The following is a 121,896-nucleotide window of genomic DNA, read 5'->3' as shown; positions in this document are numbered from 1 at the left end:
AATGATATGTTGGCTTGTTATCATATTTACAAGCTTGACTATACCAAAGGACAAGCTCAATCTTCATAAGTTCGATCTTCAGCAAAGGTTAGAATCTATTTTCGAAACAATATTCATTTAAACTTATATTTGTGAGATAAGAGAGAGTATAAAGTAAATAATAGTTCATATTATTATTACATGCATATTAAAAAATATCACTTCTTCTATAATTATAAAACAACGAAGAAATTTGTGCAAGCTCTTTGATATGCTATGCTGTTTAAGTGACATGTTCGTGTGTTGATATTTACTAGTACTATTGATTATTGGTTTCGTGGTCATGTGAATAGCTCCAGTGGGAGGCTGAAGCCACCCCAGATTGAATCCTCGTCATGTGTTGACAAGAAAGAATCCAGGATCTGACTTGGCGCCTTACTTTGAATGGAAAGGTTGTCAGCACTGACGTTTATTTCATTTTTCGTGACTCTTGATTTTGGAATCCCGCATTTGGTTTCCAAAGAAGAAGAAATCTGCTTCCCTCGAGTAGGCTTCGGTCCTTCCTTGAAGAAGAAGAAGAAGAAGAAGAGCTGGCCGCCTGAGTAGGTGCTTCTTATTGCTTCCTCTCGTCCTTTATTGTAATGTCTGCTTGAATCCTTCGTTTTCTGTTGCCTAGATCATAGTCTGCATGGCCGATCCTGTGAAGGACACGGATGGAAGAAACAGCTTGATCAAAGTGGACAAGAGGCCTCACGGAATCGCGGTCATTATCCTCAATAGGCCTCAAGCTCTAAATGCCCTGACAAAGAGTATGCTTACAGACTTGGCAAGGGCCTTCAAGGATTTAGACCAGGCTGAAGATGTGAAAGTCATCATTCTTACTGGAGCGGGCCGTGCCTTCTGCTCCGGAGTGGTATTTCTCCATCTGTCTATGTTTCATGAGGCGTGTGTGTCCAGTTATCGTAAAATGTTGTTGCATTGTTCCCTCTGCAAAAAGCAAGCAGCGTTCCATTTACCTTTGCAAGGAATATTGTCAGGCATTTTCTCAACAGCCGTTTTGCTGGGATAATTTCACTTGGAGCTGAAGGCGATAAGCAGGACTTTAGCACCGTTCGGTTGGGTGTAGCAAAAGACAATATATTCAAGCATACGCACTAGTAAGAGAGGATATGTGCACTGATGTGGTAAGGTTAGATATACGACATGACACTTCAAGTCATTTTGACCCGTTATCATTAGGGACATACACACAGATGACTGGCCACGAGACCACATTTTAACACATCCTTACTAGTATAAGTTCACCTGTCACCACGTCTAAAATGTTTCAAAATTTCAAAGTTCAAGGAGGGAGAACCTGCTATCAGAAATAAAAAGTGTAAGTAGAAAGCATTGGCCAAGGGCTGAAGCCCCACCTCTTGCAAGCTGCTGTCACCACTACCTCGGTCACGCCTTCTGCATCTCACCTTCCTGCCACCTTTTCCCTTGCTCGCCTTTTGCTCCCTTGCCTGGCTTCCTGCCTGGCTCACACTGCCTACTGTTACCACTCCTGCTGCACACCAGCCTGCAAGTGTCACTCTCACCACCCCCCTTTCAGTCATCACTGCTGCTCCTCTTCCTCTCACCTGATGTCCCCTCCCAATTTTTTTCTTCCCAGCTCTTCCATTCCTCTGCAGCAGCATTCCCACTAGATTTCGTCAGCCAACGGCTTGTGCGGTGGTCGACACTACTCATATCCTTGTGTGTGGTCTTATCTGAGGAACAACTTCAAACAGTTCATGCCACTTGAGGAGGAGTTGGAGGAACAATCACACCCAGTCGCATTCCAACTGCTTGGTGAAGCACTTTGACACCCTCTGGTTCTGCTACTGTGATTTTCGGATCCCCTCTCATGTGCTTCCAGTCTTCAATAGGCTTTCTATGTTCATAATCTAGCCATATAGTGGCCAAAACGGTGGTTGCCAGAATGAACTATAAGACCTGAAATTGACTGCAGTACATCCATGGGATCTTTGATAATGGCAAACTTATACAGAGGAACTGTCATGGAATCACGGAAGTAGTCTCTTGTGCAAGCAAACAACTCAAACGCTTGGTTTGAGTGCAGAGAGTGCTAAACACCTAATTGGACTGTGCTGGTGTGATGACAATCAGAGAGAAAGTAAATAAGGCTGGAAGTTTGTTTCTTCCTGCAATCATGGAAAGATATCGGATATAATTTGGGGTTTGCTTTTGTCTTGATGCCTAGGTGTCCGAGTCAGCTCTGCTGTCGTCATAGATCAATAGAGGTGGTGTCACAGGCAAACAGGTGGTGTCTGAGTCAGCTCTGTTGTTGTCATAGGTCAACAGAGGCCCTGCAGGGCGGCAACAACACGACTTCACAGGTGGCAGATGATTGATGCTGTGCAGGTCAGGGCCAGAGTTGTCAGGGCTGTAAGGTCAGGCGGAACCAATTGCATCAGCAATCAATTGTTTTACTCGGGCCTTGTCAGGCTTGACGTTGACTTGAAAGGTGCTCTCCAAGGTCAGCACAAAATTGTCATGTTTGCATAGAAGCAGAGGGGCTGCTTGTTAGAAGCAGGGGTTTGCTCAAGCTGAGGGTCTACTTCCTTGCAGAGAGAAGAGGGTAGACATAAATTACCATTCGCTGAACCCATGGCCTCTACCCTTCCTCCCCACCCGCCCTTTCCCCCCAGCTGCACTGTTCCAAGCAATGGCTGCCCTCTCCTCGTCACTCATTCCCTCCTCACAAGAGTTACCATAGGATCAGCAGAGTGTTGAAAATTCAGCATGACAAGATCATACACAGCGGCCAAGAGAATACTTGATCCATGAGACAATAGCGGGTCCATCCTCCACCTTTGGGGATCCTAGTGCAGCCCCCATAGCTCCCAAGGCGGATACTGAAAATTCAGCATGAGAAGATCCCACACAGCAGCCAAGAGAAAACTTGATCCATGAGACAATAGCGGGTCCATCCTCCACCTTTGGGGACCCTAGTGCAGCCCCCATAGCTTCTACGGCCGATACTATCCCATAGATTAGGTTCAATCCTGTCGTAGAGCTCGACATTAGAGGTAGAGTGGTAGCCTTGGAGGTGTTAATCTCTAGTGTGCTGATTGGTAGGTGACCGACCACCAATGCATGCATTGAAAGACATGATATAGGCAGCTCTCATAGGCACTCCAACGAGAGTTACAAAGGTAACCCCATTGGGGAAAGGGTGCTTCAAGGTCAGCTTTAGCACCTTAGAGTTGAGAGCAATCTATAGCAGCGCTTGCCACTAACCCGTTAGATGTTCAAATTGCAGTTGCCTTCTTTGATAGATGGATTGAGGGCAAGGATTATGCTATCATGGTACACCTCTTTGGCCTCAACGAGTAAGTTTTGCCTCATATAGCCCAAATTGGGAGAGCTTTTGGGTGTCATTCGACGAGACAGGACCTTCACAAATGCGGTGGTGGAGGGACGATCTCAGAACCCATTAGTTAAAGTTATGGTCCCTATTTCAGCATTGGGATCCCTTCCTTGAGCCATCAAGATTCCATCGGTGCATCGGAGGTTGTATGATTCAAATGATATATTACATTGCTCTCCCAAGATAGTGCTTCGCTTGCAGGATGGTAGGCCACCTTGCAACAGATTGCCCTAGGATAGAGCAAAGCAAATAGAATACTAGGCCTTGCCCAAATCCCTTTCAGGATGAAGGGGGAGGGTCCTTGCCTCATAGGAGAAGTGAGAGGGAGCGGCAGAGGGGACGGGCTGCTAGAAAAAGGAGAAGGTAGAGATAGAGAAAGGTGCGAGAGTAGTAGGCAGAGAGACGATGGATAGTTGTTAGGGATCATAGGCCTGTTGCACACAGGAATTCGATCGCGCCACTTGAGACAGCAAAGATGAGCAATGAGGTTTCCTGTCCGAGGCCATAGGTGATAGAGGTTCAGCCACCTACAGTAGTACCAATAGCTAGAGAGATAGTGACTTACCCATGTGGGATGTGTTGAGAAATCACTTATTTAGTTCACACACTTCATTTTAGGGTTTCGCACAGACAACCCCAAAAAGGGGTGGTGTCCACATTTTGGCCACTTTTTCAGTGGGTGCCCACATAGTGGTGCGCCACCCTAGATAGCTTATGTCTACAAATAGGCAGTCACTTCATTCATTCTTCACTGACCACTCTCTTTAGTCATTCTTCACCACCTTCTTCGGTCACCGCCACCACTTAGCTTCTCTCACCAACCCCTTCCACTCCCCTCAAACCCCTTCAGGAGGACATTGCGGTTTGTGGCTTGTGGCTACCTTCACCATTCCTCTTTTAATTTAGGCGCCCTGTGTTAGTAGATTAGTTAGCTCAGGGTGAGTTTGTGCTGTAGAGGCTGTGGCCTTTTTATAGTATTTTTTTCCGGCATTTTCTGGTGCCCTTTTTAGGGCTAGGGAGCATTTAATGCTGGCCGACTGCATTTATTGCTCCCCCATTTTATGCCTATATATTGTTGGGCTCCTCCTCCTTTTCTGTACTTCAGCCATCATTTGTGGATTCTTCTGAGAGGAGAGGAGTTGGTGCCGGGGTGCCCACACAGCCAGTGATTCACTGTTGTATGTTGATGTCTCGTGTTCGATATGGATCCCGTTTCTCGGGCATACATCTGAGTTCTCATCTGTATTTGTGTTTATTTATTTTTCTTGTCTTGTGTTTCAGCAGTTTATTTCAGCATGTTGCTTATGCTTCCATTGCTGTACCACTTCTGACATGGTATCAGTTTTTTAGGATTTGTGTTTTTGCTGTGTTTTATTACTGTTTTCAGGACTGATTTACCCCTCTGCTGCCCTGGCGACTGCTGTCAACTTGATTGCGACTAGATTTTGGCTTTCATACTCTGCATTTTGATCAGCATATGCATTGCCTGCCTGTCCAACAGCTCCTGCTGCCTATGTTTTCCTCATCAGGCTGCTAGTGACAATTCCCTACACTTGTTTAGGCAGTGTGCAACGTGTTTACAGCACTATTTTGGGCTGGGCGACTGGCCGGCGACTGGCCGAACAGGCCGTTTTTGCTGTCTCCACTAGATTTCCACTGATTTTTTGACTTGTGCAGCAGATTTTGGCTTCTTTTGATCAGTTTTTGGGTTATCTTGCATGTGAACTTTTGTTTTTTGCAGTTTGTGCTCGTGGTTTGGCTGTGTTCCCTCTCCCAATCCCTTCTTTTCTCTAGTTTTTTTTCAATTTTGTCGAGATGGCTCCTCCATGCGCATCCATTGATGACAAGCTCCATGGACCTGATTATTTCACGTGGAGTGCGGTGATGAAGGCTTGGTTTATTCAGAAGCGGTTATGGTACGTGGTTAACGGAGCTGTGGTACGTTCTCAACAACCTTCTCTTGTTCCATCTGATTTTGATGAAGACAACCATGAGGAGGCTGTGCTTGCCTGGGATTCGGATGATGCCCGTTATTCGGCCTTACTTCGGTGTATTTTCAAAGAAGTCCTACCTGCGGTCACCTCTTATATGACAGCTGTAGATGTATGGTTGAAGTTACAATCGATGTACGAGGCTTCTTCCACCATGAGGGCCGTTACTCTCTATGGCCGGCTCCAGCACTTGAAGTTTGAATCCAAAGATGCGATTCAATCCTTCCTACTTCGTGTTACTCAACTCCAGGATCAGCTTCGTACTATGCAGTCTGTCCTATCAAAGGCACATCTTGTTGGTACGGTACTCTACAAGCTTCCTCGGGAATTTGATGGAGTGGCGAATGCTTTACGGGTGCAGACATCTACGACTCCTGTCAGTTTTCTTCACATGTTCTCCATGCTACTTGAGCATGAGGCTACTTTGCGACTACAGGGGAGGCTTTTGTCACATTATGGAGGTTCAGGTGAGGCTCTTGCAGCTTCAGAGAGGGGTTCAAAGATAAAGAAGTCAAAGGCCCAGACTCCAGTGTTATCACTGTGGCAAGAAAGGTCATTTAAGGAAGGAGTGCAAAGAGTTAGCGGATTCTCGAAAGAAAAAGGAGTAGAAGACGAAGCGGGATGCGGACTCCTCCGACAAGTCATTCTCTGCCTCGGATTTAGATTCCGATCCTCCAACCAAGGCGAAGTCCAAGGTGCGGAAGGGATCCTCTTCTTCAGATCGTGGAAAGGGCTTAGTGGCCCCTTCCTCAACTCCTTTCTAGTGGTGGTGATGCGGATATCCCTCACGACTCTCCAATGCTAGAGAGGGAGTGTGAGAGGGTGGTGAGATGGAGCAACCGTGCTACAACTATATGTCTATATAGATACAGAGGATCCAGAGAGGGACATCCCTGACACATCGACCGAAGTTTGGCAGGTACAAACCCTGGAGCTAAGATTTGTTGTGCTAAGAAATGCACGTAGCCACTTAAACAACCCCAAAACATGCTTATTTTAGGCTTATTTTAGCTAAAACCCTAAAATGGAAAGCGTATCAAGAAAGTTAAGTGGGAGAGGATCTAGAACCTTGATTTTCTATAAATTGGCATCTAGTCCTTCACTCTTTTACAATCTGGTTTTTGCAGGTTTCAGGTGCTATCAGCTTGCTGTCCACACCCTGGTCATGAAGGACATCTCAGCCCTTGCTGTCCATCACTGTTCCCTACAATCTGGCGCCTGTTTCCAGCCCTCCACACGTTGATTGCTTCTGTTTCTACCTAGCGACTGACTGTTGTTCATATGCACTGTTGTCGTACAGGTTGCCACGCCAGCAAACTGCTGTGTTTGTAGGCTCCAGCTGTCACGTTGACAGTTTTCTCTCTCCTATTCGCAGTCGTTGCAGTTTTTCTCTGTCTTGTAGGTTGTCTTGCCTGCGTTTTTAGTCTTTTTCTCTCCTGCATGCTCCATTTTTAGTCTTTCTCTCTCCTCACTGTTGTCTGCATTAGATCCAGCTTCTCATTGCTGCGTTTGCTGGTGTTCGACATTCAGAGGCTTCCTTGCTGCGTTTCGGGATCTGTTTGGAGTACGACCTCTCCAGCTCATTACCCTTGCCCTAATCCTAGAGATATAGGAGTTCGAGGTTCAATATTCATTTACTGTATAGTGTGTTTGCTGCATGAGCATCGTATTATTAGTAGTCATATCATTTCATTTATTCACTGTGTTCATTGTCTCTGAGTTACTCTAACCCTAACCCTTAGTGTGTATCCAGGTTCATGATGGGCTGATTACTTGACAGAGAGTGAGAGGCTTTCGTCTAGAGCCCACATGAGGGGACACTTTGGTGGTTTTGGTTGAAGGCGGGGATTCCATGGTCACATGTTCAGAGACATGTTTGGTAGATTGGTCTTGTATGTCCCGAGTGACATAACATAGAGAGCTGCTATGATTTTTCTCTATTTTTAGGTGGTGGTGTTATGCTCGACATTGACGTCAGATACTCTCTGAGGCATCTTGGTGGTGGGATGTCCACTCACTGCTTGGATATCCATGGTTCTTCTGGTGGTTCTATGTTGTATAGTTTATGATACTCCATCATTGTACTATTGTATTGTATCAGATCACCCTTGATCTGAGAGAGGGTGTTAGCAGATTAGTTAGCTCAGGGTGAGTTTGTGCTGGCAGAGGCTGCGGCCTTTTTATAGTATTTTTTTCTGGCATTTTCTTGTGCCCTTTTTAGGGCTAAGGAGCATTTAGTGCTGGCCGACCAACATTTAATGGTGGCCTACTGCATTTATTGCTCCCTCCATTTTATGTCTATATATTGTTGGGGCTCCTCCTCCTCTTCTGTACTTCAGCCATCATTTGTGGATTCTTTTGAGGAGAGAGCAGCCGGTGCCAGGGTGCCCACATAGCCAGTGATTCACTGTTGTATGCTGCTGTCTCGTGTTCGATATGGATTCCATTTCCCAGGCATACATCTAAGTTCTCATCTGTATTTGTGTTTATTTTTTTTTCTTGTCTTGTGTTTCAGCAATTTATTTCAGCATGTTGTTTATGCTTCCATTGCTGCACCACTTCTGACACCCTGTTCCATCATCAGGCTTGACGTTTGGAGCATCTTCCACCTGGTCTCACCGTCATTTGCTTGGCATCAGCACCCTTCTTCTTCAAGCTCCACCTTCACTCGTGTTTTTTAGTTTGGAGGTCTTCTCCTTGCTTGGTGTCATCATCTGCAGCTTGGTGTCAACATCCTAGCCTCTGGCGATAGTCTACATCACTGAGCGTTAGTGATTTCATCATCATCTAACACAGGGGCTAGTGGGATCTACGTTTTTGCAGCTTGGCTCCTCCATCACTTGGCATTACTCATTTGTCACAGAGACTGTTGGGACTTGCATTTTTGCAACTAGCTTCTTCTCCATCACTTAGCATCACTCGTCTATTACAAAGGCTATTGGGACTTGCGTTTTTGCAGCCTGGCTCATCCTCCATCATCTAGTATCATCATTATCCATTTGGCATTAGCATTTGGGCTGCTCTCCTTGCGTTTGATAGCTTCAACACTCTCGGATTTGCATTTTGCTACCTAGGTCACTTCTCAGAATCAGAGGAATGTGGTTTGCTCCCTTGATAGCTAGTGGTCATCTTTCACATCTTGGACGGCATCAGAGGATTGTAGTTTACTCACTCAACAGTTGTTCTTCACCTTCTAGTGATTACTTCGATAGCCCATTGCCCGGAGGACTGTGTTTCGCTCCCTTCACTGTGGAGATCCCCCACAGGTGCTACCGCCTAATTCAAATAGGATAGTGTAATTATCTTTTGAGCTTCGACTTCGTTGTATTAGCTTTTCTTCTTATAGCATGATTTAGTGCATCATCATCGTGTTCTTCTTGTGTTTTTGAGTTTCTCTTCTCTCTCAATGTTTGCTGTACACACACTATGTTATTCCCCATAAACCCTATCGTCTCTTTGCATTGTTGGAGAAGCTAGCTCACACCTCCTAGCCTTGTGAGGCAGTGCTAGATGCACTTGGAACACTTGAGATGGATCTCATAGTTGAGGCCTCCACCGAGTAGTTTGTTTCTTAGGTCCTTGATACTTAGTAGGAGGGAGGGATTTCCATGGAGAGAGGTGGATCTAGTTACTCATCAGAGGGAGCGAGGGAGCGAGGAGTTTGGTACAGGTTCAGATGATTCTTTAAACTCCATTGAGTTCCCATCTCTTTAGGAGGTTGTAGAAATTGTAGCGATGAGACATGACAAAGTATACACTAGGTTGCAGAAGAGATAGGCATGGTCCATGGAGCCACACTTGTCTCTGAGAGACTTAGATGATCTCCATGAGGATCCTCTCATGGAACATTTGAGGATTTGGTGGAAGACTTTTCTGCCAAGGACAGAGCCTCATGAGACATGAACTCCATAGAGCACTAGTTGGAGGATCAATGGATTTTCTTATGCTATAAGAGCATCACCTCTCGGAAGAGAGGATTTCCTAGTGTAGTGGGAAGCTGTTGCTTGGATGAAGTTTCACGTATTGGGCGCTCGTTGTAGGAGCGTCAGAGATACAAGCAAGAGTATGTCTTTTTGTTGGTGAGCATTGGCTTCATGTAGTACAGGATTGTGTGAAGGAAATTGCTAGGGTTTGCACTGAGGACACACAGAGTGTACGACCACGACAAAAACACAAAGAGACAGACAGACACAGAGGGCAAAACTCAAACCCTAAACGCAAAACTCAAAACTCAAAGACAAACAGAAGAAGGGAGAGAGAGAACACAACTCTGAAGTGAATGAATGCTGTAAATGAATGTAAAAGTGTACAGTGTGCTCAAGGGCAGAGCAATGTCGGAGTGTGACGTCCACCGAAGACGGATCCCAAGTTTGTGACTACCAGTCGGAGTGTTGGAGTGCTGAATAGTGAATGGTAGCAGGATGGTCACCAAAACGCAGCAGTCTGGAGGCTGGAAATTGGTAAATGCAGCAGTGTACCACCGATCAGAGGCTAGAAAGTGTGCACAGTCTGCTGTAAACAGTAGGCTGAAACACTGTTAGAGAGTGTCAGGGTTTGCAATGCTGAAAATGCAAGCTGGTTGACCCTGGAGATGATGGATAGCAAGCTGAACAGCAGTTTGGGACAGTCTGGAGCAGTCTCCAGCAGCTGAGAGCTGTCGCCTACAGCAATGGACAGGCTGAAGATGATGTGGTTGCAGTCGATGATGGCTGGACAACAGATGGAGGCAAGTTGGAGGCTGGAAACTGGGCTCCAATAGCAACACATGGTGGGTGGGCTAGTGTAACTTGCAAACAAGGATGATGGCTGAATGGGGGTAACCTGTCTATTTATAGATGTGAAAGGTCGCCCCAAAAATTAGGGTTTCCACTAAACTCTCTTGAACCGCTCCCCGTTTTAGGGTTTCCACTGAACTCTCTTGAATTGCTTCCCATTTTAGGGTTTTACTCTAAAAGAGCATTTTTATTGTGTTTTGGGGCTGTTTAAGAGGCTAATCAACAAGTAATGCATATTTTAGCTCAACAGATTGGGGCATCCCTATAGGAGGGAGAGCACTCTGGGTATCTGTGGGAGTGGAGGAGGTGTTAATAGGCTTGCTGGTTCTTCATGGTAGAGTTTGGCAGATCTCCTTGCAGTTCTCCAGAAGAGATAGGACAATTGGTGGTAGGATCTTCTCTTGATTGGATAGATTTTGTGTAGATGATTGGGCTTGTGACAAGGGGGTGTAGTTGGTATTATTTGCAGCAACCACTTAATTAGATCACGCAATAGTATAGTTGGCTCTTATAGAGGGAGTCATATGAATAGTTATCAAAATCAGAATTCCTTTACACTTGTATTATGACTAGGAATTGAGGGAGGATATTACAAGGTTTTGGAGGGCCAAGTCATTTTTAGTGGACAAGGTGGCTAGGGACTTGGATGAGAGTTTGTAGGAGTTGAGCTCTTTCTTAAAGAGAAGGTTAGGAGAGCAAGAGGGAAGGTCTCTTAGAGAAAGAGAGGGCTAGTAGAACCTCATTGGCAGCACTTCAAAGGGAGGTGGAAAGACAACTAGGATGTAGGTGGGTGGATAAACCTCATTCCAAAGGGCAGTGGAGACAAACTAGAGATCACCTAGTGGAGACCAATCACTTTGCTTGGAACAACGTATAAAATCCTAGCCAAAATGATCAGCCTTAGACTCTCTCTCTTAATGCTAAACCTCATTCACCCTACCTAGATTGGTTTTGTGTGGAAGCACAACATGCTTGACAATATTCTCACCTTCTGGGAATCCATAGCTCTTGCATGATCTAGGGGACAAAGTCTCATTGTTTTGTTTCTCATTTTGAGAAGGCCTATGATAGAGTTGATTGGAAGTTTCTAGATGGCACCATGTTGAGGATGGGTTTCCTAGAGCAGTGGATGCGAGGTGTATTGGCTCTATATTCATCATATCACATCTAGGTCCTTATTGGTGGGACTACAGGTGCCATATTTAGTATTCAAAGGTCAATTAGACAGGGATGCCCCCTTGCACCTCTCCTTTTCTTTTCTTATTTGTTGCAGAGGCTATGAGCTTCTTCTCGAGGAGGAATAAAAGTATTTGAGGCATTAGACTTCCCATTCCGGAGTTTGAGGAGTTGTCGGATGTAGAGTTTGCCGATGACACATCTGTTTACCTGGGTGGGGATGAGGAGAATTTTAGGGCCTTTGTAGCTGCGATGGAGGTCTTTTGCAGAGCCTCAAGAGCTCTTATGAAGTGGCACAAATCCTACTGATTTTTGGGTTTGCAATACTCGATAGATAGGTTGGAAAACACATGAGAGTTTCACTTTGGTCTCGTATGGCATTTCTATGAAATCCATGGGCTGCCATGCAGGCATTGATATTGCTTCAGAGCAAACAATTGACACCGTTATTACTTAGCATTAGACGAAAGCTACTACGTTGGAGCACATCAAGACTATCACTAGTAGGCAGGGTGGTAGTTGCAAATTTGGTTTTGTTAGCCACCATGTGGTACATAACTTCTTGTTGGGCCTTCACTAGTTCATGCATTCGCCAAGTGAAGTGATTCTTCAAGAATTTTATTTGGTTAGGTGGAGATGGTAGTCTTGTGAGGGCTAAGGTAGCCTGGGATGTTATCATCCAGCCTAGATACAGGGGTGGTTTGGGGATTATTGACCTAGATAGTCAGAGTAGAGATTGCTAGGTACATATGGACAGCTAGATGTAGCTAAGCTATAGAGTTTTTGGACATATCTATTGTAGAGACTCTCTCCAAGATTTGGATAGAGATTGTGCATGCTCTTCATGGGAGATGGGAGAAAATATAGGCAGCTCAAAGACTTTGGGGAAGAGGAGAGGTGCTTTTCTTATTAGGACTCGGGATTTTGGCATCTTTTTTCTCTTTTAGACCCACATGGTTTGGCATTATAGATCTCTTGATTGGCTATTCACTTAAGCTTTGTAATAGACCTCCCCTTGTTATATAATTCTTGATATAGAAGTCCCTTAAAAGGTTGCTTTGTACCTTGCCTTGGGACACTTTGTTTTGAGGTGTGTTAATAGAAATTTTACTTTTCTCTGAAAAATAGAGGAGTTGGAGGAGACCGTGGTCTTTGAATAGGTTTGGGGTACGGCTGCAATATTGACTTTATTCTACCTTGCACATAGAGGAGGTAGTGCTGAGTGACAGGGCAAGGCATTTTCATGATTTGCCTCATGTCCATGGATGCGGCACATAGAAGCTCATATGCAACTCCCTTGTAGTAGTGTCTGCAATGGAACCTTGCCACTCTCTTTTTTCTAGGCTTCTCGGTTGAGTATTGCTTGCTGGTGGTGAAACCAACTGTCCTTTTGTGGATGGGTGGTAATTCCTTGATTACAACTTAGTTACAACAGCAACATTTATTACAAACTTAAGAAATGCAAATTAACTAATCTTGGAAAACGGACTCCATGTTGGCCCCAAAACTGGTGCCCCTTTTGGTATTTCTTTAACTTAATTGAAGAAGAAGTTGATGTACAATGGGATTTTCCCAATTCCTTTCGATATTTCAACTCCCCTTGCTGTCCAAAATGACCAGCAAGTTTTTAATTTGATTTGCCCTTTGATTCGGGTAGTCAATTGGCCTTCACTTGCTTTTATGGAGATGGAAAATGCCCCTAATTCATTGATTTGCTGGTCCCTTCACTTGAATTTGACTGAAAATAGCTTCAATCCAGTTGAATCCAAGTCTTGGAGTGCTCAATTTTTGGCATGCTTCTTGAGGTTGTTGTTGAGGAAAGAAAATTTAGAATTTCTTCACGAATAATTGAAGAAAATCAATATTTTACTACTGTTGCCTTGTCTCAACAGCTTGTAGATCTTGTTGCTTGCCTGCAGATTGGTCTTCTCCTTCCCTTGGCTGCCTCAGAAGGTTCTCCAATTGTTGAGCTAAAATATGCATTACTTGCTGATTAGCCTCTTAAACAGCCCCAAAACATACTAAAAATTCTCTTTTAGAGTAAAACCCTAAAACGGGGAGTGGTTCGAGAGAGTTCAGTGGAAACCCTAAAATGGGGAGCGGTTTGAGAAAGTTTAGTGGAAACCCTAATTTTTGGGGCGCCCTTCCACATCTATAAATAGACAGGCTACCCCCATTCAGCAATCATTCTTGTTTTGCAGGTTACACCAGCCCACACACCCTCTGTTGTTGTTGGTGCCTAGTTTCCAGCCTGCAGCCCGCCTCCATCTGCTTTCCAGCCATCATCAATTGCAACCACATCATCTTCAGCCTGTCCATTGTTGTAGCGACAGCTCTCAGCTGCTGGCGACTGCTCCAAACTGTCCTAGACTACTGTTCAGCCTGCTGTCCATCATCTCCAGGGTTAGCTTGCCTGCGTTTTCAGCATTGCAGGCCTTGATACTCTCAGACACTGTTTCAGCCTGCTGTTTACAGCAGATTGTGCACAGTTTCCAGCCCCCGATCGGTGGTCCACTGCTGCGTTTTCCAGTTTCCAGCCTCTAGACTGTTGTGTTTTGGTGACCATCCTGCTGCCATTCACTATAGCACTCCTACACTCCGACTGGTGGTCACAGACTTGGGATCCGTCTTTGGTGGACGTCACACTTTGACATTGCTCTGCCCTTGAGCACACTGTACACTCTTACATTCATTTACATCATTCATTCACTTTAGAGTTGTGTTCTCTCTCTCCCTTCTTCTGTTTGTGTTTGAGTTTTTGTGTTTGAGTTTTGAGTTTTGCGTTTAGGGTTTGAGTTTTGCACTCTGTGTCTATGTGTTTCTGTCGTGGTTGTATACTCTGTGTGTCCTCAGTGCAAACCTTAGCAATCTTCTTAACACCAATGGCTGTAAATCAGACTACCAGCATCTCCCCTCTCTCTCTTGTAGGCTAAATGCACTAAAATGCCTCTTTCTAGTTGCTAAAGACGTTTTTCAGTCTTCCCTAGGTATTTTTGACAAGTGCCAGCCTTCCCAAATGGTTTTCTTAGTATTATTCATAATTAAATATTAATTTTCAGTCTTTAAATGTTGAACATTAATCTTATAATTTTTTCATTGCCTAGAAAAATAATATGACTGGCCAATAATTAAATTGGCTAGGCAACTTTCATTCTCGAGTGTCTATATCATCTTTGACCATCGGAAAGGTGTTAGGTTCATTAAACACCACTTCTCTAGTGTCACCAATTGACACTTATGGCCAAATGAATGACTTAGGTCAACAATTGACACTAGATACCAATGAGTACTCGTGCAACATAACTTATAGCAACTTTTGCCTTTGACATCCCATGATTTAATTGGGTCCCGGGCTTGTAAATTTACTCTAACCACAGTTACAGCTCACATGTGTAACATTTCCTTAATCATGTGATTAAAAATTAAGCCTCATATTAAGTGAGGTTTCAAAAATACATGTCCTCATGACAACCCTCTCTCTTAAAAATTCTTGCAATCGTCCTCGATTGCATTGCTAGATGCATCAAAAACAAAATAGTGGACTGGAATTTCCACAAGGCATCATAGTTAACACAACATTGCGCATTGCTGCTCAACCATTCCATATGCCCAACACATGCTGAAAATTACCAGCCAATATAACATAACATAAGACTCACAAAGAATCTCAAAAACATTGCCAGATTATCATGTGACATGTCTATTTTTCATGAGCTCAACTCATTTGGCAAAACCAAACCATAGCATAGCATAAACCAAGCATAAACCATGGTTAAAACATCAATGACATCATAACATATGCTGCTGTCCAGAAAACCAGCTGAATATCACCGAATATTAATGATCATACACTGAAAACTAGCATTCGTTAATCAGTCCCCGATGATCATTAATCAATGCAAATGTTTAGTTTCAGAGTAGTTGTGAAAACCATACCCATGTGTATACCAAACATAGTGACTAGTACACTGAATAGATGTGGCAAAATTTGCCATGATTTTCAACTTTATTTTCAAATTTATCATTTTTCTTAGCCTTGGCCTCAGTGACATGTGGCTTGGCATCACTATCTTGGAATCCTACATCCTTTCCATGCAACAATGTGTCAGATGTAGTAGCAATTTCTATTAGCTAAGACATGCTGAAAATAGTGGACTTAATGCGAAAATCCCGAATACCCTTTGGCAAACCACAAATGGACTTCTCCACCTGCTCATGGAGGGGTACTATGCGATAAGAAGTAATTGGCAGCGGTGCATCCCATAACTTCTTATTATACTGATCCAAGTTCTTGCAATCTTTGGAATTCAACTGATTCCAAGCTATCATAATGTCTAGTTCAAAGGTACTTGTTAACCAATTTGAAGCAAACATTTTCTTGAACTAGACCCAAGTGGTAGGTGACTTTCCTTGAATAAGAAGTGTAGACCACCATTGCAATGCATTTCCCTTAAAAAATGTGGCTATCTTTCGTATCCTAGATGCCTCTGTGAAGTTGCCTCTAGAGTAGGCTGCATCAAATTGCTAAATTAAAACAAGTGCTTTCAGTCTATCTTGTGCACCATTGAAAGGCTTAAACTTCACACTTTTGCCACCTTCATCATAGTCCTTTGGCAAGAGCTATGGGAGTCAAGTTATCATAAATAGGTTGCTGCAAAAAGGGTGCATTTGCTGTATTTACATAATAGCCAGCACTATCAGATGTTCCTACATAACCAATAGCAAATCCTTGTGCTCTATAACAGTCCTTGGGGGTGCAGATACATATCCATATGGTTTGCATTGTGCCTAGGTATCATGCCTATGTTGCCATACATGGGATTAGGTATTCCACTTGTATTACCCGGATACATTGGGTGTTTTGAACCATGCATTGGTTGCTGCATACCATAGGGATTTGAGCTATACATTCCCGTTTGCGGTGCCTATCCAACCATAGCATAAAAAGTAGTACCACCACCAAAGTATCCTTGCTATCCCATGGTTGCATGTGCATAATTACCTTACTGCCCATGTTCCCATGGATTGGCACTACCAAGTTGACCATGCATTTGCACTTGCTGCCCCACAGGTGCCAACTGTTTGTGCTCATCAGGGCATCCTGGCAATGGAACCATGAAACCGGCCTTCCTTCCATGCATGGGTGGTAATTCCTTGATTACAACTTAGTTACAGCAACAAAATTTATTACAAAATTGAGAAATGCGAATCTACTCACAATCTTGGACAATGGACATTCCATTGGTCCCAATACTGGCGCCCCTTTCTGCATTTCTTTAACTTAATTGAAGAATAAGTTCATGTATGATGGGATTTTTCCAATCCCTTTTGGTAGTCCGACTCCCCTTGCTGTCCAAAATGACCAGTAAGTCTTCAATCTGATTTGTTCCTTGATTCGAGCAATCAATTGGCCTTCACTCGCTTTGATGGAGATGGAGAATGCTCCAAATTCATTGATTTGTTGGTCCCTCCACTTGAATTTGACTGAAAATAGCTTTAGTCCTGTTGAATCCAAGTCTTGGAGCTTTTAATTTTTGGCACGCTTCTCAAGGTTGCTATTGAGGAGAGAGAAAATTCAAACTTTCTTCATGAAGAATTGAAGAAAATTAGTCATTTATTGTTGCTGCCTTGTCTCATCAGCTTGTAGATGTTGTTGCCGATTGCAGATTGGTGTTCTCTTGCCCTTGGCTGTCTCAGAAGATCCTTCAATGGCTGCAGATTAGATCAACAACATCTTCCCTCTTTCTCTTGTAGACTGAATGCACTAAAGTGCCTCTCTCCAGTCTCTAAAGACGTTTTTCAGTCTTGTATATGCATTTTTGACAAGTGCCAGCCTTTCCAAATGGTTTTTCAATTATTATTCATAATTAAATATTAATTTTTAGTGTTTAAATGTTGAAAATTAATCTTATAATTATTTCATTGCCTAGAAAAATAATCTGACTGGCCAATAATTAAATTGGCTAAGTAACTTCCATTCCCGAGTGTCTGTGCGTCATCTTTGACCATCAAATTGGTGTTAGGTTTATTAAACACCACTTTTCTAGTGTCACCAATTGACACTTATGGCCAAATGAATGACCTAGGCTAACAATTGGCACTAGATACCACCAAGTACCTATGCAGCATAACTTATAGCAACTTTTGCCTTTGACATCCCGTGATTTCATCAGGTCTCAGGCTTGTAAATTTACTCTAATCCCAGTTACATATCACATGTACAATATTTACTTAACCATATGATTAAAAATTAATCCACATATTAAGTGAGGTTTCAAAAATACATGTCCTCATGATAGGTGGAAAACTTTGGTTGCCTCTTTGGTGCAATTTTTCTAGCATTTTTCAGAGATGTAGTTATACGAGTAGGGATGCTAAAGGGCTCCTCAATCAACACCTTCATGACACCTGAAGGCATGGTTGATTGTTTTGCTAAACCTCATATAGACTTAGGTCCCCAACCGATCTATTCTCCCTTATGGGACTCATGATGGGTCCACAATTTATGTATTTTCTCTTGCTGGACAAGGCTTCCCTTAGTGGAGATGGCTTGATTTATGCTTTTACGTAAGTTGGCTCTGTGTACCTAGTATATATTCTTAGTCATTGCCCTACAAAAGCATTGGATGCATGTATACTTTACAAGGCTTGGAGATGCTGTATGTGAGTGGTGTCACGTATACATGTGTTTGGATGCTTGGTATGCTTTACTGCAAGAGCCATGTAGACACAAGCTTCAAGACAAAGCCGTTAAGTGCATTTTCATTGGATTTAGCATTGAAAGTAAAGGGTACTTGAAACTAGCCTTCTTTCTTGGATAGGGTGGTAGATGACCCGATCTAACATGGCCCTTGTGGTATGTCCTAAACTTGTGCTGCTTGAATTTGTGGTACACAGAGATATAAAGTGCTCTCTACAAATTCCAATATATTTGGCCTTCACCAGCTATATCCAGATCCAATTTGCACCTTTGATTATGACACAATTTGGAAACAAATTGAATCTAGTAAACTTGCATGTGGGTCAACTTCAATGCCGATGTCCAATATTCATTAGATCTGTTGTAAATGCTTCATTTCCAACAAGTACTTTGATCTTTGGACTTCTGTTTGATGGGCATGCAGTTTGAGATTGCTGAGAAACCCCAATTTAAATTAGGGTTTCAACAGCTTAAACAATGCTGTCCACCTTCAAGCAACTAAGCAAACATGAGAATGACTGAGATTCAATGGCACACTTCTTAAAGGATAGTAAAGGAGAGAGAGACCTTTAATTTGATGCCAAGAAAGGGCTGTAACAACAATCCCTTGCTATTTTGGGGGGGAGAAAATCAGGTCACCTGCTGGTTTTTAGGGTTGTGCTGCTGTCTGAAACCCGAATTTCTAAACCAGCAACATGCTTGACTTCGTTTTTAGGGTTTTTAGCTGCTTGCAGCTCCAGGATCTGCTCTAGATCCGGTCGCCTTGTTGTCCTAGAACTTCAACAGCCATCTCCCACTCACAATTGAGTTCTCTACCCTCAGATCTGCCCCCAACAGCCTAGAATGGAAGAAAAACAGCCCAACATGGAAGATACACTTGCATGCAGCCCAAAATTGATCCAAACTTGATATTTGGTAAATTCCCATTTTCATTGCATGCTAAAATGAGGTGCCTAGGGCCCTTTGGTGCTGTCCTCATTAAAATAACATTGAAGGTTGCCAAACCTCAATTTTAAATTCCTAAGCTCTTTGAACTGAAAGTGTTGAGACTTTCCACAAACCTTAGTCTAGGGCATAAAATCATTTAAATATCTAACCCTGAAACCATTCTTTCGTCTTGGAAAGGACAGTCATAACCCGATTCGACCCAATTTACAACAAGCATTAAATACACACCTTTGGAAATAAACACGTTACCACTAAATCTTGGACAATCGACACCATTGTTTTTTCATACGTTTTTCATATGCATACACATATGGGTATAAAAGTATGAAAAAGTTACGTTTCACCGGTATTGTTTGAACCATATATGACCTAAAAATTTAACATACTTTTCTACTAGTATACATTTAATTAATCAAAATTTCCCATGACACAGACACATTTTAAAACATACATTATAATGTGAAAACTTGTCAAAATTTGAACTATATGCGATCTGAAAATTTAACATACTTTTCTACTAGTATACTCTGTGTAAGCTTGTAGGCCCAACGTAGACATCAGATCCAAAGAACAAAGAAAAAATTAGCCTAAGACAATCTAAAACAGTATGTTGATCTAGAGAAGTGGACTGAATGTTGAGATATCGAGCTCCACTCGTGATATGCCAGGGTGACCGTTGTGCATTTATGTCACCGACTTGTCAGTTGCAGATGCGGTTGGTACACCGCCCATGAATAATAGCTAGATGACAGCTATCCTTATCTACTCTAGTTCGTGGCTTAGTTAGTATGCCACCTTAGTTAGTTGAGTTTGGTTTGAGACCCATATATAGGGTTCTTCTATTTCTATGTATTTGACTTCCTTTTGGCTTACACAACTAAGAAGAGGAAAACTGTTTTCAGCCTCCATCTTTGTGTGTATTCTCCCATTGTGCAAGCAAGAAAGCTACAAGTGAGACTCCTTGCTTCTCTCCCACAATCTTGACATGGTATCAGAGCCTTGTTCGTAGTAAGGAGCTCAAGAAAGCAAGCCAAGTTCGCAGTGTTCTGGTAAGAGGACCAGTGTTGCTTTCATTCTTCTGTTTTGGCAGGAAGTCTCTGCAGGTAGCATAGCGAGAAAGTGCAAGAGTGCATTGTCTCAGATTGAGACGCCCTTCGCGGTGTAGCAAGAGGGCAGTATATGCTGCGGGTGAGGGCTTTAGCCCTCAGTTGCTCTGTTTTTTTGATTTGAGGCCATTTCGGGATCTGTTTTGGAGGCGGAAGTTTTCTGCACGCACTCAGGAAAAGGTCCTGTTTTATGTTGTGCGACCACTGTTCTACAGGTCAGTGAAAAGTTACTGTAGAAATTGCATCGTATGCCTGTGCGCAGAGATATTGGGAGTTACAGAATCATTCTTGTTGCCTCTTGATACAAAATTATCATTAGGAAGTGACTGTGTGGTCAAATACCACTTTCGTCAGTTTTGCAGATTTGCCCTTGTGAGACTGAAGCTGTGTTCTTTGCAGTGACAGAATTTTTTGCAGTGTTCTGTAATGGCGTCTGATTCTCTTTCACAGATTGTCACTGAAAAGCTTGACAAGAACAACTTCCAAGCATGGAAGTTCAGAATGACGAATTTCCTTATGGGAAAAGGATATTGGGAATTCGTTGCAGGAAATGAAGAAGAACCACTTCTTCCTGATGTTCCCAATCAACAGCAAATGCAGGCATTTAAAGCATGGCATGAGAGAGCCAGGAAAGTTATATACTGGCTGTCTATCAGCATTTCAGACTCTATGATTGTGCATATTCAAGATGCAAGTACGCCAAAGGAGGCATGGGATACTTTGTCAAAAATGTACAGCACAAATACGCAAGCCAGGAAAATGCAGCTCAAGCAAGAGTTGCACAATGTGCAAAGAGAGAGCATGAGCATCAATGACTACCACATGAAGGTGAAGAAGATTGCAGATGCACTTGCTTCCATTGGGTTGTCAGTCGAAGATGGTGATTTAGTTTCTGTGACCTTGAATGGTCTAGGAAAGGATTATGCACAGTTCCGAACATCCATTTCCGTCCGTGAAAGATTTCTTGATTTTGAGGAGCTGATTGCTCTTTTAATTTCTGAGGAGTAGAGAAATGGTGCTGCATCTTCTTCAGGAGGAATTTCAAAAGAAGCTGTCTTCTACTCAAATGCTGGAAGAGGTAGAGGCAGAGGTAGAGGAGGCCGATCTGGAGGCCGTGGTAGAAATCAGAATATGCAGCAAACTCAAGAAAACCAGTCCTATGGAGGAGGACGTGGTAACTCTAGAGGCAGGGGGAGCCAAAGAGGTTGTGGTGGATGGCAAAGAGGCCAAAATGCAAACAACAATGTTGAATGCTACTACTGTGGTAAAATGGGTCATATGGCTAAAGACTGCTATAAAAAGCAGAATGACATCATGAATGAAAAATTGCAACAAGGAAATTATGCATCTTCTAGTAGACAGGGTGATGACAGAAATGAGCATTTGTTTATGGTGCAGCACACGATCAATTCTGTGACAAGTGCAGAAGAAAGCAACGATGTGTGGTATGTTGACTCAGGTGCATCAAACCACATGACAGGTCATGCAGAATGGATGCAGGATGCAAGGAAAATGAAAAAACCAGGATTTGTGGAGACTGGTGATGATATTGCACATCCTATTGTGCAGATTGGAAAAATTCCTTTATCTATGCAGGATGGGAAAAAGAAATACCTGTCGGATGTATTTCATGTCCCGAATATCACCAAGAACCTAATTTCTGTTGGTCAAATGGTTGAGCAGGGCTTGCAGGTCAGATTTAATTCTCATGGATGCTTTGTTGAGGATATGAAAAATAAAGGTCGCTTGATAGCAAAGGGAAAGAAGAAGGGCAGAATGTTTACGTTGGATGCAGACATGTCTGAATTGAGTGCAACAATGGTTGCAAATGGGACCGGTGTAGTTGCAGATATTGATATCTGGCATAAAAGCATTGGTCATGTTAATGTACAGCGACTTAAATCAATGCAAGCCCAAAATATTGTTGTAGGATTGTCTAAATTCAAGGTTGCAGAAATGCATAAGGTATGTGAAGTCTGCCAGTTTGGAAAACAGGCAAGGAAACCATTTCCTAGACATGTTCAAGAGAGTAAGAAGCCATTGAAATTAATCCACTCTGATGTGTGGACTACTAAAGTTGCATCTCTTGGAGGCTGTCATTATTTTGTTACTTTTATTGATGACTATAGCAGGAAAGTTTGGGTGTATTTTATGAAAAAGAAAAGTGAAGTTTTTTGTGTATCGATGTGCAGCGTAGAGTGAAGCCAATCCCAAAGCTGGGCCCTAGATGGGGAGTGACCTACTACCTAACCAAAGATTGGTGTTTCTTTAAGCTCCAGCTTTGCAGCATGGATGGCTAAGAGCTGTTCCTTAGAGAGGACGATGCGCAAGGTGTTTGACTGGGAGGCACTCGTAGAATGCACCGGCGTTTGACTAGAGGTTTCCATTGCGCATCCTTGTTGAGAACCTACCAAACATGTTGCTAGAGCAGCAGGTGGAAGGAGGCGGGGTCAGCGTTGGGGGGGGGGGAGTCGTGCTAGGTACAAGACGGGAGGGAGGTGGAACAGAAGGCGGGGGGAGTAGGTGCAGCAGAAGGTTGGAGAAGACAGGTGCGATGGGGGGGTAGAGCAGGAGCGTGTGCATCAGCAGGAGCTTTTCACTCAAATCTCGAGATTCCCAAACAACTTTGTTTATCCAAGCTTGTATTCGACTAGGGTTCATTGGAGCCCCAAAGGATGAGCATTGTGTCAAATGTATCATGCAAGTCTTGGATAGCCCCAAAAGTGGTGAAGGTGGTTCTTGTTTCTCATGTTCTAAAGGCTGAGCATCGGGTCTAATGCAAGGCTTGGATAGTCCCAGCAATGGTGAAGCTGGTTCTTGTTTCTTGTGTTTTCTTCCTTTTTGGACATTATGCTAGTATAGTTATGCAACACCAATAGTTCCAAATGTTTTGCTGATCTTTTTCTCACACATAGGCTGTTTTTTTGCACTTACGGTTATTTAGAAGCCTTGATTTCATTAACAATGTTATTTGCCTGTGTTTTTAAAAAGCACACAAGTTTTTAAAATGTGTTCAACACTTATACACAAGTGTTCTTTACTTTTGTTTTTCATTGTAATGGGTCTTCAGGATTTAACTGCTGCTCAAGCTGTCTTCAAAGGAGACGTGAAGAACAAGGAAACAGATCCCGTTATACAAATGGAAGCTTGTGGCAAGCCAATAATTGGTGCAATAAATGGATTTGCTGTTACGGCTGGGTTTGAGATTGCCCTAGCATGTGATATTCTCATTGCAAGCATCGATGCAAAATTTGTTGACACACATTGCAAGTAAGTCTTATTTTTGCCACAACCCTTCCAAGCATGTTTGTATGCAATCATTATGGCCACAACTCAAGGTTGCAAAGACATGAAATCCTAGCTGTTATTTCAATTTATGGTTGCTTATGGTCCTTTAACACCTTAGCAGAACAGCTGCATGCCTTTCTCAAATCTGCAATAAACGTATTGTTTGATTAGAAGCATTGGCTGGTTTATTCCAGAAATAATCATTTCGAAAGTGTCAAAACTCTTATGGTGAAGAATGCACAACCAACGCGTAAAGTTGCTTTTATTTCCACATGAAGCTGGCTGTATCCTACACAAAATGATGTGATTGTGGAGTCTTAATAACCAACATTGCATCAACTCAAGCCTTGTTATATTTATAGGAGACACAGGTGACACGGTAGAAGCAATATTGACAAGAAGAGAATGTCGAGGTAGAAAAGCAAATGGAAGTCTTTAACATATTTTCTCAACAAGCATGAAACTTTGATACACAGCAGTGGTAGCAATATTGACAATAAGAGAATGTTAAGGTGGAAAAGAAAACGGAAGTCCTAACATATTTTCTTGATAAGCATGAAGCTTTGATACACATTGAGCCGATAGACTGAAAGTAAATGTTTGAACTGATGTCACATGCGGAATCCTTGACTAAGGATTCAAGTCCCATAATAAATCTTCTTTGACCTTTCAGTTCTTATTAGGATCAAAGTTTAAGTTAACTTTGTAGAGTTAGATAGGTGGAATGTGTTGAAAGATATGTTTATAAACTACTGAGAGATAACAGTATAAATGAAGTGCTGCCAATGTTTGAATTATGGATGTAGGAAGAGTCTGGAAGATTGATGGTAATGACAATGAAATTTAATGAGGGAAGGCAAGTAGTAATAGTGCATCTTGTCTTCGTTTCATAATCCACTTCCTGGCTATCATATCCTTTGCAGTGTTGTTGCAATTGGTCCTCCATACCATTCCCTTTCTACTGACATTTCTCTCCATGTTTGGTAAAATGACATTTATCTTGCCAAGAAAAGAGGAGCTAAGTATAGACAATATGACAGGGATCTATAACATAAAAGGGGGTGTCACCTTGAGCTTGTACAAGTGCCATTTAAGGTGATCTTTGAGTAATGAGTAAGAAGCAAAGAAGGATAAATATATTCCAGTCGGATTGGGTTTGCCATCCAACAGTCTGCTAGCCACAAAGGAAAAATTGCTGGAGGTGCTATGTGGTGAGAATTTATTGAATCTGATGCTAAGAGCATTGTTGAGAGAGCTGCAAAGCTCTGCCAAAATGCTATCCTTCTGATGCCTGGCGTCTGCTGAAGACAAACCAGGCTCCAGCACCCCTTCCATATGCACAACTTTGTAAGGTTGCTTAGCATTGCATGCATCTTAGAATGATGAGTCTAATACTCCAATATTCGCATGTTGGGGAGAGCCTTAACACCAACCATTGCTGAGAAACCTCCTCCACAAAGAAGACAAATCTCTTCTAGGTCAGCCTCAAAGGAGATGTCAAGCAATGTTGGCAGAGAGTGAACAAAAGTCCATCAAGTGATGCAGCTTTTGCCATGCATTGCCCCCGAACGATTCTAGAGTCCTATACATACCATTTGTGTTTATGGTTCTCAAACATGGTCTAAAACTTTGCCTCTTATATTTGTCATGGCCATTTTTCGCTAGCAAGGAATTACTATTTGTATATACATTTAAAGTTTACATTGTTAGCAAATGTTAATACGTGGAGCAAGTGTAGGATGCACATGAGTGACAGTGTAGGTGAGTGTGGAGTTATAGACCCACCATGTGGTGTTTGGGCCAAAAGGTAAGAAAGGGAGTAGCAGTAGGGACTATATATAGAAAAGCGAAGGACTAGAATGTTTGGGTGGATTGAGAGTGTCGGGTCACAATAAAACTGACCATGATGGACTAAAATGACTAAACCATTTGTCTTACAATGGCACACGAGATTTCCAAGAGGGGACTACCACACATAGCATGGTCCCAATGGAGTTAGCATTCAGAGGAACAGGTGGCTGTTTGATTCAGTAAAGCTCCAGCTGAGGATCAATATCATCAGGAGAGACCTAGAGGCGCACTTTAACCGAGTTAGATTCTAGATGATAGAGACCAGGGTCATATATTGCTTATTGTATGCTACTCCCAATTGATGCATCCAGATATGGCATGGACACAAATGATGGAGAGATACCTTGTGTAGATGGGGGGGGGGGGGGGGCAGAGGAGGGACCACACCTCCATGTAGTATTCTCTCTGACAATATCACATGGTATCTGAGACTTGGAGAAGTTCTTTTGGTGGGAGACTTCAATTTCAGGACGATAAGCAGACAATGTACTACCTTTGATTTCAAGTGGGAACCCTATGCATTTACCTAGGATAGAAGAGGACTATTGATCACAAACAGTGTGTTTGGACACTAGGGCAGTTACACACCATGCTCACGAGATACTAGAGCTAGGATTGCAGCACAATTTCCTCATCTATAATGGAATGAGCAACTGGCCACAATCAGGCCAACACATGTGTCTCACATGGAGGAGGGAGCAGCATAGTATGCCACATATTAGGATCATTGGAGACAGCCCAATTCATACATCACCAGTCCATAAAGCTATATCCACCCACCATATCACTGTTCACTTCTTCCAGGAGTGCAGCGTTGTATGTAAGGATGCCATCTATCACAAGCTTTATGATACGGGTTCAAAAGGTACCACATAGTGCTTACATCACAACTTACTGATCTCTTACACTCTTTTGCCATAGCTAAGGTTCCCATATTACCCACTCAGAATAGAGCGTATGATGATGAGTGTCATGAGACTCAGCCACATCCCAAACAACAAAAGCAACGAGAGGAGATCTTTGAGTGTGAAGCTGGATGATTGAACCAAGCTGTAACTTGTTGCAAGAGACATCAATATATAATAGAGCAATACCAGACTTGTGCCAACTATTCTTGAGGTTCAACTTGATGGACGCTGAAACCGACCTTTGGAAGTCCGAAGGGCAGTAAACCACATCTTTGCACACACTTAACTTCAGCTTAATAGTAAATTCAGCAAGAAAATTCCACATACAACTAGAGCTAGAGTGCTCCTGCACCATGGATGATACTTATTGGCCCCAAATCTTGGTGCCTCTTTCGGTATTTGTTTAGATTATTGATGTATTTCTTAAAATTGATTATAGATGGTTGTATTTCAGCAATTCCTTGTGGCACAATTTGCCATTACAAAAATGGTAACGACTGGTTACATATAAATCCTTTTTGGGGCTGTAAATGGAAAGCAAAACAGTTATTAATGGAATACAATGAACTTAATGACTTTGGTATCTCAACATTGTGTGTTTTGAGTTACTCAAACCATGTAGTCAAATGCATCGAATGTTTTGCTTCATTATTTGTTTAGACTATGATGTCATCAAAGTATGTGCCAATGAAAGGCTTGTAGGGTTGAAAAATTTGATTCATCGTGCGATTACATATCACAAGTGCATTTGTAAGGTCAAATGACACGACCAAGAGCTCATATAATCCAAAAATGATTCTAAAAGTTGCCTTGTGCATATCTTCTAGTCTTATAGGTATCTGATGATATTTCTATTGAAGATCTATCCTCAATAGAGGGGACTATTTTGATGGTGTTCTAGTTCAAGGCATGGTAATCAATACATATTTGCAATAAGCCATTGTTTTTCTACACGAGGAGTATAGGTGAGCAAAAGGGTGATGAATTGGGCTGAATTAGTCCTCATTAATTTGACTTATTATTTCTTGTTGTTGGGCAACATTCACTTTATAGGGTGGTGAGTTCAAAGGTGTACTACTAGGCACTGTGAGAGTGCGCAATGGAAGAGAAACACAAACATAGAGAGAAGCAGAGAGAGAGAGAGAGAAAGAGGAAGCACAAGATGAAGGAAGAATACTGCACTTACTAAAGAAGAATACTAATATAATGATGATGGACTGATCAGTCCCTGCACGTAGCCCAACAGCTCTTAGCTGGAGATAGAGTAGGTTGTTAAGGTGCATTCATACGCGAAAGGTGTAAAGTACAGTAAGTGACCGAACTATGTAACATAAACACACAGAATAGAAAATAATGTGACTGGGGGAAAAGACCTCTCATACGGAGAGTAAAAAATACATTGGTATCCTACAGTGGATCATTGATACTCCTTTGTGAGCGTAGGCATATGTGAAACCCAACACCCCCTAGAGGAAAAAGTGATATGCATACAAGGATCATCCACCAAAGGAGATCAAATTTAAAGCATTGTGAAATGCTTCAAACTTGTCACCAGGAAGAGCTTTAGTGAAGATGTTTGGCACATTGTTATTGGTAGAACAATAGACAAGGCTGATATCTCTTGAATGTAGTCACTCTCTGACAAAGTGATAGTGGATCTCTATGCGTTTCGTGTGCACATGAAACATTGGGCTCAGTGCCACTGCAATGGCACTCTAATTGTCAGTAAACAAAGGAGTAGGCTCCGTAACAAATACATCAATATCAGCCAACAAACGTCTTAGCCGTATACATTCAACTGTAGTAGTGAAAGTTGCCATGCATTCAGCTTCAGAAGATGATGTGGCAACAACGGATTGTTTCTTGCTAAGCCAGGAAATGCAAGATCAGCTAAGAAAGAAACAATTTCCACCTGCAGAGTGACGTAAATTAAAATCAATAGCCGAATTTGAATCACTCTAGCCATGTAATTACAACAGTCCCCCCTTGGCACATAAAACAATCCAAGAGTCCTAGTATCTTGCAAGGAATGAAAAACACACTTCACAACTTGCCAATGTGACACGCGTGTGTTGTGCATATATCTGCTCAGGGCTGAAACTGCAAACTAAATATGTGGCTATAGTGACGGGTTAGACACGGAGATCGAGACAGACAATCTTTCTCAGGCGCGAAGAGATAGAGAGAGTGTGAGCTAGAGTAGAGTGGAGATTGACCACGTTTTTTAGGTACAATGACGAGAGAGTACATTTAGGTTTTTAGATAGATATATATGTGTAAGTACAAGTGCTAAGGGTGTGTTCACACCCGGGCACATTTAAAAGGCACGAGGCCTTTATTCCCAACAACCTCCCTCCTAAAGGCAATGTGCCTTAAGAGGAGAAAAGAATCAGCTAAGTCTAGGTATGTACAAAGCTGAAATACATATATCTATCCAACTCCCATCATCTGTCGGCAATGAGCAAACCGCTTTGCTAGAAGACCTTTCGTGACAAGGTCTGCAGGGTTATCATCTGTATGCACTTTGACAAGCTCAATGCTCTTGCTGTCGAGTACATCTCTAATGAAGTGGTACTTCACGTGTATGTGCTTTGTCTTTGCATGAAAGACAAGATTCCGTGCTAGCATGATAACACTCTGACTATCACAATGGAGAACAGGTAACTCTGAGATGCCAAGCTCTCCTACGAGACGTGAAAGCCATAAAGCCTCCTTGCATGCCTTAGTGGCAGCCACATACTCTGCCTCTGTAGTGGACAACGCAACACACTTTTGTAGCTTGGAGTTCCAAGAGACTTCTCCTCCTGTGAAAGTAAACATATACCGAGAAGTGGACTTCTTGCAGTCCGCATGACCAGCATAGTCCGCATCCGTAAAGCCAACAACATATGCCTTCTTCTTTTCAAAGCAGATGCACAACTCCTTTGTGCCTTTGAGGTATCTCATAATACCTTTCACTGCATCCCAATGCTTCTTGCCAGGGGTTGCCATGTATTTGCTAACCACTCCTACTGCAAAGGCAATGTCAGGACCTGTAGCAACCATAGCATACATCAAACTACCAACAACTGAAGCATATGGTAACTTGGCCATTTCAGCCTTCTCATCATCAGATTTAGGGCTATCCTTTGCACTCAGTTTCACACATGGAGGCAATGCAACCCCAATTGTTTTCCCTCCCTCCATATTAAAACGCTGCAAAACTTTGGAGGTATACTCCTGCTAAGATAGATAGTGTAACCTTTTGATCTATCTTTGAGTATTCGCATGCCAAGAATGTGATTTGCATCACCAAGATGCTTCATGCCAAAGGTGCCATGAAGAGTTTTCTTCAATGAATCCAAGGCTTGAGTATCCCTGTCAGCAACAATCAGCATATCATCAACATACAAAACCAAGATAATCAAGCTGCCATCTGCTGCCTTTTTGGTGTACAAGCAATGATCCACTTGACTTCTATGAAAGCCTTGGGACTGCATGAATGTATCAAACTTATGATACCGTTCTCTTGGTGCTTGTTTCAGCCCATACAAACTCCTTTTGAGTTTACATACCATTTTTTCTTTCCCTTTTCAACAAACCCTTCAGGCTGTTGCATATATATGTCTTCATGCAGATCACCATGTAGAAACGCAGTCTTTACATCCATTTGTATGAGCTCCATATCCTCAATGTAGTCATCTTGACTATAGGAGAGAAAATCTCATCAAAGTCAATTCCATGCTCCTGCTTGTACCCCTTTGCAGCCAATCTTGCTTTGTAGTTTGGTGAGGAACTAGAAGTGACCTTCATTTTGTAAATCCGTTTGCATGGAAGGGTTTTTTGCCCTTTAGGCAACTGCACCAAGTCCCAAGTGCCATTCTTTTCAAGAGATTCCATCTCTGAAAGCATGGCTTTATACCATTTCTTGCTGTCCTGTCTCTCCATTGCTTCCTTGAAGTGAGATGGTTCACCACAGTCTGTCAACATGACATAATCAGCCACATTGTTTGCACCAGGAACAAATCTGGTAGGTTGTCTAGTAGCCCTAGAGGATCTCCTAACCCAAAAGTCATTGTTTGCTGGCTGTTCCTGCAAATTTCCATTTTCAGCATGTCACTTGGCATTTCAGCCTGCAAATCAGTATTAACAGCTTGCTGTCCTGGCTGTTCTTGCACATGTAGTGGCTCATTTTCATGGGCAATAGCTGGCTGATCATTTCCAGCATCATTTCTTGCATTTACAGGTTCATTTACAGCAGGTATTTGTTGCTATACAGGGGGCACATTTTGCTGTCCAAAAGGTATTTCTTCTCGGAATACAATCCTACAGGCTTTCTCAGTCTTTTCGGGCTGTTTGTGCATGCGATCTTCCCAGAAGATAACATCATTGCTATGTACTACTTTCCTTTTCTCGGGATCCCATAATCTATAACCCCTTTCACCCTCGTCACCATATCCTAGAAAAATGCATTTTCAGGACTTTGGCTCAAGTTTGCTGCATTTTTCTTTACGAATGTGCATAAAAGCCTCGCAGCCAAATAGTTTCAGATGAGCATATGAAGGTGGCTTGCTCGACCATGCTTCTTGGGAAACTCCCCTTTCCAAAGACCTGTTTGGTGGCCGATTAATTAAGTGAACTCCATCGGTGTGCTAATTGGCTTGCAATCTTGGAAGCCAAACCTCCCAAGGAGTTTACCAATATATTTGGATTGTGACAGCACAAGGCCTCTAGCATCATGAATGAATTGAATGCCCAGGTAGTAATGCAAAGGCACCAAATCTGACATTTGAAAAGTTTGCTGTAAGTTTTTCTTGAATGGTGAAATCCGATCAGCATGTGTCCTTGTGAGTAGAAGATCCAACTGTTGGAGCATATGTATGAATGTCAAACAAATTAGTGCCATCATGCAAAGACAGCTTGAGTCCAGTCTCCATCAGTGTGCTAATTGGCTTGCAATCCTGAAAGCCAAACCTCTCAAGGAGTTTACCGATATATTTGGACTGTGACAATACAATGCTTCTAGCATGATGAATGAATTGAATGCCCAAATAGTAATGCAAATGTGCCAAATCTGACATTTCAAAAGTTTTTTGCAAAATTTTCTTGAATGCGCAAATCCGATCAGCATGTATCCATGTGAGCAAAAAATCATCTACATAAAGACAAATGACATGCAAGGATCCCCCCTCTTGCATACATAAAGAGTAGACTCTGATGGGCTGTTAATGAACCCTTTGTTAGGTAAAAAGGCATCAATTTTTGCATACCAAGCTCGTGGAGCTTGCTTAAAACCATACAAAGTCTTTTTCAGCTTGCATACCAAGTGTTCCGATCCTTGAACTGCAAAACCAATGGGCTGTAGTACATACACTTCTTTTTGAAGTTTCCCATGAAAAAATACAGTGTTAATACCAAGTTGGTGCACAATCCAACCATGATGGTGTCAGAAGTGGTGCAAGAATGGAAGCATAAACATGTGCTGAAGTAAACTGCTAAACACAAGGCAAAAGAAAAGAAAGATACAATACAATATACAATGATAATGTCGCATAATAGTACATACAACAATGCCCATCATAATAGAACCATGGATACCCAAGTAGTGGGTGCGCAAGCCACCACCTAGGTGCCTTGGAGAGAACTTGATGTCTATGTCGATTGTACCAGCTTCTAAAGATAGAGAAGATCATAGCAGCTCTCAATGTCTGTCAGCAATGCCTCTATAGCATACGCGACCATCTTGTCACCAATGTTGCAGTGCATAAATGACCATGGATTCCTCTTCTTTGGCCAGACCGCCAAAGTGTCCCCTCATGTGAGCTCCAGACGAAAGCTACTTGCTCTTTGTCAAAGAACCAACCCATCATGAACTTGGATGTCAATCCTAGCTCTAGGATTTGTACCTGCCAAGACCTGGTCGATGTGTTAAGGATGTCCCTCTCTGGATCCTATGCATCTGTATAGAAATATAGATGAGACGCGACTGCCCCATCTCACCACCCTCTCACACTCCCTCTCTGGCATTGGAGAGTTGTGAGGGATGACCTCATCACCACCACTAGAAAGCATGTGAGGAAGGGGCCACCAAGCCCTTCCCACAATCCGAAGAAGAGGATCCCTTCGGCGCCTTGGACTTCGCCTTGGCAGGAGGAGCTGAGTCGGAATATGAGGTAGATGATGACTCGTCGAAGGAGTCTGCATTCCGCTTCGTCTTCTGCTCCAATTTCTTCTTGGAAGCCGTTAACTCATTGCGGTCCTTCTATAAATGACCCTTCTTGCCACAGTGGTAACATTGGGCCTTTAACTTCTTTATCTTCGAATCCCTCTTTGAAGGTGCAAAAGCCTCACGGGAATCTCCATGTAGTGTATCATTTGTGGATGTGGATGGAGGAGCCATTTGTAGAGGATTTAGAAAAGAAGTAGAGGAAAGAAGGTATTTTGGAGAGGAAACACAGCCAAACCACGAGCATAGACTGCAAAAAGCAAGAGTTCAGTATAACCCAAAATTTGATCAAAATAAGACAAAAAATGCTGTTAGAATTCAAAGTCCAAAATGCACAATTTTAGTCAAGTTTAGAGTGAATCTTTAGTACATGTGCCAATGTTTGCTGAACATCCAAAAGGACCAAAATTTTTGTCCTGAATTCCAAGAAGTTTTTGCAATGTGTGCCCAAAGGCACTTCCAGGAGCAGAAATATACCTCCTTGTCAAAAGCCCTTTGCTGTAGCTCAGATTTCGCAAATAAAATAATAAAATATACTTATTACCTTCAAAATGTGAGTCAAGGTCGAGTTGAGAAGATGCCCAAACTAAGGGCGGTGGCTTTTGAAGTTGAATGACTTGGTAGAGGTGGCGAATAGGGCGGACCTGGCGGAGGTGGTGGTGGGTATGGTAGCTCGCAGCATAGTTGTCAGGTGGCGGAGCAGGGGACAGTGCAAGTGAACCTCCTGGCGAAGGAAGGCTTGGATGCGGCGGCGACAAGTTGGTGGGGCAGCGATAGGGTGGTGACAATGCTGGCTGTGCTGGCAATACTGGCTAGGTGCAGGGTGGTGACAATAGTCAATGGCGGTAGAGCTGAGCTGCATCTAGACAAGGTGCCGGAGTTGACGAGGGTGGGGCGGCAAGTTGGACTGTGTTGGGCCAAAGGTTTGATAGCAAATGTGAGAAAGGAGATGGTAGCTCTCAGTTGGAGATGGAGTAGATAGTAGAGAGTGAGAGTGAAGATATAGCTCAACACACAATGCAATTTCCAAGTATTTAAGTGAGTACAAAGTGCAACCCTTAGACCTTAGGGTTGTTAGAGCATGTTTACACCCGAAAGGTGCAAAGTATGGTAAGTGACCGAACTATGTAACATGAATACACAAAATAGAAAATAATGTGATTGGGGGGAAAAACCTCTCGTACGGAGAGTAAAAAAATGCCCAGTATCCTACTGCGGATCACCGACACTCCTTTGTGAGCGTAGGCGTGAGTGAAACCCAACACTGATGATGATGGCAACACCAAGCGCATGGAGAGTTGGTGTACCCTTGCAAAGGGAAGACTAAAGATGGAAGATTGAAGAGTGTGTACTTGCCAAGTGGGGGGAGTGGCTATAAATAGCCATAAATGCCCAAATCTGGCCACATGTACTAGGGGAGGTCATAAATGCTAGCCGACCAGCAGTAAATACTGGTCATTGAATAATAAAATGCCAAAAAAATATTGGTGACCTTGGAAAAATGCCAGATGACAACGACAATGTCTAGCAGGTGTAGCTAGACTATTGAAAATAGTAACTGGCCTAGGAATGCACACAAGAAGTCGACAAATAAAGAAGATGCACCTAAATTACTAGAGCTCCTATGTCTCTGTCAGACTTTGATAGGAGCTCACAATGGGGTGATGATAGTTAAGGCAGCCAAGAAGATCCGAGTCTTGCCAGGGATGGTTAGGAACAGGTATAGGAAAGGGTTGCACAGGTTGCAACATCCTTTCTAGCACCCTATAACTCACAATACCCACGAGGAATTCGATAGAATCTAATGTCTGTGCGGAAGGACATGAACACCCCATAGCTGACGAGAGTGGTATCAGCAAAACAAAATTTAGACTCAAACACACCATATGGTTAAATTTGGGGCAACTCTCATGTTACCCATCCCAAAAGAGTAGCAATGACACTTCTAGCAACTCTAACTGAAAAGAATTAGCCATCAAGTGATTCTTTGTAGGACGCCAACACACCTTTCGAAGAACCATGCATCTTCCAAGAAAAAATGGACAATAAAGACCCAGGGGTGATAGTTAGTGTACATAGCTTGAAAGAGTGACTAGTGAAGGGCCACCATGTGAGTCTTTGCATCAAGAATAGCTTCATCACCCATACTTTTAGGGGTAGAAGCATGACTCCAAGAAATCCAAGATATTCTTGCATGCAAAGAATCCTTCTTCCACAACATGAAGCTTACATGCTTTGTAAGGGCATTTAGAATGGAACTAGTCTAGGGCAAAAGTGAGAGGAAGTAAGTGAGCATCGGTAGCATGATGGCATGTCCAACTTTGAGACGCACATGGAATGGCCAAGCTTGGGATTTCCAATAGACAAATTTCGCCTCTATCTTTCACAAAATCCAATCTAACAAAACTTTGGGTTTAACATCAATCCCCAAGATATAATCTAGATGTTTGGCAACATTGCCACGAGGTATGATCAACCCTTGCCATCTCACGGACTAACAATTAGGTTCAGACTAGAAGCATGACAGTAAGGATCATGAAGGTGTCATTGGCCATAGACTGAGCAATAAAATGTTGTCCAAAAGGAAGGGACAAACCAAGCAGCTGTTGAGTGGCCACCATATGAGATAACATAGTGAGCATCGGATGAGTTGCCAAAGCAAAAAACAAAGGACTCAAAGGGCGGCCTTGTTTGACGGAGTGCTAAAGGGGAATAGGATCAGTGATACCACCATTTAACATCACTCGGGAGGATGCATCAATACTGGTTGTGTATTCAACTAGGACATATGTGGCCCAAATCCCATGATATGCATAAGTTCAGCAACGAAGGACCAATCTAGATAATCAAATGTCTTTTCCAAGTCTACTTGTAGTAAGACTACTTTTTGATTAGAATGTCTGGTATAATTGATCCCCATCTATACATTGAGTACATTATGCAATATGTTCGTACACTTTATGAATCCATACTGATTGGGGTGCACAATGTCCGGTAGGCACTTGTAGAGGTGATTGGCCAATAGTTTGAAGAATTTATATATTGACCCCATTAAAGAGATGGGTCTCCAATGTTTCAACATGAAGGGAGAAGGCACTTTCGGGATCAATTTAATGACTTCCTCTTTCCATGATGGTGGCATAAGTTTTGTTTCCCAGACATGTTGGCACATGGCGGTCAAGGGTTTCACTAGGCTAGTGGCATAAGTGTCCAAAAACTCATTAGTGAGGCCATCCCAACCAGGACTTGTATCCTTGGATAAATGCAATAATACATCCATCACCTCATCCTCTCACCGATGCCACTTTCCAAGGCATCATGGATGTTGAGTGAAACATGATCCTTGGCCAAATAACAAAAAGCTGCATGAGCATCAAAGATCTGTGCAAAAGGGGTTTGAGCCGAGCCAAGGAGATGTAGAAAATAGTTTTGACACATTTGAACGATAGTTTTCAGATCTATGATCATGTTTTCTTTCGGGTTTTGGAGTCTAACCATATTCTCCCGTGCAAGGGAAGGGTGCGAACCCCGAAAGAATTTATGGGTTTGGTAGGAGGCATCTTGCAAGTTTTCAGTCAAAGGTTTCAGTTTCACTTGCTAGTAAGATCTCAACTGGAACTGCTGAATAAGATCAACCAATCTTGCGGCCAATGGGGGCAGAAATGCTTCATCTAGTGACTCAAGAAGCAATGAATGAACTAAGGCTAGGCGTTCTTCTAATTGTAGTTTTATGCTTCTTGCCTTTTTGATCCTTATTGTCATCTGCATTCACATGCTATATGCCCTTCCCGTTCACAAACATAGCTTCGACTGCTGCCACCTTCTTTGTAGTTTCTAACTTTACCCAAAGGTGTCAAGTTATCATACATTGGGGGCTGCAAAAATGGTGGCCCTAGTGATGCCATTGCTGCATTTGCATTTAACATGTGCTCAGTAGGGCTTCCCAAATGGCTAAACATTCTAGTTTGCATTCCTAGCTACATACCTATGTTATTGTACATGCTAGTGTGCATTTCGGGCTGCAATGGCCTATGATAATTCCCCTTGAACACCTAGCATAGGTTGAAATCAGCCTTTCTTTCGGGGAAAGGATGGTAATGACGTGATGAAGCACCAATTGCAATAAGCATAAAATTCACATAAATTGAAATGCAAATGCTACCACTTAATCTTGGACATTGGACACCCACACCCAATTGGTGGGCTTATGACTTAAGATAGCTCCATGGTTTCAGTTGCTCCTTTTGCTAATTCTTGAGGATGGCCGCTTGACTTAGTAGGTGGAAGTGACCAAAATCCCATTTCTTTGAATTCCTAATCATTGTAGTCTATAACTAGCCATATGGAGATGTTCTACTAGTCTTTCTTTTGTAGGATGATAGGTAGGTGCCTTGAAGTCACAATTGAGGTCATGCTCTAAAAGGGTAGAGGGCATTTCAACTTGTGCTTTGAATTCCTCAACATTAGTTGTGGCTATTTAGAAATTTACTCAGTCCAAGGCCATTTTTTTCATGGTCTCCTCATGTGCCTTCCTTATTCCTCCTTGTGTTCTCTTGCTAGCTCCTATTAGGGTTGGAAGATTTTGCTCTCTTGTTGCACTTGGACTGTTAACTCAATTGCTATTGTCCTAACTTCGTCATGTTTATTTTGCAATTCCCTTGTGTTGGACATCTTGGCCCTTAATTATTCTAACTCTTTTTCTCTTTCTTCTAGCTATGCTTGCATCTCTAGGAGCTTGTGGGAAGATTGTTGTACATACCTTTGTTGCTTTGCTCTTTCTTGTACTAGTATTATATGATATTCTCACACAAGTTTTCTAAGGTGGAGAGGCTTCTGGGGTGTGGGTTGTCTTGTTGGGACAATCTCGAGAGTTAGTGGATAACTCAAAGGGTTGCCCCACTTGAGATGTAACTGGTACATCTTTTGTGGATTTTCTTTTCTTCAATTTGGTCATTTTAGTCTGCATCTTTTGCACAACTACTAGGTGCTATTGCATGCCACTTTGGATTGTGCCTATGGAGGATTCTTCTATCATTTTCTCCTTTCCTTTGCTAGTGCCTTCTACTTGCTTGCTTTTAGCCAATTCTGCTTTAATTTGTTGTTGCAAGGACCATAGTTGCCCGAAACAACATTTTGGGTTGTTGAAACACAAACAAGGAAATGCCCAAAACATTTCAGGTCCAAAACACATTTCAGGTTTGGCGTTTCAGATCCAAGGTACTTGATCAATTTTAGGTTGCCACATGCTCATTTTTTGGTTTCACCTTCGTGTTTCTCTTGCTTCCCTAAGCTCTTGAGCACATTTCGCATGTTACTCACCCTGTTTCACTTCTTGTTCACCACTCCTTCAGATCTATTGCAATCCACTCCTTGTTTTGGCTAGTAGATATGTCAGTTCATGGTTGAGTCTGTGCATGTGATTCAGTGGGCTAGGACACTGGGATATTATCCTGTGTATTTAGGGATTTTGTTTGGCTTTTTATGATGGCTATTTTGGCATTTTATGCTGGCCAACCTACTGCCGTTTATGGCATTCTTTTGGCCTATTTATTTAGGCTCCTCCTCCATGGTCATTGTCATTCGTCTGTCATTCACAGGTCCTTGCTAGAGAGAGGAGCCGGTGCCAGTGCCTTCACAGCTAGTGACTCACATTGGTTTTTGTATTGTCTCATGTCTTGGTCTATGGATTCCATTTCCCGAGCATTCTTCTTAGTTCTCTTCTTTTGTGGTGTTCTTCTTTTCTCTTTGTCTTGTGTTCAGCAATCTATTTCGGCATACGTATATTCTTTCATTACTTCATCCACTTCTGACATGGTGTCAGAGTGCAGGATCTATGTTCTTGCTGATGTTTTTCTGTTGATTACAGGTCTTTCTTACCTCTTCTGATTAGGCAATTTGCTGCTGATTGCTTTCAGCTTGTTTGTTGTCTATTGCAGCCTGCGTTTATTGCCCAGGAATTTGTGTTTTCCTCCTGTGTCAGCATTCAGCCGTGTTTTTGTCAGTCTTTTGCAACTATTGCTTCATTTAGCCCGTGTTTTGGTTTTCTAACATTGATTGTTGGCTGGGTGACTGTGTGAACAGGTTGTTTTTGCTGTTTTTGGCAAATTTTGGCTGTCTTTTTGACTCTTTGCAGCTGTCACCTTTCTTTGCTGATCAGGTCTTGGTTTCTACTGCATGTGATATCTCATTTTGTGCAGTCATTGCTATTGATTTGGCTGTCTTCTCTCTCCATCTAGCTTCTATCCTCTATCTTCTCTTTCTATCCTCTCTAGATGGCTCTTCTGTGCACTTCTATTGATGATAAGTTACATGGCCTTGACTATCTAACTTGGAGTGTTGTTATGAAAGCTTGGTTCATGCAGAAGCGGTTGCCTATTCTACTCTTCTTCGATGTATCTCTAGAAGTTCTACTTGTAGTTACCTCTTGTAGGACATCTCCAAAAGTATGGTCGAAGCTTCAGATGTTGTATGTGGAAGGATTGTAAAGAGTTAGTGGCTTTGAGAAGAAGAAGAAGAAGAATTTGGACTCTTTTGTTGAGTCATCCTCTTCCTCAAACTCCAATGTAGATCCTCCACTTGATTGAAGTCTGGCAGGTTCAAATCTTCGAGCTAGGATTGACATCTAGGTTCATGATGGGCTAGTATTTGATAGAGAGTGGGATTGGCTTCTAGTTTGAGCTCACGTGAGGGGACACTTTGGCACTCTAGCCATAGGCGGGGAATCCATGGCCACATATGTTTAGAGGCCTTTTTGACAAGATGGTCTTACATGCTATTGCGAGACATTGTTGAGAGACATTGAGAGTTACTTCGATTTTTCTCTATTTTTAGGAGGTGGTATGATCGACATCGACATCAGGTTCTCTCTGAGGCAGCTTGGTGGTGGCTTGCGCACCCATTGCTTGGGTATCCATGGTTCTACTCCAGTGGTTCTTGTTGTATGTACTATGATGGGACCTTATCATTGTATATTGTATTGTATTAGATCATCCATGATCTGAGAGAGTGTTAGCAAGCATGTTAGTTCATGGCTAAGTCTGTGCATGTGATTCAGTATCCTTGGGTATTGGGATATTATCGTGTGTATTTAGGGATTTTATTTGGCTTTTTATGATGGCTATTTTGGCATTTTATACTGGTTGAGACTTGTTGCCATTTTATGTTATTCTTTTGGCCTATTTATTTAGGTTTCTCCTCCATAGTCATTGCCATTCATTTGTCATTCACGGGTCCTTGCTAGAAAGAGGAGCTGGTGCCAATGCCTTCACAATTAGTGACTCACATTGGTTGTGTATTGTCTCACGTCTTGGTATATGGATTCCATTTTCCGAGCATTCTTCTTAGTTTTCTTCTTTTGCAGTGTTCTTCTTTTCTCTCTGTCTTATGTTCAACAGTCTATTTCAGCACATGTATACGCTTCCATTGTTGCAACCACTTTTGACAATTTCACCCTTATCTCTCATCCTTCAGCTCTCTACTCTTCTTCCTTGATTTCCCACACTGTTTGCAGCTGTTTTCTCTCTGATTTGTAGTCGTTCTCACTATTTTCAACAAGCTACAACTCTCTTCTCTTTGTCTTTTGCTATGCACACTCTTTGCAGCTGGTTTCTCCACCATTCGCTGCTAGTTTTCTCTATTTCCAACTATCCACGGCCATGGTGAAGAAGACATTTTGGAGTCTCATGCATCATGAGCAACTATGGAAGTAGTGGTGGCTCGAAGTAGTGGGAATGTGACTAATGTCATGTCATATGGATGCGGAGTATGACATGACGGAGAGCATTATAGAGTGAAGGATCATCTTGCTTGTGTAAGTGGCAAGAATATTGATAATTTTCATGGTGTAGGCAATGATATGTTTGGTAGTTTAGAGCAATGGATGCATTAATACCTTATATGAGAAATGAGCATGTAGGTTCACAATGAAGTGTACATCGTATGGTTCAATCTCTCAGCATAGGTGGTAGCATAGTTGCACTCGTACATAGTACGAATTGGTTCGTACTGTACCGCACCGTACGAATTCGTACAAAATCGTACAAAAAAACAAGCACTTTTTTTTTTTTGGGTGCGTGGGTGTTGTTATTGGTGGTGGTTTGGGTTGTTGACTGTTGTTGTTGTGGTGGTGGTGGTGGTGATTTTGTAGCCTTGATCGATCAACCAAGAAAGGGGGTGGAAGCTTGATTAGACTCCTCATACATGTTTTGTTATGATTTATCCTAGAGCCAAAGGCCATACATAAGGTATTTAAGCAGTTCCAAACGTTTCTAATTGATGTCCCATCATTTTTCACAATATGTTAGTGTCATCAATAAATGAATTCAGTACCATTTGAGAATCATCAAGTAGCTTAATCCTATTGATTTTACCTTTGTTCACAGCTCATTTTGCACCACCCAACCCAAAGAATTAGTACACATTGCTAATAAAACTAGGCCAGAGGATAGCTTGGCCTAATATACATTCTGAGAGTACACAAATTAGTGAATGTACCATCGGTAGCTGCTTTAGCCTTAGCAATGCCAAACAAAACCATAACAGAATTCATAAATCTTTTACCAAAACCTTTGGTGGTTTGTTTGGTAACTGTTGGTCTCATAGGTCATTTTGGCCTCTTGTAGACGTTAATAAAGCATCTCTCTCTCTCTCTCTCTCTCTCTCTCTCTCTCTCTCTCTCAAGTATACATGCCTCTTATTTGTATGATCATTCATGTATGATGTATCCACTCCTATGTATGTACTTGTAAGTTGTAGCGCATGTTGCGTATGCGGTATATGCCATAGAGGTTTTGGCATGTTACCCTCAAGTATTCATCTTATATACTCCAATAGCATTGCTATTTAGACTCTTAACATTTGTTCTATCATCTTTAGTTCAAAATAATAAAGTTAAATTTTTTTCGTACTAATGTCGTATTGTACCTTATAAAATCTTAAGGTACCATTTAGTACCGTATTTTATTGTACCGTATAGTACCGTATTTTTTTGTACATGACAACTATGGGTGGTAGTACCCCATGTGAAGATATACTAGGGTTTGCATAGAGAAAACATAGAATGTATGAATATCATTGAAACATAATAACTTGGACAGGAATGCAATAAATGCAAACCCTAAATGCAAAACTGAAAACATAAATACAAAAATGCAAACACAAAAAGACAAGAAAGAGGACTCTGAAGTAAATGTGTCAATTCTATAAATGAATGAGAGAATATATTGAATGCTCAAGGGCAGAGCTATCCAACAACTGGTGGCTCTCATGGGGGCGAGTTGAGGAAGGTGTTGATGTGTGTCGTCCATTGGAGATGAATCCTGAGTGCAGTAACCACTAGTCGAAGAAGAGGTTGATGAAGAAAAGTGCTAAAAACACAACACTACCTTTGAAAGATGACTGGGTGATAGGTGTAGACCATGTGGTAGCAGTCATTATGGCTGGACAACTAGTGGAAGAGGGCTGATGACCAACTTGCAAGACAAGGATAGTGAATAGTGCCTTCCTATTTGTAGATTTAGAAGGATCCTCCCAAATTAGAGTTTTGCTTATCGGACATAGAAACTCTCTAGGACTGCACACCGTTTAATGAAAACTTTTGGTAATTTACATGTTTTGGGGCTGTTTTAAAGAGCTAATTGGTTTGTAATGCATTTTTAGCTCAACACTCCCTCTCAAGCCCAAAAATGGAAACCAGGAAGGGATTGGAACAAAAGGTGAAGCCATTTCTACTCCAAGGGGTCCCACCCCACTGAACAAAGTGGTATTGAACCTCTATGTGCTTCATGTGAGCTAAGGCACTCTAGTTATCCACGCACAATTGTGTGGGTGTTGTCTGTGGAAAGCCAATTTTCATCAACAAGTGATGGAGACAAATTGCCTTTTGAGTTGTAAAACGAATTGCACAATACCTAGTCTCTGTAGAAGATGAGGCCATTGTAGGCTGGTTCTTGTTGCTCTAGGAGATAGCTCCCAATCCAAGGGAGAGAGCAAGACTTTTCACTCCATCCAGCAAGAGAGGCTCCCTCTCCACGCATGATCTTGTAGGATTGGGTTCCTTGTAAGTAGCACAAAATGGGCAAGGCAACTTTCTAGTGAGCTTGAATAGGAGTCTTTATGAAAGAAGACAACAATTTCGCCATAAAAGATATGTTTGGCCTAGTATAGATGAGCTAGATCAGTGATCCAACAAGACACTCATACTTAGTAGCATCAGGAAGGGAATCTTCAGTAGTAACCAACTTGGACTCAGGGTCCATGGGGCAAGAGATAGGATGACACTTGGCTATACTAAACTCCAAAGGAAGCTCGTAAATATATTTGTACTGGTAGATGAAAATGCCCTGTGCCATTTGATAGATCTCTAGACTAAGGAAAAAGTGAAGGATCCTAAGATCCGTCATGTTGAATTCTTGCCTCAAGCTCTCTAGAGTCCGATCAACCTTTTTTTGAGTCACTCCTTGTGATAATCAAGTCATCCACATACAAGATGACCAAAATATACTTGCCACCCGCAACCTTCTAATAAAGTTTGGAGTCATGATTTGATTGATGGAAGCCACTTTGTAAGAAGAATTGATTAATCCTTTGGAAGTAAGCCTTGAGCGCTTGTTTCAAGCTATAGAGGGCCTTTTGCAATCTGTAGACATGATTCTCCTTCCCTTGCACAAGAAAACCGGGAGGCTATGAGACATAAATCTCCTCCTCAAGTATGCGTTTCAAGAAGGCAAACATTAGGTCCATCTAAAAGGCAAGCTAGTAGTTAAGAGGTGCAAAAGCCAAAATAGCCCGAATAGTAGACATAGGTTGTAGGTGCGAAATTCTCTGAATAATCTAAACTCGCACGCTATGCAAAACCCTTGGCAACAAGCCTAGCTTTATGCTTGTCCAAGGAGCCATCAACTAGATACTTGGGCTTAAGAATCCACTTCACACCAATCACCTTTTGCTTTTGTGGACGTGGAACGAACTCCCAAGTTTGATTATGCTCAATTACATCAAGCTCCTCCTACATAGCATGGTACCAAACATCATGTGCAAGAGCCTCATTAACTATAGTAGGCTCGTGATCTTGAAGAATTCAAGACATAAGAGCATAGTTCACACAGAGTGAACCATCCTACTATGCCTGTATCTTGGTTGATCTATGTGGGTGTGAATGGGTCACAGGAAAGTGAGCAACACTTGCATCCTCCACGAGCCGTCCATACCATTGACGAATGGTGATAGGCTTATCAATGGTCGTGGTATGAGGGAGACCAAGAGGCCTTTGGTACTTGAATTGCACCTATTGGAGGTAGGGGCTCCCCCTCATTGGGCAAAGATGCATCCCTCTCATTAGAAGAAGAGGGCTCCTTCTTAGATGGCTCAACACCTTTAGAAGACACTTGAGGGAATGGGGTTGTGAAGAAAATTGCTAGGGTTTGTAGTGAGGAAACACAGAGTGTACAACCACGACAAAAACACAAAGAGACAGACACAGACACAAAGCAAAATTCGAACCCTAAATGCAAAATTCAAAACTCAAACACAAACAGAAGAAGGGAAAAAAGAACACAGCTCTGAAGTGAATGAATATTGCAAATGAATGTAAGAGTGTACAGATACTCAAGGGTAGAGTAGTGTGTCGAAGAGTGACGTCCATCGGAGATGGATCCCAAATCTGTGACCACGAGTCGGAGTGTAGGATGGAGAGGATGCAGCAAATGCAGGTCTTAGGAGGACCTGGAGCACCGAACGTGTTAAAAAGACGCAGATCTAGAGCATGGCTACGGCGGATGGAAGATGAAGATTAAGCTCATGATGACATAGACAAGACTTGACCAACTGTTACTCAAGTGAATTAGGTTTCAAGGTGAAAGCTTGGACTCATAAACACAATCTTGAGTATGAGACTGACAATGACCAAGACACTAACTGAGATGGAAAAACATCATGATATTGTATTCATCATATATATGTGTAAAAGTGGTAGTTAAGTACAATGCTTTATAGTTGCTAGATGGGTAGCAGTTTTCTCTCTCTGTGCATATGGGATTCTTACAGTCTACATGTCTTTAGCCCAAATTGCCTCATACAAAGAGGCTACATTAGGTGTGATTGCAAATATCTCAACATCCCTCCTCAATCACAACTAGAAAGTACAAAGTGTGTAGAGGCTTTAGTGAGAGCAACACCTGCAAAGTGTGGGCACACCATAAACATGGCAAAACACCAAAGGTTGTTCGCGGAAGAGGCTAAGTGTGGGTACCACAAACATGATGGTCATCTAGAGGCTGTAACAGGGGCCTCACAAAGTGTACAGAGGTTGTAGTACAAGGCTATATGAGGTGTTTACAAGCTTATGTCAGAAGCATTAGAACTAGGCAATACAAGGCTAAAAAGGTCTAGTAAAAAATTGGGTCAAGGACTGGCAGGCCCTTGCAGTTTTCAACATTTCTTTTCGCATAGATCTTCAATTTATTGTAGGTCTTCTTGTTAGTGTAGTCCAGCTTGCTCTTTTTGATCTTGTACTTGTTCTTCACTTTGCTTGCAGCTTTAGTGTCTTCATGGTTGATCTTCTTTTTTTTCTTTTTCTTATTTTCTTCCATTGCTTTGCTTGCATTGATCTTTCTTTCATGATCATCATTTCCATGGAATTTTCTTGCATTAGTTATCTGGTTCTTTTCTTTATGGTCCCCCTCAAGCAAAGGTACAATCTCTGAGCTTTGCATGGTCTTCAACATAAAAGAAACGTCTTCAAAAACTTGCACTTTCTCTAAGGTAGCAGGCATGCCTTCAAGTTCTTCACTTGGAAACATGGATGACATCTAAATGAAAAACTTCATGTTTGTCATTGAAAAACAGCTCCACATCTTTGATTTTCTGACCAGCAAAAAGAGTTGAAACTTAATGTGTCAAAAGACACAAGAGATACTATTGCAAAAAAGCACTATGTAAGTATCAGGAGATACTAGCAAATTTAAACTTTTGATGCTTGATGTTGATGAACCCGTTGCTCGAGTCCTCTCCTTGCTAGTAAAATCTTATTGAACATTGAGTAAATACCCAGATCAGAGTGACAATACTTGCCTTGCTAGATGGAGGAAGAATGAAGCAAAGAAAGAAGCTTTGGTGTTTATGCTATTGCTTGAGGTTTTCCAAATTTTCCAATTCTTCAAGATCTCTTCTCCTTACTGATTTGATGGGCAAGTGTTTGCTCAGATCAAAGTGGCAGAAGCTTTGTTTGAGTGGCAGGAGAGAGATGTAGGGCAAGGTTAGGCACGGAGATCAAGGTAGATAGACCTTACGCGCAGTGAGAGAGACAGAGTGTGAGTGAGTAGAGTAGAGAGTGAACATGTTTTTCGGTACAATGACAAGAGTACCACTTTAGGTTTTAGATAGATATATGTATGAAAGTACAATGTGCTAAGGGTGTGTTCACACCCGTGCACATATAAAAGGCACGATGGCCCTTTATTCCCAACAACCTCCCACCTAAAAGCAATGTGCCTTAAGAGGAGAAAAGAATCAGCTAAGTCTAAGTATGTACAAAGCTGAAATAAATATATCTATCCAACTCCCATCATCTGTTGGCAATGAGCAAACTGCTCTGCTGGAAGACCCTTCGTGAGAAGGTCTACAGGATTATCATCTGTATGCACTTTGACAAGCTCAATGCTCTTGCTGTCAAGTACATCTCTAATGAAGTGATACTTCACCTGTATGTGCTTTGTCTTTGCATGAAAGACAAGATTCCGTGCTAGCATGATAGCACTCTGACTATCACAATGGAGAACAGGTAATTCTATGATGCCAAGCTCTCCCACGAGACGTGAAAGCCATAAAGCCTCCTTACATGCCTCAGTAACAGCTACATACTCTGCCTCTGTAGTAGACAATGCAACACACTTTTGTAGCCTGGAGATCCAAGAGATTGCTCCTCCCGTGAAAGTAAACACATACCCAGAAGTGGACTTCCTGCAGTCTGCATGACCAGCATAGTCCGTAGCCGTAAAGCCAACAACAGATGCATTCTGCTTTCCAAAGCAGATGCACAACTCCTTTGTGTCTTTGAGGTATCTCATAATACCTTTCACTGCCTCCCAGTGCTTCTTGCCAGGGGTTGCCATGTATTTGCTAACCACTCCCACTGCAAAAGCAATGTCAGGACGTGTAGCAACCATAGCATACATCAAACTACCAACAGCTGAAGCATATGGTATCTTGGTCATTTCAGCCTTCTCATCATCAGATGTAGGGCTGTCCTTTGCACTCAGTTTCACATATGGAGGCAACGGAACCCCAATTGTTTTTCCCCCCTCCATATTGAAACGCTGCAAAACTTTGGAGATATACTCCTGCTGAGATAGATAGAGTAAGCCTTTAGATCTATCTCTGAGTATTCACATGCCAAGAAGGTGATTTGCATCACCCACATCCTTCATGTCAAAGCTACCATGAAGACTTTGCTTCAATGAGTCCAAGGCATGAGTATCCTTGCTAGCAATCAGCATATCATCAACATACAAAACCAAGATAATCAAGCTGTCATCTGTTGCCTTCTTGGTATACAAGCAACGATCCACTTGACTTCTATGAAAGCCTTGGGACTACATGAATGTATCAAACTTATGATACTATTCTCTTGGTGCTTGTTTCAGCTCATACAAACTCCTTTTGAGTTTACATACCATTTTTTCTCTCCCTTGTTCAACAAACCCTTCAGGCTGCTACATATATATGTCTTCATGCAGATCACGATGTAAAAACGCAGTCTTTACATCCATCTGTATGAGCTCCATATCCTCAACTACAACCAAGTCCAAAATGGTTCTCAATGTAGTCATCTTGACTATGGGAGAGAAAATCTCATCAAAGTCAATTTCATGCTCTTGCTTGTACCTCTTTTTGCAACCAATCTTGCTTTGTAGTTTGGTGAGGAACCAGAAGTGACCTTCATTTTGTAAATCCGTTTGCATGGAAGGGTTTTTTGCCCTTTAGGCAATTGCACCAAGTCCCAAGTGCCATTTTTTTCAAGAGATTCCATCTCAGAAAGCATGGCTTTATACCATTTCTTGCTGTCTTGTCTCTCCATTGCTTCCTTGAAGTGAGACGGTTCACCACAGTTTGTCAACATGACATAATTAGCCACATTGTTTGCACCAGGAACAAACCTATCAGGTTGTCTAGTAGCCCTAGACGATCTCCTAACCCAATGGTCATTGTTTGCTGGCTGTTCGTGCAAATTTCCATTTTCAGCATGCTGTCCTGGCATTTCAGCCTGCAAATCAGCATTAACAGCTTGCTGTCTTGGCTGTTCCTGCACATGTAATGGCTCATTTTCATGGGCAATAGCTGGCTGATCATTTCCAGCATCATTTCTTGCATTTACAGGTTCATTTACAGCAGGTATTTGCTGCTATATAGGGGGCACATATTGCTATCCAAAAGGTATTTCTTCTCGGAATACAACCCTACAGGCTTCCTCAGTCTTTTCGGGCTGTTTGTGCATGCGATCTTCCCGGAAGATAACATCATTGCTGTGTACTACTTTCCTTTTCTCGGGATCCCATAATCTATAACCCCTTTCATCCTCGTCACCATATCCTAGAAAAATGCATTTTCAGGACTTTGGTTCAAGTTTGCTGCGTTTTTCTTTACGAATGTGCACAAAAGCCTCGTAGCCAAACACTTTCAGATGAGCATATGAAGGTGGCTTGCCCGACCATGCTTCTTAGGAAACTCCCCTCCCAAAAGACTTGTTTGGTGACCGATTAATCAAGTGAACGGTTGACATAACAGCCTTTGCCCAAAAACCATGGTGTAATGCAGCATGAGACAACATCATACGGACCTTATTCTATATGGTGTGATTCATACGCTCTGCAACTCCATTTTGGGGTGGATTATGAGGGGCAGTGAGCTCCCTCTTTATCGCTTTGCTGTCACAAAATGCCTGAAAGGCTTTGGACACATATTCCCTACCATTGTCAGAGCGAAGACACTTAAGTGTCTTATCTGTCTGATTTTCAACCAATGCCAAGAATTTTTTAAACTTGTCAAGTATCTCATTCTTGCTACGAATAGGGTAAACCCATACTTTTCCTGTAGCATCATCGACAAAGGTGACAAAATATTTTTTTCCCCCTAAAGATAATCTTGGCACTTGACATACATTCGAATGTACTAACTCTAGAGGAGAAGATTTCAAAGAAAGAGACTTTTTGTGAGAAGTCTGTGCATGTTTGCCATAAATACAATGATCACAATGCTCAAAATCAGCATAACGAAGACAAGGCAAGTAACCCAAACGAGAAAGCACTTTCATTCTTTTTTGACTCATGTGGCCCAACTGGCCATGCCACAAAGAAACACTTGGTTGCTCGGTCACGGCAACAACATAGTCACGCACACTAGATACATGAAGTGGATACAATGTATCACTCTTGCAACCTCTGGCAATAACCCTGGATCCTTTACAGATCTTCGATTTTCCATCACCAAAGGTGGTATGAAAACCATCATCATCTAGATGCCCTGTGCTAATTAAGCTCTTCTTGAGCTGAGGTACATGCCGTACATGTTGAAGTGTAAAGACAGAGCCATGTTGAAACTATAACTACACACTGCCAATACTTGCAATCTCACATGCATAGTTGTTCCCAAGATGGACAATACCATGTCGACCCCCTGTATATGCGGAAAACCACTCACGATGAGGGGTGACATGAAAGGAAGCACCTGAATCAAGAATCCAGGTATGTATGTCATCATCTGTATCTGCAAGTAGAGCATGTGCACCAAAATGTGAAGAGACAAAGAGTACATCACTACCACTGTCACTGTCATGAGTGACTACATTCACCTCTTCAATTTTTACACTGCTTTTCTTAGGCTGACTGTCCTTCTTCTTTTCCTTGCAGTCATCTGTCTTCTTGCCTTTTTCTTTCTCTTCTTCCATTTGTAGCAGTCACGTTTAAAGTGACCGTTCTTGCCACAATGATGGCATTCAACATCTTTTCCACGTGATTTACTGCGTCCCTTGCTATCATATTTGTCGTTTTGTTGTGATCTGCCCCTAGTATGCAAAGCACTGGAAGACTTACTGGATGCATTGTTCTGCCAATTCATCTCTTCCATAAGTAAAGCACTCTCTACATCAGGATACAAAAGGATCACATTAGAATTGCTCAGAGGAGTTCTGAATGTATCCCAACTCTCTGATAGAGTGCAAAGCAAGAAAGTAGCCTTAAATTTCTCATCAATCATGAACTTCAAGGCAACCAGCTAGCTGAAAATGGAGTTAAACTCACTCAAGTGAGTAGACATTGCTGTACCTTCTTTCACACGCAAATCCATAAGCTTTTTTAGCCAATACACTTTACTTGCAGCACTCTTCTGTGCATACAGTTCTTCCAGTCTAGTCCATATAGCATATGCAGAATCCAAATCTTCAATGTTGAAGAGCAAGGCATAAAAAATTGATAGCTCTATGATTGAGCGTGCAAGCTCATTCAACCCATCCCAATCGTCCTGATCCATGTCCGCAGGCTTTGCCCCTTTAGTTTTGGTCGGCTTTGTCTGCTTCTTTTGTAACAGGATATTGTAGCACTGTTTTTTCCACACTGCAAAATTATGTGCGTCTTCAAGCTTCTTTATATGGATCAAATTACTGCTGTCATTGCTGCCAGCCATGGTTTTCAGCTCAAATGTGACAAAAAAAACCCAGTAAATGCAGGCCCAAATTGTCACCCAAGTGACCAAGGTACAAACAAGTACCAATTAGCAATAAATGACCACGCAGAAGTACAGATTTCAGATCTGTAATTCAGTTTTTAGAAGCACTAAACCAAGTGCTACAGCATTATCCAACTGATTACAACTGTTCCAAAGGGCATGTGCATCACATTACATGAGAAATCCCAAAATTTCAGCTGCAATTTCTGTTGTACGTGTACCCACGGGCATAAAATTCGACACAAACAATCAAAAGCCCCAAAATTTTGTGCTCAAAAGCGTCAAACACACATCTGTATTTCCTCTGTCATGCATAGGACTGTCCAATTTTGCCAAAATAAAGCAATTTCAGCAAAACCCCCAAATTTTACCAAGTGTTGATGTCCAAATTGCATGGAATTCAACCTGCATGTACATAAAATGACCAAATGTTGCACAAATTTTACCCAAATCGCAAAAGCCCCAAATTGCACAGTGTCCTGTGTGCCTCAATGTCGAGAAATTGGGTCAATTTCAGCCCAATTTTGCATGTACATGAAAAGCCCCAAATGTCGGGGACAAAATGTCACAAGTTCTTGCAATTTCTTAGACAAATATCACTGTTGCATCTTGCTCGCATGAAATCTGGACAAATCCCCAAATTTTCCAAGTCCTGCGTGCACTAATTTCAGTGAAATTGAAATAATTTCACTATAATGTGAAAAGCCCAAAATTCTCGGGCAAATGTGCACCAACTTTGCAATTTCTGAGTCAGATTGTCAGATACGAGAAAAGCCCTAAATTTCTGAGCCGATTTTGCACAGATCTGAAATCTCGTGCTTACGCGTGCGAAACCCTGTTAGTGGGGGTGAAGCAATTATCAGAAGAAAAAAAAAGGTTGAATTTTGGAAAAAAAATCTGACAGGTTGACGGACCCGTCAGTCGTGCGTTGTGACGCCCGTTGGACACGGCGCCTGTTCACCGGTCCCTCACGCTGCATCAGCTGGTCGCCCCCGTCGCCGGTCGTGCAGTCGTTGTTCCCTGTAGACGTCGCACCCACTGGTCTACGCCTGCTATACTGTTGCTTGTCGCCGTGCAACTGTTGCGCCTGTCACCATTTTGCAGTCGCCGTCAACTACTGCTGATCACCTGCTATGCTTGCAGCAACAATAGCCTACTCTCTAGCATCCATGACTTGTCGTGTGCCCTGCAATGACGACTGCAAATTGTCGCCTGCTGCTCGTCGGACTCCTGCAACACACGAGCTTGTTTGCAACCTGCCCGTTGCTTCTGTCAACTGCCTCTTGCCAGCTCTGATACCAGTTTGTAGGGCAAGGTTAGGCATGGAGATCGAGGTAGACAGACCTTACGCGCAGTGAGATAGACAGAGAGAGTGCGAGTGAGCAGAGTAGAGAGTGAACACGTTTTTCGGTACAATGACAAGAGTACCACTTTAGGTTTTAGATAGATATATGTATGAAAGTACAATGTGCTAAGGGTGTTTTCACACCCGTGCACATATAAAAGGCATGATGGCCCTTTATTCCCAACAAGAGAAAATGATAGCCTGTAGAAGGAGATTGAGAAGCTCCAAGACAGGTGGGTGCAAGCTGGCTATGGGTGCCAGGTAGAGAGAGTGATGATTCAAGTGAGGATATGAAGTTAGATACTCAACCTGAGCTTGGACTGAGCTGGAGAGGGACTGAGTGAGCAAAGAAGAGCTAAGCCGAGCTGAGCCATGCCCGATTGGGTTCTGATACCATGTTAAAAAGACACGGACCTAGAGCATGGCTATGGCGGATGGAAGATGAAGATTAAGCTCCCGGTGACATAGACAAGACTTGACCAACTGTTACTCAAGTGAATTAGGTTCCAAGATGAAAGCTTGGACTCATAAACACAATCTTGAGTATGAGACTGACAATGACCAAGACACTAACTGAGATGGAAAAACATCATGATATTGTATTCATCATATATATGTGTAAAAGTGGTAGTCAAGTACAATGCTTTATAGTTGTTGGATGGGTAGCAATTTTCCCTCTCTGTGCATATGGGATTCTTGCAGCATGCATGTCTTTAGCCCAAACTACCTCATACAAAGAGGCTACATTAGGTGTGATTGCAAATATCTCAATAAAACGCAAGCTAGACAGATGACGAAGAGGGCTGGCAGCTGTCCCCTGGTGTGGAGAAACTGTCACGTGATGATGGAGATGGGCTGCCAGCTGTCGCCTACACACTGGAGGAGGAAACACAACAGCACGTGTGGCAGCAGACTCTGGAGTTGGACAGCCATGTGTGTGTGGAGTGATGGCTGAAATCTGCACTCAAGGGTGTGAAATCTACACAGACGCAATGAGGTTGAATGGGGGCAGCTTGTCTATTTATAGATGTTAAAGGGTGCCCCAAAGAATTAGGGTTTTTGGGGGACCACTGAAACTTTCTCGGACCGCTTTTCTTTTTAGGGGTTTTCATTAATTAAGTGTGTCTTGGGGGCTGTTTTAAGAATGCTAATGAGTTGAAAAGTGTGTTTTAGCTCAACACCCCCTATCAAGCCCAAAACAGAGCCGAAAGGTTAGTCTAGCCACTTGGATTTTTACTTATCCCAAGGCGTCACACCCCAAAAAGCAGCCAGGGCATCGGACTAAGGGTACACGTTAGTTGCCCAGTGGCCTACCAAGACTACAGAGGTGATGGTTATCTTACCAAGGAGGAGTTCCCTTAGAGAGGACAGGGCATTGGACAAAGGGTGCACATCGGCTGTCCAATGGCCTACCAAGCTCTACGAAGGTAGATGGAACCGGATTGTTTTTTTTTTGTTTTAACTGAGAGTTAAATTTTATGGGATGCGCCGATTGAGTAACAGTGACCTAGAAGATGAGAGTAGGGAGGGTACGCCTAACACATCACAAAACAGTACAGGCTTACCCATCCACTCAAGGGTGTCGATGATGATGAAAATACGATGAGGGAGTATGGTGGTGTGGTCTCAACATAGCCGTTGGTGGAAACAACTTAGGATCCGCTCAAGTGGTGCTCTGTACAATGAGATACAAAGTATGCTACATGTTGAAGAATGCTCATGTAGCAGGTGCCAATTGGATAATGTCTCTCGTGGAAAAATTGTTCACTTGCCCAAGTGCCCTAGTACAAAGATGATGAAATCATGCAATGCAAAGGAAAAGGTACAACAGGGGGGAGAAGCTGATATCGAAGACAAAGTGTTGAAGCTTGTAGAATACCAAGAAGGGTAGAAAGCCTCTCTCAGCCAAGATGTAGATGCCGAAGAAGGAAGAGGAGCTTGATGTCGGTCTTCATTGTGGTGCCGAGAACCACAAGGAATGGAAGAAGATGATGAACATGAAGTGGATGAAGCACCTTGTTGGAAGAGCAAGGTAGAAGTCACCGCCATGATAGCATTGAGAGAGATGCTGGACACGATCCGCCTTGGGGGGGGAAACCTCCATGCTGAAAGAAGAGCAAGCTCGCCTAGGATGATGAAACCATGAAAGGAACGGTGCGCATCCCCATGTCTCTAGCCTGGGTAGGATCAAAGCAATTTGCAAGTTAGCCCTACACTGAAAGACAAAACCTTGCAAGAGAGATGAGAATCTGTAAACATAGAGGTTAATGGTGAGATGCTCCAAAGTTAAACATAACAAAGAGAAAGTCTAACTGAAAAGACAATGCAATGAATATGTATATGTGTGAGTAAATGCAGCGGAAGACTTAAGAATGGAAAAGATAAGGACAATGAATCCTATGGGTTCTACTCTAAGAGTGCGAAAAATGGATGCTAGATTGACCTAGGGTATCCTAAAGGACCTAGAGACATGCTAGTCGAAGAATGTGTCTACCATCGCATACGTCCAGTAGCAGGGCTTTGCCAAGGTGGCGAGGTGGAGAGGAAGGTGAGATGGATGCATGAAATGCAACGGGATTGGGACTTGCAAACCAAGCAGCTAGTCCCTTAGGGATAGTGAAAGAGGTTGTCTGCTGAGGTTGTGCTCGGGCCACATGTCCAGTAGCAACAACGGGTGCTGAAGGAGCAGATAAAGCAGGAGTAGAAGGTGTAGCCCCACTAGATTGTGCAGTCGCAGTGGTCTGTTGAGGCTTTTTAGGTGGAAGACCTCGGGCCTTGGAGAGACACTTTCGTCCACATGGCCTGCTCTCTAGCAGTGTGTGTAAAATTGGTTTTTCTTAGAGAGTTGCTGTCAGATAGGTCTAGATTCTTAGGTTCCATATGAGGAAGAGGAGTCACGAAGACACCCATCTGCCCTTATACTCCCTTGCTTATAGTGGGTTTCTATGCCCATCTTCTAACACCCCCCCTCAATGCCAGGGTGGCATTGGATTACAAGACATGTATAAAGATCCCCCCCTTTTTGGGATGCCTTTATAAATCAGGCTTACAAGGTTGTTTTGGGTAGATGATTTAAATAGTCAAAACAATTGATCTTCAGATGAATTGGAGACATAGTTGGCCACCAACTTTGACTTTGGGTGAAGTTTGATGTCTCATTTCTTCTTGAAACCAGCCTTTCATCTTGGAGAGGGTGGTAATTGCTTGATTAAGCACTTAATTACAGCAATCAACAAATAAATATAAATTGAAATACATAATTTACCTTAATAATAATGGACATTGGACACCTTGTTGGCCCCAAATTGATGCCCCTTTTGGTATTTCTTTAACTTTGATTGCTAATGAAATGAGTACAAGGTGAGGTTACACAATCTCGTGTTGTTCCAAAAGCCCCTTGTTGTGGTAACAATTAGCAAGCAATTGGGACCATTTGCTCCTTGACTTTTCACGCTGGACTTGCATGATTGGAACCACAAACTAGCCAAATACTGCTCCAATTTACAATGAATGGGCTGGCATTTGAATTCCTTGAAAATTATACAAATTTCAGGTGCTGAATTCAGTATGCTTTCTCCTATTGGCAGGGGTCCCGAGTGGTTGTTAAACCTTAATTTTCACAGAAATTTAGGGTTTTCAGCAGAAATCCTCTTGCTGTCCACCAAACATGGCTGAGATCTAGTCCAAATGGCTGAGAAATGCTAAGATTTTTTGAGAAATTATTGGAGAAGGTGAGAGAAAGTCAAGATGAGAGAAATTTGATTTTCTTCTTGAGAAAATCCTAAAATCTTCTTGTTGCTTGCTCTAGCTTGTATTTAATGCAATCACCTATTGCCAGGCACCTCCAAAATGCTGTCACTTGATTAGCAATGCTGTTGCTAGCCCTTGGAAGGTCTCTCCCTACAAGGAGTTACATGGAAAGAGGCACCAGAGTCTACATTCCAAGTCTGAGTAACATCATCATCAATTGACAAAGGTGCATCAATCACATCAGCCTTGGTAATTTGCATATCCTGCATGTGACATACAAGGGCATCATAATCTACTGCACATAGTACATCAGCCTTTGCATTCGAGAGCTCCTCTATGATTACATTGGAGGCCACATTGGCCTCTTCCTTGCCTTTGGCTACCTCAGATGCATCTGTTGTATCCTCTTTTTTCTTTTTGTCTCCTGCATTCTTCTCTCTCTCTTGTTCCTTCTCATAGTACTTGCAATCAGGCTTCTGTGACCCTTGCGACCACATTGATAGCAAGTAACATCACTCTTTTCCTTTCCTTTGCTCTTGCTTCTGCTTCTTTGTCCAACATTTGCATTTTTCTTTTCAGCCCTGCCTCTAACATTGTAAGCTAAGTTGCTGTCTTCTCCACTAGACTTATGTCTAGTTTATTCATTCAAGATTGAATCCCTCACAACATATGAGAGATTGGGGTTATTATTGAGAGAAACTACCAAGGTCTCCTAGGAATCAGGTAGTGTCATGTTAGAAAGATCGCTCTCAACTTATCATCAAAATCCAATTTTGCATCCTTGAGCTGATTTAAAATACCAGTAAATGCACTCAAGTGCTTAGCTGCAGGCTTGGACTCATCCAGTCACATATTCACCAACTCGCGCATTAAATGCACCTGATTAATAGGTATGGTGATCTCATAGGTAGTTTTCAACTTCTTCTATATTGCATGACTAGTATCTAAGCCCTTAATGTCTGTCAAAATGTCATCAGTGACACCCATATTTATATAAGCCATTGCCTTTTTGTTGACTTTGGCCCAATCTGCATTAGACATTTGTGTGGGTTGATTTTCTTGCAAAGCATCCTCACAATCCTTTAAGAACAATATGCCCTACATACGGTCTTTCCAAAGGTCAAAACCGTGACCATCAAACCGCTTGATTTCCATCAAACTCTTAATGTCAGATTTGGAAGAAGTTGCATCCATTTTTATCACAAACGCAAGTGTAAATACACTGAACTGCAAGAGCACAAGTTGAACCAGCCAATACACTGCTGTTCTTGTCCAACCAGCAACAAAATCTCTGCTGTTTTTACATAAACCAGCCACCACATAGGCAAATACTGCAGAAATTTACCAAAATCTGCACAAAATCCCAAATTTCTAGGTCCAACAGTGCATAAATATCAGCCAATCTGACCCAACTAAGCAAAATTTGATCAATACATGAAAAGCCCCAATTTTTCCAAGTCCAATGTCAAGCAATTTTACTCAAATGAGAAAAATTCCAACAAATTTGGCAAAATTCCCAATTTAACTAAGGTCAACATGCACAATGTCTGCAATTTCTGATACAAATGTCACTGTCAAGCATAAACAATATCAAATTTGGGAAAAGCCCCAAATTTCTAGGAGCATATTTGCACAGATTTGTGTTCTATGCTTACACGTGCAAACACATGGAAGAGCAAGAAATAAGAAAGATTGAAAAATTTCTGATTTATCAAAAAAGGGGGGGCGGCATTGACTTGCCTATCCCATCGGCTCGTCAGTCCATTGCGTGACATGAGACCCCGCTGGTCCCTGTTGGACCCTGTTGACTGCCGTCGCGTCCGCCTGATCATTTGCTGACTGTTGCGTGATGGTCCTGGTCACGATTGCCATTTGTCCCGACAACCTGTCACGTGGGCCTGTCCGTTTGCTTTTGCGACTATAGACTTTACCGGTCGTGCAACAGTGTGTCGCCTGCTCTGCTGCGAATGCTTCCTGCGATTGTAGCTTGCGGCTATTGCATGCACCTCAGCAGCCCGTTTGATCTGTCGGTCTCAATGACGACTGCACTGTCTACAGTGATTGCCGGCTTGTACCGTTGAGCTTTGATACCAGTTGTTGAGTTTGCGGATAGTAGAAGCGTGAAGTTTTGCAGCAGGGGAAGTGTGCAAGTGAGTCAGAGTGACATAGAGAGACTATGAGCTGATTTGGGTGTACCAACAAGGCTGGTAAGGATGCATTCACATGTACAACATAATAATACACGTGTACAATACACGGAGGTAAATAAAGGACCTTTTACATCCCAACAGTCTTCTAGAGCAAATTGCTGTTCTCTGATCAGAAAATGGACCAGCAGCTCCCTCTCTTTCTCTCCCAGGCTTTGTGGTATACTGCAAGATAGAGAGAATAATTTGGTAGATTTGTTTATGAAGGCGCTTTGTCATGTCGTTCTTCGATAGCACTCCAAATCCTTGAGCCTTATGCCTCATCAAGGGTCTCAGAGGGGGCGTTAGAGATTTAGTCATCCCTTGGACTGACAATGTCAAGCTACAGTTGCACAGTTAGTTCGCATTTTCAGCAGCCATCAGGGGCGCGCACCTTTTGCCGAGCAGGTTGGACAGTTTGTTGGCAGGCAGCAGTGCCACGTGGCACATCTGCTGCAGGTCATTGTTTTTTTACTCATTATTTTATGTGCAGTTGGTAGTTTTGCAGCTGGTCAGCTAGTTTTAGCTGGCCAACCTGGCCATTTTTTGGCATTATTTTCAGCTATTTATTAGCACTCATCGCCTCGAGGAATTACTTTGACAACCCTTTTGTATATTTGCCTTCTTCATTTCAGCATTCATTGACTGAAGATTTTTGTGTTGTACTGCCTCTTTTCTCTCTTCCTTCTCTCATGTTCATTGTCGTTCCGTCTTGTCCATACGCTTTTGCATTTGTTGCACGTCGACGTTGTTTGTTGTTCCTCAAAGTATCTAATAGCCATCTAGGAACACGTTTTGCTTCTAGGATGGCATCCCCTTCCATGACAAACAACATCATCAGCAATATTTTGATCAATGGGCTGAATTTCAGGTTGCTAATTTTAGGCGATAATGGCTGATCTTGCTGCTGTACCCCTCAATAGGTGGCTGTAAATGACCATTTTTAGGTGCATCAGTCTGAAACAAAAGCGATAAGCTGTTACATGTCCATTGGTCCAACATGTGGCTAATTTTTGTAGTTAACGAAGGACTGACCTGCATTTTCAGCAAATAGAACATCTCTATTTATAAAAAGTTTGTTTGTGGAGGGCTGATACAAGCGGTATCCTTTGCTTTCTACAAGCACCATTTTTTTTGCTTCTCAAATAAAGGAACCAAACCAAGCATGCCACAACTTGGTGTCATCCATCACAGTGGCATCAACACATAATGCATCCTTTGATTATCTCTTCTCATATAGAGCAAGCTGATATAGGCACATTGTACAATGTGCCAATGATGAAGAGGGCATCCCCATCACTACAGTCATAGACATTGCATTGATCCATGTGGAGTTTAATCACAAAACCAACACATGCAATGTCTTAAATTGAAAGCAAGTTCGTTTTGCCAAGCACATACAAGACCTTTTGAAGCATGATAACTTTCCCGTTCATTGCAGCAATGGGAATTTGTCCGATGCCTTGTATTGCATATGAAGCATTATTAACGTGTACAATTGATCCCCCCATTTGTACATCTGTAAATGATAGAAACAAGTCATGAAAGCACGTAATATGCTTGGTGGCACCGTTGTCAAATAGCATATATTGCTATTTTCAGCAATTGATAAAGCATAAGATATGGCCAATGTCCAAACTTGCTAAATGTGCTTGTGCATTCTTTACACTTGCTGAATTTTAAGGAGCAGTTAAGCTTGATTGCCTTTTCTTTTCACTAGCAATCCTCTTTTTGCATTCCCCAATAACATACCCCTTTCTCTTGCAATAATTGCATCTCTTTTTGGTATCTTCATCCTTAGTACTTGAAGAGTATGTAGAAGAGGCTGATTTGGCTTTACCCTTTGTGGTTGATGGCTGCCATGATTTTCCTTTGTTCTTGTGGTTGGCTGCAAATCCTTGATTTTCCTTTGTCATATTGGAGCGATTCACCCATGACTACTCTTTTTGCAACAACAATGAGACCAACACATCAAATATGTATGCATTGGCAACTCCTTTTGCAAGCAAGTGGTGGAGTCTATTGGTAAATTTGATATGACTCAAGTGGGCCAACCAAGGCAGTAAAAATAAGAGAAGCATTAGAAATGATCTCATTAATGTTAGTAAGTTGCTCTGTTAGATCCTTATACGTGTAATGTAGGCATCCACTAAATCACCCTCTATCATGTGCTCCATCTCAAGTTTACGCAAACAGGCTATAGTAGCCTCATTGCACAGTTGATGTAAAGAAGCAAGTTTATTCCAAGCATCCTTGGCCTCTATGTATGATCGAATATGTGGAATAATCTATGTGCACAAGAATGCAATCAAAGCATGTACCTGGGCATCTCCCCATGCCATCTCAACTTATTAAGTGGTAGGAGATGCAACAGGAGTTGGAGTGGAAAATCCACTTGTGACGCTAAACGAACTGAATGAGCTTGCAACATTCTATGCAACAGGGCTTGCTGGCCTAATCTTGGAACTAGATACAATACCCCAAAGTTGTTTGGCACCCAAACAAGCTCCAAGCAGCCCAAGCCTCAATTCATAGGTGAAACTTTCTTGAAGTGGAAGTGTCCATTTACATTGACTTGTGGGGTTTATGAAAGATTGTTTACTTAGGCTGGACAAGGCTTTCAAAACCCACTTTGGTGTAGTAAATTAAACTCCGTCTTGAGTGAGCCAATCATGACAATCATGAAATATTGAAGAATTGCTCAGTGAGGCATAATTTGACTTAGTCAAGGTGCACTATAATTAACAGGCATATACGAAATGTGGCCAACATTCCACTAGATCTGTCAACTTTACCACCTTCTTATTTATGGTATTGTTGCTTGTGGTTGGAACTTGGGTGCAATTGGCTTATGCTTGTTTATAAATTGTGAAAGTCAAAATTTGGAAGGAAATACCTTATCCTGTTTTTCTAAAGGTGAATTGTTATGAAGTTTAGTTTTAATTAAACCTAATATTTTCTCACAAAGAACCCATCTCAATAGTTAGGTCCGTAAACGCTTTCACCGAGAGAGTGGTCTACTAGAACTTTAGAATGGTAGACCCTTGAAGTACATGGAGTTTTAGGCACTAGAGTATTGTCAATGTGCTCATTTTGGTTGTTGAGGCTTTGGTTTTTAAAAAGAAATGTGGGATTTACATGAGACTTATGTGTTTAATATTTTTTTTTTCGATGTTTTACAGATTTGGAATTTTTCCATCATGGGGTTTGTCACAAAAACTGCCCCGCATTATAGGAGTGAACCATGCACGAGAGCTTTCTTTTACTGCAAGGCCTCTTGATGCCGTATCAGCTGAAAAGTGGGGATTGGTGAACAAAGTTGTCCAACCTGGGGAGCTGATGAATGCAGCCATTGAGATTGCCCAGAATATTGTGCAGAATAATCATGATATGGTATTGAGATACAAGGCAGTTCTTAACGATGGTTTCAAACTTCCTCTTTATGAAGCTGCCGCTTTAGAAAAGGTAAGAAATTGGTGGCAATTTACATACTTTTTCACATTCTGAAATGTATCTTTATCAGTAAGAAGGAAAAAACTAGGCCATGGTGTACACGTTATGTAGCCTTCCCACAGAGTGCATGTTAATGGAGTTCTATGAGTTCTAGGGACACAGGTAATATTTAATGTGGGTACTCATACCTCTTCAGATTTGTAGCGTGGATAGCTGGATAGGCCTATGTTGCTCAATTGTTCTATGCATGCTCTGAAAAAACCAATAATGAGTCTAAAGAGTGATGTATGGTATGAAGATTAATGAATAGGTGAAACCAGCCTTGAATAAACCAAAGGGCAGTAGACTTTAACTTGCAAGCGCATAATCTCAAAGACTTGAATCAGATAAACAAATAATATGGTGGAGCTAGAATGCTCCGACACCATGATACAAGGAAAGATTGGCCCCAAAGCCTAGTGCCCCTTGTGGTATTTCTTTATCATTACTGAATTATTGTTTGTGTGTTTGAAAAGTCCTACTTAGTGGACTTACAATAAATTTGAGCTTTCAATTGGCCAACTTAGTACTTTTGTTCAATAGATCTGCAATGCTCTAGAATTTGTCGCCAGTTGCTTTCAACAGTTGTACCCCCAATTGAAATATGGCTAGCATGCTCGATCGAATCATGTGGCATATTGATCCACACAACATTTGCAACTATTATTGCAACTAGAAGCCTTATCCATGGATTCCAATAATCTCTCTAATACATACAATTTCCACTATGGTAGTCATTGTTGTTGTAAGTACGATATGAATTGTTACAACTAGAATCGTAGAAGTCCCAAAGTATGAGTTGCCAGCCAATAGCACCTCCTATCAGCATGTAGCATCACCAAGGAACTTCTAGATATTGGAGCCTATCTGAGGCAGCAGAGGTGCTCCCTCTTAAGTACCATGCAATGCTCCATAACTCGTCCCCGAGCAAGGTTGGCTCTAATTGAAATGGCTCTAATAAAGTTGCAACAATTGAGATGAATCTGCTAAGTCACCCTTGTCCATCCACTTCGTATCCATCCATGAATAATTTTGAAATTTCAATAGTTAACAATAGGAGAATTTATCTTTTATCCTTCTTTCCTTATGTGCCAATTCTGTTTAGGAATCAAGATCTCATCAGATCCTCAAGTTAAGCAAACTCCCCATTTTTTGGATGGTTCCTCATCTATAAATAGATAGTGTGCTAGGTCACTTGCATCTCAGTTGATTCCATTCTATCCCCAATTCTCATCATGTGGCTGCTAGCTTCTCCTGTTGCTGCTGTCTACTCATTCCTCATTACCTCCAGCTGCTTCCGTGGACATCCTTAACTGCTCCCTTTTCATCCCTATTGGCTGCCTTGCTGCTGTTCATTGTCTGGAGCAAATTTCAGCATCAGCCCGATCTGCATCATTTACAGCAGCTCCTTTTTGCATTTTCAGCACTTTTTTAAATCGTCCTCTACTCTGACTGGTGGTTAATGTACTTGGGATTCATCTCTAGTGGATGACACACATTGACCCCTCCCTTGACTTGCTTCCATGAGAGCCCCCAGCTGTTCGACAGCTCTCCTCTTGAGCATTCTACACATATTCATTCATTATTTAGTACTTTTCATTCATTTATTCATTGCTTATTCAGTTGTCTTCAATTTTACATTTTTGTGTTTTTGTGTTTTGTGTTTTGTGTTAGTGTTTGAGTTCACTATGTTTCAATCATGGTTGTACAAGCTGTGTTTTCAAAACACCTTGTGTTGTTCTTTTGAAAACCCTAGCATATCTTCACATGGAGTGCCACTACGCTACTATAGGTGGAGGGCGTCCTTGATCCATACCAAAGCAAGTTGGAGGAGAATCAAAGTTCATTTAGAGGAGATTAGGGAAGCCCACCTCTCATAGGAGCACCAAATGTTCTAGGAGCTAGACTCGCCTAGACATGCCATAGAAGATGTAGGCATTCATCTGTGCTATGGGAACCTCCAGCTTAGAAAACATTGATAAGATATTGACATCCAAGTTAGACCGAGGAGTCAAAGCTTGGCGTATTGGGCATTTATCCATCATTTGGATAGAACAAACAATGCCACTAAAGACATTCTCTAGATCAATCACCACTATTCATCTGTTTGCATGAGCAGTGCTTGGAAAATGCGATATCATCTCATGTATTGAGCATAGGGAGATGGCCACAAATGCTACTAAAGAGCAATCACCAAAGAATCTCAATGACCAAGAACATTGGAAACCACCATCCTCCAAGGAAGCCTTTAGAAGTGTCAAAAGTGGATGCAGCGATGGAAGCACCTCTCTCTAACAAAACTTGCAAATAATGGAGTATTGTGAAGATGTGCTCGAAGAAGGAGCCCTAGCAATATATAGACCATGATCATGAAAGTTAGCCCGATCTAGAGCCACAAAAAATGAAGTCAAGCAGTCATAAAAATGACAAACTGAGCACAATTTGGCCCCAATAAAGTAGGCAATTGAATCATAGGTGGAAAATAAAATGCCCAGCCCACAAATACATGCATAGACTTATAGATGAATTGCCTAATCTACTAACAGCCTCTCTTAGAATATGGGTGATTTTGTACAATACGATGTATAGTATTAATAACTTATCATAGTACATACAACAATGACCATCAGAATAGACCATGGATAGCCAAGTAGTGGGTGATCAAGCCACCATCAAGGTGCCTCGGAGAGAACGTGAGGACTATGTCGATCATACCAGCTCTTGAAAATAGAAACTAATCATAACAACTCTCTATGTGCGTCAACAATGCCTTTGTAGTAGCACATGTGACCATCTTGTCAACAATACCTTTGTAGGAACATATGCAACAATGGATTCCCCTCCTTCGGCCAGATCGCCAAAGTGCCCCCTCATGTGACCATCTTGTCAGCAATGTCTGTAGGAACATATGTGACAATGGATTCCCCTCCTTCGGCGAGATCGCCAAAGTGCCCCCTCATGTGAGCTTAGACTAGGAGCAAATCCCCTTGAACTCGGATGTCAATCTTAGCTCTAGTATCTCAAAACTTACCAGACTTTGCATGATGCATAAGGGAAGCCACTCTCTGGGCTCTTTGCACTTGTATGCAAAGTATAGATTAGGCTCAATTGTGCCATCTCCACCACCCTCGTACACTCTCTTTGTGGCGTTGGAGAATCATGAGGGATGACCGCATTACCAACACTAGAAAGCAATAGAGGAAGGGGTGGTTATGCCCTTGCCTTTCTTTGCAAAAGATGTTTCCCTCTACCCCTTAGACTTTGCCTTTGGTGGAGGATCTGAATTGGAGTTGGAGGAGGATGAGGATGACGACTTGTTGGAAGAGTTCGTATTTTACTTCTTCTTTTTCTTTTTCTTGTGTGATGCCGCTAGTTCCTTGTAATCATTGTGTAGATGTCCCTTCTTACCATAGAGATAATAGTAGGCATTCATCATCTTCTTCTTGTGACCGCTCTTCTCTGAAGTTGCAAAAGCCTCCTCATGGCTACCATGTCGAGATGGAAGCCTCCCCTATAACTTCAAAGCCTCATGCTTGAGTAGCTTGGAGGACATATGAGTAAAGCTAACTAGGGTTGATGATGTTTGGGCCTGTAGAGCTTTGGTTGCTCCATCAAGCTCCAGAGGGAGTTGATAGAGCACACCCCCCCACAAGATGAGCCTCTAGAAGGGTGGACTGCATGTGCTGAAGCAAATTATGCACATGTGTAACACAAAGTAGAAAAGATTGAATGGTATCCTTCAACTTGAACTTCATTTGCTGGAGTTGACCATAGAGAGTCACAACTTGGATGGTCAATGGAGCCTCATACAACATTTGTAACTTCTCCCATACGTCTAAAGCATAGTGATAGGAAATGGCTGAAACGGCCCCTTGGCACGTGGAATCGCCGTCTTCGGCACGAAGCCGTCGTGGGACGCGTTCCGAATTGGTGGAACGTTCCCTGTCCCGTTTCAGACAGGGAGCGTTCCTTGTCTGAAACGAGACAGGGAACGCCACGTGGCACCACTTACCTTCGCCCGGCCACTGCTCCCGCCCGGATCATCTGCGACTACGCGTTTCGCCTGCCGGCTCTTGCGTGCTGCTCCCGCTCGAGATCTTTTGCCCGTTGTTCCTGCCCCCGTGTCCAGTCCGCAGCGCCCCCCATTCCCTGTTGCGTTGTGCCAGTCCCAGCCGCCAGCGGCCAGTCCCCCGTCTCCTGCTGCCTCTTGCCTCTTGCCTCCAACCTCTCTTCTTTTTTCTTCTTTCTCTTCCTTCTCTTCCTTCTCTTCCTTCTGTTCTTTCTTCCTTCTCTTCTTCCTTCTTCCTTGGACCTTCTCCCTTCTCTTCCTTCTTCTCCTCTTTTGTTGAGTCTTCCTTCTTCTCCAAGTTCCAAGTTCTTCTTCTCCTCTTCCCTTCTTCTTCTCCCTTCTGTCCTTTTCCCTTCTCTGTCGACTCTTGAGTGAGTCTTGAGCCTTTTTTCTTCTCTCCTTTTCCCTTCTCTCTCGACTCTTGAGTGAGTCTCGAGCCTTCTTCCTTCTCTCGAGCCTTCAATTTTCAGCCTGAAATGGCTTCATCTTGAGCCTTCAATTTTTCATTCTCTCCACTCTTGAGCCTTCAATTTTCAGCCTGAAATGGCTTCATCTTCCCGCCCCGCTCGTCGGGTTGGTGGTTGAGGAAGAAGGTCCGATGATTGGTCATGGTGGGAAGAAGTAAATGTTGACTGCCCATTGAGTGGTGGAGGATCTCGACCATGGGCTTGCAAGCTTTGCCCATACAAGCGAACTAGTGTAGCAAACAAGGTAATCCATTGAGCCGAGCATTTGTGTTTTGAATTTTTATTGATTTTAATTTTTCAAAGTTACTTAAATATTAGAATATGAAATACCAAGTGCCACTTGTTTCATTTTAATATTAATGTATAATCAGGTTTGAGCTCATCTCCTACATGAGCCAAATTCAGAGGTATAGTTTTGTCCGAATGTGACCTTGGAGAAGCAAAGGGAGCTTCGTGACTGTGTGGCAGGTCAACAAGCTTATTTTGCATCTAGACCACGATGTGTTGCAGTTGACCTTGCAACTTTTATGACACCATCCCTATTATATGTATCTAGAGCAGGGTCAATATCAGGAAGTGGCACCTCCACACCTACTGTAGGCATTGCATAGGCCATGGCATTAATAGCGCCACATGTTGCACATAGACAGAGCACACTTGATGCTAGTTGGGATCCCAAGAAGAAGGAAGAGGTGGATACATCAGTGGCACGCTTTTTTTATCATGACCACATTCAATTTCGTGCAGCTAGGTCAGAGTATTTTAAATTGATGTGCAAGAAGATTGGTAAGTATGGCCCTTCGTATGTATCTCCATCATCAGAGACCTTACGCACCACTTTGCTCGACAAGGAAAAGCGCCTTGTTGAGCAAGCAACAGTGACTAGAAAGAGCATGTGGGCTAAAAATGGAGTTTCCTTGATTGCTAATGGTTGGAGTGATACACGCAAGCGATCCATTCATGGTATGGTTGCTTATTCTCGTGGGAAAATGTATTTCATATCTTCACATGATGAATCGGGGACAGGAAAGTCAGCAGATGTACTTGTAGCAGAGTGGGTTACATGTGTTGAGCTTATTGGCCTCGAGCATGTTGTGGGATTTGTGGCAGATGGAGAGCCCGTAAATAAGACAGTAGGTGCTATTATCCAGGGATATTATCCGCATATCACAGTTTTATATTGTATGGCTCATTGCTTAAACAACCTACTAAAGGATATTGGTAACTTGTCATGGATTGCACCTATCATAGAGCAAGGAGCTCAAATGGTTAACATTGTTTTGAATCACCAGTTTCTTCGCCATTACTTATCTTTGTGGTCGAAGAAGACACTTTTAAAATACTATGATATCAGATTTTCCTTTAACTTCTTGATGCTATGCAAGTTAAGAGAATGCAGTGGTGCCTTGAGGCAGTTATTTCTTAGTGATGAGTTTACCTCATCAACATTGGCAGATACTCCTATAGGTATCTTATGCTTGGAGAAAGAAAATAACTCCACTTTTTGGGATGATGTAAAGCGGATAGATGCTATGGTATCACCTATTGCACATTTATTGAGGGTTATGGATGCTATGCAACCTTGCATTGGCAAGGTATATGAGGCTATGGATAGGTTGAATGAAGAGTTGCAAGAGTTGGCACCAAATGATGAGGTGTATGAGGAGATATGCCATTTAGTTGTGATGAGGTGGAACTCTTATAGCTTACCCATGCATGCAGTTCCATTTGTTGTGGATCCTGAGTTCCAGGGCAAGGGTCAGGAGAATGACACTGAGGTTATGGGTGCATGGAGACTTATATTGTCTCGTTTAGTGCTTGATCATGGCACTAGACGAAAGATCAGAGATCAGCTTTCATGTTATAGGACATTTCGGGGTTCTTTTGGTTGTGGGGATGCACAGGAAGATCGCTGTAAGATTGCGGAAGCTTTGTGGTAGGAGGATTATGGTTCGGATGGTCCTGAGTTGCAACAACTAGCCATCCGTATTTTGAGTGAGTCAGTTAGCTCCTCTTGTTTGGAGCAATTGTGGAGTATATACGCTCACATTGCTTCAAAGAAGAGGAACCGTCTTAGTGTGGAGAGGGCAAATGATCTAGTATTCGTTAGTGCTAATTTGAGTATGCTATGTAATAGTTTGACAACAAAGTCCGATCCATTCATAGAGTGGGAGATGTAGCAAGAAGAGGAGACACATGCTGATGTTGAGGGAGATGCAGCAATTCATGGTACACATGATGATGAGGCTGGCACTTTAGGAGTAGCTAGAGCAGCCTCAGATCATGATCATGATCTTTGATTTAGTTTACTTATCATGAGTCTCATGATACATGATACATGTATATTGTTTATGATATTATGATCATTGATGACAGTGTGACACTTGGGCTGTTGACAGTTGTGCCATGCCGATGTTATATTTGTACTCGAGTCTTGCAGTCTCAGCTGCCCTTTGGGCTATTTTGGCATGCTGCATTTTGCTTCAGTCTAGAGATTAGACTTTATATTTGTAGTCTTTTTTGGGGCAATGAGCATGTTCTTTCAAAGATTAGACTTCGATTTCATATTTGTAATCTTTTAAGTTTTTTGGCAATGGGACCATAGGCATGTTCTTTCAGCTTAGACTTTAAAGTTTAGTTCATTGTTCATTGTTTTATCATTTATGGCATGTGTATTATTCATTTTATTATTTATAATTGAATAGCTTAGCTCTTGAGCCTTGTAAGTTGCAATTCAATTTCTAATGAGTAGTTTTAGAATGATGCATGATATCTTAAAGTTAAAACTTAAAATGATTTGTCCTTGTGGATTATATACCTTGGTTTTAAGTTTTAACACTCCAGAGTCCACATGGATTATGAGTGAAATATTAATTTTTTTTCATGAATTTTAATTTTTAAATGCCATTCCCGTTCCCACGTCCCCGTTCCCTAGGTTTGGTGTTCCCGTCCTCGTCCCCGTCCCCGTCCCCGTTTCATGTTTCTATGGTCTAAAGCTGTCCTTACGAGGTAACCACTAGAAGGACCTTTTTAGAAATGCACTGAAGAAGCACAAAATAAGCACGAGCATTGTCTGTATCCCAAGTAAGAGCTGCTTTCTCATAGTTGCGCCCGTCCCAATCATGTGGAATGCGATTTTGAGTGTGGGGACGCACAATGGCTCTTGAAACCACGTACCACAAATGCATCTGCTCAAATCAAGCTTTCGTGACAGCACCCCAAGTGAGATAATTGGGACCATGAATCTTGTCAGTGGAAGAGCGGGGATGTGCCATTAGAGAGGATTAAAATACAGAAAGCTGCAGGAAAAATGCTTCCAAGGGATGCTTTAAATGCAGCCATGCAGTCCTGCAAGGATCAGAAAAATCAAAACAGAGGCTGCTGTTCACAAACCACAGATATTAGAAGGCTGGAAACAGTCCAATTTTGATCAGAAAATGGTCATCCAAGCTAAAACAGACTGGGAAAGACTGATTAGTAGGAGAACAATGCGAGCGCAGACTTACAGTAGAAAACAGCACCAAGATCTTGAACATGGACCCCTGAGACCCTGTCAAAAGTGGGTGCAACAATGGAAGCATGAGAATCTGTTGTAATAAACTACACAACATGAGGGAAGAGAGAGGAATGCTTGGGAAATGGTATCCATAAACCAAGACAAGAGAGAGCATAGATACAACAGTGAGTTTCCAGGGTTGAGTAGTCATTGGCATTGGCACTGGCTCCTACTCTCCAACAACACCTGCAAGTAATGAAGTATGCTGAAGATGTGTCCGAGGAGGAGGGATCCTTGGCAATAAATAGGCCATGATCATGAAAATGTCGGTGAGATCTCGAGCCCCCAAAAATAAAGTTGGCTGGTCACAATTTGGTCCTTGACCACATCTTCACCTTGAGGGGTATGATTGAACATGCAAAAGTGAGGAAGAAGAGACTCTACTTTTTGCTGAGTGGATTTTTGCAAAGCCTTTGATATAGTTCCATGAGATAGACTACTACAGAGACCGTAGACTCTAGGGATCCCATTGAATATGATTTGGGTTATCTATGCATTGTACAACATGGTGGTAGGTCGGGTGAGATGCCCAAGAGGACTTTTAGACACGGTCTCTAGAACCATTGGAGTGAAGTAGGTATATCTCCTCTACTCTACACTCTTTGGACTCTACATCGACGAGATAGAAGCCCATATCACATGGGAGGTGATGGGGTGGAGATCACATGCATATTAGTCTCTATTATGCTTTACGGTGATAATATTGTTTTGGTCTTTGAGCCTTAGAAGGGTCTATAGCGACATCTTCATACCCCTACCGTACTACAAGGATTGCTTTATGGGGACCATAGGGGATGGTTTCATCCTGAGACTTGGATACCTGGATGTATACATCCCACATGAGATGCAAGTAGCCATTGGCCAGCTTTGGGTATCCTCTCATTGGCTGGAGATTGAGAGTGGGAGAGTAGCCCACATTCCCAAAGCTGAGGGGATTTGTAGACTATGCCAGGAGGAGGTGGAGAGTAAGGACCACTATATTTGTAGATCTAGAGCCTGTAGCACAGTCTAAGCTAGATAACCCGCACTACTTGGAGGAGACACCTCTCTCAGACTAGTCATGGAGTCCCCAAGCCAGTTCCGCTTGGGTGAGTTCTTGGTTGAGATTTAGAGGCTTCACACATTCTTGTTGTAGGCAGACACTACACATAGTGGGGGGATGTTAGGCATAGCTTACCACTTTCTTGTAGATAGTGACTCCACACATAGTAGCCACACAAAGAGGGGTGACAGTCCAGAGAGCTGACGAGATCAAAGTAGCATGCCAACCACGAATAGAGGGGTACCAAACACATAGGCTACACTAGAGAGAGATGAGGGAGATCTGCTTGCTACATGAGCAGCACATGATGGAGCTAAGGCATTAGTATAAATGCCAACCCTATACTATTTCATCAAGGATGTATGAGATACTATACCGAGTGATCTTGATTGGGTGGAGCTAGATATTTGTATCTCATTCAGCCATGTAGCTAGAAATGACCTATTGTAAGCCTACATATTCTTGGACAGCAACAAGTGTCATTAGAATGGGAATTGAGCACAATGATCTAATTAAACTTCACCACGATTTTAGATTAAGATGAACTTTCTTTTCGATACGCCTAGCTCCTGGCATGGTGACCATTGGACCAACAATGAAGAATACTCACCAAATCCTTCACACCGAAACCCACCAAGGAAAATCAGAACAATTGGCATGCAATGGACAAGTGTACATGCCCTTAGGTAGAAGGGTTGGGCAAAAGGAACGAGGTGCAATGTGAAACTTTCATTGAATTGAAAGTTTGCACCTTAGAATTGAGTTGAAAGTTTTCTCTAATAAGCAACTCACTTAAGCTATATATAAAGTAGGCATTTTATAAAAAAGATTTGATTAAGAAGTAGTTGCTTACTCACTTTGAAAGCTGATCTTGGGTATATAAATTCTTCCTCTCTCTCATTTAAGCAGCCCAAAGTTTGGAGATAGTCATTTTTCTCTTCTTTGCTGCAGACATTGTAGGTTTCAGCCATGAAACATGAGATGTAAGCATATATGGAGTAAGGACAATAGCCAATCTGTCAGATGGGAGAGGATCGAGGTGCAGCTGAAGTGCAGTAGACAGTGTGAGAGTGAGAGACAGAGTTGAGCACGATACCCAATGCAATAGTACTGAATAGAGTGTTAGCTGAAAGTACAAATGATAACCCTTATACCTTAGGGTTATAAGGGGCTGTTCACACCCGAACACAGTAAGTGCCCGTAAGTGTGCACCACAAGCACATACAAAATAGTACACATAATCTGGGGGAAAAAACCTCTCCTACCGAGAGTAAAAAGTGCCCCAGTGTCCTAGTGATCACCCGCACACTCCCATATGAGCGTAGGCGTAAGTAAGGCGTGTGAGATACCCAACAAACCCCCCTGGAGTGAAGAGTGATCAAGTGTACAAGGATCATCCGCCACCAAAGGGCGTCAAATTCAAAGCATCGCGAAATGCTTCAAATTTGTCTCGTGGAAGAGCTTTGGTGAAGATGTCTGCCACATTGCTGGTGGTAGGACAGTAGACAAGGCTGATATCACCTGCATGTAGCCTCTCTCTGACAAAGTGGTAGTGAATCTCTATGTGTTTCGTGCGAGCATGAAACACAGGGTTCCGTGCCACTGCAATGGCACTCTGACTGTCAGTATATAAAGGAGTAGGCTCCGTAACAGATACATCCAAATCAGCAAGTAAGCGTCTAAGCCATACGCACTCAACTGCAGTAGTGAAGGCTGCCTTGTACTCAGCTTCACATGACGACGTGGCAACAGTGGATTGTTTCTTGCTAAGCCAAGAAATGCATGACGAGCCAAGAAAGAAACAATTGCCACTAGTGGAGTGACGAGTATCAAAATCACCAGCCCAATCAGAGTCACTGTAAGCATGTAACTGCAGTGGTCCCCCCTTGGCATAAAGCAATCCAAGAGCTCTAGTACCCTGCAAGTAACGAAACACACGCTTCACAGCTTGCCAATGCGACATACGAGGCTGATGCATGTACCTGCTCAAAACTGAAACGGCAAACTGTATGTCTGGCCGAGTGTGGCATAGATAGATGAGACATCCCACTGCTGGAGCATAAGTATGGATATCAAACAAATCAGTGTCATCATGTAATGACAGTTTGAGCCCAGGTTCCATGGATGTACAAACTGGCTTGCAATCCTGTAAGCCAAACTTCTCAAGAAGTTGCCCAATGTACCTTGATTGACATAATCCAATGCCTCTAGCATCATGTACAAACTGGATGCCCAAGTAATAATGCAAAATACCCAAGTCAGACATGTCAAAAGTTTGCTGTAAATTATTTTTGAATGCTGAAATCTGATCAGCATGTGTTCCAGTGAGCAAAAGGTCATCTACATATAGACACAAAATCAGCATGGATCCCCCTTCTTTATGTACATAAAGGGTAGACTCAGATGGGCTGTTTACAAACCCCTGACTAAGCAAGAAAGCATCTATCTTTGCGTACCAAGCTCGTGGAGCTTGTTTCAAACCATATAGAGCTTTTTTCAGCTTGCATACTAAATTTTCTGAGCCTTCAACTGCAAAACCAATGGGCTGCTGTACATACACTTCTTCCTGAAGTTCCCCATGTAAGAATGCAGTCTTTATATCCAGCTGATGCACTTTCCAACCAAAATGTGCAGCCAAGGCAATCATAGACCGAATGGTCGTCATACGGGAGGTAGGAGCAAAGGTCTCCTCATAGTCAATGCCCTTTTTCTGTGCGTAGCCTTTAGCTACCAGCCGTGCCTTGTACTTATCTATGGATCCATCTGCATTCCTTTTCAATTTGTAGACCCATTTCGTACCAATGGCACGCTTGCCAACTGGCAAAGACACCAAATCCCAAGTATGATTCTTTTGAATAGAATCCAATTCAGCTTGCATGGCTGCCATCCAATGCACACTATGTCGTGCATCCTCAAAACATTCAGGCTCCTCATTATCATGAGTACATGTTGCCATAACAAACTCCATGGAATGTGCTGAATCATGCAGTCGAGTTTGCCTTTGAGTACGACCAGCCAAGGGTGTTTCCAAATGACTATCTCTCATAGTCTGCGTGTACCATCTAGGCACCTGTCTTGCTTCCTGACTGTGTACAAGTTCCTGCTGAATTTCAGTTTCAGCAATGTGCTGATTTACTGCATGTTCCATAGGAGCAGCTGGCTGAACATTAGGTTCATTTGCTGAAGTACCATCTGAATCACCAAATGTGATGGGCAGCAGCCCTTCAAAGACATCACGGGCAGCCTGATATGTATCAAAACCAGCCAAGGATAATTCTGATTTTTCATCAAATACAACATCCCTGCTGACAAAAACCTTCTTGGTCACGGGATCATAGAGTCTGTAGCCTTTGCTTTCGCTGCTATATCCCATAAAGATGCATTTTACAGCCTTGTTGTCCAACTTCTTTCGAAGTACCTGTGGAATATGGGCATATGCAAGACACCCAAAAGTACGGAAGTGGCCAACAGAAGGTTTGCGGCTGTGCCAAGCCTCAAAAGGTGTGACGGTTTTCAAGGCCTTGGTAGGGCATCTGTTCAAAATGTGGCAAGCGCACATGACGGCTTCCATCCAAAAACTATGAGGCAAACTCTTTGCCTTCAGCATACATCTGGCCATCTCCATGAGTGACCGATTTTTCCTCTCTGCTACCCCATTCTGCTGTGGAGTATATGCAGTAGTGTACTGATGGATAATGCCCTTCTGCTGCAAATAAGAATTCAGCATAGAGGACATGTATTCCCCCCCTCGGTCCGAACGGAGAGTCTTAATCTTGCAACCAGACTGAGTTTCCACAAGTGCACTGAAAGCCAAAAATGCATCATACACTTCTGACTTCTTTTTCAAACAGTAGACCCAGCACAAACGTGTAAAGTCATCAATAAATGTTACAAAATAGTAACAACCACCCAATGACTGTGTCTGCATGGGCCCACAAACATCCGAATGCACAAGCTGCAATCTGGCTGTTGCTCTAAAAGCAACATCACGGGGAAAAGAGAAACGATGCATTTTCCCCAAAATGCAACCCTCGCATAAATGCTCAGGAGGTCTCTCCAAGAGAGGTAATCCTTCCAACATCTGAGTACGCTGTAATAGCATCAAGCTGCCATAGTTTACATGCCCCAAACGCGCATGCCATAACTCTGCCTCTAACATAGCAGGAGTAAGAGTGGATGTCAAATATGCAGACTGATCTACCGAAAGAGCATCCAACTCATATAACCCATGACACAGAGAACCTGTCAAGACCAATGTCATGTGTTCCTTGTCACGGACCATGCAACGGTCATCATCAAAGGTGACCTGCAAACCACAACGTGCCATAGAAGAAATGGAAAGCAGATTCTTCTTAATGCCAGGCACATACAAAGCATCCTGTAGGCGGAGAATAGAGCCATCAATGGCTGTAAGCTGAATCTCCCCAATACCACGAACAGGGTATGATGCATTATTAGCACACTGAACAGACTTCCCAACGGGAGGTGCACCAAGAGAAGCAAACAAATCTCTACGAGATGTGATATGCCGTGAAGCACCACTGTCAAAGAACCAAGTGTCAGCATCTTCTGTAGAGCTAAATGCTCTATCAGCCCAAGAGACATCATAACTGCAAGTGTAAAAACAATAGTCCCTGTCTACAACAAAGGACGCGGACTCACTAGCAGTGGAAGGAGCTGCAGAAACAGACATCCCTGACTCCTTCTTCTCTTTGGCGATGCGCTTCCTGCACTCAGTGATGTAGTGGCCAGGCTTCTTGCAGTAATGGCATTTTCCTTTCTTGGCTTGCGTGCCCCCCTGTTTCTGACTTGTCTGTGAAGTGTTACTACTACCAGAACTCTGCGAAGCATTTTTCCCTTGGCTGTTTTTACCCTTCTGCCTTGACATAAAAGCCTGCTCAGAGGCTATACCATCCACACCACTGTTCCGTCTAGTTTGCTCTTCCTCTAGAAGCAAACTGACAAGCTGAATGAAAGTGATGGGCTCTTTCGAAATCCTCATAGTGAGGTTCAAGGCAGTATGAAAAGCCAAGTAAGAGGGAGCCAGTGAATTCAATGTCGTAGAAATCAGCTGCGCATCTGAGTAGTACTCATCCACATTCATGAGTTGCTCCCGCAAGTCTTGAATTTTGTTGAGATGATCCTGCATAGAATCACCCTCATTCATCTTTAGAGTCTCTAGCTCTTTCTTCAAGAAAGAGATGCGAGTCTCATTCTTTCCTGCAAACATCTGCTCCAATATCAACCAAGCTTCTTGTGAAGAAGCTGCTGAACGAATATGAGGAATGATAGAACGCTGAACTGCCAATGCAATCAGCGACATAGCCTGTGCATCCCGTGTATCCCAAGTTTTCTGAGCTGCAGTTCTTGGGGGAAGTGGCTGAGCGAGCTGAGGTGGAGGGGGCTGAGGTTGCCCTCTTGCACGTCCTCCTGGAGGAGGAGTAGCGGGAGCCACAACTCCCGGTCGTGCTTCCTCTCCACTGACGTAATCCCACAAATTTTTTGCCACTAATACATTCTTCATCATAAAAGACCAAAGGGAATAATTGTTCCCATCCAATCGGTCTTCCTTGGACACATAGGTGAATACATCTCCTCCCTGATTTGCCATTATTTCCCAAAAGGCAATAGAGCAATGTCAATGCAGTACGGACTGGAAATCTGCAAATTTCCAGAAATTGCAGCAAACACAAGTCTGCAATTAATGTGCAAAGGGTACTCTGTCACAAAAAACTGTCACTGATGCACGCTTCCCAAGGTGCAATTAGTGCTCAGCAGCACTAAAACATCAAAAGCCCCAAAATTTTCTGCCCAAAATTTCTGTCACAAATGTCTGTTACAAAAGCCCCAAAATGTGCATTCAATGTGTCACAGACAGACACAGCACGTTTCCCAATGTGCAAACAGTGCAGTGCAACACTGTTATGAATAAATCCCCAAAATTTTGCCAAAATCTCTGTCAAAAACAGTCGGTCTGTGACTGTATCAGCAGTTTAAATGCATCTGTCCTCCAAATACACAAAAGCCCCAAAATTTTCTGACCATTCAGTCAGAAATTTGCATGAAATTTACTTTTCCAGTAAATTTGTGCCAACCGCGTGTGAACCGCCGCTTCCAGAATTTTATTCTGGGCTGAAATAATAAAATTTTTGAAAATTTTACCTGGTCGTGCAGCACGTCGCGAGCTGCTGACGTGACAAAGGCAGGCGGGCAGGCGGGAGCAGGTTGTCAGACGGGCTGACCAGTCGCGATGGGCAGGCGGGCTGCACGTGGTCAAAAACGGCGGGAGGCTGATTGGCGGGCTGCGCGAATCTGAAGCGGGCAGGCAGGTCGCGAGCAGGCGTTGACTCCGCCTGCACGAAACAGGGCCCTGGCGAAGTGGAGCTGCTCGCGAGCTGACGAGCGACTGCTGACGGGCAGCTGCTGACGTGGACGACTGTAGTGAGAAGACGGGCAGCTGCTGACGTGGAGATTGTGAGCTGCGCGCAGAGCAGTACTGGGCAGGTCTAGAGCTGGCGACTCGGGGGCAAGACTGACGGGGACTCCAGGCTGCTGACTGAGGACAGCTCTGATACCAAATGTCAGATGGGAGAGGATCGAGGTGCAGCTGAAGTGCAGTAGACAGTGTGAGAGTGAGAGACAGAGTTGAGCACGATACCCAATGCAATAGTACTGAATAGAGTGTTAGCTGAAAGTACAAATGATAACCCTTATACCTTAGGGTTATAAGGGGCTGTTCACACCCGAACACAGTAAGTGCCCGTAAGTGTGCACCACAAGCACATACAAAATAGTACACATAATCTGGGGGAAAAAACCTCTCCTACCGAGAGTAAAAAGTGCCCCAGTGTCCTAGTGATCACCCGCACACTCCCATATGAGCGTAGGCGTAAGTAAGGCGTGTGAGATACCCAACACAATCTTCTGCTCTTGGTATGGGGAATCCATTGGGCAGCTTTGTAACTCCATTTATAGCAAGTTATACTGGTATGTTTGATCTAAATTTCATGAAGACATGTTATTACAGCCCAACGAGCTGAGACCATCTCCCCTTCTTTGAGATCTCAAGCTTTTTGGACTTTTTGAATAACTTTGCTATAAAGTAAGTGATGTTTTCATAGTTTCATCACGAGAAATCCTTGTGTTTGTGAGAGGATTAGTGAGGGATTGCATGGGAATTATGCATGACAATTGTTAAGGCAAATGCTTTGTGAAATTGGATTCAAATGTTGCCTATCATTTTTAGGGTTTGGCAAGTTGAAGTGCTTATGTGTATTTTTCAACACTATAGGGTCATTGTGCACTCATGCATCAGTTGTCCCATGAGAAATTGCTGAAATACAGTTCTTTGTAATCAAGTTCGAGCATACATTAGTAATTTAAAGAAATATCGAAAGGAGCACCAAGCAACCAAGTGTCATGTACGGTACAAGATCACTCTAGCTCCAATTGTGTGTGGACTTCTTGTTCAATTTACTGTTATACTGAAGTAAGTGTTTGCTAAAACTTGGTCTACTACGTTCGGGGGTTTAAAGGTTGGTTTCGGCAAGTTGCATTTGTCCATATACGAAGTAGTAGTATCAAAATGACAACTTATTTCTTGGGTTTTTTTGTGATAATTATAGGTTGGATAGTATCAACTATTCGATATGGATATACACGTACATGATTGCAAAAAAGCTTTGGGGTTATTTGGCATAGAGGTTAGACTTGCAGGCCTTGTTGTGCCTCAATTGGAGAGACATTCAATGGATCATCTACTGTTTCTAGTGGTTTAGCAGCTCTAGCTTCACTTGCATCTCCTACTATAGATCAATTGAGATAGAATGGAAGAGATGCCCATACAAGTCATACCACACATTTCGTCATGTACCATGACTAAACAAGTATAGGATGTACTTGCTTTTCCATATGAAGTCCATAATGAAGCACATGTAGTCTACTTGTGTTAGTAGCTTAAGATTGAGCATATGACAGAGGAGGAATCCTTGGATGCCTATATCACAAGGATCATAGATCTTAAGGAGGAATTTGCAAATAGTGATGAGATTCTTCTAGATGCATCTCTTGTATTTATTGTTTAGACCGGTTTGCTAGAAGCCGATCAAAGTTTTGCTACTACTCTTTGATTGCGAAGCCAAGAGTAATTCTAATGTGTACTCCTTTGATGCGTTAATTGTGAAGAAAACTATGGAGTAGTTGCTAGGGGAAACACAGAGTGGACAACCACGATAGAAACACAACGATATAGACACATATGTGCAAAAATCAAACCCTAAAAGCAAAACTCAACTCAAACACAGAAACAAACACAAGTAGAAGTAGAGAGAGAGGGAATAGAACTATGAAGTGAATGAACACTGTAAATGAATGTCAGAGTGTACACAATACCCAAGGCAGAGTAGTAGGTTCGGAGATTGATGTCCATCGGAAACGGATCCCAAGTACTATGACCATCATGTGAAGAAATACCCTAACACAGAAACACAAATAACACCGTATGACAAAGCATAGACTGATAGAAGAACACAGTTAGGGTAACTCAGAGACAATGAATATAGAGAATGGATGAAATGATAAAGCAAACGGCCCATGCACAGACGATTGGATGCATTATCGGTAATAACTTGTACCATATTTGACGGGCTCAGCTATAACCACATCATACATGGCACAAATTCAAATTTATGATATGGAAAGCTTCGGGGGGACATGAATTAAAAATTATAATAATGAAAGCAACAACTTTAAAATTTAAAAAGACGATGTATATCTCAATGATAGCTTGTCAAACGTGGCCGTAGATGAATGTGTCGGTCGTTTTGCTTCCCCTCTTGTCGGTGTCTATAACTTGCAAAAAATATATGCCGAGTGGATATGAAATAAGTATGTTGATGATGCCCCCTTTCCTACGGTCTCTCCATCCGTCCGTGAGAATGCAAAAATTGTATTTTGTCCATGCGGCCCGAATAAGATGAAGGGCTTTATCAATCCTCTTCTTCTCTTCATCAATCTTCTTTGTCCTCATGTCATTGCACGTAAGAGTGCTCCATTCTTCACATGGGCTCACATTGGGAGTGGTTCTCATCATCTTTCTTCATTGCTCATACTTTAGGACATTGAATGCAAAATTGCACTTGATCATCGTGCGTGCAATCTCAATGTCTACTTGTCGTTGCCTTTCTCTAAGAAAGACAACCTATCCAAGTATATGACCAGGAGCTTGAGAGAGAGAGGCACTTCTCTCCGATGTTGCATGAGCCTCAAAGTCTTTACCTTTTGCCAATGGTTGAGCCGAAATTGGATGTGGAGTTGGAACACCAATGGTGGAGGCCTCACCTGCATCGGTTGAAGATATGCCTATATTTGAGGCTTCCTCACAAGTAGACATAGGTGTAGGTGCTGTTGCCAATGCGCCAGTTCCTCCTCTAGTGGATCCCTCTTTCATCTTGGTGAGAATCTTCTCCGCAATGTGTTGAGGGATCACCTTGCATGCGGCAACTTGCCCCCCGTCTTGGAAAGATGTTGAAAAATCTGGGTCGCACCACTTCTGTAGTGCTTCTGGCAATACTTGCATGTCTAATGGTGGGAGTTGGATTTCTTTGTGTCCTCCACATGGATGGCATGCAAGTTGAAGGCCTAATGCTTCTCTTGTGTCATGATGCCAAGGTGTCAATGCGAGGCCTGACGGAGGGAAGAGAGTCGAGACTCGTCACTCCAATCGGCGATCACGATGATGCTTGAAGAGGGAGGGGATGGGAGGAAGAGGAGAGAGTGAGAGCTTTAGAAACTTGAAGACCTAAGAGGGATGGGGTGGGGAGATGATGCTTCAGGAGGGAGGGGATTGGGGGAACTTGGAAGAACAATGAAGAGGGAGGGGATGGGGAGAAGAGGAGAGGGGAAGAGGAGATGATGCTTGAAGAGGAGGAGATGGGAGGTTGATGCTTGAAGACAAGATGGTGGGGACAGGGACTGTGGTGGTGAGAGAGGCTCTCGTGTAGACTGTGGCTGTAACTGTATTGAAGTCTTCTAAGCCTCCTTTGCAAAGAAGCCTGTGAGTTGCCTCTGTGAAGGGCCTCGATGTCCTGGAGCAGCTGTACTCCTGAGGCGCATGTCACGAAGTTGTCGTATCTCAAGAAGAAAGAGGCTAAGGCATCATTGATCGGTAAAATCCATGACTTTGGATTGGATAGTGGTCCAAATCTGTCTCTAAAGAGACAGTGGAAACGACCACAGACCTCATAATACGCTGGGCAACGGCAAATATAATACTTCTTTGTCTTTGATTCTAATTGGCATATCTGGCATATGCGCTCCTCTGGTGGGATGGATCTATATTTGCCAGTCTCAATCTCTAGCTGATATGAGGAGGTGCGCAACTGACCAATAGTACATTTGATCCCATGGGAAAGGCGGGTATCCATGTATCTTGGGCGAACAATAAATCCATCATTTGTAGTATGAAGGAAATGCACGTGGTAGAAAGCCATCTTTGTCCCTAGTTCCTGCCCTGGCATCAACCATGTCTGTTTGATATCCAACTGGGTAAGATCCATCCTGATGATCTTGCGGATCTCTAACCTGCTCAGATCAAGGGATGGTGCGTCAAGGGAGTACTGGAAGGGGGGTAACTTGTCCATGCTAAAGCCATGCAGCTCAAACCAGGCTGACATCTGTGCATACCAACATGAAGTATCACCCTCTTTGGCAAGTTGTCTGGAGGACTCAAGGGCCAACAATGCATATTTGTGTCTGGGTAAGTCCCATAGGCTATGTATGTATGCGACCGATCGGGTGAGGGTCTCTACCACAATCGGTGTAGCTGCTAGCTCAACTTTGATGATCTCATGTGACATTGAGGCCTTACATCTGATCATCCTGGATATCATGGACACTAGGGGTTTCTCCATCGACCTCCATCCGTCAAAAGTGCGCCTTGACCTGCTACGGTGGTCAAGACTAGGCCCCCATATCTGTACTCCATAAAGTAGTGTGGATGTGACTAGTGTATCGAAGAGCCATAGCTTGGTGCGGGGTTCTTGGAATTGCACTTGTGAGCACATCCTCTCCAAACCACCTAGTGCTGTGTATCCGCGAGTCAGTCTAGTGTCTGCTGCCTCTCGTATAGAAAAGGTGGGCCATGTGAATAAGACTTCTAGGTATTTATAAGAATCCACATACTCCAGCTCCTCAAATCCATATGTGAATTTAGGTGCTGATCTCTTGACCCACTGTGGTGTAGTATTAAATACCATCACCTTGGTTTTACCAAGGTTCACTGAAAGCTCACTGTCCAAAGTATAGGACTGTAGTGCATCCAAGTGTCTCTGTAGACCCTCTGGAGAGTCAGCTATCAATACAATGTCATTTGCATACAATAGGACGAGTATCCAAGTGCTAGCTAGTGGAGCTCCTCTATGTCTTTCCTATGAAATGTAATCAGCAATCCTATCAATGTACATGCCAAATAATGTTGGAGAGAGGGGGCATCCTTGCTTCACCCCAATGGTGGAGTAAATAGGTGCCGAAAGGCCCTCAAGTGTCCGGACTCCGTCCACAACTCTCTCATATAGTGCCAAAATACCCCAATTGAGCTCTTTTGGTACTCCCATGGTATAAAAATATTTATCAGCTTGTCTCTCGGTACTATGTCAAAGGCTTTGCTGAAGTCCACAAAGCAGTAGTAGGTCTGTCGGCCATTTGCCCTTCCCTCCTCAATGATCGCTCTGAGTGTGAGGATGTGATCCAATGTGGAGAAGCCTCTCCTAAAGCCAGCCTGTCCCTATGCTCTAAGACCCCACATCACCTGCTTAACTCATGCTCAAGGATGGAAGCATATAACTTAGCCAATGTATGCCCAACCATGATAGTCCGATAGTTACTGGGTAGAGTAGGGTCCCTTGACTTGAGGATAGGCACAAGAGTGTTTGTGCTCCAACTTTCAGGTAGGCCTTTGCACATGGCTCTATTAAACATGTAAGCTAGGAATCCTGCCACCAAATCTCTAGCATGGATCAAGTGCTCGACTACTAATCCATCATGATCTTGTGCCTTTTCTCTGCTAAGTTTGTCAATGGCCTCTCGGACCCTACTTTCTGTAAAGAAAGTGGTGGTCTCTGGACAAGGCTCAAGTGGGTGAGAAAGAGGTGGTTGACCCTCCATAGTATAAAGACTAGCTGCATACTCCTTCGATACAACGGTGGACGTAATAGGTGTGGTCGGGCAATGCTCTCTGAAAACCCTCCAAGCCTCTCTAGAGTCCTGGCTCAAGAAGAACTGATATAGGTCTTGCTTCAGCTGGGCCAAGAATACTTTCTTCTTCTGCCGTGTGAGGTGTCTAAAGAGTATCTGTGCTTGTTTGTGGATAGTGGACCCCAGTGCTCTCTCTCTCTGTAGCGGTGCTTTGGTCTCACGGCACTCATCATCATACCAGCTGTTCTGAGGTGTCACCCCGGTGGAGGCTCTCTGTGTAGGTCCTGAGTGTGGGAAGGCTACACTTGCAGCGATGTGTAGGGTCTCACTGAATTGCTGAGTCAGCTCTTGTAGTGGAACGCCGGGGTTTGCATCATGTAAGAATCTAAGGATTTGTGCCTCATAGGTATCCTCTGTCTCTCTGGAAAAGAGGTATCTCGGGTGCCTGTGAGCTACATGATGGGTCTGCGTGTCAGTGAATTGGAGGTCGATGGTGAATGATAGGTAGGCATGATCCACTACAACTTCGAGAAGGCGTGGGGATATTGAGAGGTCCTGGATGTGAGATATCAGCATCGATGGGGCAAGAACATAGTCTACTATGTTGGCACCATGTCGGTGAGGATAACATGTGAAGGCGTCGAATAGGGAGGATCTAGCAAGGCCATTAAGAATGGCCAACCTTAGTGCTGTGCCCATCTCCACAAGGTATCTCCCATATTCGGTGACTTCCCCCATATCTTGAGATGTCCTCTCGAGTTGTAGCTCTAACACATCCTGCTCCTGTGGCATCTCCTCAGATGCATCAAAGAAAGACACCTGATGGGAGGCTGTCATGGCATTAAAGTCTCCTAGTAAGATAACCTCTCCCTCCTTTGAGAACTCCCAAATATCCTCATCCAGAGCCACATATGGCGGGACGTCATAGGGGGAAAATAGCATATGGCAACATACAAAGTGCGTTCCTCACCACGCAGTCTCACCCATATGTATCTGGCGTGCTCATCTCTGCGGACTACCTGGATCATTTGTTGTAGCTCCTCCCTGAATAACATTGCCACTTCTCCCGAGCCGTGATTACTGTGGTCTGTGTGTGTCTGCTTCTTGCAAGCTGACTCCCACCTATAGCTTGTCACCCATGGAAGTGTAGTATGTGGTCCTTGATGTGTCTCTGAGTAGAACACTATATCTCTCCCTCTAAATGTCTCCTCAAAAGCTCCCACATCCAATCGGAGGGCTCCATTACAGTTCCAGTCTGCCACTGCAAGGCTGGTCCCATAGGTCCCATAGGTCTCACGCCGTCATTTGTGGCACCTCTCCATGACTACCACTCTCCCTCCTCTGTAGAAGGTGAGTTTGCTGCCTTAATTTTTGGCATGCACTCCCTCATGTGGGCTAGTTGGGTTGGTGTGAGATCGTCACCCAAAAACACACCGGTCCCCTTCAATGTTCGGCGTTGAGCTAGGAAGTCTCTCCTAGCCTCCATGGTGCGGAAGCGGAGAATGAGTGCACGCTCTTTTGAGCTCTCCTTTTCTGTGCTTTTCTTGCCCACACTCCAAGCGGAGACATGCATGTCTTTCTTAATATTCATTAACATGTATAGCACCTTGTCCTCATCCACTTTTTCATGCATCTTCAGCCCTGTCACCCGAACATGGAGTGCTCTCATTTTCCTTTTTTGTTCCTCCTCCAATGTGTCATTGATTATGGTTGTTGTAGGTGTGTGTGCTAGGTGTTTCCCCTTCTTTGCAATTTGAATTCATTGCTCCGCCTCCTCTACTTGCTGTTGGGTTTTCTTGAGCATCTCTGCCCAAGAAATAGCCTCCTTTGTCGTCTCCTCCTTTTTTTGGAGTTGTACTTCCTCTTTGATGCGGGTGAGCTCCTTGGTCATGCTAGGTTGAATTTCTCCTCCTCTAGCTTGGGGCTGAGCTGAATGTCAGTCAGTAGCTGCCTAAGTGATTGAATCTCCCCATCTTGGGCTTCTATCTTCAATTTCAACTTTTTAATCTTATCGTTCAGCTGCTTGTTCACTATGCTCAATCCGTTGTCATACTCCTTGACTTTGTTGATGGCATTGGTAATCGTCTACTCTATCTGGACCTTCTCCATTTTGGGGGCGAACTTTGTCTTGTTGTGTTGGGCACAAGTTGATTATGACATATTGCTCCACCGGTGTGATCACAATTGAGGTCCTTCGAATATAATTCCAACGCCCTTCGTGTTCGGCCCTTCCTAGAGTGATGTGATCTCCGCCCTTTTTCTGGAGTGACGTGATTGACTGACGGGCAGTGGCAGCAGGAGATGGGAGAACGGACGGGGCAAGTGATGGACAGACGGGCAGTGACGAGAGAGAGAGAGAGAGAGGTAGACCAGTTGCCACTATTATCCACAGATGAGGCAAGTGACAGACGGATAGGGCAGTGACGGATGAGCCTGTGACGAGAGAGAGAGAGATGACGGGTAGTGACGGGCGGCAGAGAGAGGGCACGTGAGGGACGGACGGGGCAGTGATGAGACGGGAGAACGGACGGGGAGCAAGTGACGAATGGACGGCAGGAGAGAGATGGATGGGAGCAGAGAGGGCAAGTGAGGGACGGACGGGGTAGTGATGAGACGGGAGAACGGACGGGGAGCAAGTGACGAACGACAGGCAGGAGAGAGACGGATGGGAGCAGTGATGAGACGGGAGAACGGATGGGGGGCAAGTGACGAATGGACGGGAGAGTGATGAGACGGGAGAACGGACGGGGGGCAAGTGACGAATGGACGGCAGTAGAGAGACAGACGAACGGATGGCGGACGGCGAGAGAGAGAGAGAGAGAGAGAGAGAGAGAGAGAGAGAGAGAGAGAGAGAGAGAGAGAGAGAGAGAGAGAGAGAGAGAGAGAGAGTCTTGGAATTATGATAATAAACATAAGGCTTAGGAGGTGGAAGATATTGTATGGTCTAGTATTCAAAGGCCGAAAATAGCTTGTTTTTGGGTACGAAATGGTTTGGATACGTACCGTACTATACGGTATGAACCGTACAGAACGAACTAGTCCGTACATAGTACAAATGCAACTATGGGTGGGGATGAGCCTTGAGGAGAGAGTGAGACTTCAGAGAGAGTGCAAATGAGTCCCAAGTCCACAACTAGTCCCTTATTTGATCTTGGAAGACATCTTCCTTAACTACCCCTCTACTCTGACTTAGATTGTAGAATTGTTGAACATGGTCTTAGGATCCTTTGGGGCTAGTTCTTTGAAGCCGGGGGCAGCTAGTGTTGATTCTTCCAATGCCTTGTGAGAGGCTGAAGGCCTCCAATGTTTGTCTTAGAGCCACTAGCAACTCCTAATCTAGTGCCGATTATCTCTTCCTTAGTTGTGGTTTGGCAAGGGGAGAACTTCCTAGAACTTGGTGTTGAGTGAAAAACTGAAAAGGCACCAATGGGGTTGTAGCTGAAGTGCCTTGAGTGTGTGTGTGTGTACATGGGTGTGGGAGTTCAACCTTGGGTACACTTGTGAGCATAGTTGTTAGGTACAAAAGGTACGATACGGTACGGTACAATAAAATACGGTACTAAATGATACCTTATGATTTTATAAGGTAGATTACGATTTTAGTACGAAAAACATTTAAGATGATTTTTAAAATAACAAAAACCATAAATCATTAAATGATAGATCATAAAATACATGTTTAAAGTGGAAATAGCCATTTCATTACAAAATAAGATGAATACATGACGGTGACCATTGCAGTCCCATGGACTGTGCAAAACATGCGATAGAACTACAGTCTAGTATATCTGTTACAAAAAAGAGAGAGACTTATGAATCTATGATGAGGCATTACTATCATCATCATCATCAGAACCATCTGAGTGCTCATCAAGAGAGTTTGAAGATGACTCCTCTGCATCGGATGATGAGACACACTCATACTTATCCTCACTGATAAGGTTACCATCATCATCAAATGATGGCTCCCTAGGTGGCGGCTGTGTAGGCAAGGGGGAGATGTCATCACAAGGCATAGGATGTGAGCTACTAGAGCCCCGCCTTATATATGTCTACAAGCCACTCGAACCACCCCTTCTCGATGATGGAGAGCGTCAAATGACTATGCCCTTGCTACCACCTACTCAAACTCCTTGCCCTCGAGCACGTTGATTGCGATCTATTGCTATAAGCTCTCTATAGAGCTCTGCAAAAATCATCTCCTCCTCCTCCACCTCTTGATGTATACTCCGAAGAGTGTCGCCCCTCAACTTGAATGTATCAACATTCACCTATACAATGCAGTGATGCACGTAAGATTGATCATTGTAAACACTAAAGTCTAAATTGTAAAGTATAAACTTCAAATTTCAAAGTTTAAAACAACAAAATTTAAATGTTATGGTTAAGTGTTTAAACTTTACCTGCTTCAGACTACCCATGCACATCATAGCCCTCATCATGTGTAAGTTAGTGCAGCAATAGACTAGCTGCTCTAACTGTTGTGTGCTAAGCCGATTGCAAATCTTTGTGTGAATAAGAGAATAGGCACTCCAGTTTCTCTCACATGCATCCGAAGAGCAATTTTGCACAAGGACCCTCATGGCTAAGGGTTGAAGGGTCTCCAATGCGTATCCAAAGTTTTGCCACCAAAATAAAGGCTTCACAAGTGACTCTCTCCTCCAATAAGTGGGAGAAGCAAAAGCCACATGCCCTCTCTGATCTTCATAGCATCCTAGCTCCTCTAGCACTGCATTGTGGTCATCCACAGGGACCACACGAGTCAAATAAGTAAGCTGGTCCGAATGGAACTCTCTTATCATTCATGACCGCCGGCGACTTGTAGACCGGATGTACCAATGGGGCAAAACCATGGATGGGCTTATGTATCCATGCCCATCTTCTCTCTGCTATCTCTAAAACATGTACATGTTGTGTCTCTCTGATCACTGTATAGTAGGTGCCTCCACCAATGCCGCTCTAAAGAAGTGAACGAGAAGGCCCATGGTGGACCCCTTACAATCACTCATACGTAACACCCTATAAAAGGGAGTCACGATAATGACAACGGCACAGACTTTTTGCCAAAACTCCTCATTAAGGCACAAGCGTTGCATGGCTTTGGCCTCCTGTGTCTCATGCTCATCCCACTCATTCCATAGAGTAGACACCATTGTTTGGACCACACCTCATAAAGGCACTCTAGCAATAACCACATGTAAGCAAAGTGAGTTGAAGAAGGCTTCTTCAACTCCAGTGTGCTATGCTTACGATACATCGCAAGCACCTTTACCTTTAACGTGAAGAATGTGACAATTGATGTAGCTTTGTGGACCACCCTTTTGTTGGAGCGCGCAGGTAGCGGAAGCGTGAAGATTTGCAGCAGAGGAAGTGAACAGGTGAGTGAGAGTGAGAGTAAGAGTGACGAACAGATTTGGGTGTACCAACAATGTGTTGGTACACAAAGAATAAAATATATTTATACTTAGGGCCCGTAAGGGTGCATTCACATGTACAACATAACAATACACGTGTAAAATACACGGAGGTGAATAAAGGACCTTTACATCCCAACCACCTCCCACTTAAAGGTCCGGAGTGAACCTTTAACCAACTCCCACTAGTCGTATGCAATGCTCATGCTGAGCCTTGCCTAGACTTTTAGTGAGAACATCTGCAGGGTTGTCCTGTGTTTTGATCTTGGTCAATGTGATTAGACCATCCTCCAGAATCTGTCTGACAAAGTGATATCGCACATCAATATACTTTGTGCGTGAATGATACATGGCATTTTTAGCCAGATACACAGCACTCTGGCTATCACATCCCAACACTGGAGTACTCATAGACATGCCCAGATCCTCTGCGAGTCTGCTCAACCATATAGCTTCCTTAGAAGCTTCAGTAGCTGGTATGTATTCAGCTTCAATAGTACTCAGTGCGACGATGTTCTGCAACCTGGAGCACCAAGAGACGGCCCCTCCAGCAACAACTGTAAAGACATACCCGCTAGTCGACCTGCGAGTGTCTAAGTCACCTGCCATGTCTGTATCATAATAACCCTGCAGATTAAGTGCACCTTGCCCATAGCAAATACACTTTCTTTGTGTACCCTTCAGATATCTAAGAATACTCTTGATAGCCTCCCAATGTGGTTTGCCAGGATTTGACATAAACCTGCTGACAACTCCCACTGCATGAGCAATGTCTGGACGAGTAGCCACCATAGCATACATAAGAGAGCCACAAGCTGATGCATAAGGGACTCCCTTCATAGCATTGGCTTCCATGTCATCTTTTGGGCTGTTGGCTTTAGTAAGCTTAAGGTATGGAGGTAAGGGTACTCCAAGAGGCTTAGCTTCAGCCATGTTAAATCTGTCCAGTACCTTTTCAATGTACTTTTCTTGAGATAAGAACAGCAATTTCTGCGTTCTATCCCTACGAATCCTCATGCCCAATATATGCTCTGCATTCCCCAAATCTTTCATGGTAAAATGTGATTTCAGCTGATCTTTGAGAGCATCCAAGCTAGTCTTTCTCTTCCCAGCTAGCAACATATCATCCACATACAAAACAAGTATGATAGGGCTGCCATCTGTATCCTTTTTCATATACAAACAATGATCTGCATGGCTGCGCGTAAACCCATGAGAGAGCATAAAAGTGTCAAACTTTTTGTACCACTGCCGTGGTGCTTGTTTCAGCCCATATAAGCTGCGTTTTAGTTTGCACACCGACTGCTCTTTTCCAGGAACTACAAAACCCTCGGGCTGTTTCATGTAGATCTCCTCATCAATGTCACTATGCAGAAAAGCTGTTTTCACATCCATTTGGTACAGCTCTAAATCCAATACAGTAGTGAGAGAAAAAAGCACACGTAGTGTGGTCATCTTCACGACAGGTGAGAAGACCTCCTGGAAGTCAATCCCTTCCTTCTGTGCATACCCTTTGGCAACCAATCTTGCCTTGTACTTGGGTTTCCCATCAACTGTCTTTACTTTGTAAACCCATTTGTTTGGAAGAGGCTTTCTTCCTTTGGGCAACGACACAAGATCCCAAGTATCATTAGCATACAGAGATTTAATCTCTTCCTGCATAGCTAGCTCCCACTTATTGCTGAATTTGCATGACTTAGCCTCTTTATATGTCAGAGGCTCACCCTCATCAGTAAGCATCACATAATGCAAACAGGGGTCATACCTATGTGGCTGCCTTCTTAGGCGTGTAGACCTGCGTACCCAATGATCTACATTCTCAGGAATCGGATCTACATTTGGAGGCATGTTATTTTCAGCATTTATTGGCTGCTGTAAGCCATTTTCAGCATGCTGTTCATGCTGTACAGCACCTTCATTTTCATTTCCAGCACCTGCATTTTCATAATCAGCAAGTCTATCTTGCTGTCCATGGCTTCCCTGTGCTTCTATTTGCTGTCCATCATCATCTGGCTCAAAGATAACCGGCTGATCATCAGTTTCAGCCTGTGGTACAGCACCATGAGGCTCATCACTTGAAGTAATAGGTGGCTGCGAATTCTGAAATTTGACCTTTTTCATGTCTTCATCAGAGGCTAAAGTACTTTTCAGCAACTTTGCCTCATTAAACACAACATTACGGCTGCGAACAATTTTCTTGGAATGAGGTAGCCACACTCTATAGCCAAATTCACCCTTATCACCATAGCCCATGAAAATGCCTTTGGTGGATTTCGGGTCAAGTTTATTCCTCAGCTCATTTCTGACATGCACAAAAGCATCACAGCCAAATATTCGTAAATGGTCATATGAGGCGGTTTGCCAGACCAAACCTCCTCAGGAATGCCATTATTTAGGGACTTGTTTGGAGAGCGGTTGCAAATGTGAACCGCGGTTTTAAGTGCCTCTCCCCAAAATTCATGAGGGAGATTAGCAGTGGGCAGCATGCACCGCACTCTCTCACATAGAGTCCTATTGTATCTTTCAGCCACACCATTTGAAGAAGGGCTGTAAGGGGCTGTAAGCTCCCTCTTGATCCCATGCAAGTCACAAAAGGACTTAAATTCATTAGACGTGAACTCACCCCCATTATCAGTTCTCAAGCATTTCAACTTTCTACCTGTCTGAGTGGTCACGAATGCATGAAAAGTTTTAAAAACAGCAAACACTTCACTTTTCTTGTTCAACAAATAAACCCAAATCTTCCTGGAACAATCATCAATAAAAGAGGCAAAGTATGCAGCACCACCCAACGATTTCAAAGGCATGCTACATACATCAGAATGCACTAAGTTCAATACATTTGACTTACGGGAGACACCAGAGTAAAAGGAAATTTTTCATTTGCTTTCCAAACTGATAGTCATTACAAAAATCAAGTTTAGAGCCTTTTCCATCAACCCTCTTCAAAGAGGTAAGAACATCAAGACCTTTCTGGCTCATATGGCCTAATCTCTTATGCCATAACTCCAAATGACAGCCAATTTCAGCAACTTCAAGAAACTTGCCATTCAAAGCTTTACAGTGCAGACAATACAGAGTGCCCTTCTTGGTTCCTTTAGCAATCAGCATGGAACCCCTTTTTAATTTCCACAAACCACCACCAAACAGTGTGGTGTAACCATGCAAGTCAAGCTGTCCAACAGATAGTAAACTCTTCTTGATGCCAGGCACATATCTGATATCTTTTAACACAAGTTCTTGCCCATTATCCAAAGACAAGTGTATGGTGCCAATCCCATCAATGCTGCAAGCATGATTATTTCCAAGGTAAACCTTGCCATAACAGCCTGCATCAAAAGTAGCAAAACACTCCAAGCATGGAGTCACATGGAAAGAGGCACCAGAGTCTACAATCCAAGTCTGAGTGACACAATCATCAACTGACAAAAGTGCATCAATCACATCAGCCTTGGTGATCTGCATATCCTGCATGTGACATACAAGGGCATCATAATCCACTGCACATAATACATCAGCCTCTGCATCTGAGAGCTCCTCTATGACAATACTAGAGGCCACATTGGTCTTTTCCTTGCCTTTACCTGCCTCAGATGCATCTGTCTTTTCCTCTTTCTTCTTTTTGTCTCCTGCATTCTTCTTTCTCTCTTGTTCCTTCTTGTAATACCTGCAATCAGGCTTCTTGTGGCCCTTCCGACCACACTGATAGCATGTAACATCACTCTTTTCTTTTCCTTTGCTCTTGCTCCTACTTCTCTGTCCAGCATTTGCATTTTTCTTTTCAGCCCTGCCTCTAACATTATAAGCTGAGTTGCTGCCTTCTCCACTAGACTTACGTCTAATTTCTTCATTCAAGATCGAACCCCTCACACCATCATATGTGAGATTGGGGTTATTGTTGAGAGAAACAACCAAAGTCTCCCAAGAGTCAGGCAATGTCATGATAAAAAAGATCGCCCTCAACTTAATATCAAAATCCAAACTTGCATCCTTGAGCTGATTTAAAATGCCAGTAAATGCACTCAAGTGCTCAGCTGCAGGCTTGGACTCATCCAGCCGCATGTTCACCAACTTGCGCATTAAATGCACCTGATTAACAGGTGTGGTGACCTCATAGGTAGTTTTCAACTTCTCCCATATTCATGACCAGTGTCTAAACCCTTAATGTCTGTCAAAATGTCATCAGTGATACCCATCTTTATATAAGCCACAGCCCTTTTATTGACTTTGGCCCAATCTGCCTCAGACATTTGTGCGGGTTTATCCATTTGCAAAGCATCCTCACAATCCTTTAGGAACAGTATGCCTTGCATACGATCTTTCCAAAGATCAAAGCCCTGACCGTCAAATCGCTTGATTTCCATCAAACTTTTAATGTCAGAACTGGAAGAAGTTGCAGCCATTTTATCCCAAGTACAAGTGTAATAGCACTGAACTGCAAGAGCACAAGCTAAATCAGCAAATACACTACTGTTCTTGCATAACCAACAATAATCCTCTGCTGTTTTGACATAAACCAGCCACTGCACAAGCAAATAATGCAGAAATTTATCAAATTCTGCACAAAATCCCAAATTTCCAGGTCCAAATGTGCGCAAGTGTCAGCCAAACTGACTCAGTTGAGCAAAATTACATCAATACATGAAAAGCCCCAATTTTTCTTGGTCCAATGCCAAGAAATTTTACTCGGATGAGCAAAATTCCAACAAATTTGAAAAATCCCCAAATTAATTGAGGTCAATGCGCACAATGTCTGCAATTTCTGACACAGATGTTACTACACAAAGAATAAAATGTATTTATACTTAGGGCCCGTAAGGGTGCATTCACATGTACAACATAACAATACACGTGTAAAATACACGGAGGTGAATAAAGGACCTTTACATGCCAACACCTTTTCACCCACTTGAGCTTCCCAATGTTCTCCATGAGCAGTAAGCAAGTCCAAATAATGACTTGCACATGGAGTCCACACAATGGTAGGAAACTCGGCCTCAAAGCAAATGGCCCATGCGCCAACAATTCGATGCATTGTTGGTAACAACTTGCACCACATTTGAGGAGCCCACCTACAACCACAATTTACAAATTACAAGTAACAATTTACAAATTACAAGTATACTAACAATACTTGGTGGTTAGAGAGAGAAAGAGAGAGTTGAAACTTGAGCCTTTCAAGTTTCAACTTTTAACTTTAAAGATTCAAGAATGAGGAGAGATGGGGGTTGGGGGCCTTGCAGCCTGGGGGGGAAAGAGAGAATCGAGATAGATAGTGGAGAAATTAGAATAGAGAGATAGATAGTTATGCATAAATTAATTATCATAAATGAAAGAAAGTGAAAGAAATTCAAAAGGCAATGTATACCTCAATGATAGCTTGTCGAATGTGGCGGTAGATGAATGCACCTGTCATTTTCCTCCCCCTCTTGCTGGTATCTACGGCCCGCAAAAAGTAAGTGCCGAGTGGACATGAGACGAGTATGTTGATGATGCTCCATTTCTTACTATCACTCCACCCGTCGGTGAGAATGGAGCAACCATATTTTATCCATGCAGCCCGAATAGGATCAAGGGCTCTATCAATCGTCTCCTTCTCTTCATCAATCTTTTTCGTCCTTATGTCATTGTATGTAATACTGGTCCATCCTTCACATGGATCCGCATTGGCAATGGCTTTTACCATCTTCTTCCATTGCTCTTGCTTTAGGACATTGAATGCAAGATTGCACTCAATCACCGTGCGTGCAATTTTAATGTCCGCAAGTCATTGCCTTCCTCTAAGAAAGGCAACCGATCCACACACATGACCGGGAGCCTGAGAGAGAGAGGATTGTCTCTCCGGCACTGCATGAGCCTCCACTCTTTGTCTTTAACCGGAGCTTAATGCGGAAGTGGAGCACCCACCACCAATGGTAGAGGTCTCTCTCGCATCGGTTGAAGATACGTCTACATTTGATACTTCCTCGTTAGTAGAAATAGGAGTTGGTGCTGATAAGCCACTTTCTCCTTCTTTCGTGGATCCCCCTCTCATCTTTGTGAGGATCTACTCCTTGATGTTTTGAGCATAGCAACAAAGAAACACGTTTCTTTCCTTTCGAAACTTACGAAAGGTTTCGTAGAGTATAAAACGTTTCTTAAAGTATAAAACGTTTCTTTGCATAAAAAACATCGGGAGGGGGGACCCCAAAAAAAAAAAGCGAGCTAGTTTGTAAAAAAACAAAGGTTAGTGTTGGTCTATGTCGATGGAAAAAAAAAGCAAAAAATTTCAAAAGAGACGTACCTTTTGTCCATAGTTGTCAGGTACGAAAGATACAATACGATAAAATATGGTACTAATTGATACCTTATGATTTTATAAGGTACGGTACAATATTAGCACGAAAAAAAAATAAAATGATTTTTTAAATAACAAAAACCATAAATCATTAAATTATAGATCATAGAATACATGTTTAAAGTGGAAATAGCCATTTCATTACAGAATAAGATGAATACATGAGGGTGACCATCGCGGTGGTATGGGCTACGCAAAACATGGGATACATCATACAACTATAGTCTAGTATATCTGATACAAAAAAAAGAGAGACCTATTGCATATGAATGATGAATCTATGATGAGGCATCACTATCATCATCATCAGAACCATCTAAGTGCTCATCAAGAGAGTCTGAAGATGATTCCTCGGCATCGGATGATGAGACACACTCATACTCATCTTCACTGATGAGGTTACCATCATCATCAAATGATGGCTTTCTAGGTGGCGGCTGTGTAGGCAAGGGGGGGATGTCATCATGAGGCACACGATGTGAGCTACTAGAGCTCCGCCTTACATATGTCTGCAAGCCACTCGAACCACCCCTCCTTGATGATGGAGGGCGTCGAATGACCATGCCCCTCCTACCACCTACTCGAACTCCTCGCCCATGAGTACGCTGACTGCGAGTGTCACGAGTATCTGCTGTTATAAGCTCTCTATAGAGCTCTGCAAAAATCATCTCCTCCTTGTCTGCTATCTCTAAAACATGTGCATGCTGTGTCTTTGTGATCACTGTACAAGCATGTGCCTCTGCCAATGCCACTCTAAAGAAGTGAACGAGAAGGCCCATGGTGGACTCCTTGCAATCACTCATACGTAACACCCTATAAAAGGGAGTCATGACAATGACAAAGGCACAAAATTTTTGCCAAAACTGCTCATTAAGGCACAAGCGTTGTATGGCTTTGGCCTCCTTTGTCTCATGCTCATTCCACTCATTCCATAGAGTGGACACCACTATCTGGCGCAAGGTGGACCGCACCTCACAAAGGCGCTCTAGCAATAACCACATGTAAGCAAAGCGAGTTGAAGAAGGTTTCTTCAACTCAAGTGTGCTATGCTTACGATACATCGCAAGCACCTTTACCTTTAACGTGAAGAATGTGACAATTGATGTGCTTTGCGGACCACCCACTTGAGCTTCCCAATGTCCTCCATGAGCAAGTCCAAACAATGACTTGCACATGGAGTCCACACAATGGGCCCATGCGCCGACAATTCGATGCATTGTCGGTAACAACTTGCACTACATTTGAGGGGCCCACCTACAACTATAATTTACAAATTTCAAGTTATGTATAAATCAAATTTCAATTATAAATCATGATATTATCATAATGAAAGAAAGTGAAACAAATTTAAAACGCAAATTGCAATGTGTACCTCAATGATAGCTTGTCGAATATGGCGGTAGATGAATGCGCCCGTCGTTTTTCTCCCCCTCTTGCTGGTATCTACGACCCGAAAAAAGTAAGTACTGAGTGGACATGAGATGAGTATGTTGATGATGCCCGATTTCTTACGATCACTCCATGCGTCGGTGAGAATGGAGGAACCATATTTTATCCATGCGGCTCGAATAGGATCAAGGGCTCTATCAATCCTCTCCTCTTTATCAATCTTTCTCGTCCTCATGTCGTTGTATGTGACACCGGTCCATCCTTCACATGGACCCACATTGGCAATGGCTTTGACCATCTTCTTTCATTGCTTTTGCTTTAGGACATTAAATGCAAGATTGCACTCAATCACTGTGTGTGCAATTTCAATGTCAGCAAGTCATTGCCTTTCTCTAAGAAAGGCAACTGATCCATGCACATGACCAAGAGCTTGAGAGAGACGATTGTCTCTCTGGCACCACATGAGCCTCCACTCTTTGTCTTTTACCAGAACTGGATGCGGATGTGGAGCTCCCACCACCAATGGTAGAGGCCTCTCCCACATCGGTTGAAGATATGCCCACATTCGATGCTTCTTCATTAGTAGGCATAGGAGTTGGTGCCGATAAGCCACTTCGTCCTCCTCTTGTGGATCCCCCTCTCATCTTGGCGAGAATCTCCTCCGCAATGTTTTGAGGGATCTCCTTGCATGGACCAACTTGCCCCCCCATCTTGGAAAGATGTTGGAGAAGCCGAGTTGCACCACTTGTATAGCGCTTTCCACAATACTTGCATGTCCAATGGTGGGAGTTGGACTTCTTTGCCCCTCTCCACATGGATCACATGCAAATTGAATGCTTCGTGCTTCTGACGAGTCATGGTGCCAATGACGAATAAAGAGGCCTGAGAGAGAGAGAGAGAGAGAGAGAGAGAGATGCTTGAGTCTCGACTCTTGAAACTTGAGTCTTGCAAGTTGAAAGGGAGGGAGACTCGAGAGGCCCGAGGGTTGGGGTAAAGTTGAAAGAGCAAGAGTGAAAGAGAGGGAATGGTAGATGAGAATGGCAAATGCTTTGATAGGGTGCAGGATAGAGGGGATAGGAGATGAGATTTGAGAATGGCAAATGCTTCGATAGGGTGCGGGAAAGAGGAAGATGAGAATGGTAACTTGTAAGTGCTTGCTGAATTGGTGTGGAAGCATGGAGGAGAGAAGCACCTTTTGTAGATGAGAGAAGGGCCAAAGTTCAAAGTTCAAACAGTCAAAGTCTAAAGAGAAGGAATCCAAAGAAGGGGTTGGAAGCTGGAGTCTGGAAGGAATCCAAAGAGGAGCACCTTTTAAGTTTTGTATGGTTGGAATTTGGAAAAGGGGGGTGGGGTGAGATATCCAAGGCTTCCCACCCCCCAAAAAGCGCAACAGTGCAAGAAAAGCATGAAACTAGAAACGCAGAACGAGGACGCGCAGACCAAGTGGCTGAAAGAGGCCAGTTTTAACGTACGAAATCGTATTGTACGGTACCGTACGGACCATTGCTTACCACGTACGGAGGCAACTATGCTTTCGTCACTCGTGACTTGTCACGTGCGTTGCCTGTCACGACTCACGCCTCCTGTCTCGCTCGTCTGTCTCGCTTCTACCCCGTCGACTGTCGACAATTCCACGCCACCTCCACCACCAGTCCGCTTGTGTGCTTGTTCGCCGTGTCGACTGTCCACTCCTACCCCGTTGATCATCGTTAGTCCCAACTCCCACGCTAGCTCCTTTGCTTGTTCGCTTTTGCGCCTACTCGCTTTTGCTCTAGCAATAGTCTTACGGAAAAGACAGAATTGCAGTGGACCAAATAAGATCATCCCCAACTCCTTCAAGGTGGAAATTCGCTTAGAAGAATCGGTGCATCCTACACACGAGGATGATGAGGTGTGGGCTTTACTTGCAGCAGAGAGAGCACAGCTTTGGCATCAAACAAGATCTAGGGCCAGGGGTGCTAATGCATCAATTCCAAGAGAAGGTTCCAGTAGGATGGTAGCAGTTAGTGCTCGAGCTAGTGTCATAAATGACACAGAGGATGATTGGAGTGTGAGTGAGGAGGATGAGCATGGGGATGATGATGGTGGCGATGGTGATGATGATGAGTTTGAGTAGTGATTCATGAGTCATAACTCATGAGGGTTCATGATTTTGGATTAGACTCTAGAATCTTAACTTTTTGGGATTTTCACTTAGTGTAGTGTCCATGGACCATTATTGTTTGGACAGTTCATTATATGACTCTAGTTTCATTTATGAGTTATCTATGATGTATCATGATTCATTTTGGACATTTAATCATTTTGTAACTTGTTTTGAAATGAGAATCATGATATCGCTGCTTTACCCATTTCACATTGCTATTCGCACATGGGCTATGTAAAATGTCTTCCAATTTTCTTTATGTGATATGTATGAATCAATGATCACGATGTTTAAGGTTTGATTATAGTATAGCTTATTCAAAGATTAATATTTGACAATAGTCAACAATGGATTATGGATCATGGATGTGTAACATGTTATTTTGAATTGACTATATTGTTTCATGTTTTATCACTTTTGCTCAATTTACTTGTTTTTGTTTAAGAGAAAGTTCCATGGAGGTTTAAAACATCTTTCCCTAGTTTAAAACTATTAAAAGACCCTTTATAAAAAAATCTCTCATTTCTTATTTTACCCCTTCTCGAAAGAAACTTACGAAACACGTTTCTAATGTTTCGTTTCTAAATGTTTCTGGCTGCTATAGTTTTGAGGGATCTCCTTGCACGGAGCAACTTGCCCCTCCCGTCTTGGGAAGATGTTCGAGAAGCCAAGTTGTATAGCGCTTCCCGCAATACTTGCATGTCCAATGGTGAGAGTTGGACTTCTTTGTGGCCCTCTGCACATGGATCGCATGCAAATTGAAGGCCTCGTACTTCTGACGAGTCATGGTGCCGATGACGGATAAAGAGGCCACAGAGAGAGAGAGAGAGAGAGAGAGAGAGAGAGAGAGAGAGAGAGAGAGAGAGAGAGAGTCCTGACTCTTGAAACTTGAGTCTTAAAAGTTGAAAGGGAGGGAGACTCGAGAGGCCTGAGGGTTGGGGTAAAGTTGAAAGAGCAAGAGTGAGAGAGAGGGGATGGGAGATGAGAATGGCAAATGCTTTGATAGGGTGCGGGATAGAGGGGATGGGAGATGAGATTTGAGAATGGAAAATGCTTTGATAGGGTGCGGGAAAGAGGGGATGGGAGATGAGATTCGAGAATGACAAATCACAAGTCCATTCAAGAATCAAAATCCAAGAGAGAAAGATGAGAATGGTAAGTGCTTGCTGAATTGGTGTGGAAGAATGGAGGAGAGGAGTACCTTTTGTAGATGAGAGAAGGGTCAAAGTTCAAACAGTCAAAGAGGGGTCAACGGTCAAAGAGAGGGCTGCCAGTTGGAAGGAATCCAAAGAGGGCTTGTGGGGGGGGGGGGGGGGGGGGGGGGGGGGGCGGCGGAGTGCATGGTTGGAAAAGGGGGTGGGATGAGGTATTTAAGGCTTCCCACCCCCCCCAAAAAGTGCCACGCAGGCAGGCGGAATGCGCAGGAGTAAAGGCGAGGGCGTAGGGAACGCGGGATGTGCAGGCGAGGTGGTCCAAATAGGCCCAAAATATCGTATGAATCCATATGGTACAGAACCGTATGGATTGTATGGTACAAACAGTACTGTACGTCGTACGGAGGCAACTATGCTTGTGAGGCATCTTTCAAATTTCAATCGTTTCTCCAAAAAAAAAAAAAAAGCCCCCAAAAAGGAGTGATAGGAGTGGGAGGAGTTAACTCTTAAGGATTTGCCAAGGTGGCTTGTAGGCATATGCTTGATGAATTTTTGTGAGTCAAGTACCTCACAGAGCTTTAGGGTCCCTCCACGATCACCAAATTGTATAGGTGTATGCGGTGCAAGTGGGTTCCACAGAGCAGTATGCTTGCTCTACCATACAGCTGCGAAGTCTCTGGAAATGCAAGTATGGTTGAGCAAATCTGCAGAGAAGTCTACAGGGAATGCAAAAATGCACAGAAATCCAAGTTTGGAGGAGGTGGTCTAGAGAGAAATTCAAGTGTAGGGGGGGAAACATGTACAGAAATGGGAGTCTGAGGATCTGTGGAAGTCTAGAGAGAAATGGAAGTCGAGGGGAAAGTACAAAGTAACTGCTAGAGAGAAACGTGAGGAGAATCTCCAAGGAGATATACAAGTCAAGAAAGATGCTAAAGTCCAAAGGGAAATATATGTCCAAAGTCTGGAGAAAAATGCTGGTCCAGAGAAGTTTGGAGAAAAATGCTGTGAAGTTCAATGTGAAATGCAATTCCAGAGAATAGAGAAACAATGTTCGAGGAAAATGCTGACTAAAGAGAGACGCTGGAGAGAGAAGAGAGAAAGAATTGCTGAAGAGAAGAGAGGATATAGACAGATGCAAGTTTGTTGCGAATGTTGTGATAGAGGTGGGGTCGAGTGAAGGGTGGAGTGAGATGGAGAGGAACGAGGTGTACAACAGGAGGAGAGAGGAGCAGAAAGAAATCATACTTCTATTAATCAACTTCGCATTTTACAATGCATTTTCCCTTTCTATAAAAAGAAAAGAAAATCTTCATACATATTTGGATCCAAGCATATATCTAGAGCAAACAAATATCACTGAGGATTGCTTGACCCCTCTGGAGATATCACTGGAGACAACAAAAATCTGTGGAGAATTGCTCAATCGTAGAAAGTCTTTGGACAAATCTTATGTGGTCACTAAGCACACAATTGTGTACACAGGACACACAATATTTAGGAGTTTCGCCTCAATTTTTTCCCCCTTTGTAGGTAGGCACATTTTACGTGTGACCATTTTTCATGCATTTTAGGTTCACCAGATTTGGTGCTCTGACAGGTTAGCTGATTTTCTCACTGAAGTCTGCCTTTCTATTCATCTCTCTCCACTGCTGTCCACTTCTTTTCATTGTACCTCTGTTTTTTTGCTTCCAAAAGGCAGCACAACAATGTGATTGGACCAGCTGTCTAAGCAATGCTCAGTCATGGCCTTACTGACCATGTGTAGCAACAACTGAGTGATCATTTCACAAGAGTGGAAAGCTGGTCAGCTCTATCATGGTCCAAGGCTCTCCTTGTTTACAGTCTATCGATGGCATAGTGTATAAAGGTTGCTATACTTGTGGTATCTCTGCCTCTAAACATGTTCTCAAAGTATCCTGCGTCTAAGCATACAGATCCATGGCAATTTCAAAATGTCATTCTTAAAGTTCTCATAGGCTCCATACCATTGTGTGGACTGGTGCTCTGTAATCTTTGTCCTAGTATAGTTGTGCCCTTACGGGCTGTTTTTTTTTGTAGCCGTGTTCCTCTTCTTCCTTGTTAAAATTTGAATAGAGGCCCCTGCTGAGCTTTGGTGATATCCTTGCCCGCTCTCCACATGCATTCTTGATAGGTGCTTGAAACACCCCCATTTTTATTCCAAGTTCCTCCAATGATTTTGTGCAATGTCTTTCTCACCCCATCTAGTAACTTGCAACACTTCAACATGTCTCAGCTTCATCCTCATGGTGGCATTCATTAATTCTATTTCACTATCCAACAATCTTTTGCTTTTTCACCACATGAATTCATTTTGGCACTCTCCTATGTCCTCAATCTCTGCCTTGGTATTATTGTCTTAGCAAAGGTTTTGATTTCTTTTTCTACGTGTGTTTAACTCGTTGATTTCCTTTTGTAGTATACGTGTTTTTAACTCCTCTGTGCGAGAGAGAGAGAGAGAGAGAGAGAGAGAGAGAGAGAGAGAGAGAGAGAGAGAGATTTTACGGAAAAAAAAAGAGAGAGAGAGATTCATTTTTGTTTGTTGCAGAAAAGAGCATACAAGTACTATGGAGAAATGAAACCTGAACAGTTTGAGATGATGCAGAAGTACATAGCTGGTTCAAAAAAGACAAACAAGCCTACAGCAAAGCTATAAAGTTAGTGTGTGGTTTTCTCTAGCACACATTCAACTTTATAACCAGCAATTACATCTCTTGTATGTAGTATTGTAAGTTGGAAATAAGTTTGTAAAAAGAATGAAGAACTAACTGGGTTTGGTGCACCACCAATTTGGGTTGTGACTTGTCTCAATGCAGTCTTTTTATGCCTTGGATGTGTGGATTACTTGTTCAAGTACTACTTGTTCAAGCATTAGTATATGCTTGCTGAAGTTCTGGAGTGCTATTTCCATTTAGGTGTCCTTCAGAAAATGAAAAAGCTCAACATGAACAAAACCTTACAAAAAAACATCTAGTAACCTTGTATTCACAAACTTCATGTAATATGAAGTAATTTAACCAAGAATTGTTGGAGCACATCAGTTAAATAGCACCTGCGTGTGTTGAATCTAGTGGTTTTTTTCGCTTTGTGTTCGATTTTGGCACAGTCTACAAAGCTCCACAAGGAAATTCAAAACTAACCGAATAGAAAAAACACATTATCAACAAAAGAAAAAAGGGTAACCTTCATGTGTCCACAGGACTTAAGATAATGTAAAGCAATTCAACTAAGAACCATTGGGGCATTGCCTTTCAATTGCACAAACAAGTGCTATTGTAGTGGTTAACTCTTTCATGTGTTTACTTCTGTTGACTACAAATATGTGGTTTTCTTAGTTTCTTTTGATGTTATGGTCAATGCATTAGCATTGTGAGAGAGGATGGCAGGATCAAAGCTCAGCACAGAAAACAATAGACAGTAGAGAGTGAAGCACGACACCCAATGCAATAGATTGAAAGAGTGTAAATTGAAAGTAGAAGGTACAACCCTTAAACCTTAGGGTTGTAGGGGGTGTGAATATCCGAACACGATAAGTGCCCATAAGTGTGTTTCATAAGCACATACGAAATAATATCGTAAGTTCGGGAAGAAAAAACCTCTCCTACCGAGAGTACAAGTGCTCGTGTTCTATTGATCACCAACACTTCGATGTAAGCGTAGGTGTGAGGCATGAGTGAAATATCCAACAAACCTCCTTGTAGTGAAGAGTGATCGAGTATAAGGATCATCCGCCACTAAAGGAGATCAAATTTAAAGCATGGCGAAATGCTTCAAATTTGTCACGAGAAAACTTTGGTAAAGATGTCTGTCACATTATTGGTGGTAGGATAATAGACAAGGCTGATATCATCCGCATGTAGCTTCTCTTTGACAAAGTGATAATATATCTCAATGTGTTTTGTGCATGTATGAAATACTAGGTTCCATGCCATTGTAATGGCACACTATTAGTGAACAAAGGAGTAGGCTTCGTAACAGATATATCCAGATCAACAAGCAAACGTCTAATCCATATGCATTCAACTGTGGTAGTGAAAGGTGTCTTGTATTCAGCTTCACATGACGATGTGGCAACAGTCGACTGTTTCTTTCTAAGCCAAGATATGTAAGACGAGCCAAGAAAGAAATAATTGTCACTAGTGGAGTGACGTGAATCATAATCACTGTAAGCATGTAATTGCAGTGGTCTCTCCTTTGCCTAAAGCAATCCAAGAGATCTAGTACCCTGCAAATAATGGAAGACACGCTTAATAGCTTGTCAATGTGACATACGTGGTTGATGTATATATCTGCTCAGGGATAAAACTGCAAATTGTATGTCTGGCGGCTTAGTGTTGCATAAGTAAATAAGACATGCAAGTACTGGAGCATATGTGTGTATATCAAACAAATCACTGTCATAATGTAATGACAGTTCAAGTCCAGGTTTCATTGGTGTACAAACTGGTTTGCAATCTTGTAAGTCAAACTTCTCAAGAAGTTTATCAATGTATCTTGATTGTAATAACCCGATACCTCTAGTATCATGTATAAATTGAATGTCCAAGTAATAATGCAAGGATCCCAAGTTTGACATGTCAAAAGTTTGTTGCAAATTTTGTTTAAATGTTGAAATCTAATAAGCAACTGTCCTTGTAAGCAAGAGATCATAACATAAAGAAAATTATCAGCATGGATCTCTCTTTACATATGTAAATGATAGACTTAGATGAGTTGTTTATGAACCCTTGGCTAAGCAAGAAAGCATACAAGGCTTTTTTTAGCTTGTAGACCAAGTGTTCCAAGCCCTCAACTGTAAAACCAATGGACAGTTGTACATATACTTCCTCATGAAGTTTCCCATGTAAAAATGCAGTTTTAATATCCAACTGATACATAGTCCATCCATAATGAGTAACTAAAGTAACCATAGACCTGATGATGGCCATACGGGAAGTAGGAGCAAATGTCTCCTCATAGTCAATGCCTTTTATTTGTGCATAGTCTTTAGCTACAAGCCTTGCCTTGTATTTGTCAATGGATCCATTTGCATTCCGTTTTAGCTTATAGACCCATTTTGTTCCAATGGCTTTCTTTCCAAATGGCAAATACACCAAATCCCATGTTTGATTCTTAGTGATGGAATCCAATTCAGCTTTCATTGTTGCTATCCAATGCACACTCTGTTGTGCATCTTCAAAACATTCAGGCTCTTCTTCATCAAGGGTGCTTGTTGTCATAACAAACTCCATGGTATGTGCAGTATCATGGATACGAGTTTGCCTTCTAGTACGACCAGCCATGGGTACATCCAGATGACTATATTTCATAGTCTGTAAATACCATCTAGGCATTTGTCTTGTCTCTTGACTATCTATAAGCTCTTGCTGAATTTTAGTTTTAACACGTTCAATATTCTAATCCGCGAATGGTTGATTTTCTACATTTTTCAAAGAAGTAGCTGGTTGAACATTGAGTTCACTTATTGAAACTCCAGCTGAATCACCAAATGTAATGGACAGCAGCCCTTCAAATACATCACGGGCAACCTGATATGTATCTAAACCAGTTAGGGATAATTCTGATTTTTCATCAAATAGTATATCCCTACTGACAAACACTTTTTTAGAAACAGGATCATAGAGTTTATAGTCTTTGATCTCACTACTATATCCCATAAAAATGCATTTAACAGCCTTGTTATTCAATTTTTTTCTGAGTACATTTGGAATATGTGCATATGCAAGGCACCCAAAGGTACGAAAGTGTCCAATAGAAGGTTTCCGGCTGTTCAAAGCCTCAAAATGTATAATTTTCTTCAAAGCTTTGGTGAGGCATCTATTGAAAACATGGCAATCACACATGACGACTTCCATCCAAAAGCTGTGAGGCAAGCTCTTTGCCTTTAGCATATATCTGGCAATCTTGATGAGTGACCGATTCTTTCTCTCTGTAACCCTATTTTGCTGCGGAGTATAAGCAGTAGTGTATTGATGGACAATGCCCTTCTGGTTCAAAAAAGAATTTAGCATAGAGGATATGTATTTTTCCTTTCGGTCCGAACGGAGAGTCTTAATTTTACAACCAGACTGGTTTTCAACAAGTGCAATAGAAGCCAAGAATGCATCATACACTTCTGACTTTTGACCAAAGAGTAGACCCAACAAAATCGAGTAAAGTCATAAATAAAAGTCACAAAATAGTAACATTCTCCCAATGATTGTTTGCATAGATCCACATACATCTGAATGCACTAACTGCAACCTGGCTGTTGCTCAAAAAGCAACATCGCGGGGAAACAAAAAATGATGCATTTTTTCTAAAATACATCCTTCGCACAAGTGCTCAGGAGGTCTCTCCAGTAGAGGTAATCCATCTAGCATTTGCGTATGTTGTAAGAGCATCAAGTTGCTAAAGTTCACATGCCCCATCCTAACATGCCATAACTTTGCCTGTATCATAGGAGTAAGAGTGGATGTCAAATATGCTGATGACTGATCAACTGAAAGAGCATCCAACTCGTATAACCCATGACATAAAGTGCTGTCAAGGTCAAAGTCATGTGTTCGTTGTCTCTCACCATGCATTGGTCATCATCAAATGTGACTTGCAATCCACAACGTGCCAAAGAAGAGATAGAAAGTAAATTCTTCTTTATGCCTGGCACAAATAAAGCATCCTGTAGGCAGAGAATTGAGCCATCCAATGGTTGTGAGCACAATCTCCACAATTCCTCTAACAGGTATGATGCATTGTTGGCACACTGCACAGACTTGCCAACTAGAGTTGCATGAACAAATGCAAATAAATCTCTGTGAGATGTAATATGCTTAGAAGTACCATTGTCAAAAACCAAGTGTTTATATCCTCAGTAGAGCTGAATGCTCGATTTGCCCAAGAGGTGTCATAATTGCATGTGTAGAAACAATAGTCATTATCTGCAATAAAGGATACAGACTCAATAGCAATGGAAGGAGAATCAGAAACTGACATTCCTGACCTTTTTTTTCTCTTTGGCAATACGCTTTCTGCACTCAGTGATGTAGTGGCTTGGCTTCTTGCAATAATGGCATTTTTCCTTTTTGGCTTGCGTGCCACCTTGTTTTTTGTTTGCTAGTGATGTGCCAAAAGTCCCAGAACTATGCGGAGCATTCTCCACTTGGTTGCCTTTGCCCTTTTGTCTAGCCATAAAAGCTTGCTTAGAGGCTATACACCACTATTCTTTCGTGTTTGCTCCTCCTCTAGAAGCAAACTGACTAATTGAAGAAAAGTAATTGGTTGCGCGGCAATCCTCATGGTGAGGTTTAAGGCCGTATGAAAAGCCAAGTACGAAGGAGGTAATGAGTTCAAAGTGGTTAATATCATCTGTGTATCCGAATAGTACTCATCAACATTCATGAGTTGCTCTCTCAAGTCCTGAATTTTGTTCAAGTTATCTTGAATAGAATCACCTTCATCCATTTTCAATGTCTCTAGCTCTTTCTTTAAGAAACAGATGCGAGTCTCATTTTTGCCTACAAACATCTGCTTCAAAGTTAGGCAAGCTTCTTGTGAAGAAGATGCTGAACGAATGGAGGGATGATTGACTGCTGAACTGCCAATGCAATCAACGACAAATCATGTGCATCCCATGTATCCCATGCTTTTTGAGCTACTGTTCTTTGGGGAAGTGGCTGAAGTAAAGCAGGTTGAGGTGCTCGTGGTGTACGTCCTCTTGGAGGAGGAGTAGCTGGAGCCACAACTCCAAGTCGAGCTTCTTCTTCACTGACACAATCCCAAAGATTTTTTACTACAAGTATATTCTTCATCATGAACGACCAAAGTGAATAGTTATTTCCATCCAATATGTCCTCCTTAGATACATAGGTGAAAACATCTCCTCCTTGATTTGCCATGATTTTTCAATTACCAAAAAATGCAAAAGAGCAATGTCGAAGTAGAACTTCACTAAAAATCTGAAAATTTTTAAAAAATTGCAAGAAATAACTTTCTACAATTAGTGTACAGAGGTGCACTTTGTCAAAACTGTCTGCTATGCATGCAGTTTAACGTGCAATCAGTGTTCAGCAATACTGTACCAGTAAAATCCCCAAAATTTCATTGCCTCGGGTTTGTCAAAATAGTCTGTCAGTGACTGTAACTACAATGTGTATACCAATGTTCCCAGAAAACATCAAAGCTCCAAAAATTTTGATGAATATGCCTAGAAATTTGCATCGACCATGTCCTTGACATGTATTTTGAATTTTGTGCCTGTGCCGTGGGAACCCCTACTTCCAAAAATTGCAAGAGATTAATTTTTTTAATACAAAAAAAAAACACAAAGCCGTCAGGCACGCCTTCGACGGGTTGACTGGTGTTGGGCATCGCAGACGAGCTGCTAGGCGAGGCGATTGACGTCATAGGTGAGCTGGCGAGTGAAGCATGCAGTAGCTGGCAGGCGATGTCAACTCTGGCAGGGCTTGGAGGAGTTGACATGGCGTTTGGCTGGACATGGTAGGCAGTTGGTGGGACGTTGGACAAGTGGACGAGCAAGGAGGAGTTGACAATCGACGAGCGAAGCGACTGATGGTTGGTCAGACGCAAGCGATGCTCAAGACAGCTGGTGAGCGTGACACAGGAGACGGAACTGGCGGGTTGAGCTGCTGGTGCTTCAGATGGATTGGTGAGGCAGCTGACGTGGCGTGTAGCACATGGGTGGACTAGAGACGATATGGTGTGTGGCGCAAGAAACAAGTCGAGTTGTTGCAGATCGCGACGAATCTGACGAGGCAGAGTTCGACTAAGCGGAGAGCTCCCACATGCTGAGCGGAGCTAAGCTAAATAGAACCTCAGCTGAACAGAGCTAATGTTGCTCTGATACCAAATGTGAGAGAGGATGGCAGGATTGAAGCTCAGCATAGAAAACAATAGACAATAGAGAGTGACGCACGACACCCAATGCAATGGATTGAAAGAGTGTAAATTGAAAGTACAAGGTACAACCCTTAAAACCTTGGGGTTATAGGGGGGTGCTCACACCCAATCACGGTAAGTGCCCGTAAGTGTGTGTCATAAGCACATACGAAATAATACCGTAAGTCTGGGGGAAAAAACCTCTCCTACTGAGAGTAAAAAGTGCCCTAGTGTCCTACTAATCACTGACACTCAGATGTGAGCGTAGGTGTAAGTGAGGCGTGAGTGAAATACCCAACAAGCACACAATTGTTTAATTGTGGGAAATCGGAAATATCAAGGGCTTACAATTAGAGTTTGTGGTTTTGTTCGTACTCGTAAACCACGTTGGAAAAGCGGCACTTCGGTATTCTCCCATTTTTGACTTGGATCACATTGTCCATCAGTATTCATATAGGGAAGTTTCTCTACTATTGATCTCGAGATGTTTATAAGGTCAAGTAACCTACTTGTAGCTCTTGGAATAGATGAAAGATTCTCTCTTCCTGCAATTAGAAAAGGGCAGTGACTTGAATTGTGTGCATCCATTTAGAAAGTCTTGCAAAATACACTTTACTTTCCACCAAATGTTGGCTTTTTTCTCATGATGCCAAAGAACCTAGCAATTAACAACTATAAAACTCCATGAAAACATCTCATTCCAAGACTTTCAAGTTAACCAAGATGAAAGCTTTCGCCTTAATTATGCAAAATATTGTATCCAAAAAACCAAGTGCTCATTATCAATATATTCTTATACCTATAAAACACGACAAAGCATATGACTTGAGTTTACACATGCAACAAACATTGTTGCCTTAGGCACACTCAACAATCACGACGTTAAGTGAGAAGTGATCCAATAAGCATTCTCTTCAAGTGGACTTTAGTGGGGGATTTTTTTGAAAATTTGCCCATTTTTTGGGGTGGTTATAGATTCAAAGTTATCTTTCACACTCCTTTCATACGCTTTCCTCATCTCTTTTTCCTCACCTCAGCCCTTATAAAACGGCAGTCCCCCTCCCCCCATCTCACCACACAAATCTGTTGCCATCTTCATCAATCTCCCTCTCTTGAGCTAAATCTTCAAGCCACTATCTTCTTTGATCACCTTACTCTCCCTCTCCCTCTCCCTCTCCCTTGCCTTCTCTTTCTCCTATCCCTCTCTCTCTCTTAATTTCAAGGTTAATCATACATATCACATTCTCTCCTTGTCCCTCTTTTCACGTTTTTAAAAATGAATGTACAAAACAACATATTTTACTCTTAAAATTTTGTGTACATTTCATATTGTACATATTCGCGTATTGAACGTATCATACTAAACGTACAAAATCGCCTTGGTTTGTCCACCAGTCACATGACCAAAGCTCTAATCCCATATGTTATTATCTTTACTAGTGAGCCAAATAGCTAATAGCAGACTATAGGACAATTTTCTATCCAAATGATTCAATTGCAAAGCCAATGATCTAATACTTTAAATATATTGTACCCTCAAAAGGCTAAAGATGTGCAATTTACTTTTTGGTGTTAGTCCATAGTTTGCTACATGGAACACGATGCTTCTAGTGTTTGCCAAGCGACCTAATACTACAAATTATAGTCCTCTCTTCTAAAATGATTGAATTCTAGGAGGGCATTCATATAATCTACTAGAGAACAATGATTTCTTAGAAATGGAAAAAGGCAAAGGTCTTTCTTCTTTTTAGGAATCTTTTTACAAAACGTAGACCATAACTTTGCAAACCTCCACAGCATGAGACAACAATTGAACTTCAACAAAAAGTAGAATAATATGAGGGTAAGTTGCTTGCTTGTTGGTAGCAAATATACCAAACACCAAGACCATGGTTTCAGCTATTTAACATCAAACACTTGAGTTTTAAACTTGGGTGCATAACATGCCATTCCAAATTCCCAAAAATTGGGAGGGCTCATCTTGGTGCATCCAAACACCTCTTATGATGCATGTGCCCCCACAACTTAACTTACCATTGAAGGACTTGGCGTGTGCCTTTTATTAGAAGTAAATAATATTATACATCACAAATGAGAAAAGTAGAGAATCCTCATTTTCAATGTGAACTTGAAACATAAGGCTTCCAATGCTCAATGTTTCTTCACCTTAGTCATAATTCATCTCATTTGTTGGAGATACCATCGCAAACATCGTACAAGGAATTACTTGGAAAGTGCTTTTTTGAATCGATGTGCCAGAAAGCATACTCAAACAACTCCACATTGAAGAAAATTTCAAGTTGAGTCGCTTCCACACTCTTTATAAAAGGCATATGATTAGATATGTTTTGGATATCTAAAAAGATTAGCTTCCAATGATGTTGGGTATATGATTTGGATGTCTAAACAGATCAACTTGAAATTATTTGGTTGGCTATCCATTAGCATCTATGATTTGCAAAATTACATATGCCATATTAGTTCCATTTGACATCTTGAGAACTCAAGATGAGACTTTACCAAGTCTCCTTTACCAGCCAAAAGAGCATATTAAAAACTTTGAAGCTGATTTCATATAAGATATTTACAGCCCTAGATGACAAATAGGGATGATCAAATTTCTTAATAGTCATGATTTTTTTGTCCATATCCTATTTGTGAGTCTTAATTCGAGTTAGATGGGGACATTAGGAACTTTAAAACAGTTTGCCTTGATCATTTCTTCCATGTTTAGCCATCTAGGCACAACACCATGTCACCTAATATTTTTCTAGAGGTTTGGCTATTTTTTAGCCCTTTTGGGCTTTTTATTGAAGCAATTTTTCATTTTCTTGCATGTTGGCCAACTTTCCTATTGTTGCCTTACAAAAGGAAATTGGGCACATTTAGTTGTCATCCACTCATCTTGTTCTTCGATCGCACTCTCTTCCTCATAATCTTTAGTGTTTCTCCACCCTCACTCACATGTCCTCATCATAGTCATGCAAGGGCTCTCTCTCTCTCTCTCTCTCTCTCTCTCTCTCTCTCTCTCTCTCTCTCTCTCTCCATAAGGGCTTTGTAGCTATACTATGGCATTGTTGCCAAAAACACCTATAAAAGGAGTAATAGTGATTTTGAGCCTTTCTTGGTTTCCACTCTCTATGTGATTCCCTATACCTAGTGGTGAGTCCTCGTATGTGTGGTGTCATGAGGGTGTAGTCCTAGGATGTGTCTATGTTGTATTGTTTCTTTCATTGAATAATACAAGAGTATATCTTTCTCTCACATACTGTATTAACTTTTTGTGTTGTGTCAAGTGAGTGATTGAGTATAGATGCATTGCACTTGGTATTAGAGCAACTCTTGCTCGGAGTTGAGGAGCGCTCTTATAAAAGTAGGAGAGAAAATCTAGTGCCTTGAAATTGTGTTGTGATGACCCATGTCACGTCACCCCATATCATTTTGACCCTTGTTACACGATGCCCCATGGTGCGATGACCTTGGTAGGAGTTACCATCTAAAGATATGACGTGGCTTCCTTGCAGGACAACTACCACCTGAAAGTGAAACATGGCTTTCCTGCGAGGACAACCTAGAGCCGAGGTGCAGCTTCCCACAGCAATATGGAGAATAACAGAGAGAGTGCACCAATTTTGATGGTTGAAGGGAGGGAGAAGAGATGAGGTCAATAATAGAGAGAATCTCAAGAAGATAAAGTAGCCAGATTATCAGAAACAACAATAGGAGGAGGAGAAAAGATGTGAACTATAACAACAAGAGGAGGAGAAGAGATGCAAATTACAAGAGATAGATAGATTGGCAAATAGGTTAGCTATGGAGGAAGCATCTAGGAGGTCTCAAGACACAAAGAAGAACAAAGAGAAGGAATCTGAAGTAGGAGACAAGAAGAGGGACAAGTGAAGGGAGTAAGCTCGGACTGGAAGTACATGAGCAGAAGCAAGAGCTTTGGTGGAAGGAGCAAGATCTGCCAAAGTTTATCCCTTAATAATTAGTAGACTGATTATTACTTAGAATTTGCCTATGTGGGGATTACAACTTGAAAATCTAAAATATCCTTTTGTTCTTTCGCATGTTGTTGCCATACTTCAAGAGAAAGAGACAAGATGTGAAAACTCCAACAGTCACAATGTGTGATGTTTCTTCAGTGAAAGAATAAAGAATGAAGTGATAGTGATGGATGCATGCCACTTGTAGTGTACGGGTGTGTGGGCATTGTCGATGTAATAATATACGGGTGGCTAGGCACATGCACCTTTATCGCCAACAATCTCCCACTTAAAGGCGAATGTGTCCCTAGTGAGGAGAGAGCAAGAAAAAAGTGACAAAGTAGAAATGCACATAAGTATAACAGGATGAGGAAAGACATCATCTCATCCAACATGCATCAACTTCTTAAGGAAGGAAAAATGCTCCATTAAAAGACTTTTTGTGATGAGTAGATTTGTAGGATTTAGGGCAATTGAGATCTTGACAGATGAAAGAAGACTTGTCCTCAACGACCTCTCTGATGAAGTGGTAACACACCTCAATGTGTTTCATCTTCGCATGGAAGACCAGATTCTTGGCTAATTGGATAGCACTCACAGAATCTGAATGCAATGTAGGGACCACATCAATAATACCAAATTCTGCCACCTAACCAGAGAGTCTCCTTGAAAGCCTCAGTGTTGCTACAACATGCTCGACCTTAGTAGTAGAGAGGACCTTGCATTTCTGCACCTTGGACATCCATGAAATAACACCTCCAACAAAGATGAAGACATAGCTAGAGGTAGAATTCCTATTGTTTGCATGGCTTGCATAATCAGAGTCAGTGTACCCCACAACTCATGTATCCTGGCCACCATAACATATACGCATAGCTATTGTGCCCTTCAGGTACCTCATGATATCCTTGACGGCATCCCAATGCCATCCACAAGGTGTAGCCATATAGTATGCCACAACTCCCATTATAAATGTTATGTTAGGACGAGTGGCTATCATGGCATACATTAAAATTTCCACAGCGGATGTATAAGGGTATTGGCAATCTCGACCTTTTGCTCATCAAAATCCAGACAATCAACCTGACTAACCTTCACATAAGAAGGTAGAGGACATCCAATAAGCTTACCCTCCTATATATGAAACAACTCAAGGAATTTCTGGATATACTCCTATGATAGGTAAAGGAGCCCCTTAGAACGACTGCACATGATGCATATCCCAAGAATATGTAAGGCTTGTTCCATGTTCTTCACCTCAAAGCTCTTCATGAGCTGAGTTTTCAAGGCATCCAACTCATCATGAGCTCTCCTAATAATAAGCATATCATCCACATAGAGTACCAAAATCATAAGACTGCCATCACGAGCCTTCTTCTGTATAAACACGGTTTTATAGCACTATAGCTATATCCTTGTGAATGTATAAAAGCATTAAACTTGTGGTACCATTCCCTAGGTACCTCCTTAAGGACATAACGGCTCTTTCTCAACTTGCACACTAGGTGTTCTTTGCCTTTTTCTTCAAAGCCCTTAGGTTGCTTCATATAGATCTCATCATGCAAGTCTCCATGTAGAAAGGCTGCCTTTACATCCATCTAATAAATATCTAGATCTAGATAAGCAACCAAGGCTAGTACCAAGTGTAGGGTCGTCATTTTGACCACATGAGAAAATACTTCATCAAAGTCAATACCATATTCTACTTGAAACCCTTAGCTACCAATCTGGCCTTATAAGCAGTCTTGGGGTGTCCAGGGATACTTTTTAGCATGTATACCCACTTCCATGGCAATGCCCTCTTACAACTAGGCAAAGAAACCAAATCCCTCGTATGGTTAGTTCAAACTCTGATTTTGCATAGCCCTATCCCATGAGTAACTATCATCTCTTTGCATGGCCTCATCATGAGAGAGAGGCTCACCTACATTTGTCATCGTAACATAATCCATGGTTAGTCTTTTGTAAGGAGTTAAACTTTGATTGCATAGCCCTATCCCATGAGTGACTATCATCTTTGTACATGGCATCATCATAAGAGAGAGACTCACATGCATTTGTCACCATAACATAATCCATGGAGGGCATAAAGCACTATGGCTGTGACATCTAGCTCTAGTAGAACGTCTCAAAGTAGGCTGCTCTTGCACAACAAGTGGGACTTGGGTCACTAGAGTATCATCTATTCTAGGCTGTCTAGCTAGTTGTACGGGTGTAGGAGCCTCCTCTTGAAAGATTACCCTACATATCTCAATTACCTGTTTAGGCTGCTTATGTATATTTTTCTCATGGAAAATGATATCATGGCTATAGATAATCTTACGAGCTGATGGATCCCATAGGTGATAGCCCATCTCACTTGCATCCCCATAACCAAGAAAGATATATTTCACGAACATAGAAACCAACTTATTTTGCTTGTCTTTGGGAACATGGCAGAATGCTTCATAACCAAAGATACGTAAATTAGCATATGATAGAGGTTTCCTAGTCCAGACCTCCTCTGTAACTTGGCAATCAATAGTAGTGCAAGGGGATTGGTTAATCAAGTGTCTGGTACTAGTAAATGCCTCTGTCCAAAAGTGTTGTGGGGTAAGCCTACCTAGATAAGCATACTATGGACTCTTTCCTGAATTGTCTCGTTCATGTGTTCTAGATTATGAGGAGAAGCCATGTGTGAGCCTAAATATTGGTGGATCCTCACTTATATGTCAAATGAGGTCTATTTGACCAAATGGCCAAAAGGTGACCATTACGGGTCTAGCCTTTGGGTTAGATAGAGTAATTGCAAGGTAAGAAAGTTATTAGGGATCCCTATTTTGGGTTTGAGGGTTGTAGAAGTAGCCCTTGACTAGGGTTAGTGAATATTCATTGGCCAACTAGTGGAGGTGCACATGGAAGGTCAACAGACATAGGTTCATATGGAAGGTCATCCATCATGGCACCCTTCACAAGCTATAAAAGGTAGATCCCTTCATAGCTTTCATTATCCATCGTTTCACCCAATCAGAGTTATTCCAGCTAGCCTTAAGCTTTTCACATATCTTCTATCTCGATCATCATCTAAGCTTCATATTGGAAACGCATAGGTGGATAGAACCATCTTTGTATGAGCTTGTTTGGAGTTAAAGAAAATTTTTGTTCTCCTCTTATTTGTTGTGTACTCTCTTTCTCTATCTCTTGTTTCATTCCTTTCAAAGATATGTGCCCAAGGCGACGATACCGAAGAGATACATGTGGAATTGCTGCCACAACCAAAATATGGTCAACTGACCCAAATACAAGAAAAGGATAGAGGGTACTAGGCTTAGCTCCACATATAATAACAAGATTCCCATGGATAATCTTCCTTGAGGAATCACCAATCCAGGGTGCCAGTAGAGATAAGGCTCTTCGTGAGAGGTGGTACATGACTTGCAACATCATGAGGAGTGAAAATACTGCTACTTGAAGCAAAACACAGCTGGACATCACCAATACCAACTATCTCCAATGCCACGTCATTACCACTCTCTATGAGGGGTCACATGAAAGGACACCCATGAATCTATCAATCAACATTGAGTATATCCTAACAAAACATAAGTCATATTTGAAGCATCCAAAGAAGAAGTTGCCAAGATAAGATCATAAGATATATATCAGGCTGCACTACATTAATCTCCTCAATCTTGACACACCAAACTTGCTAAGCACAATGCTACGATCATCATTCTTATGTTGCACTTTACCCTTTCCCTTTTTCCTTCCCTTGTCTTCGTGCAATTTTATGGCACTGTGGCCAAATATGACTTGCTTTTTCACAATAATGACAAGTAAGACTAGACTTACAGCCATGGGACTTACTGTGAGACTATCCATATGTCCTAGACTGAGACATGTTAGAGTCTTTACCAATGGCCATTTCCATCTTGTCGGCCTCTCATAGTCAATGCATGTGATGTACGGGAAGCATCCACATTCTTTTTGTTTATCTCTTCTCTCAAGCAGGCACTCTCAACATCATGCAATTTCAGCCCATCCTTAGCACAAAGCACCATACAGAAAGTTTCTCATGACTCAGGCAGCAGAGTACCAAGCAGAAATAAAGAATAAAAAGTATCATTGAACTCAATCTCTTGTGAAGATAAATGGATGATGATGGAGTGAAACTCGTTCAAGTATGCAGACATAGAAGTCCCTTTCTTCATGCAAAGGTCCATTAACTATTTTAGCCAATAAATTTGAGATATAGGACATTGCTTGTCAAAAAGATTCTTAATCTGTGTCCAAAGCTCATATGCAGTCTGGTTTTTAGTTACAACGTTGTAGTAAATCTACTTAGAGAGTGATAAAATGATGGTGGACTTGCATAGCTCATCCAATTCATCCCAATCCTTAGTCGCAATGTTTTTGGGTTTGGCACTCCCATTTTTGAGTGGTCAACTTGCAATTTCTTCGCTAGAACCTACCATATCTGGTTCTTCCAATAGTTGTAATTGGTCCCGTTTAGTTTCTCAATATTGAAGATACCATTATCACGAGAACCACTATCTACAATGAGACCAAGCAAGTACAAAGAAGGGCAAGACAGGCTACAATAATACCCTTCAAATCATCCCCAAAACCATTGGTAAATGAAGCAAGAGATAGGAGATACTGCCAAAGTAATGAGCTGTCCACAAACTGTAAGCAAAAGATTGTCAAGTCTAGGTGATGGCCATCGAATAGAATGTATAAAATTAAAACGATAGGATACTGCAATAAACTATAGCAATATGCCAACAACCAACTATGAGCAATGAAGAAGGAAGAAGCCAGGAACAACCAACAGTGAAGATTGTCACAACTACAATGTGTCAGAAACCATACATGCAATAGGCATAGACGTCATGCATAGGGTAGCTCTCAAGGGTAAATGAAGAGAAATGTAGATGCATAACCCACTAAGCAAAAGCTCAATATATAATCTAGAAGCATATAAATACCACTAAGAATACGTTGATAGACATAATTACCAAGTCCAAGCCAAGAGATCAAATCAGTTCATAATAGGGTAACTGCATCTAATAAATATGAAGAGAGCATGTACATCTCAGAATGAGCTCCATTGTCTCATTGTGATGAGCTCAAGCTCAACTACATAAACCAAATGCTCTATATTACATCCAAGTGCCAATATGGCTTAGTACATAAAGTCGAGTAGCTCCTACTAAAGAAAAAGTTGAATGCCAAATGAGTAGGCAAAGCTTAAAACATCATGTGAATGACATCCAAGTATCCAAGATACATGAAGCCAAGATCAATGTAATGGAGCTCAAATCTTAGCTCAAAAGCATGACATAGCATATTAGGAAGTATACATAACAATCGAAGTAGTGGTACATCCACCATTGAGTATCCTGTAAAGCATCATAAGCTTTTCACTGATAAATGCTCATTGCCCTGTTATTATAGCATTGAAATGACAGTGAAATTTGAGCTATTTCAAGCTCAAATAGAACCAAAGGAAGTGAAGCAAGTGTTCACAATACAAGTGGAAGGTGAAAAATGGACGGCGAGACTCAAATTTCTAGTGATACCTAAGGATGACTTTAAAGTCATTTTGGGTCTGTAGTTCTATGGCAAGTATATGATTGCAATGTTTGGCAAGGGAGTTAATGAGATGTTGCTAGATATGTAAGGAGAAGGTGTACGAGTGCCATGTGAAAGGATGCAACTTCCAAGCAAGACGCTAATCAAAGTGCAGATGAAGAGTAACAAATTAGGAGTCTGTTGCTAAGCTGGAAAGTCAGAACCTTGCAAACCAAGAGCTCTAGTTCAATCGATGTCATCACTAGTCACTAACATTAGGCCTTGCATCATGACTTGTAGGGCCAAACAGATAGAGGATGCATGGATACATGGTATACTCACAGACCTGTGAAGAATGAGATAGGCAATGGCCCCAAACTACAAGTTGGCAACAAAGAAGTGGAAGAAATACTTGAGTATGCAAAAACTACAAGTTGGCAACAAAGAGGTGGAAGAAATACTTAAGGAGTATGTAGATGTGATGCTCGCACAACTACCCAAGGGCTTACCCACCAAAAGAGATATATAGACCACAAGATTGAGTTAATCCCAAGGGCAATCTCACTAGCTAGAGTCCCATACCGAATAAATCACATTGAAATAATGGAGTTGAAGAAGCAATTACATGAAGAAGTACTTAACAAGATCACCATCAATAACAAATACTCAATGCCCTTAGTTGAGGACTTGTTAGATAGACTCCATGGAGTGAAATACTTTAGCCATATAGACCTTAGGTTAGGCTACCACCAAAGTTGCATAACTGAAGAAGATATCCCAAAAATGGCTTTTCATACTAGATATGGAAGCTTTGAGTGGATAGTCCTAGGATTTGGCTTAGTAATGGGCCAATAACTTTTTATGGGTTAATGGATGGAGTATTTAGGCCAGAGCTAGATGTGTTCATCATTATATACATAGATGATCTCTTAGTCTATAGCAAAACTTTAGAGGACCACAATGAATATTTAAGACTAGTATTCGAGAAGTTGAGGCAGCACAAAAAGTATATGCAAAGCTAGATAAATGTAAATTCCTACCAATTATCCCAAAACTGACCAAAGGAGAAGGAAATTTCACATGGGAAAGTGATGATCAAGCAACCTTTGGTTTCATGAAGAAGTGTATGAGTTAGACCCTTGTACTCAAAGTGTTAGACTTCACCAAACCCTTTGAAATCTCCATAGATGCTTTAGATTACAACATCAGGGGAGTGTAGATGTGTAGGATGGGCACCCCCATAGCCTATGATTCTAAGAAAATTCATAGACACAGAAACTAGGTGGAGTACACATAAAAAGGAGATGCTTCCAGTAATCCATTGCCTTAGAAATTGGAAGCACTATGTACAAGACAAGCACATAGTTAGCTTCATAGACAACATCTCACTCAAATACTTCTAGTCCCAGTCCAAGTAATCTTCCAAACAAGCAAGATGACTAGATTTCTTGGTAGAATTCGACATGGAAATCAAACATAAGATAGGATACATACAAACAAGATAGTAGATGCACTAAGTCACATGGCAGATTTGAAAGCATTGAGTGTTGGAAACAACTTCCTAGAGTTAGTGAAGGAGGCCCTAGAGCATAATCAAGAAATGCACAAAATAATAGAAAAAGTAAGCTAAGAAAATGTCACATGGCATGTATACACTAGAAGAAGGGATCCTTTTCATGGGAAAGAAATTGTATATTACAAATAGTGTGTAGTTAAAGAAGATCATTCTACATGAAGTGTGTGATGGGAAACTAGGGTAACACAAAGATCAAAGCAAGTTACTAGTGGCCTTAGGGAAATAATTCTTCCGACCAAACATGAAGGAGGAGGTCATAGACCATGTCAAGACTTATCCAATAGGGCCGCTTCATTTCATTACTTCATTCCAATGGCCCCTTCAAAGTGGAAGCAATCCTTTGGTGCCTAAAGCACAAGGGTTGCCCTGAGTATCTTCCCAAGTGGAAAGGGAACCCTCTCAAAGAAGCCACTTGGATTTCAAAAGTGGAGGCTCGTGAACATGACAAAGAGGCCTTCGCTACCTAGCTCAAGGAGAACATGAACAATATTGCCAATGTATCTTGAGTCATTCCTTAGCTTAGTACAGGACTTTGAAGCCTCCAGTCCTCAAATGTAATTGAGTCGAGGGTAGATGGAATGAAAAAAACCAATAAAAACAAAGACTCTAGTGGGCATACATTAGTTAATTTGCTAGAAAAAAGTTGCACTAAGACCCCAAGTCATAGTGTAGTAGACTAGCATGAGCTATGTTAAGACCCCAAAATGAGTCAATAAACACCACCCTTAGATTGTTGAGGACAACAATCCATTGCGCGGGGGTGAGTGTAAGGATTTGTAGCTATACCATGGCGTCGCTACTAGAAATACCTATATAGGGAGTAGTAGTGACTTTGAGTCTTGCTTGGTTTCCACTCTACGTGTGATTCCCTATACCTAGTGGGGTGAACCCTCATAGATGCAGCATCATGAGCATATAGACTTGGGACGTATCTATGTTGTACAATTTATTTCATTGAATACTATAAGAGTATACCTTGCTCTCACATATCACGTTACCTTTTTGTGCCATGTCTAGTGAGTGATTGAGTGTAAGTGCATTACACCACCCCTTCGTCCCCACCCCCTGGGGACTTTTTAGCTTCTACATTTACGCTAAACATCCCTTCATGACCACTGTTCATGAAAATCATTTTTAGCAACATATATAAAAATCTCTACCTCAAAATTTTAGACAGATTTTTGAATCATTACACATATTTGCCATTTTTATAACTAAAAATTTTCAAGGATTCAAGGTTCTAAACCTTTTTTAAAAAATTTAAAGGTTATTTTGAAATCTTTGGAATTCACTTATACATTAAACCTTGATTTTTCATGAAAGTTATTCATGACATCTCTTGTAGACATTGAAGATCTGACATGACGACTCATTATGACAAGTAGGCAGATCGCCAAGATAGGGAGGTAGATTCCCAAGACGAGTAGATGTCTCCCTCATAATTCCCTTCCCTTTTCCCTTATCCCTCTCTTGGAGGACATTTATTCCCTTGTATGGGGCCCTCCACTCAGGTGCTTGTCCTCCTTAGAGCTTCCCAATGCTTAGAAGGTACTGGGTAGGATGAGCTATTCTCTTTGGAGATGCAATGCCAAGGCCACCTTGACACCTTTGATCTTTGGGACTTTGCCACCCTTCCCATTCCATTCCCACTTTGAGAAGACCACTTTGTCATGCAAAGGTACTTCTATGGATCAGGCAACTCTTTGGGACCAGCTCAATGCTCACACCCATTTCTTCAATCTGAAGTACACCAAGGCATTTCTTGTGTATATATAATACACTCATGATGCCTTTGGGATCTTGACTAAGCTGACAAAGGTTTTTAGGGTCTAAATATGCACCATCCATCATATGACCCACAAGAGATGAAATTGAGACAACTTTCTAGGTTTAATTTTCCTCCCATGAAGGATCACATCAATAAGGTGGAGGAGATTGGGGATGAATTCACATCCCTTTCAAAGGGGATAATATGAGTGTAACCCTTTTGCCACATCTATCCTCACCGATTATGATGTTTGCTATGCCAATCTTCTTACCTCACATGTGTGAAACACCACCACCTAGGAGGAATTGGTCTCTATGATCTTGGAGCAATATGCTCAACTCAAGGAAAAAGGTAGAGAATGTTCTATTAGCCATACTATTGCAGTTGGTTGATTAAAGAATGAGCAATAGAAGAAAGGAGGAAGGAAAACAAGAACATGCTAATAGAGTCAAGGACGAAAGTCTTAGGTTTCTCCCAAGTATCCTCACTGCAAGAAGATGTTCTAAGGAGACATTAGAAGAAATTCCCCACATTTGGTTCAAGGCAAAGGCTTGATAACTATCACAAATTGATCATAAAGAGGACATGATATAGGAAATGAAGGTGATTATTAGGTTTAGAATCATAATCGCCAAGTTGTGAAACATATAGGTTATATTAGAATTTTTTAAAGACTTGTTTTCAACCATGTTCAAAAGGTTCCACCCCAAAGAGATGCAAGGCATTGGACATAGGGTACCCGTCAAGGAAATCCCTATAGTCTACCAGGACATGAGGTGATGGATATATTCTTTTGAGATTTTTTTTTCTTTATTTCTTGTCATGGTTTTGTTTTTTTTTTTCAAGTCTTAATTTAGGGGATTAAATATATTTAAGAGTTTTATTTTTTTTTAAACAGTACTTACGCGTTTACTATTCAATATTGAGCCTTCAAACATTTTAAATCTTAATTTAAGGGCTTAAATATATTTAAGAGTTTTATTTAACAAAAACAGTATTTATGTGGTCACTATTCAGCATTGAGCCTTCAAACATTTTAGCTCAACAATCCTCCTCAAGAAACTTAATCAAGAAAGCCATACTAACCAGTCAACTAACAACTAGGCTAATCTCACAATAGACACATTGTCCCTTATTTCTTGGAGGGTTAGTAATTTTTACCTAGAGACTCTATCTTTTGGAGTGTCCTATATCAGTTTTGCTTAGGTCTAGTGTTGGTCTTGCAAAAGTAAGCAAAGTCTTTGTTATGGATATCTGGAAGGAGAGTAGCATAACATTTCTTTGCTTCGACAGATTTTTTGTTTCTTAGCAGCTCTTATGGTTTTCTTTTTGGTTGGATTCTTGCTTTGGAATTGCAATGTCATGCACGTCGTGGACAAAGTGATTTTGTAATGTCCCCATTACTTAGTTTGTTTTAATTGACAATGTGTACTTACATTCCAAAAATTGATTTATGTTGAAAACAAAATTGCACATTTTTAAAACTAGCTCTAAATATGAAGATATTTATTATTATTAATGA

At 42.3% G+C, this 121,896-nt stretch overlaps 1 protein-coding gene and 1 pseudogene across 1 annotated transcript; one reads left to right on the top strand and one right to left on the bottom strand.

The window, feature by feature from the left end:
• The first annotated feature begins 367 nt into the window (after positions 1–367).
• On the top strand, positions 368–101,643 carry LOC148021386 (putative enoyl-CoA hydratase 1, peroxisomal). The gene is made up of 5 exons (XM_087698146.1): positions 368–581; positions 656–892; positions 23,164–23,363; positions 60,524–60,806; positions 101,166–101,643. The coding sequence occupies exons 2-5, from the start codon at positions 668–670 to the stop codon at positions 101,271–101,273; spliced, it is 816 nt and encodes a 271-aa protein (XP_087554272.1). The 5' UTR covers positions 368–581; positions 656–667; the 3' UTR covers positions 101,274–101,643.
• On the bottom strand, positions 79,997–81,507 carry LOC148021387 (uncharacterized; annotated as a pseudogene).
• Positions 101,644–121,896: the final 20,253 nt, after the last annotated feature.

The sequence above is a fragment of the Lygodium microphyllum genome, chromosome 18 (assembly GCF_053477565.2).
Source record: "Lygodium microphyllum isolate KBCC chromosome 18, Lygodium_microphyllum_v1.1.10, whole genome shotgun sequence".
NCBI classification, from domain to species: Eukaryota; Viridiplantae; Streptophyta; class Polypodiopsida; order Schizaeales; family Lygodiaceae; genus Lygodium; species Lygodium microphyllum.
This window is presented reverse-complemented; position numbering and strand designations above follow the sequence as displayed.

Excerpts from the sequence above, each read along its gene's own strand:
- LOC148021386 (XM_087698146.1), top strand. The coding sequence starts at position 668 with ATGGCCGATCCTGTGAAGGACACGGATGGAAGAAACAGCTTGATCAAA. Across the intron at positions 893-23,163 it reads GTGCCTTCTGCTCCGGAGTG|GATTTAACTGCTGCTCAAGC; the intron begins GTATTTCTCCAT and ends ATGGGTCTTCAG. Across the intron at positions 23,364-60,523 it reads TTTGTTGACACACATTGCAA|ATTTGGAATTTTTCCATCAT; the intron begins GTAAGTCTTATT and ends GATGTTTTACAG.